Here is a 125,919-nt window from a genome sequence, read left to right on the forward strand (position 1 = left end):
TAATTTCAGAACCGAAAATACTGCGTTACAAACGATAGAAGACATACATAGCAGAATTTATTAACACATGTTAAAAAGGACAATTGACTACGTTTCCTTTTTACCAGAACCATACAGTAGGTAAGTAAAGTCTTTTGGTACCATAAAAATGATAACAGTTAACAATAAAATTCGACCATTTCTTTGAAAAAATATTTCTCTGAATATCCAGCAATTAAGCCTTTTTAAAATTAGAAAATAAAATAGAAAATAATTTTGAAGATTAAAGTTACAGAAGATGACCTTCAGGTGATAACAATACATCAAAATTCAGGACCTGATGAGTTCAACAAAAAATGTCAGATGTTTCATAAAAATACATTTAAATGTATAAATTTTGTTTTCCCGGTTGTTTGTCTGCCCGAACGGCAAATTTGAACATTGTTGAGCTCTAAAATGACGAATTATGTTTCGATGATATAACTGATAATCAAAAGTATACTTGAATAAGCATTAATTCAAACTGTATAAATTTACAGTTTCTTCGCTGGTTACCAACAGGTTGTTATTTTCTTTATCAATACATATCCCATAGGGACTATTGATACCGTCTGCTGTTCCCAATAGACACCTCGAATGTTTCCCGTCAGCTGATATGACGATTACACTGCTGTTTCCATGTGATGCAACGTAAATGTTCGAACTGTTATCAACAGTCACACCAATTGGATTCTTTAATTTTGTCTTGTCATGGTATTCCCATATTTTTTTTCCTGACATTGCATAACAACATACTTTATCTTCGTTATGTATGGCATGAAATATTTTATCGTCGGACATAGTAAGACAATCCCAATAGTCCACAGCGTTCCTTGAAACAAGAAGAGACTTACCACCATCTGGAAGCTGAACTCTGTAAATACCGTTTGCATGTTCAGCAAACAATAAAAATCCGTTTCTATATGACAGTCCACTACAGTAACTTGTAGTGTCAATTATTCTTACTGTTGTTTTATCTTCAACATCAATTATTTCTACACCACATGACATGTGAAATGAAACAGCAACAGTTCTGTTATCGACAAGTGTAACGTTTGAAGGATTAATTAAAGATAAATATATTTCATTGTAGAATGATCCATCTTCTTTAAAAACAAATAACAGGCGGCTGTTGCTATAATCTGTTACAATGATATCTCCAGTAAAGGAAAAAGTGCAGCCAGATATAATTGATGTATCTTCATCTTCGTGTATTTCAGTGTTGACATTCCATTTCAAAATAAGGGCAATGTCATGAATTGTTTTTATCCGTTTTGGTCGATAAGAGACATTTTGAGCTTGTTTATCTTTTTCTGTTTCCATGACAACACGTGTGATGCCTAGTTCTATAGCTACTGTCCCAAAAGAACTTACTGTTGACAATATGTCTGATATACTATCACCTATATTACATTTCAGGAATAACTCATCTACACTTCTGTCGTCATAAATAGATTGTCTTGCTTTTTCTAGCTTTTGAACTTGAGTCTCAATCGTTTTACATCCTAGAAATGTTTGGAGATCAGATGCATATTGTTTGATAGTCGAAATATTGCGTTGTAAAACTTCAACTTTTTCTGTATTCTCTAAAAGTTTTGTCAATATGGTATCAATCTGTAGTTTGACCTTTGTCTCCTCAGTAGATAAGTCCAAAATAATCTGTTGTTCTAGTTTGTCTAGATGTTTGTTTATTCTTTCCCGCATCTGTTTTATCTCATCCTGAAATTTCTGTTTTTGTTTCTTGATTGAAGCAAGATTCTGATATTTGTTCTTGATTATTGTATCTATATTAATCTTTATATCCTTTAAACTCTGTTGCATACTGTCCAATAATATTGATGTTTCGGACGATTTTATTATTTCCTCTAACGCTGATATTCCATGACAGTCTTTGTGATTGGCTGGAATACACAAAGGACAACACAGACTCTCGTGTCGAGGACAATAATTTGTGAGTTTCCTATCGTGATCTGGACAATACTGTTTTATATTCATTATTGAAGGTGGTAGTTGATTATAACTATCAACAGAGATAACTCCATGATTTCGAGAAGACTTTAATGCATTGTGGTACCTCAGACACTGGGAACACAAACCTTGGTCACATTCAGGACACCAATGTTCAGCGTCTTTTGTTATGTGTTCAACTTCACATACATCGCATAAAATGTCAGCTGATGATGCCATTGACAATAAATTGATAAAATTATCAATTTATTAAATCTGAAAAATGATTTTAAACATTATAAATACATTACAATTGTGCGTTGTCATTCCTATTATACTACATTCAAAATATTGTATGTTGTATACACCCAATTGACGAAATGGAAAGCAGTTTCTTTTAGTTGAATATTTCAATAACACAATAATTTCCCCAGCAGGTAAAAATTACTTTTATAGAACGACTTATATCACATTTAGAGAAGGATCTGATTATTATTGCGGGGAACATGAGATTACAAAAATAATAGCGGGGTTCTTGTTGCTCGGTATGTGCTTCCTTTGTATGATTATTTTAGGCTGGCGATTGTCTTTTCGACATTTTTAATTTGTCTTTTTTCGTGGCTACTTTCCTTTGTCTTTGCCTTCTAAGTTTTATATGTCCTTGTGATATCTTCCGTCATTTTATATCAAAGACAATAAGATCTTATACATGTGGAAGGAAATTCACATTAAACTATTACGGTTAAGCGTACAAAAAGAAAATACAAATAATATCGGTTAAAGATTTACCTTACTTAAGTGTAGATCAATGTCATTCTAGTTGCAACGTGTACCGGAAGTTTAAATACTTATTGAATATTCACAAATAAGTTCGAACGGGTTTTTTTTATTCACTTATCATTATATGAAGTGACTGAACTTACAATATTTTAGATATAGAAATAATACAACATACAGAGTGATTTTTACGAACATCATCGAATTCGATTAATTTGAAATGGCGCTTGATTTGAACGTGCAATTGATGATAAACATAAGTGTAACTTATTTAATAAACAGACAATATACATTGTAACTTGCTTAATAATTGTGTATTATTTATTTTAATTATTCCTAAGAAAAAATGTGTTCAATGCTGCATTGTTATAGATTTCAGAAAAAAGTTTACTGAATACGATATTTCAAATATAAAGAGTACGTGTGCAACATTTGTCTTCGAAGAGTTGGTAGGTTGAGCACCACACAAATAGCTAGATTAATTTTAAGTTTCATATTTATGAACTTTCCGTTTTTATATAAAACATTCTAAAGTATCTACCCATAGAGTTATTGTATCTTAATAAAATCAACGGTACCAATTTTGTTGCACCAGATGCGCATTTCGACAATACATGTCTCTTCAGTGATGCTCGTGGCCAAAATATTTGAAATCCAAAGCTTATATAAAAGGTGAAGAGCTATAATCCAAAAGGTCCAAAAAGTATAGCCAAATTCGTGAAAGGAATCAGAGCTTTGCACGAGGGAGATACATTCCTTAATTTATAATAATTTTTAATATTTTGTAACAGCAAATTTTAATAACACAAAAAAATCCGTATTTTCATGCCAGTACCTAAGTACTGGCTACTGGGCTGGTGATACCCTCGGGGACTAATAGTCCACCAGCAGAGGCATCGACCCAGTGGTAGTAATAAAATCAACGGTACCAAGGTACAGCTAGGGCCTGCGTTTCGTATTCGTATCAAGTAGTGGACTACTGTACTTTGAAATGGAATCTAGGAAAGGTATAGAACCAAAAGCATATATTTGAAGTTTTATGGAAGCTATCTTCATTTGGTAGACCGTTACATAATACCTGCGTACCAGACGATATGAATATATCAAACTTATCATACGTCATCTCTTTTTTCGTTTTCTTTGGTGTAACATTTCGTTGTCTGTCTTTTGTGTCTTTATGCTGTGGTCGTCTTTTGGTATCCTTTTACTTTTGCATTGGACTTGATGTTTCAACAACCTTTCAGCACCATTAGTTCAGCTTTAAACATAACACTCCTTCTCTTAGACTCATTATAAAGTTTATCACTGATGAGTCTTAGGAGACGAAATTATAATCCTTGTACCTTTTGGTACCATTTACACCACTGGGTCGATGCCACTTCTCGTGGAAGTTTCATCTCCTAGGGTATCACAAGCCCAGTAGGCAGCACTTCGTTGTTGACATGAATATCAATTATATGGTCATTTTTATAAATTTCCTGTTACAAAACTTGGAATTTTTCGAAAATCTAAGGATTTTTTTTATCCCAGACATAGATAACATTAGCCAAATTTGACACAACTGTTTGGAATTTTGGGTCCTCAATGCTCTTCAACTTTGAAGTTGTGTGGCTTTTTAACTATTTTGATCGAAGCGTCACTGGTGAGTCTTATGAAGACGAAACTCGCGTCTGGCGTATTAAATTATAATCCTGGTAACTATTATCAAATCAGAACTTTGTACTACTGTTACAATTTTATAAACGGGTTTCTAGTTTCATGCAGTAGATAGTGCTAATTTTTAGGCTGTCCATATAGCGATGTACATCAAGACGTTTGTCTTCAGTTATCATTGATATCTTACTAAAAAAAGGTGTTGGATTACATGTAAATATTATAGGTTGATATGTTTTCAGTTACAGTGAGTATCGAAGACAAACCCTGTGTGGTTAAAATTGCAAACGAGAATTCCGACCATCCACGTTAACATTTCCTCTTTATAAATGAGAGGCGACAGATAACAAAGGGACATTCGATTTCTGTAATATCAGAGGCCAATTTTATACGTATAATTTCTGAACTCGTTTAGGAATCTGAAGCTGTTTCATTACATCCATATGGTAGTTTCACAGTGAATCTGTAGCCAGGTTTTATTGTACTAAATTAAATTATTTAAATACTAATAGAGGCTTCGTTGAATACTTTGCAAATCTTAAAAAAAACCAAAACTATTTCTAAGGACCATTTTGAAATTTTGGTTTGAAAATGTTATTATCATCATATTTGGTAGAAAGTCAAATTGAATATAAAACCGGCCTATGCTACCCTCTTTTGTAAGAGTCGTTAGCTTTTGAACCTAATTTTCTCATTATAATTTTAATCAAATCAGAAACTTATGCTACTGCAAAGCTTTTGTTAACAAATATTTGGATTTGAACGTTCCTGATGACGGTCAATCCAGAAAAGCGCTTCATATGGATGAAATTATTTCACGTGTTGTTTAAAAAAAATCAACACCTACATCCTTTATACACCATTATATAATTTGATATACAAACAATGGGGACTCACCTGCAGAAATCATCACGACGTTTTAGTTATCTATTGTAATGCAGGAATATAAACTAATCCTTCGGTGATATGTAATTTGTTTTCTAATTTAGATATTTTTTCTTAAACATGTAGTTGCTAATAAAATGAATGTATAGTCAAAAAGCACCCTGAAGATGACTACGTGTAAATGTAGAAAATGTAAATAAACAATTACCAGGTGCTGATTGAGCAGCAAAGCTTAACCTCCAAACTAAAGACCGATATTTACTGACATTTTTAAACTTCTTTTAAATCAACTAATTGGAGTTTCTGGGTATGTTTCTAGCGCAAATGTTGGCATGTCAACGTATATTTTCGGTTTCTGCTTCACGATATTTTTAAACACTGGACACATTCATTTTAACACCTTCACACTGAAAAGAGTTCCAGTGCTGAATTGGTCAAGAATGGTGTAGTCGGAATGGATGTTACTTTTGTCTACCGATAGATGTCGCAGAATTTTTATCAGACATATTGTTGACTTAATCTTTCAAAGGTGGAGAGGAGAGTTGAGGACTAGATCGCAAGCCCTGCATATGGTAGGCGAAGCTGTCAACAACAACGAAACGATAAATAAACATAAATAATGAAAACGATTAGCATAGCTACCTTTATGTTTCATTTCCACATTCAAAGAATTTCATATGAAAATCAAGCACAATCCTTCCAGTTAAGGGTATTACTATATTGTTCTTATTGGTTTATTTTCCAGTGTATATAAGTGTTGTATCATGAATTGTTTTTGATAGTGCTGGTTTATCTCTCAAATGCCATATACCTGACTTAGTACAGGCATATTATTTCAGATGAAAAGAGTGGATTAAACGTCTTGTAGATGTGTAGATGGTTATTTAATGTGTGTAAGATTGTCATTAAAGATTGCATATTATGGCTTTAATATTGATTCACTTATAGGGTCTTTGAATCGGTACTAAACACATTTTTTTAAACAGTTGTTGGCAGGGCACGGGTTATGTTTTTCTCATATATTTTATGATAGTATGATACTAAACCCTAACATGAGGGATTGTGCCTGATATTCATATGAAGAAGACATAATCTTTCAATCAGTTTAATTGAGGTCTGGAGCTGGCATGTCAGTTAACTGCTAGTAGTCTGTTGTTATTTATGTATTATTTTCATTTTGTTTATTTTCTTTTGTTACATCTTCTGACATCAGACTTGGACTTCTCTTGAACTGAATTTAATGTGCGTATTGTTATGCGTTTACTTTTCTACATTGGCTAGAGGTATTAGGGGGGGGGGGGTTGAGATCTTATAAACATGTTTAACCCCGCCGCAATTTTGCGCCTGTCCCCAGTCAGGAGCCTCTGGCCTTTGTTAGTCTTGTGGGATTTTTAATTTTAGTTTCTTGTGTATAATTTGGAGTTTAGTATGATGACGTCCATTACCACTGAACTGGTATACATATTTTTTAAGGAGCAAGCTGAAGGACGCCTCCGGGTGCGGGAGTTTCTCGCTACATTGAAGACCCATTGGTTGCCTTCGGCTGTTGTCTGCTCTATGGTCGGGTTGTTGTCGCTTTGACACATTCCCCATTTCCTTTCCCAATTTTGAGATCTTATGATTGTATTGGTTGATGGAAATTGGTATGAAATTAATCTGCTTTATATCATGACTTATATCTAGAAATTGACAATGATCTTTACGACAAAAGGGATGATTTTAGTTTCCCAATTTTGAACTTTCGTTTTGTATGTACCAACATTCCAGTAGCGCCTGGTTACGGAGTACATATCTCAATTGATATGATATTCCCGGGATTGTATTTTCTATCATTCTAGATATAGGGTTGCTGCTCACATGGAAGCTAATAAATAAAGAGTTACAAATGGTGACGTTGAAATCATTCCTTCGTAAGTTGTACGGACGCCATGACGAGTTGGTTGAATGTTATGGAATATCCGTTTCACAGATGACAGCGGATATGTTCCTATTATCATAACTACAATCCCTTCCCCTTTTATCGAAAGTGGCCTACCGAATGAGACTTATTACCGGGTTTGTAATAGCAATAGCAACACATGTGGAGCAGGATCTGCTTACCCTTTCGGAGCACATTTGATCACACGCCCCCTCCCAGTTTTGATGTGGTTCGTGTTGCTTAGTCTTTAGTTTTCTATGTTGTGATTTGTGTACTATTACTTGTCTATTTGTCTATCATTTTTAGCAATGTTGTCAGTTTATTTTCGATTTTTGAGTTTGAATGTTCCTCTGGTACCTTTCTCCCCTCTTTTGCATAAGTCTAATGTCATTTTGATGTTTTTTAAAAGTCTCTATCGTCTCCTTTGCAAACAGAGTATTGTTTGCAGAGGCATTTTTCCTCGTTATATCAAACATTGCTTGTAAAATCTATCCTTGCTATCCATTTGCATCTTTAAAGTCTCAACTGGTATGAAAGTATTTTCCGATTGCTGCCTGAGCGTAAACTCATAATCAGATATTAACTAGATGCGAATACTGAATATGTTTTTTGTGATGCTATTCGCTTACATCTTAAAACTCTCAATTAGTTTGAAAGTATTTTCCTAATGCTTCTGAGTGGAAACTCAAAATTATAATTGATCAGGTGAGAAAACTGGTTGGCTACATGTTGGGTTTTTTTTAAAGTCAAAAATTAGATATAAAAACTATTCATCTGGTCATTGCAGTAACTGTATCAAAAAAGACTAAACACACTTGCATGAATTTTCTTGTTATTCAACGTATTATTAAATATATTACAAAGTGTTAGAAATTATTTAAAAATAAGGAATGTATCTCCATCATGCAAAGCTCTTATTACTTACCCTTTTTTTTTTTGGCTATATTTTTGTAACTTTTTGGATTATAGCTTTTCATCTTTTTAATAAGCTTTTGATTTTCAAACATGTGGGCCTCGAGCATCACTGAAGATACATTTATTGTCAAAATGCGCATCTATTGCAGAAAAATAGGAACCGTTGATGTTATTTTTGAGGTTAATGGCATGTATTGTAAAAATAGAAACATATCTTTATTTTTATTTGTGTGTGTATAACATTACATATATGAAATTTAAAATTATCCAGACCTTACGGTTGTATGATACATATGTACTTAACAAATGTCACTCCTGTAAGCCCGCTGGTTTTAGGGAATAGTTTTGAAGAAAAGGTCAGAAATGATTAACTCAAATTGATGGAAACACGTTTGAACCTGGTTAGCTGAAGAAAAAAACCCACGGCTAATGATTTATACGAAAACATAAATGATTGAACTGCAACATGTTATATAACTTCTTTGTTTCTTTCGGATAATTTGTACATATATATTTTTGAACTCTACATTAACAAATGGTATGTTATATTGTTAAATTAATGTTACAAATTTTTACTGTGGACCAGAATATGCATTATGTCAATTTGTATAAAACCACGGTTCCATCAGAGCTGCTAACTAATAGACTGTTTCTTTCTATGTCGATACATATTCCAAAAGGCCGGTCGATGCCATCTTCTTTTCCCAAAATACACCTCGCAGAGTTCCCTTCATATGATATGACGATAATAGTGTTGTTCCCATTTGATGCAACGTAAATATTGAAACTTTTATCGAAAGACACACCAATTGGATTCTTTAATATTGTTTTGTCATTGTATTCCCATATTTTTTTTCCTGACACCGTATAACAGCATACTTTATCTTCTCTGTACATTGTATGATATATCTTATCGTCTGACATTGAAAGATAATCCCAGCCATTATTAGCCATTTTCGGAATGAGGAGAGTTTGGACAGAATTTGGCAGCTGACCTTTGCATATGCCCTTTTTATGTTCAGCGTACAATAAAAATCCGTGTCTATAGGATATCCCACTACAGCAGTTAGTAGTATGTATTATTCTCTTTAATGCATTATCTCTCATATCTATATTGGTAATGCAATATGTCTCGTGAGTTGAAACAGCAACAGTTCTGTCATCGATAAAAGTAACATCAGCAGGAAGGGGAAAAGACAAAGGATTTTTTTGTGTATGGATCCATCTTGATTTAAAATTAACAGTCGATTTTGGTAATCTGTAAGTATGATATCTCCAGTGGACTTGTTGATGCATGCTCCAACACAGAATGTATTACGATCTTTTTCCTTGATATTTATTTTCCATTGTACAACAAGCTTGATATCATGAATAGCATTAGCTTGTGTTGGTATCTTAGATCCAATTTGAGCTTGTTTATCCTTATCAATCTTAATAACAACAGATAGATGACCTAGTTCAAAATAAACCTTTCCTAACGAACTTGTTTTGCACAATATTTCTGTTATCTTATCGTCTAAATTGCATTTAAGGAATACCTCATTTACACTTCCGTCGTCAACAATAGATTGCAATGCGTTTTCTTGCCTTTGTACCTCATCTTGAATCGTTTTCGTTCCTAGGAAGGTCTCAAGGTCAGATGCATATTGTTTTACAGTCGTAATATTGTTTTTAACATTTCTACCTTTTCTGTATTTTCGAAAACTTTTGTCAAAAGGTTTTCTATCTGTAATTTAGCATTTTCTTCCTGTGCAGTTAAGTCATGGAGTATTTGTTGTTCTAATTTGTCTAGATGTTTGTTTATTTTTTCTCGCATCTGTTTAATGTCATCCTGAAACTTCTGTTTTTGGCTCTTGATTGAAGCAGGATTCTGTTGTTTGTTCTCGGTGATTTTATTCATATTAATTTTGATATCCTTAAGGCTCTGTTCCATACTCTGCAGTAATGTTGATGTTTTGGACGATTTAATTATTTCCTCTAACGCTAATATTCCATGACATTCTTTATGATTGGCTGGAATACACAAAAGACAACACAGACTTTCATGTTGAGGACAATAATTTCTGAATTTTCTATCATGATCTGGGCAATATTGTTTTATGTTGATTCTAAACGGCGGAAGTTGTTTATAATTATCAATGGAGATAGCACCATGATTACGAGAGGACTTTAATGCATTGTGGTATCTCAGACAATTGGAACACAGACCTTGTTCACATTCAGGACACCAATGTTCAGCATCTTTGGTTATGTGTTCAACTTCACATACACCGCATTCTTTGTCACCTGCTGTTGCCATTGACATTAAATAAACCCTAAAAAAATATTTATATCCACCTAAAAGATATTTCAAAAATATAATGTCTTATGATTTATGCATAATAAAATCGCGGACAGTATATGTCCTGAGTGTTCTTGTTTTTATTTGTACTGTATTCTTCTTGCACGCAATGTTTTACGTCGGAATTATGAAGATTGCCATAGAAGCAGGATGTTTGGCTAGCCTTCAAACCAGGTTCGACCCACTCTTAAAATTTCCTGTACCAAGTCAGGAAAGTGACAATTGTTATCAAAGAGTCTGTTTCTATGTACGTTGTCGTTTATTCTTTCTGTAGTTCGGTGTTTCTGAAGTTCCGTTGTTTTCTTCTTATAGTTGGTGTTTCGCTTAATTGATTTATGACTATTGAACATTGGTATACTACTGTTACCTTTATATCTACTTTTTTCAATTTTTACTACATCCTTAAATTTTAATTTAGTTTTCCCAACGTGAATTAAGGTCCCCATGTATGAAGACAATGGCAATGTCGATTAATTAATGAACATAAAGGAGAATATTCGATCCATTTATTTTTAATAGAGTAATTACATGTTGTTCATACCAACATAAGTGATCATATATATGATAAGCAATTGATGGGGAGAGCCAGCGTAGAGTAAACCTTTACGGATTTGTAGACATATATGTTAACTAAATTTACCTGATCAAAATGTCAATCTAATTGTTCTGTTTAAAATGTTCGTCAAGGTCATTTAAATCTTTATTTAACATGCCTTTATCTGATATCATCTTAACATTACCCTGATACTTATAACAACTGGCAATCAAACCAAAAACAATAAGAAAGGCATATTGAAGCACTGCCTTTAAAAACCATACGGAGACTGATTGTTTAAACATTCTAATCATTTTACGAAAAATGATGAATATTTTCTTTTCTGAAAAGGCGCTTTATTTGAGATATAAATTATGCATTGATGTTTGGTTAACTTTTAAAAATAGAGCACTACATAATTGACGTGTGCACGCCTGCATTTTTTTCATTACAATCGTTATACTCATCATAGTATTTAGGAATTAACTAACAAAATAACACATTTGTTTAACAACAATTTGTATTTGATATTAATTAATCAGAACTAAAAGACATGTTCAATAGTCTTCACAATGGCTAAATTATATTTGACATTTAAACATCAATTTATGTGGTGAACTTTCATTGGCAGTTAAATTAGGTTGACAAGAAGGGATAACTTAAATTTTCCTATATATGCTAATTTCATAAGTGGTATGTATTTTATAATGACAGATAGTTAGTTTAAAGAAAATCTAACGTCCTGTTTTATGACGTTTGTACAAAATAATCAACTAAAATATAATACAACACGCAGCAACCAACTATCACTACTGAATTTCCTTCTTCTAACATATTGGCTTAGTACTTTTAGAATGTCGCGAGACTAAACATACGCTGAACTCTTATCATTAACTAATGCAGTGGTGTAACACTAACAGCACAACATAAGAACATACTGTACAAATTCGTTCAAAAATGGCTTGTTAAAAGATTGGCACGAAGTACAAGAAACAGCTAGAAACACATGAAACAGCTAGAAACTTTTGGACTTTGAAATAGTTTGGCTTCAAGCATCATTGAATATGCAATAATTTTCGAAATGTTCATCTGACCTTACAGTCATAACGTTTTCGAGTACGATTTTCGTACCCATGCTCATAGCTAATCAAAATACTTGATTTGGTGTAACCAGCACACATTTTGTACTCTGAGTATTGATAACATGATGTTTTAATCGTACAGACTGGTGCAGTAAGATATAATGCATTTTATACAAAATTCTCAGAAATGATCCTGAATATGTTTAATTGTCATTTGTTCCATGTTTGCATTGTGTTCTGATTCTTTGTAAATATTTTTCGGGTAAATATATTTCTGTTTGATGTGATGCTGTTCTAATCTTATTTTAATTGTCTGTTATTTATACTGTATCTTTTCTTTGGTAATCTGTTATGTAATAGGGAAATGTGTGTTAACACCTGAGCAAACATCCAACCTCATATCTTTTTCAAATTATTTGACCTGACAATTAAACCATCCTGATGCAACTTTCTGCCCTATATTTCAATTTCGCTAATAAATGTGTCAGTGAACAAAATCCTCAAACTCACACATAATGAGTTCATAGTAATTTCATAGTAATTTAAATAATTTAATTACCCCTGATTTCTTTCAGAACTCACCATTTGAACTCATGATATGTAAAGTTAAGGATTTAGTGCTCACATTATTATCGACCTAATTTTTCCTGCTATAACCTATCTTGTAACTGTCTATCTTACTGTGTAGCAATGCCATTGGTATCCATGTTTGAATTAAACATAAATCATAATTTAATTACAACTTTTATTTTATATATATACATCACAATTATAATTTGGCCCTTGGGGAAACTACTTAGCTAAAAAATTTAATTTTTTGCTCCATGCCTAAACCAAGAGCCTAGCTATGTGCATACTGAAAGTAGCACAGTATAGACCCCTGGCTTGACATCACACCAATCCAATTGGAACGATGGTTCAAAATAAATGCATGAGGCTATCAGGAAGCCTATGAGGCTATCATTCCTAGAGGCTATCATGCCTATGAGGCTATGAGGAAGCCTATAATGAGACAATGAGGAAGCCTATAAGGAGGCTATGAGGAAGCCTAGTAGTGTTGATGTTGAATTGGTGTTGGAATGAATTTGTATGAAATTTGACAGTTTATCCCCAGAAATTCTTGGGGGATGAGTGAAATTTTTGAAACAACCAGTGATAAAATTTCATAAATGTCCATAACACAGATGGTAACAGCTGAGTGTCCCCAAGGATTTGTAAGGTAAGGGAGGGGGTACCTTCAATAAAGCCATGAAAAGAAAAAAAAAAGAAAAATAATAATAATAAAAGTTATCACATAATAATAACACAATATCAAGATCAATTGTCAAACAAAAACAATATCATCCAGAAACTCTGTAAAAAACATGCATATGGAACATTTGAAAATAATCATTCCCTTAAGTTCTACCTAACCTACTTTGAGCTGTTTTGATAGATGCTGGAGTTACCCTAATGTATCTGGTGTAACTATCTGAAGTCCAGCGCCCTAATGTTTTTATCAAGTGATCTTCTATTTTTGCCTTACCAGCACTAGTGGCTGCCCCAATTCTAAAACTATGACCATTATAATGACTTGAGTTGAAACCACATATATCCAGTACTTTTTTAATACAAGTGATGAAATATTGTCTCTCCAGAGGTTTCTTATCAATGGTTATGAAAAGTGGATCAGTTTGATTAGTAGGAGATAATTCTTTCCTTATTTGTATATATTCTAACAAAATTGTGTAAGGGCAGATAATCTGACCTAATTTATGTAGCTGTATATTTATGCCTTTTCTAAAAGGATCAGTTTTTGATTGTTTTAATTTCAAAACTACTAAGTCTGTGTGAAATACAACATCTTCAATACATAAATTTATATGTGGATCTAATTGTGAGGCCTTTGACACTGTAAACTCGCCAAATCTCAGAAATCCATAAAATGCGACAATGCATGCAGTTCTTAACATTAAATCAGTAAACTTGGAACAAAAACCTTTTCTCAAACAATTTACATTTTTTTCCAAAATTTCGAAAGTTATTGGTAATCTTATGTGATTTTTTGTTTTTTGCAGTCTTTTTACAGAATTTAAAACATAATCAAGTCTAATTAAAGGTGTATTATGAGCAGATTGTAAGGGATCATTTTGATTACCCTGTACATATTTATACCTAATTCCACATAAATATAGTTTAATGGTAGAGTATTGTAAACTCAGAACTTTAAAGCAGTGGGCTATGAAATAAATTAAAATATCCTCAGAAATAGGAGGTAAACTAGAAAATTGAAAACCATTCAATAACATAAAAGTCTCAAATTTTCTGAACCCGGTATCATAAACAGTTCTTGTAGTATTAGCAATAGCACTGTTCCAAAGTTCATTCACTGCTTGATTTAGGACCACATTACATCTGAGCTGCTTGGGCACTTCATTGGATGTTGTGCTGCACTGGGAGCTAGTTTGCGGAATCTTTCTATCTGTAAACGAGATAGAGCATCACTTATATCATTCTGATATCCTGGAACATGTTTCGCACTAAAATGAAAGTTGTATTTACAAGCACACCATGTAAGTTTTCTCATTAATTTCATTATTTGTAAACACTTTGAACGTCCCATTTTTACTATAGCTACTGTAGCTTCATTGTCACACCAGAAAAGAATGCGTTTTGTTGTCCACTGTGAGCCCCACAGTATTGCGGATACTACAATAGGGTATAATTCAAGAAAAGCCATTGAAAATGTTTTGTCAGGATAAGCAATGTTTGATGGCCATGATGAATAAAACCATTCTCCCTTGAAATATCCACCAAATCCTTTTGTTGATGAGGCATCAGTAAAAAGTTCCATATCATAATTTGAGTAAAATTGTCTACTGTAAAACATGTTCACACCATTCCAGCTGCTCAGAAAAAGTGACCAAAATTCTAGGTCAACACGGCATTCCTTATCTAATTTAACATAATGATGCAAATCATTGACAGTAGTGAACAGCCCTATGAGGTATGAAACAAAGGATCTACCAAGTAAAATGACACGTGAAGCAAAGTTTAAGTGGCCCAAAAGCTGCAACAATTCCCTTTTTGTACAAGATTTTTTCCTTCATAATTTTTTGATGAATTCACAAATGCGATCGACTTTATTAAGAGGTAGTCGAGCTTCCATTTTTTCAGAATCTAAAATAATACCCAAATATTCTAAACATTTAACAGGACCTATTGTCTTATGTTTTGCTATAGGAATGTTCAGTTTTTTGAAAATCATCATCATTATAGCCATAGTCCTCTCACCATCAGCATCTGGTGGATCTATGGTTAGGAAATCATCCAATAAATGCAAAATGCCATTAACTTTGTAATTGTTTTCTGCAATATGACACAAAGCTTGGGATAAATGGTCAAAAATTTTGGGGCTTGAACGACATCCAAAAGTTAAACGGACATAAAAATAATACATTTTTTCCCATTTTATGCAGAAAAGAGGCCACTGACTTGGTATAATTGGACAATTTTTGAACGCGTCGGATAGGTCGAACTTGCAAAGGCAGGAATTTCTTCCAAATTTCAAAATAACATCAATGGCGTCATCTATTCTTACATAAGACATTGAGCAATCCTGTTTGTCAATAAGATCATTAATACTTAGATGTTTGTCATCATTATGTGGGGAAGATAAGTCCAATAATAAGCGCTTTTTACCAGAATATTTCCCTTCTGCAATACCAGTTGGGCTTACCCTATATTTTTGAAAAGGGGGATCCTTAAAAGGCCCATACAAGAAACCTTTAAAAACTTCTTTCTCTATCAACTCAGAAACCACATCTGGTTGTGTCCTAGCAGATAAACTATTCCTGCATTCTTTTGTAGGTAAATCTGTTGTAGATACCATAGTATCAAACCCTTTCTCTAAGCCATTGCATAAATAGTTTACAAATTTTTTGTCAGGATGAGATATTAATTCTTTTGCAAGTTTAATAACATTAATTGGAGTAGTTGCCAGATATGGAAAATCATGTAGTCATTGACCTTGCTTATTTGTTGTTATTTTCTCAAACTTTTGTGAAGAGTTTACTGTATGTGGCTTAGATTGTACTTCAGTCCTACCTTGAGAGGGGAAAACTTTTTGACAAGATAATAGGGTATGACCAGCAACTTTACATCTACTACAGATATGTGAAAAATGACAAAAACTCCTGGTACAACCCCTACTGGTATTAAAATTATTGCACACCTCCCGCCCAGAATGATAAATCTTCTTTCTACCTAACTTATCAGTAGTGTCTACCTGCCTTGATACTTTATCTGGGTAGTCTTGATACGCCATGGAGGTTTGCATAGGACAAAAAGCAGTAGTGTGATCAACCAAATTACAAATTTTGCAAACATTTACATTCCCACCAGCAACTATTAATGAAAGAAGATCTCTATCTCTTTTGCTCCAGTCAACCTTAATCCTTCTCTCCCTTAAAAGAGCTGATGATTTTGCAGAAAACAACTTATGGTAATCATAAAATCTGTCACCATAAAAATTACTAATATCTATTATCTCATCTTCATAAGCATCTAGCTCTGCTCTACGGTCAGGGTAAACTGATGACATGACCCTTTTAAACTTGCCAAATGCCTTAATGAATTCTTGAATGGTGAGTTTCCTATTAAGACGGGGATCTGGCTTCCCAGAAATATTTAATTCTAAGCCATTAGCTGCAGCAGAGTGAACTTGGGGAGTTTCATAATTTGGGATAAGAAGAGATGCCAAATTAACATCCTTACCGTCAATGATATGCTTTTGAATAGAAGGAGATATAATGTCCACATTAGAATATTCATCCGAACGCACTCCACATGAAACGTTTCCAACTTGTGGTCCTGAGATGAAAGATGCATGCTCTTGTGTATTTCCATGTAAAACGGTGTTATTTCCTCTGTTAGAAGTTTCACTCCTATTTCCAATCCCTGCATGGTTGTACCACTATTGCAGGTTGAATTCGCGATCTCTACCTGTGTCATGAGTATAATTGTCTCTGTAAATTAGCTGTTTGAAGGTCTCTTGTAGTCCTGCAAAACACTGAGCTATGTTCCTGTCTGTTCCACCATTCTCATTTTCGCCATTTGAAACACTGCTTCTGTGTTGATGCACTGATTCTGCTAAGGTAATTGGAAGAGTGCTCTCTGGTGAGGAATCTGTGTTAATCTCATCACTAACGGTCTCTGTCTGTTGTGTCTCTAAAGGTGTTACTCTATCCAAACAATTCTCTAAATAAAGTTGTTTTAACACTTGTTTCGACATACCAGTAGGTGTTCTTATTCCCTTTTTGTTAAGTTCTTCTTTTAGTTTGTTTATTGTCCAGTTTGAAGGGTTATTAGAATCCCATTGGGTCTCATACGGAGAACTCCTAGTTTTCCTTCGCACACCTTTTCCTCTGCCAGACATTTTGTTGTCAGTAATTATCCCAAAATAATGTTTATTTTTCAGGTTAAATAGTCTGAATTAAATTTAGTTGTTTAAAAAACTGTAATATAGCTTTGGGTAAAGTAATCCAAACACTGAAAGTTCAAGTTTTTAGCTAAAACACTATTAGAGCCAATATTATTCTTATAACTGCTTAATCTGCATTTAAATAAATGAATACTCAAGGCAGCATACACAGGTTTTTAATACACAACTTCTTAATGGGATACTCCTAAGTGGGAGGAGTTAAAACTGCACACAGATTAATGTATCAAGAAACAAAGGACAAAGGAAGCCAAATGCCACAAGTGGTCACTAATTAACAAGACATGTATATTTGTATTGGAACTGATGTAATTAGACCTCCTGCTAAGAACATGTGATAAACTTCACATCTAACTGATTGACATATGATAATAAATCTGTTTCATTTCAACAGCAAAGAAAATACACATCCTGGGAAAATCCTAAAATAATGACTACTGAGTAATTAAAATCAAACTATGTATAAACCTAACTTATATAACATATAAGTACCTAGATATCAAAGAGAAACACACAATGTTTACGCTATAAGAATGTGCTATGGAATGTCACCACCGATGAAAGATAAAAGATTTACAGTTTAGCATATAATTTACAAGACACATTTTAATATCATATGCGAGGTATATGAGTCTGGTTTTTTTTTAAAACAGAATTATGACTTTTATTCAGAATAAGGATGAGTAATTTTACAGATACACTTAAGAACAAAGACTTCAAATGAGTTTATGATTGAGTTAAGCCATTTCAATTGATATTTCATAGTGTTTCTTCCTATATTGTAATGTCAAATCACTACCTCAGGTTAAGGTGAAGGTTGACTTTTATTAAAACGTTTAATCCCGCTGAATTTGGTTGTCGATTGTTAATGTGGTGCACAAGTGTTTCTTTTTTCTCTTTTTTTTATATAGATAAGACCGTTGGTTTTCCTGTTTGAATGGTTTTACACTTGTAATTTTGGGGCCTATATAGCTGGCTAATCTGGCTGTGTGGTGTGAGATAAGGCTCTGGATTGAAGTCCTTACTCAACCGATAAGGGTTCACTATATAAAAATTGTAACTTGGATGCAGAGTTGTCTCATTGACACTCATACCACATATGGCCCGAGACCACAATTAATTCCTCTATTAGTTCTTTATAACGTTTTGTCTCATAAAAAAAAAATTGAACTGTTCTTTTTGGCAGATCTTTTGTGTGTGTAATGTACAGTACAAGTCCAAAAATATGTCCAAGTTTCAGAAACATTGCATGTTCACAACTTACAAATTTAGCCAATACACATCCATACCCCTATGGACAAGTCAAGAGATGTTCCGAAAACTGTAAATATCACCTTTTTGCACCTGACCTAATCACTCTTCCCATATCAAAATCAGTTAAAATAAAACATCTAAAAAATTATTTCACCTCTCTTCTTTCATTTCCACCTTATAAAAGCTAAGAAATGTTTGAGAAAAGGAAAGAAAAAAATTTAAGAAGAAATACACTTAAATTAAAGGGAACTATATTCGTGAACAACGAAAAGCGGGGTCATAAATTGTGGTCTTGGGCCTATTAGGGGCCAAAAACTTGACCAATTCCAATAAAACTTGGCATGATTTAAGCTTAGTGTTTTATGAGTCAGTTTACAAAGTTTCAAAGCCATGTGATACATATTATAGAAAATGTGGCATTTTTTATATCTCAACTTTGGTTGCTGAATTGTGACGTTGAAATAGAAAAATTTCAACTTTCAAATTTTCGCTTCAAAAATCCCCCGAAACACCAAATTGCACTTTTTTATGTCTCAATGCATAAGATATTATATATTCAAAGTTAATGATAGCATACTTAATGTATGAGACTTATAAAAATTTGACAAAAGTTAATTTTATATGTGCCTATGCCAAAAAATAGAGGTTTTCAAATGAAGCGAGGCCTTATATGAAATGTAATATTTTCCACTTACAACAATTTTCTGAAGTTTCTAAGTTAAAACAAAACATTTAACCTATCATAAATGTTCTTTTCATGTAAATATAAGTTTCAAAAAGCATAACACATGAGTTTTACATGGTATTAAGCAATGTCAAGCTTAAAATAACAAGTTGTCAATTTTGGCCGTTCCCTATATTTCCATATTTAATTGCATATAAATGATATTGGAGATGAAAATATGCTTCTTTTTGCCAAAATTCTTGCTGAGATATGATCAAATTTGAAGCCTGGATGTAACAAGACTGTTGCTTTTAATTGTATATGTAGAAAGTATATATGGTCTGATGCAAAGTTTTTTCAATTTACTGTTTAAAACCTGCATGGAATTTCAGTCTTCAAATGCCAATATTTTAACCACCAGCCATCCAACAGAAGAAAATAAAGGTATTCTGTGAAACAGACAAGTTTAAACAACCAGTAATAAGTGCTTTTCATATAGATTCAGTGCAATCTGTTTAAAGAAATACAATTTTTAAGTGCATAGAACTTCATATTTCACTTGCTTCGTACGGACCGCTCGACCTAGACTATTAAAACAGCTCATTTTATACTCTTTTTATGCTTTTATCCACTTTTCTTTGTGTTCAGAGTTCACAAATGAGTAAAGCACATGAAATAAATACCACAAACACAAATAAATATCAGAAAAAATTTGTCAGAGAAAAATTAAGGATGCTGATTTTGCAAAAATAAAGGAAAAAAGTGAAAAAGCTACTTTTTGGGCATATTGGCTGAAAAGTGACTTTTTTTTACAAATTTCTATCAAATAAAAGTGGAAATCATTTCTTCTCTTATAGTTTGACAAATCAATACCAATAGATCATTCAGAGAAGTTGTCAAAATATAAATTCAAAATTTGCTGAAATGCACCTCTTAGGCCCGAGACCACAATTAATTCCTGTATTAGTTCTTTATAACGTTTTGTCTCATAAAAAAAAAATTGAACCGTTCTTTTTGGCAGATCTTTTGTGTGTGTAATATACAGTACAAGTCCAAAAATATGTCCAAGTTTCAGAAACATTGCATGTTTACAACTTACAAATTTAGCCAATACACATCCATACCCCTATGGACAAGTCAAGAGATGTTCCGAAAACTGTAAATATCACCTTTTTGCACCTGACCTAATCACTCTTTCCATATCAAAATCAGTTAAAATAAAACATCTAAAAAATTATTTCACCTCTCTTCTTTCATTTCCACCTTATAAAAGCTAAGAAATGTTTGAGAAAAGGAAAGAAAAAATTTTAAGAAATACACTTAAATTAAAGGGAACTATATTCGTGAATTCGTCAACGCCATCTACCGTCATCACCATCATCTTCATCGTCATCGTCAGCCATATCAACGATTTGATTATTCTTGTTGCTACAAGCATTCGTACATTTGCAGCCATCTGTCCAGGATAAACCTTGTCGAACACATGAACATCTTTTGGTGGCACAAGCACAACCAGCTTTACATGAACAGCTTATCAGTATCAATATAGCATCGAAGAACGCTGGCGGTTGGTCTAGCTAATGGATGCTGATCAAATCGTTCTTAACAATCCAACCATGGTTGTTTGGCGATGGAACCGTGTTGTGTTGAAGAGCAGATTTCCAAATCTTTGCCTGACAGTTGGTTCGTTTGATGTGCTTTAACATTGCATCTTTTGTTGGGAGAAATAAATGACAATGAATGTTTTTTGCATTGCAAAAAAACTGAATCTTAATTCATTGATGTTATTATTCTCGTAGCCATATATAGCACACAAAAACCTCTCGAGTGTCTTTGACAGTTCTTCGCCTATCTCTTCAAAAGTTTCACCAAGACCGGATAGACCCTCTGAAAACTCCACAGAACGTGTCAAAACGCCGAATGCTTTGCTTTTTCCTTTACCGGACAAAGCACTAACTGAATCACAACCATTAAAAGCGTGAAATCCTGGCAGTGCTCTACAAACATTCTCCCCAAATTTTGTGTCGGCTTTTTCCTGTTTGCTTTAAAGCTCAGTGCATTTTACACTTGTCACAATTTCATTTTCAACAGAAATTTTGTGGCATATACTTCCATGTGATACAAATAAATCAATTCCTTCAAGTGTAAATCTATAGGATTGTTTACTCAATTCTGACACAAAGAATTCAAATAGAGCAACTTTGTTTCTACCAACTGACACAAAGTTCTTCCATTGCCGAGGACAAGATTGTGATGGTCTCGAAATTATTGTTATGATTTGCCCTCCCAAGGACCTGCGATCCCGTTTAATTTTTTTATGGATAATGTGGGATACTGACCAGTGACAAAATCAATGCGGGGAGCTCTTTTTGAAACTGAAAGGATGGTTTCAAAAACAACATTTGCCAAATCAGAAAAAGTACTTGGTATCCTTGTGATGGATTGAATGACTGCCATGCCATCAAATATCCACATGCTTTCCTCAGGAATAGCTTGCATTTGTTCAACGCCCTTTTCTAAAAGACCAGCCAGGACAGATTTATTTGTCTTTACAGGTGTACCATCAACGTTTGCAAGAGACCATGGAAGAGGACCTAATTCAAACTGGAGGACCTCTCGCGTATCCAACTGTCTTGTCTGGGCAATTACAAGCAGGCGACCAAAAATATTTCTATCTGCTTTCAATGTGTTATTGTCCTTATCAGCCATTAACTGCTTACCTTTTATTTCCTTTGTTGAAAATGTAAGCAATGATTGTCTTTTGATTGGTTAGAAAATGTCGATTGACTTTTGAACAAGCCGTCCACTGATGAAATTGTCTGATGCCAACTTTCCCCTTTCATACGCGGCGTTCAGAAGGTCGCACAGTAATTCAGAAGAAGCAACAGTACCCGAGGACAAGCCTGATAACTGTTCAGATGTCTCAAATGGATTTGTCCAGCTTTGCAGTATTTGAACCAATTTCAAAACGTCAGTTTTATCTCGCTTCATTTGAGTTTTGCCAAGTTCTTTTTGTGTGGATGTTTCAGGGTTAACTATTCCTGCCAAATTTCGACATTTTGATGATATTGAAGCTCTTTCATGTGCATTTAACAACCAACAATTAACAAAAATTTTATTTAAACTGAAACCAACAATGCCCCTCTTGTTTTTGTATCTCTGTTCAATTGTTACTCGATTATTTGGTCAACTGGAGATCTAGAAAATCCATGAGAGCTTCTCTGAATACAAAACACAACTAGATGAAAGATATTGATGCGCATCAGGAAGGGTATTTGGCAGATTTTGCATATGAAGCAAATAGACTGACATGTATCGGAAATAGTTTTAAAGGTGATATGCAAAAAACTGAATGCAAACAAAGTAACAAAATCAGTTGACAATATGTGCAAAATTTATAAAACAAGACTAAATTCATTGAATAGTGAAGCAATAAATCCAAGTAAGAAGGAAAGAAAATGAGAAAAAAACACTATCAAATGAGAAACAATGTATACATTACGAAAAGCAAATAAATAGTAACCAGATGGTATGTCAAATCGACATATTTTTGTGCCAAAGAAAGTAAAAAGTCTGAACAAAGTCCCCAACTGACTATTAGACCTTCGTTCAAAGCAATGTTTGTCGATTGAATGACTTAACAATCTTAACTCAATCACCACATAACTAAAACACAAAACGTAAACAAGCACACCTTTATTGAGTTTGATAGAGTGCACCCTTTCAGAACGCAAAAATTTAACCTTAATTTGTCATTTTTTCATAAAAAAATTTTGTTATACATTTACTTTATAAAATAATTTGTCTCACAAAAACAACATAATCGGCAATTTAATGTGTGTTTTCAGTTGCAAATTGATAAGCTTGAAGTGCTGATGTGTGCACTCAGGTATGAATATATTGTCGACTGAATCGAAGACGGTAATGTGATGATTTCCGGTATTTTACGAGTGTTTGCACGTACATATGTTTTATTGAATAATTCATATCTTAGACGATATAAAAATACTGCAAATAGTTCAAACATTGCATACTGGTCTATTATATGAAATGAGAAAATATGCATTAATTTTAACCCAAAAAATCGGATTGTTTGTAATGTAAATAAACATTTTTTTAAAACAAAAAATCTTCAGTGTTACATTAAATAGGATAGTTTTATATCTGTTTTAGTTGTTTATACCTATACTTTAATGTTTTTAAATCGCTTTATATTAAAAATTTTAAACCAAAATTACTTAGTTGTGATAGCTAAATGAGGGGACATTTGCAAGGGACGTTTTCAAACTTCTTTTGGACACTTTTTTTTTAGTCTAACACCTTGTATTGTATCAATAAGATAATGAAGTTGAATTCTATCAAAACAAATCCGGTACCCTGGGGTGTAACACAAACTCCTTAACTAGAGCGCTTTTGAAAACTAGCTGATGGACTAGTTACAGTTTTTTTTATATATGAACGGTGTATTAAATCAGTTGCATTTTATGTACCTTAAAATCATAACATCTTTGAACTTGAACACATTTTTCACCGAAAAATATTGAACAAAATGTCATTGAAATTCAAAGGAACTGTTAAATTGATTGTATAAAGATGTTTTTCACAAAGAAAGTGAACCAAGTAATGTGTCTTTTATATATACATACAAAATAGAGTCTATAGAAAACAACCAACCATCAAATTTAATAAGTACTAGATCGATGTACCTTAATATTTATAAATACGATAAAAGTATTAAAGTTTGAGATGAGACAACTCATTAAAAGAGACCAAACAATACTGAAATAAACAACTATACATTTATTTTACATATTCATTTTTGACCAAAAATATATACATCCCTTTTTTAATTCAAAACAACATAAATGTTGTTTGACACTTTAGTGAATTTGTAATACAACCTTGAAGAGAATTCAGCATCGACAGTTTCAACTCTATCCAAAGAAACAACTTTAACTGATTTTATGTTTAGTGCTAATTGACATAAATTGATATATTATACTTGCAAGACACGCACTTCTCGAGCGAGGTAGAAAGAATTTGCAAACAAAGTGGCGTATTTACACTTAGTCTGAATACAAGTCGATCGTGAATTTAGCAAGAAACATATTTTTTTCGGAAAAGCCGTTTAAAACATTTTATTTTTAAAAGGATAATTTGATGCGTGAATTCATACCATTTTCAAATAGTTTCCATATTATTTGAAAAAAAATAATGACGAAAATAGAATGATGTAGACGGCGTAGTAGCTTGTGTTAAGATATATTTACTTGGCTAGCAGCGGAAATAAAATCGCAATAGTATCCTGATTAATACAAAAGTTTATGAATCATGGACAAATGGATTCCAAGTAGGTTGCGTTATTGTTCAACAATGTTAGATCTGCAAATTTGCAATTACAAAGTTTTGCTCTTTTACGCCTGTTTTTATATCAACAGCGCCTTTTATCGTTATTTACATTTTTGTCCGATTACTCACTGATAGAGGTTATGTGCACTGGTGGTAAGCGGATGGTCGTAACTAAAAGTTACGGCATCTGAATATGGGAGACAACTCTAGGGATAAGTTTTTCTTTTCCGATTTTCGTGCAGTAAAAGGATCATTTGAGTCATAACGCTTGTATCATATACACTTATCGTGAGTACGTTGTTATTGAAACAAAATTTGACACATAAAATCATTCCAATTTTCGTAAAATAGTCATTAAAAAATTCGAGCATGATGATCGTAACTTTAAATTGTGATGGTCGTAATGTCAACTATAATAGTATTTTGGATGATGGTCGTAACCGACACCAGATGGTCGTAACTTTGAAAGATGACCGTAACTCAAGTTTTATCAAATTATTTTAAAAGTACTGTGCACATAACCATGTTAATAAACTCAGTTGTTATATAAAGTTTACTACAAACAATATTATTTAATTTGTTACTACTCTGATAATGGTATGCAGAAATTAAGTTAAAGAATTATCAAACATACTTTTTTGATATATTCCAAACGACCATCATTTAGGAGTAACAGTGAAAACTAATCAATTCGCATTAAGCCAAATAGTATGTTAGGGTTTAGAATTAATATATGTTTTACTGTACGTTAAGGCATCAAATTGTTGAATACACGTGTATTCCCTCATATTTGCTTTTAGATTTTGTTATCGATTGCATGACGATCTTGCAGTATATCATTGATATTTGTTCTAAGTATTGGTTCGGAATAAAAACTTAATCCATGGTATCGCAATGAATATTGTGTTAACCTAGAAAGTATGAATATGGTTGATATATATTTTACAATGCTACACGCGTTGAATTTAAGAGTAAGATCAAATATTAGTAGTTTGAAGCCAGGCTTGTAGCTAGGATAATATTGCACAGTAGAACTAAATGTACTGCGGCAACTATCACATACATATGCAGCTATATATTTTACAATGCTACACGCGTTGAATTTAAGAGTAAGATCAAATATTAGTAGTTTGTAGCCAGGCTTGTAGCCAGGATAATATTACAAGGTAGAACTAAATGTACTGTGGCAACTATCACATACATATGTAGGTTTAAAATGATGTTTATGTTATATGTTTATATTGTATGAATGTACTCAGATTTAAAAGACCAGCACGCTGAGTTGAAGCATAAAGTCCTATCTTTTAAACATTATCCTGGCTACAAGCTATGTAGGACTATTGTTTACTGAGTTTATTTTGCTGAAGTTCAAAAAAATACATTATCATCAGCATATAGTAAACAATGTAAATTACTAACCCCTTTAGTATTCTCTAGAAAGAAGTTTAAGGATCCATAACATGAAGGAATTGTTTACTCGTGTTGTAATTTTGACTCTAAATATGCCTCTTCTAGTAGTGGAAAGATGATCCCAAATTTTCAAGCCTATGCCAGTATCTGATCATAGACTTTGCAATGTCAAAATTCAGAGGGAATCTACTGAGTTCAGAAAGAGAAGCAAAATGTGTTGCTCTTTTGGTAACACCAAGTCAATGTTTACAAAATTCAATGTGTAGTCTTTCTGAAAGAAGCGTAGGATAAGCCTGATCTACGTTTGTAGTCATAATTTTTTTTTAAAGGGTTGAAATATTTCAAAATGTATATACTATATAAGAGAATAGGTTTTATTGTATGTTCAAATACATGAAGGCTGTTTTTCAAACTTTGATTCAGTGACAGAAAGTCCTTGCGTAGCTTATGGTAGGCTTTTAATGCCTTATTATACAATTATGTCTGAGCGAAGGAAAAAGATACACATGTTTACCCTGAAGTCCTTTTGCTGAAGTTGAAAAAATGACAATATAATCAGCATATATAGTAAAGAATGGACTGGTCATGACAAAAACAACAGCTGGGTCAGGGAAACCTTTAAAACAATCAGATATTTCATTTATAAAAAAAAATAAACAAATTTGGACTCAAATTGTCTCCCTGTTTTACTCCAACTTTAGTTCCAAAGAGATCTGTTAATACCATATTCTTTAACTATATTCAATTATAGAATAAGTTTTATCCCTGGGAGAATGACAGTATCAAAAGCCTTCTGGAAATCAACTAAGCAGGCACACACTCTACCTTCTTTTGTATTACAATACTTATCAATAATAGTTTTTATATAACATATGGTAAGATGGTCGTGGTTTTTTTTGGTAAACCCAATTTGGTTATCATCAATGATATGATATTTATCTAAGAATTTACGAAGATATTAAGTTATTAAGAATGGATGCATCGTTCCCTTTATGAATTGGGAATAAAAAACCTGTGTTCCAGGGTTCATGGTATGTATAATACTAAAATTACGAGGTCCAATTTGTCAGCCGTCATCATGTAAAAACGACGAATCAAAAAATTCAACTTTATATATAACTAATATAGTACAAAGGTGTAGATTAAAAATTACACCAAATTACTTCTTAATTGTCAAATTGTTACCTATTGTAGTATTTTAATCAGTTAAGACTTTCTAAGATAACAATACGAATACTAAAAATCTGGACTAAAATAAAGCGTACAGGTACAGTTTTCAATTTGTTAGCGGGCATGACGTAAAACAGCGAATCAAAGAATTCAACTTTATTTTTAACTAATATAGGACAATGATGTTGATTAAAAAATACTCCATTCCAGGACCTTTTGTTTTCCAAATAATTAATATTATCAATAATTGATAAGTTCCAGTTCGACGGGTTCAAACAGAAAGATTTGAAAACAGAGAAAACTGTGTATCTTATAATCGGCATGACTTTATCAGATGACAATTTACCAATACTAAAATAAGGCTTGCGCATAGTTATATACTTTAATTCAGTCACGGACCCACGATATCACGGGTGTGTTCTAGTTTTCCATAAGAAAGACAAAGATGTATAGCGGATATCATGGTACCAATAGGCGTATTCAGAATTTTCTAAAACCACGGGTAATAAGTATACCTGATCTTCGACATTGCACCTTATAATCGACTTGACTACCAAATGACAATACGACTTCTCAAAATCCAGGCTAAGAATATGGCGTTATTTAATTCGAGTACAGACCTGCGAGTTCGTTGGTATGGTCTAGTCTCGATAACGACCTCCATACCAATATTTGTATTCCTTACTTATGTTCTTTCGTCTCAAAGTATCAATTTTAAAATGTAGATTTTTCTTTTCAATTCCACCTTGTAGGTACATAATAGTTTTTAAAAAGTTCATCTTTATAATAGATACAAAATATAAAAAAAATAAATCAGGATACTGTTATTGCATGTGATGTCAAATTTGTTAAAAGCGCCTTCTCTTAATTCGTAACTAAGAATGATCATAACAAGAGCTGTGTTTCTTGTTTTAAAATGCATTATCCACCTTTGAGAAATTTATATTGTTATTGAATTTAACCGCTTATAACTATTTGACTCTTGGTTAATTTTATACATTATATTTTAAGTAACAGTGACTGGCCATTCATTTTGTATTGGTATTTTTTTTCGATTCGTTCCAATTTTCTTCCGTTTCGCACATTACATGTACCCCTCTCTTCGCCCCTTTTAGTTTTTATCATTTAATGAAATTAATTATATTCATATAATAAAAGACATGACTTGTCTTATTCGGTCCTATTTAATAAAGAGTTACGACCATCACAATTTTAAGTTACAACCATCCTGATCATTTTTCTTGTTTTAGTGACGACTATCATGCATGAATTATTGAATGGCTATTTTACGAAAATTGGAATGTTTTTATGTATCAAATTTTGTTTCAATATCACGGTCAAATATAAATATCTTTGAGATTATTGAATTTGCTTTTAAACATTTTAACCTTGTGCATAACTTATGTTACTCTTATGAATCATTTTTTTTTTATATAATCAATAAGATCATTGTTATTGAAACAACTGATACAATTATGTCTGCTTCATATCTTGAGTCACATCTACAAATTGACAATGGGGGTCGGTTGAAAACAAACCTTTACGACGAAGAAGATGATTTCATCTTCCCAATAGTAAACTTTCTATTTCTATGAAGCAACATTCAAGCAGTGTCAATAGACGAAGTATACATCTCCCAATTGATACTATATTCTCGGGATTGTATTTCCTATCATCATTTCATTTATAGAGGGTTGTTGCTCATGAGAAAGCTATTAAAACACGAGTTCCAAATGGTTAAGTTGACATCATCCCTTCATTATTTTACGGACACCATCACGAGTTGGTTAACAATTATGGAATATCCGTTCCAAAGATGATAGCGGACATGTTCCTAATATCATAACTACATGCACTTCCAATGGTTAAAAACGAATGTGAAATACCAAGTTAGACGTGTTACCGGGTGTGTACTAGCGTGAACAAAAAGACGGGTGCCACATATGTAGCAGGATCTGCTTTCCCTTCCGGAGCACATTAGATCACTCCCAATTTGAGGTTTGTTTTGCTCAGTCTTTATTTTAGTTTTCTATGCTATGTGTTATGTGTTATGTTCTCTTGTGTGTCTTTATTTCTTTTATTTTCTTTTAAAAGACAAACAGACAAATAATAGTACAGAAGACGCAACATAGAAAACTAAAGACTAAGCAACACGAACCCCACCAAAAACTGGGGGTAAGCAAATCCTGGTCCGTATGTGCTCCACATGTGGCACCCGTCGTGTTGCTTATTTTATTAGAAATCCGATAAAAAGTCTTATTTATGTGTTGCAACGTAAATATTGGAAGTATAAAAGTAATTCCCTATTGCATCTGAGTGGAAACTTACAATTATATATCATCAGGTCAGAATACTGTTTGTTGACAAAATGCATGCTTTAAAAAATATAGATTGAGTAGTTATAAAAACTATTCATCTAGTTATTAACTGTATCAGAAAAGACAAAACACACCAACATGAATGCATCATACAAAATGAAAAAAATATTATCAAAAACATTACAAAATGTTAGAAATTATTTTAATTAAGGAATATGTCTCCATCATGTAAAGCTCGCATTCCTTGCCCGGCTTTTGGCTATATATTTTTTTTAAACTTTTTGGATTATAGCTCTTCGTCTTTTTAATAAGTTTTTGATTTTTAAATATTTTGGCATCACTGAAGAGACAGTTATTGTCGAAATGCGCATGTGTGCAGAAAAATCGGTACCTTTAATGTTATTTTATTAAGGTTAATGGCATGTGTTGTAAAAATGGAAACCTATCTTTATTTTTCACATTCTAAAGAAGTTAAAACCTTTTTTAAGTTATATTTTGTACATGTTAAAAAATGTACCAAGGTACATGTTGTAACTCGTATTTTTGCATTATCTTTACAAAAAGTCATGGTATAACATGCACAAAATGGCAACTTGTACACGACATACACATAACATCATAAATGCAAATAGATGGTGTACGTGCTTATGTGAATAACATTACATGTATGAAATTTTAAATTATCAGACCTTACGGTTTGTTTGACACTTAACAAATGTCACTCATGTAGTCCCGCTGGTTTTAGGGAATAATTTGAAGAAAATGTCAGAAACGATTAACTCAAATTGATAGAAACACGTTTGGACCTGGTTAGCTGAAAAAACATGGCGTATGATTAATACAAAACAAATAACTGATTGAATTGCAACATGTTATAACTTCTTTGTTTCTTTCGGCTATTTTGTAGTTATACATTTTCGAACTCTACATTAACAAATGGTATGTTTAACTGTTAAATCAATGTTACGAATTTTTTAGTGTGGACCTGAATATGCGTTATGCCAATTTGTATAATATCACAGTTCCATCATAGCAACCGACCAATAGATTTTTTCTTTCTCTATCGATACATATTCCATAAGGCCTAATGATACCGTCTTCTTTTCCCAATATACATTTCGCAGTTTTCCCTTCAGTTGATATGACTATAATAGTGTTGTTTCCATTTGATGCAACGTATATATTGGAATTGTTATCGAAAGTCACACCGATTGGACCTTTTAATAGTGTCTTGTCTTTGTATTCCCATAATTTGTCTCCTGACAATGTATAACAGTTTACTTTATCTTCGTAAAATTTTGACTGATATATTCTATCGTCTGACATTGTAAGATAATCCCATTCATTTTCAGTTTTCTGTGGAATTAGAATAGATTTGCCATAATTTTGCAGTTTAACTTTGCGTATGCCGTTACCGTGTTCAACGTACAATAAAAATCCTTGTTTATATGATATCCCACTACAGCAATCAAAAGTATCAATTGTTCTTTTAGTTGAATTGTTTTGTATGTCTATAATGTGTATACAATATGAATCATGACACGAAACAGCAACAGTTTTGTCATCGATAAAAGTAACATCTGCAGGATAGGCAAATGACAACGGTAACTCTTTTTGTAGAGATCCATCTTCCTTTAAGAGTAACAGTCGACTGTTATAATCTGTAATAACGATATCTCCAGTAGACGTATTGATGCAAGCTCCAACAATCCTCGTCATACGACCTTTTTCCTTGAGGTCTGTTTTCCATTGTAAAACCAGGCTGATATCATCAATTGTTTTTGGTTGTGATGGTAGATTAGATACAATTTGAGCTTGTTTATCTTTTTTTGTCTTAATGGCAACCAATGGATGGCCAAGTTCTATAGTAATTGTCCCGAAGGAACTTACTGTACACAATAGTTCTATTATCTTATCGTCTACATTGTATTTAAGGAATACCTCATCAACAATAGACTGCATTGCTTTTTCTTGCCTTTGTACCTCATCTTGAATCGTTTTCGTTCCTAGGAAGGTCTGAAGGTCTGATGCATATTGTTTGACAGTCGTAATATTGTTTTGTAACATTTCTACCCTAACTGTATTTTCGAAAACTTTTATCAGAAGGTTTTCTATCTGTAATTTAGCTTTTTCTTCCTGTGTAGATAAGTTCTGGAGTATTTGTTGTTCTAGTTTATCTAGATGCTTGTTTATTTTTTCCCGCATCTGTTTTATTTCATCATGCAACTTCTGTTTTTGGCTCTCGATTGAAGCAAGATTCTGTTGTTTGTTCTCAGTGATTTTTTTCATATTAATTTTGATATCCTTAAGGCTCTGTTCCATACTCTGCAATAATGTTGATGTTTTGGACGATTTAATTATTTCCTCTAACGCTAATATTCCATGACATTCTTTATGATTGGCTGGAATACACAAAGGACAACACAGACTTTCATGTTGAGGACAATAATTTGTGAATTTTCTATCATGATCTGGGCAATATTGTTTTATGTTGATTATAAACGGCGGTAGTTGTTTATAATTATCAATGGAGATAACACCATGATTACGAGAGGACTTTAATGCATTGTGGTACTTCAGACAATTGGAACACAGACCTTGCTCACATTCAGGACACCAATATTCAGCGTCTTTAGTTATGTGTGCAACTTCACATACACCGCATACTATGTCATCTGATGTTGCCATTGACTCTGAATAAACCAAATAGTTATTTGCATCCACCTAAAAATATTTCAAAGTGTATAATGTCTTCTGGTTTATGTATAAAAAAAAATCGCGGACGTTATATGTCCCGAGTGTGCTTGTGTTTATTTCTACTGCATTCCTGTCACGTAATGTGGTCATTTTAGCGGTATTTTAACATGTCCATACAAGCAGTAGATTCAACCCACTATTTATTTCTCAAGATGTCAGGTACCAAGTCAGGAATATTGCAGTTGTTATCAAATAGCCATTTTCTATGTTGTTGGCGTTACGTTTTGTTGCAGTTCGTTGTTTCTGTTGGTCAGTTGTTTTCCTCTAATAGTTGTTGTCAGTGGCGGATCCAGAAATTTTCATAAGTGGGGGCCCACTGACTGACCTAAGAGGGGGCCCGCTCCAGTCACGCTTGAATGATTCCCTATATAAACAACCAATTTTTTTCCCAAAAAAGGGGGCGGGCCCCCTGCCCCTCCCCCCTCTTAAATCCGCCTCTGCTTGTTTTTGCTCAATCGATTTGCGACTAATGAACATCGGTATACTACTACGCCTTTATATGTATTTTTTTTCAATTTTTATTACATCCTTAGATTTTCATTAAATTATCGCAACGTGAATTTAGGTCCCAATATATTACATCTTCGATTTGTTAATGAACATAAACTGAAATAAACTCATTTCGACCCTTTGTCGACCTATCCATATATGTTTACATGAGTAATTACATGTTATTCATACCAACATAAGTGATCATAAATAGGATAAGCAATTGATGGGAAGAACCAGTGTAGAGTAAACTTTTATGGATTTGCAGACAAATACGTTTACAAAATTTACCTGATCAAAATGTCAATCTAATTCTTCTTTTTTACAACAAGGAAGTTCAAATGTTCGTCAAGGTCGTTTAAACCTTTATTTAACATACCTTGATCTGATATCATCTGAACATTACCCGTCAGAGCATTACCCTGATACTTTTAAACTACTGGTAATCAAACCACAAACAAAAACCATACGGAAACTGATTATTTTAACATTATAACCATATTACGGAAAATGATAATGATGAATATCATTTTTCGGCAAATGGCGCTTTATTTGAAATATGAATTATGCATTGATGTTTGGTTAATTTTTAAAATAGGGCGCTGCATAATTTGACTTGTGCATGCCTACAATATTTCATTGCTACTCATCATATTATTTAGGAATTAACTAAAAAAAACAGTGCATTTGTTTTACAACAATTTGTATTTGATATTACTTAATCAGAACTAAAAAACATGTTCAATAGTCTTCACGATGGCTAAATTGACATTCCAACATCAATATATATGATCAATTTCATTGGAAGTTAAAGTAGGTTGAAAACAAAGGATAACTTAAGTTTTCATATATTGACCCTTCCATTTCTATTTGACCACATTCCCGTCGCATATGTACATCGAGTAGATTTAGTAAGGTTGGAACGATATTGCAGAGCACAAGTTTCCTATAAAAATTGTCTCAATAGGAAGTTGCCATTTACAAATAAGCTGTTGAAACAAGGATTCTCAGATATACATTTGAATTCGTCTAATTGAGTGCTTAACAGACTCGATTTAGTTTGCCGTTTTGACTATTTGTGTTATATATAACCAAGGATTTTATTGTAATTCAGCAATGGTGATTAAGAAACAAAATTCTCACTTCTTGATATCTTGTCCAATATTTACAGATTTAATTATAAGTTTCTGTGTCAGTCCTTTCTATTACTGTAGACATCAATATTTGTTTGGCCTTTTGACCCAATAGTTCCCTCACACGAATAGAACAGCCATTTATTTTATTTGGATCAGAAATATATTATCAAAAGCAAACTTTTTAATCCTTGTATTTATATTTATCCTGCAATTGGGTGTTCTACTATACAGATACAGCCCTACATATATCGCTATGCTGTATCTGTATACTATACAGATATCGCTCCAAAGCTCCGCCCACTGCCGGACTGAGTATTGTATGAACCTGCGTGACCTCAGAATGTGTATTGTATTCGCATTCCAATGACGTATTAATGAATTAACAGTGGCGGATCCAGAAATTTTCATAAGTGGGGGCCCACTGACTGACCTAAGAGGGGGCCGGCTCCAGTCATGTTTCAATGATTCCCTATATAAGCAACCAATGTTTTCCCCAAAAAGGGGGTGGGGGCTGCCCCCCCCCCCCTAAATCCGCCTCTGATTAACGATTACTTTTATACGTTCTGCTTGTTTTCAAACATTTCTTTAGAGCAATAAGAATAACACCAATTTTCTGATAACATACACACATGAACAGCAGTCTTTTCTACGATGATATTACTATCGATTTCAAAACTTGAATGTGTATGATTGTGTAACAAAAACAACCATGTCAATTTCAGCATGCTTGTTTACTGAAAGTCGAGTCTGAAGCGTAGGACAACTCGTACACTCCTGTTTCAAATTGGACAATGTTTTGTTATTTGTTTTTACTGTTCAAATTAGTTGTTATGTTAAAATAGATAATTATTCACCTTGAGCGATGTATTATTGTTGCCCATTCGAGATTCTTTTTTGCGAACCCGTCTTCAGCTGAATGTGTGATTACTGTATCGTATTACTACACGGGCCTCAAGGGGTTTCAAATAGAAAATAAATGCAAACCAATGATGAATTTGTGTCTTTCAAAATACAAATAATATACAGAAATAATTGCAGGATAAAGACAATAACTGTTTAGTGTCTTTAAATATCAGCTGTATTTGTACTCGGCTCGAACCAGGTGTAATAGCTCGCTAAAAGCTCGCATAAACCTTGTTTCCTAGCCTCGTACAAATACAGCTGATATTTAAAGACACTAAACAGTTATTGTCTATATGTATTGCATAGAATGTCAATATTTATGTTTTGAACAATAAAATATTTGTATGCTAGAAGAAAGATTTGTAAAAATAACATTTTTTGTTTCTGCATCCTAGATATTTGTATTAGTGTATTACATGTATATTGTTGAGATGATTTATTTGAATAAATACTGTTGAAACTCAGGTTAGATGGCCTCAGATATATTTCATTGTCCTGCTGTTTTTTTCATGTGGTCTGTTCCTTCATTTTCTCATGTATCTGTATCATTTAACCTCTTCATTTGATGATTATTTTTTTTTAAATAACAATTTACAGTATGATATGCACATGTTCACACATAAAGGGAGACCTAACTATCGAAAAATTCAAAACATTATTCAAATGTTGAAGAGTTTACATTACTGAAAAATAAAGACAAACATGCAGGACATCGAATTAGAGATTTCCATGATGGAGATATACTCATTTATCAACAGGACGAGTGCCACATTTGTAGCATGACCTGCTTACGCTTCCGGAGCACCTGTGATCACCCCATCGCGGTTACAAATGGATACCTGTTGTTATATGTTAATCACGATTGCCTTTGATTGGTTGTTAGATTTCTTGTAAGTAGCAGCCCATAATCAAAGACACCTTGATGGGGGAATACACGCCACAGAATAATAATCATTTTGGACATATATATCTTAAATCCTATATGAAATGGATAGTTGAAAATACCAAGTCAAATTGGTATGTTGGTAAAGATTCATAACTACCTGATTATGTATGAATATTTTTCTCTTATGCTGAAATTTTTTAGTTGCTTTTAGTTTATCTTGTAAAAAATATGTAAAATTAGTCTGTTGAGGTCAGTTACCCCTACAAAGGATCAGTTTTAGACTTCAGTGATCCATTCTGATTTGTTATAATTATTTACTGAACATTTTTACTGCTTACAGTTCATCTCTATCTATCATAGTTTCTACAGTCGTTCGTGGCCAATAACTTCTATATTGGGTTTATTGGCATCTTAAGCAATTTTCGACTATAAGTAGATATTTTTTAACCGAACATTTTTGTTATTAAATGTTTCATTATCAACCATGGTTGCTGCAAAAAGCAAAAATTTGTAAAAACAGTCTTTCATGGGCAAAAACTCTTATAAAGAGTCCCCAATTACCACCATTATGACTTATATATAGATTGTATTGTGCAAAACACTTCGTTTATCCAGTTTCTCTTTGGCTATCATAATTTCAGCTTAATAACTAAATTGGTTAAAATCATCTTCCAAGGGCAAAAACTCCTATAATAGTTCAATTGACAATTTCATCTATGCCAACTTACTAGTTACAGTTTCTCTGTGCAAATATCTGTCTGAAAAACACATCAAAGATAAAGGTTTATATTTGTTTTACACCAGACACATATTTTGTCTAAAAGACTCGTCATTGATGCTAGATTAATAAAAGTTAAGAGGCTAAATAAAGAATGAAGTGGAAGAGCAATTAACAAAATAATTGCTGCAATGGCAATGTTTTTTTTATTTGATTTTTTTTTTCTTTCTGTCTAAACTAGACCTCAAAATAATAACAAAAATCTATAAAGTTTGGAAAATAATGATATTTTATGGCAATAACTTGAACATCATTTTTTTATAGTGATTAAGATGATAACACATTGTTGACTGCTGTAGCCCTATTTTTGACATTTTTACCGATTAAGTCTGTTTGTTTTGTTCACACATCGTTGTAAATATAATGGAATTTTATGTGACTGTCATACAAGTGAGAGGTTTAGCTGGCTGTAAAATCAGGTTTTTACTATGCCTGTACTAAGTCAGGAATATGAGTTGTTGTCCATTCTTTTGATGTGTTTGAGCTTTTAATTTTGCAATCTGATTACAGACTTTCTGTTTTGAATTTTCTTCAGAGTTCAGTATTTTTGTGATTTTACTTTTTGAAACAGGTCTAATATTTTTTTTAAATTTCTGCATAGATCAACCTGGCCTCAGATCTTTTTTTAATTCCGTCAGGTTTGCTCTATCTGCTTTAGTTTTAGAGATATAGGCCAAAAGCTACAATTTACCCTTATGTTCTTTTTGATGCTTTTCCCAGGATAAATGTGTGCAACTAAATTTCTATCGTAAATTTAAGGTAAATTCTGACTCAGTTGTTTCATAGGTTTTTTTTTATTTATGATAATGGACAACAGATGATGAATAAGTACAATGGAGCATAGTTCAGAGATTTGTCAACAGACCAGGATACTCTTTGTATAAGCCTATCTTTATGTAACATGTATTGTATCAACATTTTTAGGAAAAATTTCATTAATTCTTGTATTTCCATTGTTATGATTTGATTAATATCAATGATTGCCATTTTTTTGTTTAATTCAGGATAACATCAGATCTATTTACCTCCAATAGATTCTCAAACAAGAATGTGTCCAAAGTACACGGATGCCCCATCCGCACTATCCTTTTCCATGTTCCATGGACCGTGAAATTGGGTAATAATCTAATTTGGTATTAAAATTAGAAAGATTATACTATAGGGAACATATGTACTAAGTTTCAAGTTGATTGGACTTCAATTTTATCAAAAACTACCTTGACCAAAAACTTTAACCTGAAACTCCCACTTTCATTTTCTATGTTTAGTGGACCATTAAATTTGGGTCAAAAGTCTAATTTGGCTTCAAAATTAAAAAGATTATATCATAAGCAACAAGTTTACTAAGTTTCAAGTTGATTGGACTTCAGCTTCACCAAAAACTACCTTGACCAAAAACTTTAATCTGAAACTCCCACTTTCATTTTCTATGTTCAGTGGACCGTGAAATTGGGGTCAAAAGTCTAATTTGGCTTTAAAAATAGAAAGATCATATCATAAGCAACAAGTCTACTAAGTTTCAAGTTGATTGGACTTCAGCTTCATCAAAAACTACCTTGACCAAAAACTTTAACCTGAACGGACGGACGCACAGACGGACGAACGGATGCACAGAAGAACGGAGCCACAGACCAGAAAACATAATGCCCCTCTACTATCGTAGGTGGGGCATAAAAATTACACTACCAATCCCAAATTTAAGTAAAAATGCTCAGACTGATGGTTAGGAATTCTTAATCAAGCAGACATAGTTAATCAATAATCTTAATGAGACATAACAACCTCAAGTAATTGAAATCAGAACTTTACAAGACCACTTTGCAAAAGGAAAGACAATGAAATCAATTATGACATTTTTAGTTTTGTATTATGAATAACAGGTAATCATCATTGTTTTCTAAATTTTCCACTGATATATTTTCCTTTTCTTATCAGGGTCCTTTTTATTGAGTGGCAAATATTAATGACAAAAACTATACACAATTTGTTTTTATACACATACATAACAATAAAGAGACATATTTAAATGCCATAGCTCCATCCTCTCTTAGTTCAACAGAGTTTTTTTGTTTTACAAATTTTTGTGAACAATTCATTCTTGCATATAATGCCCTTCCTACTATGTTTCTCATATTTCTGTCCTAATAGGATTTAACATTCAATTTCAATAAAATTCCTTTTTCATTGGCAAGGATTAAAATCATGTGTCGTCTCCTCTTGTCTTTCTTTTCTTTGATTTCCCTCCCTCCTGATGAGATTCTGAGAACGTTCTTCTTCTCTTCGAGTCATCCTCCTGTTGAAAAAAAATCAACTCATAAAAAGAGAAAACATGACCTATCACAATTACATTTATTTCTTTTCTATAAGTATAGTATAATAATTTTTATAAGTATTGATTGTAAATCCACCATTTTTCGCATCTTTCAAAACTATTTGCACTTGATACTTCACAACTGCCAAGTTTAAATTTTGATTGATATATATTATATGTACCACATAAACATTCAAATTGTAGAAAGGATAGCCAAGCATTTAAATGACATGAATATATGATCTTGAACTTGTCCACACTCAAACTCAAATCGTTAATTGGTATAGCCCCTTCTTATAGGCTTAAGTGATAAATTTTTGCAATGTTTCAAACTTTGTTGTATTTTCACAATGTTTTATTTTCCTGTTATTTTTCTTCCCTGGATAATACCATATATAAATTGCAAGCACAAATATATTTGGGGATAATAATTTAAAGAATTTAAAGAAGACAGTTCTGAACATATATGAAAATTGGCACTGCAACACAGAGCCCTTCATGGTCATTTAAAAATTTAGAATTAGAAAATAAAGAAGATAAATCTAAAATAAAACGCAACCATTCAGTTTTAAGTGATGAAAAATGAAGAATAAAATGAATGTCATCCTCCACAATACCACTGTTACATAATCTGCAATTGTTTTTGTCTGGGGTATCCCTTTGTCTTCACTTTTCTGTTACAAATTCTAATTTAAATTTGTTTAACTCATCTATTGTTTTACAATTTCAACTGTAAATACTCCTATAATAGACCTAGCAGCCTATTAAGTAAAGATGCAACTTTGACCACCCAGCTGAGATCAAAGTTCGTTTGAGTTCAGATTCAAGATTTGACATCTTGTACCTAAGCTAGTGTTGTAGGAAGACTGATGACAATTTACTACATCGTACATGAAATCCTTTCCACAGGGACTTTGTAAAAATAACGGATAAATATCTTTGATGAAAAACAAAACCATAGAACCCATACCTTATCACTTTTGTCACTACTCTCTGTCCGCCTGGATGGCCTTAATGATTTACTCTCTGATGACTGTAACATTAACTGTGCACTGACATATTGCTGAAAATGTTAGAATCAAGTTCAATTAAATCCATTATATTTCATTTGCTTGATGAATGAATTGGAGATTAACAAAGAAACCACTCTTTCAAGCTGAAATGTATCGATTTATTGAACAGTAAATATACTTATAATTTTAAAAATTAAAGCTACTACTTTTCATGTTAGAGAATATGTTTTAAAATTCATATCTGTTAAAAAAAACCAACATACGAGTAATAATGAAAGTGGCATTCTATTAGATGACATCAACTTTCATAACATTAATCTCATCATTTAGTATATTTTAAAATTATATAATTTTTTCATATAGTCTCATCTTTATATTTTGTAAAGTTTTAATGTCATTTAGGATAGTTGACCCCAATTTTTTCAGTTATTCTTTAAAATAACCCTTTTCTTATATCACTCTTTATGTCTTACAACATGGGTACTTAAATTTAGTATGTTGGCTTCTATGCTCAACAGGTAATGACTTATAGTTTTATAATTTTTGTGTCATCTGGTCTCTCGGTAAGAGTTGTCTCATTGGTAATCATACCACAGCTTCTTTTTCATATATCTGTATAACTAACCTCAATGTGTGTCATAACATCATCATACATCTCCACGGCCATCTTGTGTACATTATGATTACAGCTGTTATACATGATAGCGTTAGTAAACATTAACATCATGTCTCTCTGGAACTCAGGTGTTGTCCTCGTTATACCAGCTTCAACATTCTTCTTAATAGTTGTTAAGTCCAATGGCCTGAAGAAATTAGGACAAAATACTAAATAATGAACTTCCTCTGCTACCATTTATATACTTTATATCTCCTTACTTCAATATTTGATAAAATAAATTAGAAAAGTTAAATCTTTCCTTTTCAATTAAGACAAATTACCAATTTAGTTTATCAATCATTGCATACAAAATTAAATGCATACCAGGATAATTCTGTATCCTATTTATTTTAGACAATAGCAGACAGGACAATCATAAAATAGAGGGCTTCATAGATTGAATACAGATTTAATGATTACAATCTGTTGCAGGAAATGATTTATTTAGCATGTGAAGCTGTGTAACCTATCAAAACTGAATATGTAAACTTGTCTAAACTAAATTCTTGAATCATCACATACAATTCAAAGAGTTAAATGGTTGAAATTTAACCAGAGTATAAAATCAAGCACCTGCCTTATATGAACAAAATTATCTGTCCTAAATGTATTTGATTTATATAGGTTTGTATATGTCATAAAGCAATATAAGTATACCTTAGTACAATGCCTTGGTATCCAGGAGCTATTTCATTGGTCACTGGATGTAGGAATACATTTGCATATCTAAAAAGTAAGTGAGAAATATATGTATGCTTCCAAATGTGTAATCATTCAATGTAGATTAATATGCATATATATACTTTTGTACTTGAATTCTATTAAAGAGGGTGCCAATGTGGTTTTATCACCGTGTATCAACAGTACACCGGATATAGGTACTAACCAAGCGGGCATGATCAATTTTGACCTCACAAGGTAACGAAGATCTTTGTTTTGCTTTATCAATATTCAATGTATATTTCTCAATATTTGAAATTACTGCTCCCAAATAATTTTTGCATCGATTTTTTCCTATTCATAAAACAACTTTGATATTCAAATAAGAACAATTAACTTGTTCATGCACAAATAGTTGTGAAAGTCAACACCAACTTTCAATTTCGATACAGTTGTTGAGACATTTACATGTTTTATCTGAAAGAAACCTAATACAGTGCAACAGTAATAGTTACCAATCATAAACCTACCTATGATTACTCATTCCTTGAAACTGTTTGGGTAATAAACGAGTATATAAATAAAGTTTTTGTGTACGGTGTACAACAACGTAACTATGCACCGTACATAATAATTTATATGGTCAGCTAAACACCGTACACAACGCTTCTTTAGGGATAAAATATCGAATAATAACATATGTATGAAAGATTTCAATGCCAATTATTGAAACAGCTATACTTATAACACACAAACATTGACCTTCTATCAGAACAAGAGTTGCAATGACTATAGAATTATATCGGATGAGACGAGAGCCAACTTCTTTTACAAGTATTTGCACATGCTTTTAGTAATCCCTCTTGTTTTGGGAAAATAATGATACATCTCTAATCATCAACCTACGACCAAATCATTTCTTAAAACAGCAATTATGTTTAGATTGAAGTACACATTGATATTATGTGAACAAAACAAAGATTTTTCGTTAGCGTGTAAGATCAAAATCGCTCACGTCCGCTTGGTTAGTACCTATATCCGCTGTACGATGATACACAGTGTTTATCTTGTCAGCATATTAACTTTGTCATATAAAGAACTCTAACACAAGTCAAATATGTCTTTCCATAAGAAGTTTTTAAAAACACTGTGAGTCATTACAACTTTAAAGCAGAAAAGTTTTCACTTTGTCTTTCTAAATTTAGAACATATAATAAAAACAAATATAAAACATGTTTTGCTGATGAATGTGAATATTTTACAGCAACATTTTATAACACATGTACTTATTAAAATTGGGAAAACTGCCTAAATTCAAACATATAAAACACTTACTTGTGATTAGCAGCCATTCTCCACACTAACATAATAGATTTCTTCCAGTTTTTATGGGCTTTGTCATCTTCTGTATCACTACTGCAATGGTAATTAAAGAATAAAATCAACATTTTTAAACATTAACGAAACAAGACATGGAACTTATTATTGACAACTTATTTTATCATATAAATAATTTTTTCAAGAAGACAAAGAAATGTTAATTAGCTAAATCTGGCATTACTGAATAACATAAAAAGGAATATTTATCAGGTTTGCAAATAAGATTAGCAATACAAATGTACAGCTGACAGTAAAAAAGAATTTCAAATTACTTGTCAACCTACAATAATAGGGAACAACTAGATATCACTGAGATGGGAGCCATCTCTGTGGGCCCCGCTGTGAATAATGTGCATTAAAAAATTGTATCTTTACCATAGGACATGGGTTTGTCAACTGAAATCAAAGTTTTTTGACCTTGACCTTTGACCTAGGAAGTTGTAAATAAATTATGACACACCCTTTGGTGTTGGTTTATAAACATGTCAAGTATAAACTTTGAAATGATAACGGTTCTCAAGATATAGAGCGGACACGATCTTTACCATAGGACATGGGGTTGTCAACTGAAACCAAAGTTTTTGACCTTGACCTTTGACCTAGGAAGTTGCACATAAATTATGACACACCCTTTGGTGTTGGTTTATATACATGTCAAGTATAAACTTTGAAATGATAACGGTTCTCAAGATATAGAGCGGACACGATCTTTACCATAGGACATGGGGTTGTCAACTGAAACCAAAGTTTTTGACCTTGACCTTTGAACTAGGAAGTTGTACATAAATTACGACATACCCTCTGATATTGGTTTATATACATTTCAGGTATAAACTTTAAAATGATAACGGTTCTCAAGATATAGAGCGGACACAATCTTTACCATAGGACATGGGGTTGTCAACTGAAACCAAAGTTTTTGACCTTGAACTTTGCCCTAGGCAGTCGTTCATAAATTATGACACACCCTCTGGTGTTGGTTCATATACATGTCAAGTATAAACTTTGAAATGATAACAGTTCTCAAGATATAGAGCGGACACGATCTTCACCACAGGACACAGGGTTGTCAACTGAAACCAAAGTTTTTTTACCTTGACCTTTGACCTAGGAAGTTGTACATACATCATCACACACCCTCTGGAGGTGGTTAATAAACATGTAAAGTATAAAGTATGAAATCATAATGGTTCTCTAGATATGGAGCACACAAAGTGTTACGGACGGACAGACGGACAGACTGATCACTATAGGGCCACCCGCCTTTGGCGGGGCCCTAATAATAAAAGGCAATCTGGACAGTAATTTGCATTGTTAGCAACTCTTTGTTGTTCATATCTCTATATAAATTTGAATGCATGTATGCCTTATTAATACAATTGGACAACAAAAATGTTCTCATATATGTACATGTGGACATTGACTACCGAAATTTGTTCTCATGTGTACCACCATTTTTAGTACGATTTTGTTGCTGTTTCTATTATTGATACTCCACACCTCTCCTTTTTACAGTTATACAACACCTGATATGATCTATAAGTAACTTTCATAATTTTCCACTAAATATATTACCAGTGTGATAGAGGACTGTTAGGTATGGATTCTGAGAATGTAGCTGTAACAGATGTATTGGCAATGGATGCTGAACCAATGGCTGTGTCGTCACTTTCATTGCCATCATCGTCACTTGTTTCTCCATCTGTCAGCTGAGAACTAAGATCTTCCTTCTTGTCTTCCTCCTGATATAAAAATGTATGTATTGATTTGTAGATTTTGTGTTGCTGTCAGATAATATTTTGCTGTTTGTAGGTTCAGTTAAAATTATGGTTTTGAGGATTTTAGATAAACATAGTATATTGGTCAAAAAACATAATTTTACTTCTTTTTAAAGAGTCTACTGTCAATTTCAGTCATTTTTTTACTTAAGTAATGATTCTTTCATGCCATGCTCTATGCTCATTTTAACATGGGTAGGCATTATATTTGTTAATATCTTAATACCGAGCAAGGTATTAAATGTTTACAAATATAATGCCTACCCATGTTAAAATGAGCATAGAGCATGGCATGATAGAATTATTTCGATTCTAATTGGAATATTTTGAACTTTTGTACTTCGAAGCGGACCTATAGTAGACCTATAGTAGACGCTCGAAATGTCACCATTTTGATTTGATGAACAAAAACGTCATAGAAAAGTCAACTGTTAATCAATAAAAAATGAACAGAAACATTTAAAATTACTTTATGAATGTTTTTTATTTAATTTCCTAGCTAGCAAAACCAACAAAAATGTCCATTTTGATCTCTGGCGTTGTTCAAAATTTATCTGACCTTGCAATTTCAATTGTGACGTCAATCACGTCCAGCCCATGTTCTATTCGAATTAGAACATGGCTTTGTACCCAAAGCTTAAGAAGAACGTCATATTAGAATTGTTTATAAATTGAAAATGGAATAGGGGAATATGTCAAAGAGACAATAACCCGACCGGAGATCAGATAACAGCTGAAGGTCTACAGTAAATCACATTTTTGATTTTCATGATAAATGACAATACTAGCTTGCATTTTCAACTTGTGTTAGCTCATTAATAAGTTAAAATTGTAAAATATTTTTGATGATAATATTCATACCAAGATATATTCACTAGTTAACAACATTATTTAAAAAAGTAACTGGGGAGTAGTTGATGTACCCCCTTGCATATAACGTAATAAAGGGACAAAACTAAAGAACTGTAAAAGTTAAGCTATCCAAATTTGTAAATGATCTGAGTTTTGTGGTAAAAGCATTATGCATACGTTTTATAACATTTAGTTGAGGCAATCTTAAGTTAGATAACAGAAACAAAAAATTTAAGCAATTTGTCCATTTGTAAAGGGGAATAAATCTAGAACGATAAGTGACGCTACCAAAATTTGAAAGTGATCTGTGTTTTGTAGAAAGTAGCAGTGTGTATAAATTTCAAAACATTTGGTTGAGGCAAACTAAAATTAGAAAACGGAAACAAAAGTTCAGCAAATTTTCCATTTGTAGAGGGGCATAACTCTAGAATGGTATAAGTGACACCAATAAAATTCAAACTAGATCTGTTTTTTGTGGTAATAAGCATTATGTATAAGTTTCATAACCTTTGGTTGAGGCAAACTAAAGTTAGAGAAAGGAAACCAATCTAGTGATGTATGGTTAAAACTTAATGCTCCCTCTGTGTGTAATGCCCCCTCCGCGATTAAAAATAATGATAATCACTTACAGATATATCGATAGATTTCTTATTTCTAGCTGAAGATCTCCTGCTACTACTTTTCCTTGCTCCTGGAATATAAACATGAAAGTAGTAAATAGCCAATAAGACACCAATCAACAACATATCAATAATTATGTGTGAGTAAAACTAGATGTGAATTTTCAACCAAACCTGTGTTTTGTGATCTTTCTAGGGGTAGTGCTAAAAAGGTCATAGTCGATTGATGTTCTTTCTAGTGATCATTGTTTCATGGACAATAAAATAGATTTCAATTTTACATTTGAATACTTAATGAATTTTTATGCATTTGTTTGGATATTTTGGGTTTTTTAACGATTCATTTAAGAAAGTTCAAAAAAAAAAATTCATAGTGCACTAATTGTAAATATTATTATAAACACATTGATACATTAATTTTAAGTTTCAATTGACATTTTAAAAGTTAAATAAACTACTAAAATGTTGAGGAGTAATGAATTAGGTAAGATAAAACAAGAATTTTAATGTCATCACTTAGAATGATATGAAGAAAAAAATTTGATTGACAAATTGGCAAGAGATGCTATTCTGCTGTTAGGATACCGACTCATAATATATAGTAATGAGAAGATGTGGTATGAGTGCCAATGAGACAACGCTCCATCAAAGTCACAATGTGTAAAAATGAACTATTATAGGTCAAAGGTATCCTTCAATACAGAGCCTTGACTCACACCAAACAGCAACATGTCAAAGGCATTAGCTTTATTTAAGACTTTTAACTTAATCTCTTGATAAGTAAATTTTATAATTTCCCTACAGTCTCACTGAAAGGTAAACAATATCCCATTTCATTACTGTTGGGTAGACCCAAATTCTTTGGAAATGGTTGTAGAATTTGATGTGGGGAGGAAGGATCAGGATTAGAAAATGTAGATAACAGAGGGTGTTTCTATGGATTTAAAGGAAACATACCTCTTTTATTGAGAAATCTGACATCTGCTTCACTAATTTTTGATGATTCACTACTGGCTGGTGACATTGGCTCTTCTCTGATTGATATTTCCTCATCAACACTAACAAATGTAGCATTTCCAGCATCAACAGAGACTTGGCTATCATCCTATCATAAAACAAACACAAATTTAAAATTATGAAAGGTAACTACACATGTATTCTATCTGATTTACTTTTAAATACATGTACAAGATAACATAAATTTAACTTCATGATGAAAATGTTCTGGAATATTCTTTTTCAGAATTTCTGGATCAGTCTGATACCAGATATATTGAAAAGCTTAACCTGAAGTTATTCTAATCATGAAAACCTTAAATTTCAAATGTCAATTTTGTCCTACATGTAGGTATCCTATCTTAATTTTGATAACATTTGCATAATTTTAATTTATAATCAACATTGTTTGGAACATTCCTTTGATTTGATAACAGTATTAATTCCAGGGCATCAATTCCATGATTGATTAGGAATAAAATCATACCCACAAGTGCAAATTTTGTATGGCTGATTTGATAATCTATGATTTAGCTGTGTTTTCTTTTTGATGCATTTGAAAGGAGATAACCATCGTATTTGAAAATAAGTGAACATCTATTTTTAATTTGACAGTTGTAAATATCTATAAATTTACTTTAATACAGTTGTTAATATCAATTAAATTCACTACCCCATCACCAGCCTACTTCAATTTTTATTCAATCAATCAAAAAATTTAAAAAGATGGATTCATATAGGTACCTGTAATTAGCTAGCTTTTCATCTGAACATTTGGTTAATCGAGGTTTTAAGTATTTGTAGCAATAAAACTGCTTAGTTGACCTCTCATATCTCTAATTACTTCAATGGTTTCCAAAAATATTATTGCCAACCTAAATTTCCACGGTCATCTCTTCTTGGTCAACATTTAAACTGTTGTCTATTCTACTAATCCATTAAATAAATACAATAGCTATTTTTCTCTATGTAGTTTTTTCACAGGGACAATAGAACGGACAAAAGTTAAAATACCTTGACCAAGAGAAGATGACTATGTGGAAATGTTTCATTTTGTTCTAAATAAGTTTTTTACGAAAATCTACTAATAATCTATAGTCTACTAATAAAATCGAAGTAATAATATTAAAACTTACATCTTCCTCTTTGACATCCGATTTCTCCACTTCTGGGGCCTCTTTTTGACTCTCCACAACAACTTCTTTATCCACCTCTTGTTTGACTTCTTCGGTTACTACTTCTACATTCACCTGAACATCTGCAATTAAATTACTTTTACAACTCATCTAAAATAAAACTGGACTTAAAAAGGAACCAAATGATATAAACCATAAAATAAAAATACTCTAAATTTTAGAGACAGTTTCCTGAAAAAAAGAGTTTAGAAAACATCATTAAAAAAAGTCAGCAATTCTTATAATTGTTTCAGTGCAGATTTTCATTATGAAATTTTATAAGATTCAAATTTGGATAAATAACCAAAATAGTTCATTCACTCTATATAGGTGATGATAGATTCTACTGGTTCTATTTTCATATTTACCTTGTATTTGTTCAATGGTTCTATTTTCATATTTACCTTGTATTTGTTCAATGGTTATATTTTCATATTTACCTTGTATTTGTTCAATGGTTATATTTTCATATTTACCTTGTATTTGTTCAATTAGCTCTATTTTTATATTTACCTTGTATTTGTTCAATTGGTTCTATTTTCATATTTACCTTGTATTTGTTCAATTGGTTCTAGTTTCATATTCAGGGTTTAAGCTAGGATTTTGAGGGCTTTAGTCACTTTTGCGCGCTATGAAAATCAACCTTTTTTTGTGTAACAGCAAGGATCAAAGAATGTAAATTACTAGCTTCATCTTTGACTTTGTCAGATTTTATAGGACTTAGGGCTAGGCATGATTGGCAGTTATTGTATGATTTGACTGTATTGGCCCTTAATATGAAAGATTCTAACATGGGATCTGGAAATTTAGATCACAATTTCTCTTCAGTTTGTTCCAGGGGACATTCCTGGTCAACAAAAGTTGGATTTCATTTTTTGTAAACAAGGAATCAGTGCAGAAATTAACTTGCAACAATTATCTCACTGCATAATCATTAGCCTTATAAAACGTCTAAATCGATATTTGGAAATCATATCTATTAAATTGGAACTGTATAAAACCCTTTGGAACGATTATAATGACTGTAAGGAGGTTGTAAACAAATCTAGAATTGATCACGTTTACTACTTTCGGTTTTAAAATGAAATGAAAACGGGAAGTGACACGTGCATAATAAATTTAAAACGAGTCCAGATTCATCAGGAAATTATCATTTTTTTATTTAAATTCCTTTAGTAAGAGATTTGTTTCTCTCGTTCAATAAATACTAAATGATTTCGTATTTTACGTTTTTGGTGTCTATAAATAGTCATAGGTATACTTTCACGCATGCGTAGCAAGCAGTTAAGCACCTGTTTGACACGTGAAAACATTTCTGAACGTTTAGAATAAATTCTATATTTTAAATGGAAATTGTCTAAAGTTTTTGATGAAAGTTTATATCAAATATGACGAAAATGTGTTCGAATGACGAATCAACGACAAACAAACTTCAGATTGTTATCGCTTTAGAAATATTGAAATTCAAAAGCGAATTGTCCGGGGGGGAAAACAATTTTGATAAAATGACGAAACAATACTCCTGGTTGTTGAAATGCAAACAGACTGACTTTCCTGGGAAAAATAATTATGATGGTCCCTTATGAGGTTTATTTATAACTAACTGATTATAGTATACATCGGATGGAGATAAGCGGATTAATTTTAGTTGTTATCACAATTTGTAACACTTGTTGTGAATGTTAATTACCTGGGGGTCATAAACTTGTCAAAAGCATAAAGACAGGTAGATTTATAGTATTTTAAGACGAAAATATATAAGTGATGAAATTGATTTGAAATACTTTCGTCAATGCGAAAATCGTTTCGTAAATTACGAAAGTGACGAGCGCTAGCAAAATTACTGCATATTTACCTTGTATTTGTTCAATTGGTTCTATTTTCATATTTACCTTGTATTTGTTCAATTGGTTCTATTTTTACTACAATCTCGGGATCTATCTCAGCTTTTTCTGTGCTTGGTCGCTGTGGTCTCTTAACTGGTGCTGTAGTACCTGATACATAAAGGTGGAAATGTTCAGTCCACAAGTTATACCATGATAAGCACCTTGTTTAATATTTTCTGTCATTTTATTCTATTTTTCTGTCGCTTAAATTTACATAAATTTTTGGAAGCATGAGGAGTGAGTTTTTTAATAAGATTTCAATCTAGGTGAATTTAGATTTTTTTTTTATTTATTGTTTTACTAGTAGCAGGATCCCAGTTCTTGTTTTGTAAACAAGACCAGGAATTCAAGCAGAAAATGAATTGATGAACCTTGTTTAATTTCCCCAAACCATGTGGTCATTTAGAGTGAATGAACATATCTCACTTATGATTTATGGAAAAACTAGATATGCTGATATATATATGAATGCTCCACCTGCAGCTTTATTGTGAAAAGTCAGTTAAGCAAAATGAAATGCAAAGTCAATATCTGTTAGTCATTATTTTACAATTAATAAATTATGTACCAAAAATAAGCATTAGAACTGCAAGCATTAAAGAAAGAGTCAAGCCTAGTTAAATTTTCAACAATTTTTCTAGGTCTATATCTGCTGACATAAAAAAAAGACAACACAATTTTTAGATTTTGACAAGGCCAAAATGATAGTCATTTATAACAACATATGCCTTGGAAACTTACTAGCAGGGGCTTAAAAGCATTAAGTTAGTACAACCACCAAATTTAGAAAAGATACCAAAGATGACCGAATGGCCAATGAATTCCTAATAAAGTTTTCTTGAAATCCAATTTTTCATCTTTTTGTTTTAGTCAAAATTATACACAAAATTTATGAAACAGTCTCACAAGATTTGACAAATTCCATTTGTATACATTTCAATAACTTACTAGTTTTATCAGTTGTCTCCGCTGCTGCAGCCGTAGAACTTTCTGTTTGTTTTGTTGAACCAACTGAAGTCTTTGGTGTCTGTTGTTGGTCTTTAGATTCTACTTCCTGAAGTAAATAAATAAATAGAAATGAAAAATGCAAAAATATTTCTGGTGCATATGAAAAGTTGTTTTCTCTTGATGATATAGAAAAAAAAATAGTTGTCTAGAGTACAACTGATTGTTTACATCAATAGTCTTTGACCAAGTGACCTAAAAAATTGGTAAAAGTTAGAGTGTTAACTCAAAATAGATGTGGAAATCAAAACTGTTCCCAAATGTCTGTACCCTTGATCTTTGACCTATTGACAAATCAATAAGGATCATCTCCATCCCATGAGGTATTAAAAAAAGTCAGATTATAAAAGTTGGAATCAAAATCTAGAATCCAACATTTTGTTGAAATTTCAACCTATAAATAGCTGTTGTGGCCTTTGTCTTTATTATGTTGTCCTAAAAATCATCAGAGTTCTCATCAACCCCAAAATATTATCCATCCAATTTGGTAAAAATGGTACAAATGGATCAAACATATATTTCCTAATAATTGAGAAAAAACAAATCCAGAAACCAAAACATTGAGTTGGACTTTATTGCAGCTTGATGAAGTAGTTTTATTACTAGTACCCATTTCAGGATGAAGAGGATAAGTAAGTACCTAAATATATATAGCATAAGAACAATTGTACAAGATGCAAAAAATACATAATTAAAATCATGAAATAAAATTGCTTGGGAAAATAGCTTAGTAGATCCCACAACTCACCTGTTTTAACTGCTGTAAATCCCCAAATGATGATTTAGAACTCTGTAATAATGTAGATAACAATGGTGATGTTGGGGGGGTAGGCTTGGGCTTGTCATCAGCTGACAACCTCTTTATATCTAGGGTTAATGGTTTGTTGATGGGGACACTAGTCTCTTCTACCTCTACCTACAATGTATATGGACAAATTTATCTAATGAAAAACAGAATTTATATGAGTAAAGATAAAAATTCAAACTGGAAAATTGTTCTTTTGGTTTAATATGAAAACCGACTGAAAACAATTATTATATTCTGTGTTGATTTTCTGTTTTTCCTTTTTTTCGTATTCCACTGACTGAGCTATTTGAATGTTGAGTACTGATAAAACAACTTTAACTTTTAATATGCTAACATTTGTGTTCTAACATGAATTTTCTATTGAATGAGAATCTTTATTTGTCAGATGTAATCATTTATAAATGGTTTCAACCGAGAGATATATTTTTAAAACACTTAAAATATTGTATGGACACCTCACCTCTTTTGATAATACTCTGAACATTTGAAACAAGTATATTGAATTTGAATAATATAACTACAAGATCAGGTGAGAACTTAATCTTAACTCTAAGAAGAATTCAATTAATAATTTCAGCCCCTTAGTACTGGCCCAGTATATTTATTTGATGTTGAAAAGTGTAATTAAAATCTTTTATTACATTGGTTTCAAAGTGAATTACATTGATTTCTCAGTTAAATAAAAATCAATAATTTCACATGTGAAATAAATGTGGTTATTTTACTCTCTGACGTCATACAACAATAGGCGTTGTCAAGACATTGATAACGGTGGATCAAAACAAATTGGGAATGCGTAGAAAAAAGATATAGTTCCTTACATGTTTTACATTAATTTCTTTAAAAAAAAAGCCATTTGCCAATGTAATAAAAAGAATAACTAATTAAAGAATTCAAATATCGAAAAATATTCAACTCGTGACCAAACAACACTGATAATTAACTCATGAGCTACATGCATTCGTGAGTTAATGTGTTGTTTGGTCACTCCTTGAATATTTTTCTCTATTTGTTTTCTTCTATTAGTTATTCTATAAATATTCTTTCTTTGCTGATGTAAATATCATTAAAATAATCTCTAACCTTTATAGGTGGTGGTATATCTATAGGTTCTATGACTGGTTCCTGGTTACTCTCTTCTGAATTTACTTCAATCTCTTCTGACTTCGGTTTATCTTAATTAAACAGAAAAAACAAAATTGATGCAGGGTTTATTCTTGAAACATAACAGACATTATTTCTGAAAGCAAGCAATGATGATAAGCATCATTTCAATATCTTATCTATACCGATGATAAATTGTTTTCTTTTCAGAAAAGAAACCACACTTACATGCACTTTAAACTCTATTATGTGCCATATGTTATTGAATTCTAACTTGTACTTAAGGATTTTTGCTTGTCATGTTTGGGAATTTTTGTCAGATTTTTCAAAATCCTCTGGTTTTACCCATTTGAATGCCTTAAAAAAATTTGCCCATGGACCCCATTTTTCTTTTTATAAATCTTTTACATGTATTATTATAAGCCATCTGTAAAAGTCTTATAAAATCTAATTTATTTTTTAATAGTTTTTGAGAACTGTAACTGGTCAATGATAAAGCTATGAAAAGTCAAGAGAGAACATTTTCCCGCCAAAATTCCAATGGCTAATATCTCAAAAACAAGCACATTGACCCCTATATTTTTTTTTTATATTCCTCAATTAATCCCCTATCAATATAGACTAGTGTTATAGAAAGCTAATTATTTTGAAACTGCGCAGCGAACTTCCTTAAAATGTATTATAAATTACTAAGAGCAGGCTTTGTAGGATTTTTAATTTTAGTTTCTGGTGTATAATTCAGAATTTAGTATGACATCAATGATCACTGAACTAGTATACATATTTGTTTAGGGGCCAGCTGAAGGACTCCTCAGGGTGTGGGAGTTTCTCACTGCATTGAATTCCCAATGGTGACCTTCAGCTGTGATTTAATCTATGGTCGGGTTGTTGTCTCTTTGACACATTCCCCATTTCCATTCTCAATTTTATTTATATATTGTTAATCATAAATAATTTTTGTTTGATTCCCCATCCACCTAAGGCCTAAAAAAAAAAGATATGTGTTTCTGGTAACATCATTTTGAAAAATAGGGTCGGTAGGTCGGAATTCTTTTTTTTTTTTTTTTTTTTTTTTTTTTGACATCGTAAATGAAATCCGGAAAATTATCATGGTTTTTCCAAGTCCGGATCCGTAATTAGTTTCAAAAACCGGAAGTGTGCCATTTGCAATGTTTTTGAAGCACCTGCTGTGCAAATTTCTTGGATTTTAACCTATTTGGAATACCTTTTGACATTAATAAAATGTTTTACTGGCTTTCTATGCAAGTAGAAGCAAGAGAGAAAAAATATTATGTCATCTATCAGAAGCCTGTGTCAAAAACAGGGTCGGTTGATAAAATTTTTTTTTTTTTTTTTTGAAGATCCAATAAAAAAGTTAGGGTCGGGGCTAAAAAACAGGGTCGGTCGGGTTACCGGAAACATCGATCTTTTTTTTCTCGGCCTAAAAATATTGTTTTAAGAAGATCAACTTTACTTAGATACAACAGCCTTAAGAGTTGGTATTGTTTTTGTCAGCAGATCTCTAACACTTGAACTGAATATCTGTTCTTACCCTCGTCTTCTGTGGTTTCTGGTTTCTTCTCCATCAAAGCTTCCTCTTTTGCTATTTTTTCTCTATAAATTATATTAAAAAAAACGTAAACATTTGGACATTACCATGAGAGAAATACATTTGATTCAGTCACAAAATGTTTTGCTCTATTAAATATGAAAAATATTCTCAAAGGTTCTATGAAGCCTTGGGTCTTGTCTGCAATTCTGTACTTGATACTGTAAGTATGAAAGTTTAATGTTGACTGCCAGTAAAATATAGAAATATCAAATTCAAAATATTTCTTCAGATATAACTTCTTAATGATGAAGAAGCTTCTGTCTAATTTTCATAATATCATAGCTCTACATTTGAATGTATGTATGACAAAGTTATTGATGTATAAAGACAACAAATCCAATACTAGATGTAAATGTTACCTGCAAGCAAAACAACCTCAATCAATCTTTATGTCAAATACAGAAAAATGACAAAAAATCTTACAAATTTTTGGCTTTTTAATCATGTCAATCATAATTCAAGTGTTATAAAATTCTATGAAAATGGCCACTGGCATAAATATAACAAAATATAAATTGTTTATTGTCAGCACCTCTAAAGGCCAGGCTCCCAACAATCCTTTCTTTACTTACTTTTGTATTTGTTCCCATATCTCAGGCAATGTATCATCCCACTGACCAGTTTTGATGCTTTCAAGATCCCTCTTCAGTTTTCTGAAATGAAACTCATAACGTTAAATTTCGTTAAATTTTACATCTTTCCTGATATCATCTTCAATAATCATGAAAATTGAACACATTTTTAATAAACTGCATTATTTAACTTCAATTAAGCAAATAAACATCAATAAATGATTAAACTTGAAAACGAAAAATATGAGATTTATGTCAGAGTAGTTTTAAATCTAGTCATCTTTATTTGATGAATTAAAAGCAGATAGAGCGTTAAGCAATTCTGAGTTATTCATTTAAAGAAAAAATACAGCAACTCTTTTCACAAAACTAGATGTGTCAAAGCAACACAAATGGCCCTGTCTCAAAAATTGGAAAAATCTGCAATTTCAATAACACATGTGGACACAAACATGATGGTAGTCTCACATATCAAAAAGCAGCTCAAAATCTTGAGGTGTATAGAAAAAAAGTCTGCATAACTGTGATTTCCAATAATTTTAAAGTTGTAAACCCTTAAATTGGTAAAAATAAGCGGAGTGGAACAAAACTTAAACTTGATCTGTATCTCATCATGGTTAGCTCATAACCAAAAATCAGCCCAATATCTGAAAGTATTTAGAAAAAAGGTCCGTATAACTGTTATTTTCAAATATTTATAAAAGTCCAAAGCCCCAAATTACAGCAAAAATTAGTCGAGAGAAAGAAACTTAAACTTGATTTGTAACTCATCATGAATAACTCACATACCAAATATCAGCCCAATATCTGAAAGCATTTAGAAAAAAAGTCCGTATAACTGTGATTTTCAACAATTTATCAAAGTCCATAGCCTGTAATTTCGGGAAAAAATTAGCCAAGTATAACAAAACTTGAACTTGATCTGTTACTCATCTTGGTTAACTCATATACCAAAAATCAGCCCAATATCTGAAGGCCTTTAGAAAAAAACTCTGTATAACTATGATTTTCAACAATTTATCAAAGTCCAAAGCCCGTAATTTCAGTAAAAATTAGCGGAGCGGAATGAAACTTAAACTTGATCTGTAACTCATCATTGTAAACTCACATACCAAAAATCAGCCCAATTTCTGAAGAAAACTCTGTATAAAGGGTTTGTTGCGGAATGACAAAATGACGGAATTACAGAATTTCGGAATTACGGAATTTTGGACAAGGGTAAAACTATAAGGCACCGACAACTTCGTTGCGGGGACATAAAAATCTTACAAAAATAATTGATCTTAAGATATACGGCAATGTACATGTTCTTGATTTAAATATGAGTATTTTTACCACCACAACATATTTTTTGTGAAAAGAGCCTTGGGAGCATAAACTAACAACAGATCCTGAATCTTACTTATATCTTTGCTGATATTCGACCACATGTTTCTTTAATTCCTCTGCTCTGTCAACAGCCAGCTGTCTTATTATTTGTGATTGAGGATTTTCTGCTTCTCCTTTATCTCCCCGCTTTCTCCTAAATATACAGAATAAACTTGCAGTGAGATAAGAGTTTTATAGCTCCATGTTGAAGGCCTTAATGTGATTTTGAGATGAAGAACAGCAATAAAGGCACTGTTCCTTTGTCTTTTGCATGTATTTTTGATGTAGCTATGCATGTATTGATTTTATGTCATGGATGGATACCCCATATCCTTTGTTTTTCAATTAGAATAAACTTAAGTTATAGTGTTCCCCTCTGTCTGTATAAGCTACAAGATAATACATGTGCCATGCTGTATCATTCTTTCTAAGTTTCAAATTCTATAATAAATCTTAAGAACCTCCATAAAAAAAAAATTCTGTGAAAAACATCATTCTTTGACCTCCAATTAAAGAATCAAATCATCTTTCTCAACAAAATTTATAACAACATATAGAAATAAATCAAAATGCAAAGATTGGATAGTGCATGAAACAAATGTAGCTTCAACATATGATTCTAAAAGCTAGGAGTCTTATGTGTAGTTTGATTACATTAATAAATTGACAACCATATGCACATGGAGGCTCCATTTCAGGAGAATACATGCATGTTTTTTAAAAATAAATTCCCTTCATGTGATAGAATATTTAAATCAAGGAGTGAATAACGAATTTTATGAATAAAACTTTCTGTAATGCATTCTATTTTCTATGACAGAGGATATATCTCAAAAAGAAAGTGTATGAACATTAAGTGAAAGTTTCATTAGTTTAAAAACCTAGAGTAAATCAATGACCTATAGGAGATAGTCTGAGATACTGACAATCTCTATCACAAGTAGGTAGATCAAGTGTATAATATAATTTTATGCAATGACAAGAGCAAATTCCTGATGTGTCATAAGATAGTGTACAGGTAGAAATTGACCAAGCTTAAAATGGTGAAAATAGAAGTTGCCTCCCCTTGTTATTTATTATTGATGCTAACTTACTTTGGTGTTTCAATTTTCTCTAATAAATCTGTATACTGCAAAGCGCAATTCTGAAAATATAAATCATGTCTCTGTCATGCTTATAAAAATTCTCTGCTTTATGATTTTATAGCTATTTAACATGTTTAACAATTCTATTAAACATTAAAGAAACTAAAAAATCATTTTTCAAGGCATTTTAATAAAGTTTCTTTTCCCTGCCTGCATTGAGCACAGAGGGAATTGTGTTTTTGGGTCTGTGCATCAATCGGTCAGCCCATCCTGAATAATGTTGAAGTTTTGGTGTAAAGAAGTTTTGGTTTAGGATTGTTCGTGGTCAAATCAACCTGAAACTTAGTACACATGTTTTTTCTTAATTTATGAACTCTTTAATATTAATGCCGAAACAGGGTTTTGACAAAATAATGGAATTTGTATCAGATTTGTCTGTTTATCGAAACATGTACTTTTAACGGTTTTAGTAAATTGATAATACCTATACCTACCCTTTGAGAAAACCATTCTGGTGATCTGCTATTTTCTCCAAAAGGCTTGATAGCTCTACTAACTGATACCCTATAAACAAATAGAATAAATGACATGATACTGTAGAAAACAATCATCTAACCTAGAATAGAATGGAGGAAGTTTGGTAAAAACAAGATCAATGGTCATATTTGGGCTTGAATATATATTATGGCTTGTGTTAAAAAATAAATAATAAGTTGATGAAAAGACATGGAAGAAACAAAAAAACATCTATATTTTTCAAGCTTTTCTTATTTATAAAGCATTGATATCAAAAACCAAAAATAAACCAAAAATAAAGATTTTGGAGAAAGTTGACAAAATTTAGTTCTAGGAAACATAGATCACTGGCTTCTATGACAAACTAAACATTTCATTCAAATATGTAAATTATTATTATAAACATAATTTTAAAAATTAATATATATAATCAATGCATGCAGCTTTGTTACCAGTCTTTAAACAAGTAAAAAAGTAAGGAATAGCACTTTAAATTTAAAATGCCATGTGCCTTCTTTTCCATGTCTACACTAAAACTCACCTGGAAAAAATAGAGAAAAACCTTTATATTTCAAAAATCAACTAAAGTCGTAAATATGTTTTTTTTTCCAAATATTGCATTAATATCATTAAGATACATGATAAAGGAATTGCTATTGGTTATTCATACATATATTCAATAGATTTATAAACAAAAAATCAAATAACTGTTGCCAGTGAAAGATTCCTTTTGAAGTGTCACTGTATCATGTGGAAATGGACAAATCAATGTTTTTAAAAGACTTCATTATAGATTTACCAATTCTGATCTCCACTTCTTAATACAGAGCATGCTAGTGCCAACTTTTCTCTTGTAGACCATACATCTAAAGGACCATGAAGCTTGAATTCTACAAATTACAAATATATACATTTGTACATGAGCATGCATTAACCAGATGCTCCGCAGGGCGTAGCTTTATACGACTGCAGAGGTTGAACCCTGGACGGTTGGGGCAAGTATGGACACAACATTCAAGCTGGATTCAGCTCTAAATTTGGATTGTGATTAAATAGTTGACACAGCATAGGTTTCTGACACAGAATGAATGTGTTCTAATGAACTTAAAATTTTTGTTTTCTCTTAGAGCAATTCACTATGCTGTTGAATATTAATCCTCTCAAAAAAATGTTTGAAGAAATTTTCTTTTTTATTTATGAAATTTCAAATGAGAAAAATTGAACCCAATTTTTTTAATCACATCCCCCTTTCCCTTATTCCAAAACTAATCTCAATTAAAATTTCTAATGGAGTTTGCAACAATAACTACTCATTTAAATACATCATAAAATATTAAGATGTAAAAAACTGCTTGTTATCACTGAATGGTAAAGATTATTTTAATTTATCAGTTGGTAGTAAAAAGTGAATATACATTGTATATTGTATATAACAATGATTTAAGTTGATTCTGGACAAAGAAAGATAACTCCAATTAAAAAAAAATCTTGCTATTGCACAATATTTTGCAATTAGATATTTCTTGCTTACTATTCTGGACAAAGAAAGATAACTCTAATTTAAAAAAAAATTGTTATTTCACAATATTGTGCAATTAGATATTTCTTGCCATTGCGCAATACTGTGCAATTGAAAAGACTTGCTATTGGAGAATACTTAATATAATAATTTTAGATCCTGATTTGGACCAACTTGAAAACTGGGCCCATAATAAAAAATCTAAGTACATTTTTGGATTCAGCATATCAAAGAACCCCAAGATTTCAATTTTTGTTAAAATCAGACTAAGTTTAATTTTTGACCCTTTGGACCAAGTGTAGACCAATTTGAAAACAGGACCAAAAATGAAGAATCTACATACACAGTTAGATTTGGTATATCAAAGAACCCCATTTATTCAATTTTTGATGAAATCAAACAAAGTTTAATTTTGGACCCCGATTTGGACCAACTTGAAAACTGGGCCAATAATCAAGAATCTAAGTACATTTTTAGATTCAGCATATCAAAGAACCTAACTGATTCATTTTTTGTCAAAATCAAACTAAGTTTAATTTTGGACCCTTTGGACCTTAATGTAGACCAATTTGAAAACGGGACCAAAAGTTAAGAATCTACATACACAGTCATGACAGTTTGATTCGGCATATCAAAGAACCCCAATTATTCAATTTTGATGAAATCAATCAAAGTTTAATTTTGGACCCTTTGGGCCCCTTATTCTGTTGGGACCAAAACACCCAAAATCAATACCAACCTTCCTTTTATGGTCATAAATCTTGTGTTTAAATTTCATAGATTTCTATTTACTTATACTAACGTTATGGTGCGAAAACCAAGAAAAATGCTTATTTGGGTCCCTTTTTGGCCCCTAATTCCTATACTGTTGGGACCTAAACTCCCAAAATCAATACCAACCTTCCTTTTGTAGTCATTAACATTGTGTTTAAATTTCATTGATTTCTATTTACTTAAACTAAAGTTATTGTGCGAAAACCAAGAATAATGCTTATTTGGGCCCTTTTTTGGCCCCTAATTCCTAAACTGTTGAAACCAAAACTCCCAAAATCAATCCCAACCGTTCTTTTGTGGTCATAAACCTTGTGTCAAAATTTCATAGATTTCTATTAACTTAAACTAAACTAGTTATAGTGCGAAAACTAGTTATAAACTAAACTAGTTATAGTGCGAAAACCAAGAAAATGCTTATTTGGGCCCTTTTTGGCCCCTAATTCCTAAAATGATGGGACCAAAACTCCCAAAATCAATACCAACCTTCCTTTTGTGGTCATAAACCTTGTGTTAAAATTTCATAGATTTCCATTCACTTTTACTAAAGTTAGAGTGCGAAAACTAAAAGTATTCGGACGACGACGACGACGACTACGCCAACGTGATAGCAATATACGACGAAAAATTTTTCAAATTTTGCGGCCGTATAAAAATTTTAATGGATTCATACATGTATATACATTACTCTAACATGTCTAATAGCCAACCCATCTACTTAAAAATATACACCTAACATGTGCTTTAGTTTATTTAATTTCTCACAATGTAGAATTAGAAAAGTACATGAGTTCAGCTTGTATACCCTGGCAGTGTGCTACATTTGTATTTTCCTCTGTCAGCCTTCTGTTTTTTTGCAATTTTGATTTTCATACACAATGTACATGTATATGCATGATACGTGTATGCTTCAAATATCAATAGATTGCAAATTGTCTAATAAATACCAGATACAATGGATATACCTCTATCTGAATTATCATGTTAGTTGCAATAGGAGTATTCTGATTTCTCAGGATAGATTTTGTTTCAATTTGGAGAAATATATATCACACTGCATCTTTCTATGCACATGCCTATATTTTTACATATGTGAATTAAGTAAATGTTAAGATCTAATTATATTTCCATAGGACTAGTTTGAATTATTCACCTTGTTGAAAATCTACTGTAAGACTACATCATCTATATGTTGATGTAAACATGTTCACCTGTACACAACAATGCATAATTTCTGACATTAACCGTAAAAATTAAAATGTGAGGTTTGTGTGTAAAATAAAACCAGACACCTTTTTAACCCTTTCCTCCATTGAATTTTTTTTTTGCATACTTGATTCGCATAGGATTTTTTTAATAAAATGCTGAGCATATGCTTTAGAGTATTAAGGCATTGTGAAAAACAACTATTTCATCATATAAATTTCAGTTGGATATTCCTATGATATTCCTTTTCATATTAGATACAAATTTTATTAAGTCAACTGCAGACACTTTGTAGTCAAAGTGTTTCAACTGAGGTACTACACAGGCGTCAAAAGGCGTCATTAGGAGTAAGGGGGTGGCGTCAAAAGGCGTTCCCAAACACGGTTAAAGTCACTACCAAGACCACTCCCGTGTGCGTTTAAACCCGCGGACGATGAAGTCACACACTCGGGCAAATTGCTGAATAAGCCGATTGTAACTCCTATTTGCTTTGATGGTAAACAGATGGAGATATGGAGGAAAGAGACAAAGAACTAAAGCATTAAGCAATCACATTGACAACAGTGTCTCCTGGAATGTGAACGGAACTGTGTTGTAAAGATACACAAAGGCATAACATATTAAATAAGCTTGGATGCCTAAAGCTTGCCCTTATGTTTAAATGAAGGGACGTTTTGTTTATCTTCAAAAATACAATATATTGGTATTCAGATGTACCAATCGTTTCACCAATGAATTTATCAAACTATCAGATAATTCATGTTTAATGAGCGTTGGTCGTATTCAATATGAATAAAATGTGATAATTCATGACTTTGTGCATTTATTTTATGCCAAACATTGATTTAAAAGAAGAAAACTTACTCGTCGCACTGGCCATCTGAACCGGAAGTTGTTTTATGGATTATTAAAATTTTAGGTGTACGTTTCCGACCTTCACCTATCTATTGTGAAGATCTTTTTTGCATTCAGAATAGACACTTTTTTGTTTCAAAACATTCATTGAATCAATTTATTCCAATGAAGTAGTTTTTTAAAATAAATTGCGACAATTCTTTCATTGTACATATACATTTCTTTAAATGGAGTGCGGGAGTCGTATACATATTTTAGGTTCATTAAACTAAAATTTAACTGAAGACCAACTTTTGTGCGTTGAAGAAAACCAAAGAGATTTATAAATTTCAGTGACTGAAAGTTATTCATGTAATTTGTTAGATTTATTTATCTACTTTGCATATGTCTTGAGATAAATTATCATTTATTCAAAAATGGTACACATTGAATATTTAACAAATTTTATTAATGAGTAAAATTACAACGGACACATAATTATTTACTTTATAAATTGTTTTATCAACAAACTGTAGGAAGCTTTTTAAAACTCTGACATTAATATATATATATTGATTTTAACACTGCATCGAGTGTAATACGATATTTATCCACTAGAGTATCGTCGTGTCATATGTTTTCGTACGTCATATCTGAGACTACTATAAGTATGTCGTCAAATTTTCTTGCTTTCCTCTGAATTTCCTATTGTGACGGCATGAAAAAAGGCGACCATGCCTGATGACGTTACATAGAACGAACAAATCTTTTTGCAGATCATTAGAAAGGAAGGAATATAAAGTTTGCCTGCATATTGTTTGAAAATCATTAGAAACAGATTCCCCACAACAAATCTCCTGTAATAAAATATTTATCCACTCTCGACAGTTAAATTTTAAATATTTAAACCCCTCTGCGAGCCTCAAGTTTTATCCTCATGTGATAAGTTTTCGTACAAATAACAATTTTCACTGCTTACAGTTTTCACTGGTGAGTTTTTATCACATGAGAACCCACGTGTTAACAGCATGTTCTGTCGAATGTATTTATGTATTTAGATTTTTTTAAAGTCTTGGTTCTGGTAATCGATTGAATCATAAAAAAAGTTTTTGTTTCATGTGCTGAAATTTTAACATTGTGATGTTTTTTCAGATCTGCACTGAATGACTGCAGATCAAGTTTTTACAAAAGACCTTACTTTTTTTAATTTAAAATGCAGTTTTCATCTTTATGTATTAAGGATGTATAAAAAGAATAGAATGAATAGTCAATAGAATATTGAAGGAATGGAGATTGAACAACCACATAAAAATCCTGATTAATTTTAACTTGCTCACTGGTTTGTAATAAAAACTACAAAATTCACACATGACAGTCACATGTCTAGAAGATTCGTTGTCTAACAGACAAACGGCATATCTTTACTGTATGTAACTCTTCAGAATTTTTCTCAACAACTATTTTAGTGGCTGCATATTTTTGACATTAAATAAAAATGGCTTATCTGGTCAGTTTTATTAAATTTGTTCTAGCTTCTTTTTAAGCGACTTTGAAAATGTTTTAAATTTGAAAAGTTTAAGTGTTGTTGTTGTTCCAAATATATATAGAAACCGAAAAACCCGCCACAATATTTGCGTGAGCAATCAAAACCAATGAAATATGGATGATACAGGGGTTTAATAAATAGTGCAAAATCCTGCATTCTGACGACCTCCAGACACTTAAATTTGATTCTCTAAAACCTTAGTTTTATGGGTTACAATTTAAAATATGACTCTTTTTTTTTTTTAAATCAAAATCATAAAAATTTATGATAAAAAGTGAAACTTGAATCCTGCATTCTGACAATCTCCTGACACTTAAATTTCGTTCCTAAAAAAACTAGTTTTATGGGCAATTATTTTACTCTTTTGTGTTTAATTCAATTTCAAACTATAGAACATGTAGAAAACAGAATTTGAAACATGAATCGTGTCGAAAAGGCAGCAATTAAACTTTATCAAAAAAGTTGAAGGCCGTTGAACATCTTAACTAAAATAAATACACGCACTTTAACTTTGTGTTGGACACCTTGCCAGGCCTTGTCATGCTCCTACATTACTTGAAATTTTTTGACAGAAAAAAAATGAGCACCATTCCGTATATGCATACCGGTTTTAGGAAATTATTAAACTATATTTATACTATCAAATCTTCGCTAAACGTATTCAGGAAGTAAAGGGAACTATGATCAGATCGATGAACAGATTTTCAAAATTCCCGGTTTACAAAGACCAATAAATAAACATGATGGATAAACTTCAGAATTTCTCATATAACATCAAGTAAGGGTAAGACAAACGACGAATCTATAACACTACGAAAAAATCTATTTTCATTGTGAAACTAGAAAATATGCAATTTGAAGCGGCATTGATAGTTACTGGCGGTACTAAGTTATCGTCCATAAACAAATTATACAACGAAACAGGATGGGAGTTACTATCAGAAAGACATAAAAAAAACATGAAATGTTTCACAATAAGACCCCTGATTATTTAAGCGATATTATCCCTTAACAACTGTGTAATATTCATAACTATGACACAAGATGAACGAATGACACACAACATATAAAGTGTAGAACAGCATTGTATCAGAAATCTTTTTCTTATGTCAGTCATTCGATCCTGAAATGCTTTTCCGGTCGATATCAGATTTGGTCCATCTAAGTTTACACTTCAGACTCGGACTTCTCTTGAACTGAATTTTATATTTTTTAATGTGCATATTGTTATGCGTTTACTTTTCTGCATTGGTTAGAGGTATAGGGGGAGGGTTGATATCTAACAAACATGTTTAACCCCGCAGCATTTTTGCGCCTGTCCCAAGTCAGGAGCCTCTGGCCTTTGTTAGTCTTGTATTATTTTAATTTTAGTTTCTTGTGTACAATTTGGAAATTAGTACGGCGTTCATTATCACTAAACTAGTATATATTTGTTTAGGGGCCAGCTGAAGGACGACTCCGGGTACGGGAATTTCTCGCTACATTGAAGACCTATTGGTGACCTTCTGCTGTTGCTTTTTTCTATGTTTGGGTTGTTGTCTCTTTGACACATTCCCCATTTCAATTCTCAATTTTAATAAGAGGAAAATCTACTTGTGTTTAAACAAGTTCAACAATTTTTAGTAGATTCAAAGCCATTTGGAATATATAGTATAAATTTTCATGGTTAGGATCGTAGTTGGGTGAGACAGTCTTGACAAAGTCCTGGACACACACCACCCCGGTACATATCATATAGGAAAGATCAGAAGAAGAAAAAAATTATATGCAGTTATTTGCCTTTTTTTTTACAGGGAGACCGATTAATATATTAAGGGAAATACTGATTCGAATCCCTTAGTATTAATGTATTTCTGTAATTATATGCATATGACATGTATATATGTACATGTTTTTTTTATATAATATGTTTTGAATAAATGTATTTTTTTAAAGAAAAAAAACCCAGGTATTTCTGGGGGAAAGGTTGGTAACCGGGAAAAGAAATACTGATTCGAATCCCTTAGTATTAATGTATTTCTGTAATTATAAGCATATGACATATATATATGTACATGGTTTTTTTTTATATAATATGTTTTGAGTAAAGGTATTTTTTAAAGAAAAAAAAACCCAGGTATTTCAGGGGGAAAGGTTGGTAACCGGGGAAAAAAATACATAACAGTTAGATGCTGAGAGTTCAGGGAATATAATGGAATAGCATTTTCTAATAGCATTAAACGTATTTGTAAACCGTCGAAGATCAGACTTAGGGCTTCAGTGACTAAAATAAAAAAAATCACTGCGACTAGGACTGGTCTATCATTATGTACTTTATTTCTTAGGATCATGCAAAGGTTGGCACGTCTACTATGTGACTGCTAGATTTATATCCACGGTGGCGGGATGTATAAGTACCGAGCCACGCCAAATAGATATTACCAACACATGACTATTAATAAAACAGTAAAAGTGTGTTACTGTATGGTGTTGTTGAAGTTGGATTATATTCCGATTGTCTTAGTGCCTACAAGCAGAATGTGCATTTTAACAATGTGCAGATCGTTTATTTGTCTCTGTAGCAAATAGATCGGCACGCAATAAAATTGGGACAACTCGTTTATATTTTAGTCATTATTACTTAAACTTTATGGTGCATGCATACAGAGTATAACTGACAATATTTTTATTCTTGTTTTCAATAAAATATTTTTATTGCAAAAAATAAAATAGCAAAAAAACTGAACCCCGCCCAGGAACATTCAAAACGAAAATACCGTTATCAAATGGTAAAGTCAAGAGCTCAAACACATCAAACGAATGAATAACAACTTTAATATTCCTGACTTGGTACAGGTATTTTCTAAAGGAGAAAATTCTGGACTAAAAGTGGTTTTATAGCTTGCTAAACTTTAATCTTGTATGCCAGTCGCACAAAATTCCATACTTGCTGCACAACGTTTGTTTCTCAATTTGAGAGTTCTAACTTTGATTCTTCCATGCCATTTGTGTTTAAACCAGAACAATTATAGAAGGCAGTAACATGCTATTGATAGTACTATGACTGTTCATGACCATATGCATGATCAATTAAAATCTTTAGTAAGTAAACAATTCCGTACTTTGATTAATACAGGGCAATTACTCGTTATCGTATATACTAGCTACTTATACAAGTTTTCGAACTTTGCTTATGAATGTATACCGTATGTTGGTATGACTTCTACATGGACTTTTCTATCATTATTTTTTTTCTGTAATATCTTTTTTTTCTTTATTCCCGTTGAAAACTCTTGTTTTTTTTATATTTTATATATAAATTTTAGGTACGGCATGCCGTACCAACGAACATTATTGGTACGGCGAGTGCCGTACCTGCCGTACCGTCTGCTACGCCCCTGGGAATATGCAGTAGGAAGTGATTTTTATTTTGAGTATAGTAAAAGATTTGATATTGATTGAATGAATAATAGCTTGGAAAACATAAATAAGCCATCTTTATTTTTTATGAAAATAATTGATTTTTGAACTATTTTAAATGACCAAACACCTTGACCATTGAAAACAAACGGGGTTTGTTTATTTGTTCGGGGGGATGTTATATGTCAGTTTGGTATGTCAAGTCGTTTGGTAAAGTTAACATACTTTTATGAGAGTTATCTCTCCTTAACCAGTCTTTGGTGTATTGATATGCGGATTGCATTCCGTATTTGTATGATATGTTAGTTTATCTTGTTCTCTTGATTTATTGTTACTATACCATGTGGATGTGTTTATGAAGAATAGAATATTATTAACTTGAATTTTATTTAATTACTTATGCCAGAGTAAAGCATAAAAATAATCAATTTTAACCAATGAAGAACTAAAATCAAACAAACCACACATTGATTATTTTTTTTATACAACGGCTTCAGAAAGGAATAAATTGACGATAAATTGACAAAGAATTAGAGAAAATGTCTTATCAATATCACCTTTATCATAACCATGCGACAAATGCAGAGTCAACTGATCAAATGAACCACAGCAATAGCCAATACTTTACACAGAGGGTTGAAGGTGATAGTGAAAACAATGAACTAAAACAAATATGATATACTGCAAAGTTAAGCAACAAATGACAATGAGTTACATGCTCCATATATGTTGCGGCTGGTTTATACTAGTTTGCTGACACCAAACCCTCCCCCTAACCTGGAACAGTGGTGTAACAGTACATAATAAGAACAATCTATAAAAATCAGTTGAAAATGGCCTAACTTATGAGATAGATACAAAAACAGACTGGATGTGGTAGGGTATTTATACATTCCCACAACAAAAAAGACATAAAGTACCGGTACAGATCTCTGAGTACTGCCAGTTTCTGACTGAGCTAGTCCAAAGCCTGTAGGATATTTGAGCATTTATACTTTAATTTTGTCTTTCTTAGCATCATTCCTTTTGGTAATCAGATACTAATTTGTGTGATATTGTATGCTTCTTTACAATACGTATAAGGAAAAAACATAAAGCCCAAAAGTAGTTTTTTCGTGATGATGTGATACTTCTGTAGAGCAAAATCAACTTTTCTACCATTAATGGCCTTTTGGGATTTTAATACCCTCATTGAGGAGAATCTTTGCCAACCTGTTTAACCACCTTTTTATGGTACCTATATATGGTGGTAGTTTTAAAGAGACTTAAAAAGATTTTTAGAAAGAATGCAATTATTGTTTCAATGTTTTCCCAATACATCAAATCACTAATTAGTCATGATGTGGCTGTGTTGGCTACTAAATCTTCATATTACACTAAAATATACTTTAAACACTTCTGAGGCACAATTAAACTGTGAAAATTTTGGGTCATACCTCAACTGCAGCTTTTTAAATTTTGCAGGTTAATTTGATTTGATTTAATAATAAACGTAGAGAAATGCATAGTTTCAAGTGAAAAAAAATTTAAAAAAATTTGTTTGGTTTTTTAAACTGTATTTGTTGTATTGCAAGTTACATTTATGAAAATGATTTCTTTTAAAAAATTCTCTTACCATTTTAGATTCACAATGGATGTAAATGTGATGCCAGTAGATGATTTCAGCCCTCCTGACATATGTGGTGATGAAAGATGTCGAGACTATTTCATGGAGTTTGTGTATTGTTTCATTATTCCAGGGGGAATAGTGTTGTTACTGACTATGATAATTACAGTATCTATTCTATGTACCTGCTGTAAAAGGTAAGATTATTTAAATCATTATTAGTTTGATACCTTCAAGTACCTGAAAGGTTAAAGCACATTAGATAATAAGTGTCAAATATAAAAATAATGCAATCAAATACAGGACCTCTTACATGTAAAAGTAATTTTGTTAATATGTGTGATCTGACAATAGTTTTGACTTTATAAGTTCATTACAGACATTCTTTGTCAAAATTGAATTGCAAAATTAATCAGTTTTCATCAGAATAACATACACTTTATATCAGGTTTGAATAGACAGGATACAGATTAATGTCCTATCAATGAATTGCTTCCCTTTGACAAAACATTTAGAATTAAAAATAAAGTTGATAAAATGAACTATTTTTTAAATTAACAGCTTATCTTTGATAACAACCTGAACAAATAGAATAACTGCAGAAAAAATACAGTGAACAAACAAATTTATGACACATTTAACCACAATTTAGGATTATGGAGTTATCTCCCATGTTGAACATTATTTTCATTTATTAGAAAGAAAAATTGTCTCTCTTATTTCACATCTTTGAAAATATATTTAAACTAAGTAAATGATTATATATAAAGATGATAAATCATGCCTAAAATAGCTACAAAATTCATACTAAAAATTCTGTATGATTTATATGTATGTCAAACTCTATACTGAAAACAGTAAATAAACAAATTTATCAATAATAATGCAGATATGGTGAAGTTTTTTCTAATTTGAGAAATACTGAGCAAAATGGAGAAAATTTAAACTGTAGAAGTCAGACATATCCAATCAATCAAAAACATTTAATTATCTCCCTTGTTCACTGCTTAACATTGCCATTTTTCACATCAATTGATAAAAACCTCTCAATAATTTTTGAATTGACAGTATTAGAATTACCTATAAATCAAATCATATGCTAATAGACAGGCTGACATTACACTTAGGCATATAATCTGTGTACATTTTCACCATTTAACCATAATCATATTTTTTTTTCTTTTTTAGGCAAGAAAAGCCAGTGGAAGAGTAAGTTTAAAGTGAAATATTTAGTTATTAGATTGCAATACATTTTACATTCAAATAAAGAAAGGGTTACAACTTTTCTTCAGTTTATATGTAGCAACAGACATAGTACTAGCACCAATATACATGACATGTAATACAAAATTTAAAAAAGAAGTTGTGGTATGATTTTCCAATGAGACAACTCTCCACAAGAGACCAAAATGACACAGAAATTAACAACTATAGGTCACTTTACCGCCTTCAACAATGAGAAAAGCCCATACCACATAGTCACCTATAAAAGACCCCGAAATAACAATGTAAAACAATTCAAACAAGAAAACTAATGGCCTAATTTATGAACGAAAAACAAATGTGTAACACATTAACAAACGAATCTATTCTTATTCAATTGTATATAAAAAAAATATTGAAGATCATGGATGTGTACTTCCACTGTAGTACTAGGACAAATACAATTAATTGGTTTGGATTTTTTTCAAAGCAAGTAAACTGTTCTTTCGGAATATTAGGTTTTTATATATAAATAAAAGATTTCAGTTCATTTTCTTCTGTTTTGCCATTTCATACTTTTCATAGGAAAATATGAATCTAAAAAGTAAAATGAAGATGAAAATGAAATAGGAAAAATATTATGATGTTTATACTATTATCTTTGATCAGGTATGAAATGGAATGTTATAATACAATAAGGAGAGCTTCTCAGAGTCTTAGAGATCTGTCACACAAGAGAGATACATTGTTAGAACCAAGGAGTGGATCTCTGAGCTTACCTAGAAATGGATCCAGCAGCAGATCACGAAGAACATGTTACTCTGCTCCTAATACACTACAAAGGTATCTGATTTGCAATAAATGGTTTGGAGTCAAATTTAAAGACACCATTAAATAAGGTTGATATTTTTTTTGCAAATGTTGAAAAAAATCTACCATTAACATGAATCATAATGATAAATCATCTTAGTTTTTTTAATGATTAAATATATTTAAAGTTAAATTAGGACATATGTGCAATCCTTGTATTTTAACACATCTCCGTGACACAAAATGTAGATTGGTTTTCCTGAAAAGATGTACTGGTATACAATTAGATGTAGCATATACCTCAATAACACATCAACATTACAACATAGAAAAGCCAAAGCACAGCCTATTTAAACACAGCAACATTATAACATAGAAAAGCCAAAGCACAGCCTATTTAAACACAGCAACATTACAACATAGAAAATCCAAAGCACAGCCTATTTAAACACAGCAACATTACAACATAGAAAAGCCAAAGCACAGCCTATTTAAACACAGCAACATTATAACATAGAAAAGCCAAAGCACAGCCTATTTAAACACAGCAACATTACAACATAGAAAAGCCAAAGCAGAGCCTATTTAAACACAGCAACATTATAACATAGAAAAGCCAAAGCACAGCCTATTTAAACACAGCAACATTATAACATAGAAAAGCCAAAGCACAGCCTATTTAAACACAGCAACATTATAACATAGAAAAGCCAAAGCACAGCCTATCTAAACACAGCAACATTATAACATAGAAAAGCCAAAGCACAGCCTATTTAAACACAGCAACATTACAACATAGAAAAGCCAAAGCAGAGCCTATTTAAACACAGCAACATTATAACATAGAAAAGCCAAAGCACAGCCTATTTAAACACTAATCATCAATATACAATGGGGAAAGTTTTGATTATTTTTTTGTTTTATTCAGAGTTGTGTGAATATACAAAATGTAGTTGACTAATTTATATTTTTTCAGAGACAGACGTCGGCATCAAAGAGAAGAAACACATAGTTTGTCACCACCCAGTTATCAAAATCCACCAGCTTATTCATATGTGTCAGACTTATTTGGGTAAGTATTAAACTAGCTATTAAAATCCACCAGCTTATTCATATGTGTCAGACTTATTTGGGTAAGTATTAAACTAGCTATTAAAATCCACTAGCTTATTCTTAAGTGACTTCTCTTCTCTGCTACCAAAATCCATCAGGCTACTCATATTTGTCTGATTTATCAAGATGAGTCACCACTCACCACCAAAATCCATTAACCTATTCATATGTGTCTGACATCTCTGGGTAAGTCACCACTCAGCTACCAAAATCCTCAAACTTATTCATAAGTCATATTTCTTCATAGTTCCATTTTAAAATGTCATTTAAGGATGACCTAAGGTGAAATAAAAAAAAAATGATATTGTAGCCAGAACAGCATTAGTAAGGGAACAAAATAAGCTAAAACATTGAAAGGTTATGGAGCTACTTTTTGAGGTACCGGTACTTAATTTTTTAATAACATGATAATGGCGTGAAAAAGCTTACTTGAACTTTTAACTTATATTTGGGTTGATATAACAATTATAATTTTACTAGAATATTTTACTAGAATATTTTACTTCATTGTTTAATTATTGTAACTGAATGTAACATTTTGATGAAGGGGAGATGAACAATTTCAATAGACTTTTTTGTGTATCAATGGATTTAATGAATTAGTTCTATTAAAACATTCTTCAAAATTATATATATGATAGAAAAATTTATTGTACTACCCATAACACTGTGCTTCATAAATATTTATTTAATCCTGCACATAAAAAAGATAAAACTCAAGCCTAAGAAACTATCTTTATTCAGATTTTATTCTTGTATAGAGCAAACATGAAGCTTATCTTTTTTTTACACCTGAAGTGTTTATATAAAATGTTACTATGGTTATATTTTAAAGTCCTTAACAATATGTCATATCACTTGATATATCTAAATTGACAAGCTGGTTCAAATACAATTCAGGCATTGCCTATCATGTGTTTCTGTTAAACTTTAGCATTGGATCAGTATCGAGATCAATTTATTTAGAAATTTGATGCTTTGTTTATCATGTTTCATTAGTTTAACATGTCAACAAATTCATGTTCATTGTTCTTGATAAAATAGAGAATAGAAATGGGGAATATGTCAAAGAGACAACAACTGGACCATAGAAAAAACAACAGCAGAAGGTCACCAACAGGTCTTCAATGTAGCGAGAAATTCCCGCACCCGGAAGGCGTCCCTCAGCTGGCCCCTAAACAAATTTATACTAGTTCAGTGATAATGAACATATTTCTTATATGTTTCTTATATGAAAGATGAATGTGCTGTATGTAAAAACACTTTATATTTTATTTACAGATCAGAATCTAACGAATTAAACCAGCCAAGTATGCCAACACATTACAAATATGACTTGTAACTACAATGTTTTTGAATTCAAGTTAGGAGTTGGGATTATTAGAATGTTACATATCTATACACTGGCAGCCTTATGTAACACAAGACCTTCAGGAATTTGAGTGTTATCTTTTCATATGATTTTAATAATGCCATCAGATAAGATCTTTAATGATGGCATATATTGCAATTAAATTCTAAACAATATTCTGATAAAGGCTAATTTTTGGTCTGACAGTTGTTGTAACAATATGATTTTTGAAGACTTCAATATTTTTTCATCACAGAATAAAACCAAATAATATTCTCTATGTGTTTCAGAATTAAACACAATTGGGGAATGAGAGGCATTATTTTTCACCCCAAACACCCATTAAATAAAATTTTCATTTTACTTCTAATTCTTTCAAAATAATAAGGAAAATGTTACCACCCACAATTTATTGATTTGAGTGAAACCCTTTCCTCCCACAAGATCAATTTTGGAACAGCCCAAATAAGGGTCTTCTTTGAAGGAGTCACAATATAAATATATTAAATTCTTTTGTTATTTTTATCAACCAGTACAGTTCCATATTTATAGTTATCAGCTAGTGTGCTAGAATTTAAAAGTGTCGCTCCTTTACAACAGGTTCTTATACAGGACATGTTTTGCCACGAATAGTCAAAGCAAAACTTCACATTTATAAGAATTTCTAGTAATGTCAACATACTTATTCATATTGCAAATTTGCATTTTAAGTTGTCAAACTATTTTAATTAATTTATTTCAAACAAGGATATCCAAAATACAGGCAGATTCATCATTAAAATATATTTTGGAGTGATTTATGACAGGACATTGAAGTATAAAAAGAGGAGACTAAAGATACCAAAGGGACATAAGTCAAGAAATAAGCTGACAATGCCATGGCAAAAAAGAAAAAGTCCAAAAGACAAACAACTGTTAAGGTTTAAATTAATTTACCATGAACTTGTCATGGAATAGAGTTTGACTGTCCCTTTTGGTATCTTTCGGGGAATAGAAGTTCCTTTATAATAAAAGTTCTTTATTGGAAAAATATTTTTGAATATTGTTCCCCCTGAAAGATATAAAACTGTATTCATTTTGAAGAAAAAAAAGGATATAGATATTTGTTCTAACACCTATATAGATTACTCATACCATTCATCTGTTTATACTTATATTTATATTATTGGTATATTTTTATCAAAAAAGATGTTTATTGTTTTATTGTAGAATCTTTATATTCAAGTTATAATACTCCGTCCTTAATATATGTGCCAAAATACTACAGTTTAGTTAGTTGTGTTAGTATATTCATTAAACATATCAAATTCATAATTCTTATATATCTACAAAAAAAACCATGTATTTATGTGCATATTTAATGTGATTCAATGTGAAATTAAAACCCACCATAATATGTTTGTCTTTATATTTTCCACAATTATTTATTTGAACTTTGCATTTTAGTTTTGTCCAGTCTTGCCAGTTTGTAGAGATATATCAGTGTATTTGATATTGTACCTAGTATTTGAGTTTATTTAAAAATTAACATGTATTTTATAACATATAGTTGTTTTTAAGGTTTTTTTAAGATCATTTGTTTAAATATTTCAGTGCATTTATACTAATATATTTTACAAAAAATAATTGGCTGGAAATTTAAAAAAAAAAAAAAAAAGAGATTTCTTTATCAATGTATTTTGCAAGTAGTTTATTAAAAAAATTTATATACATGTATGTAGCACAGCAGAGATACATCAGTTTTCCTTTACTAATAATATGTGTTCATCATTATGGCATTATAGAGGGGGGATAGGACCTTTATCGGGACTCCGGGATCGGGTGTTTTTAAGCTCGGGATTTCGGGATTGACCCTTTCGGGATCCGGGAATTCTTTCTTCGAATTTCGGGACCACGGGATTTCGTGTTTTTTAAGCCCGGGATTTCGGGATGTCGTGTTTTTAAGCCCGGGATTTCGGGATCAGGACCCCTCCTACCCTCCCTCATTATAGATCAGTAGTCTTTTTTTTTATGAAAGAAACTATCAATGGATTTCAATTCTCTCTTGCCAGTTATTATTGTAATTGTATGTGGATCATACAGTGTTTTAAAGGAGTCAATGTTGATAGTGTTAGAAGAAATAAGTTAACATGTGAAAGTAATCACTGGTATAATTTTTTTTATTATCAAAATACTCATCATTACTCATCATGTTAAATATAAGATAGAATTATAAGATTGCTTTTTCATTTATATGCATTTTATTTCTATAATCAATTGTGTGCAAACATTACCCAGAAAACTGGAAGACTATTTGAACTCTTAATTAAAATCTTGAGTGAACTCTTGTATTTTTGAAGAGTAAGCAGTTAAGTCTATATTAGTTGCAAATCAAGGAATCCACAATCCCCAATATATGTAGTCCTGTCAATTGTTCTTATTTTATATATATCTAAAAAGGTGCTATTGAAATGTAGGTTTCGTCAGATAGAAAGTAAACATATGAAAAATGATTTAACGGCTATTTGTTCTTTAACCATTCATATGCTCTAACTTGTTGTTTATATATCTGCATACCTATTTCCAAGAAATGCATAAGTGTTTTAACCATGGAATGTTTGTAAGGCAGAAATGGAACAAAAGCAAACTTTAATTGACTTTATTTCCTATCTGACATACCTTTCATATCAAGAAAGTTTCCAAGGTGCAATATATATATATATATATATTTGTGTTTTTACAATGTTTTTGTATTGATTGATAAAATGTAATAAAATGTCTATAAGCAAGCAGTGTTTGTGTTTATCAGTTTACTCTATATAAAACACAGACCAAGCCATAAAGGAATGAAAATCCAAGTTTGAAAGGTCTGCAAGGGAGATGCTAACTTTTTTTTTATGTACTCTCAAAAGTTTCCATGATGTTGCTTTTAAACTTGAGAAAATGTTTATAAAACTTCTACCATGTTAAATGATTTGTATGACCTTGTCTGATTAAGATATTTAAATCATTACCTACAGCACTCAAAGTGAGCATGCTACCACATGACTACCAAGCAGTTTACATCAACAAAAGCAGAATTGTTGGTTTGATTAGTTTACAGTGCATTATAAGAAATCCAGTTTAAATATTTCTACCCTTTGCAGAAAGAATCTTGTTTACCATCTCCTCTTTGTTCATTTGATCTGCATCAGGTTGTATGATAAATTGTTAGATATATAACATATTTTGTTTGACACTTGATGATTTAGTTCTATGAAGTTATTATACATGATTCCACTTAAACTAAGAAAAGATATACATGTAACTTTTGAGAAAGGGACCTTCATCATTGCCCTTGTTATGTTTGCATGTATGTACATGTATTGGAAACTGATCTAAATGGTTTTTGTCTCACCTGTAAATACAAGACAGGGATTACAACTGGACAGTGGCAGTGTAGATATTTACTTTTTGTATCAAACTTATGATTTCAAGAGATAAAAGATTTTTTTATGCTTCAAACCTTGTATACAGATATATGTTATGCTATGAAGTTTCTGTCTTTCAAATTTCCTTTGTCCTTGAACCCAGAATCTTGAAAGGTCTACTTGTTCATCAGAGCTCATCTGACATCAACCTAATTTTATGTATCAGCGATGAAGGTTAAGTTTTTAGGTCAACTATATCTTGTTTTTTGGAATAATTGTAAGGTGTACATGTCTGTTTGGCAGGTTTCATTTGACCTTGACCTCATTTTCATTGCTTATTGTTCAGTGATAAGTCTTGAGTGTTTTAGTCTGTTTCTTAGATATATTAACAATAGGTTTACTGTACTTGGTGAATCGAATGACTGCTGTAATCTTATTTTCATGCAATAATAATTTTATCTATCAATTCAAGTCATACAAGTTAATTAAGGATTTACATGAAAACTAAAACTAGAGGCTCTTAAGAGCCTGTGTCGCTCACCTTGGTATATATGCATATCAAACAAAGAAAACAGATCGTCAGATGGATTTATGACACAACTGTGTTTTGGTGATGGTGATGTGTTTCGAGATCTTGCTTTACTGAACATTCTTGCTACTTACAATTTTGTCTATCTATAATAAACTTGGCCCTAAATTAGTTCCAGAGGAAAATATTTTGTAAAAACTAATGAAATTGTTAAAAATTGACTATAAAGGGCTATAACTCCTTAAGAGGTCAACTGGCCATTTTGGTCATGTTCACTTAATTATAGATCTTACTTTGCTGAACATTATTGCAGTTTACAGTTTATCTCTATCTATAATAGTATCTAAGATAATAACCAAAAACGGCAAAATTTCCTGAAAAATGACCAATTGGGGGACAGCAACACAACAACCAGTTGTCAAATTCATCTGAGAATTTCAGGGCAGATAGATATTGACTTGATAAACAATTTAACACCATGTCAGATTTGCTCTAAATGCTTTGGTTTCAAAGTTATAAGCCAAAATCTACATTTTACCCCGATGTTCTATTTATAGCCGTGGTGGCCATCTTGGTTGGTTGGCCGGGTCACCGGACACATTTTTTAAACTATATACCCTAATAATGATTGTCGCTAAGTTTGGTTAAATTTGGCCCAGTAGTTTCAGAGGAGAAGATTCTTGTAAAAGATAACAAAAAATTGGTAAAAAATGACTATAAAGGGCAATAACTCCTTCAGGGGTCAACTAACCATTTTGGTCATGTTGACTTATTTGTAGATCTTACTTTCCTGAACATTATTGCTGTTTACAGTTTATCTCTATCTATAATAATATTCAAGGTAATTACCAAAAACAGCAAAATTTCCTTAAAATTACCAATTCAGGGGCAGCAACCCAACAACTGGTTGTCCGATTCATTTGAAAATTTCAGGGCAGATACATTTTCACTTGATTAACAATTTTACACCTGTCAGATTTGCTCTAAATGCTTTGGTTTCAGAGTTATAAGCCAAAATCTACATTTTACCCCTATGTTCTTTTTTTAGCCATGGCGGCCATTTTGGTTGGTTGGCCGGGTCACGCCACACATTTTTTAAAACTAGACACCCTAATGATGATTGTGGCCAAGTTTGGTTTAATTTGGCCCAGTAGTTTCAGAGGAGAAGATTTTTGTAAAAGTTAATGACGACGACAACAACGGACGCAAAGTGAGCTAAAAATATAGTAGAAATGTCAAAATTCCTAACAGATATATGGCAGTTGTGGTTGTGCAAAAGCTTGTAATTCAACAAGAATGCAAACACTTCATTAACTGAGTCATAATGTCTGAAAAACTATTTGGAACTTTTTTTTTAGATCAACATCAATATAAAGTACTGATTGATAAGCCATTTAATTGATTTTTTATTATTTATTTCAAAATATACTATGTGAATGGTTTAAAATATATTGTAAATATACATATATATCTATAACATGAATAATAAAATCACTTTAAAATACATAATCATTTTTGTAACAATAATGATTTATTGGAATGTGTTTTAGCTAAACTCTATACTATTTTTGTCATAAAATTCTATAAAGGTTTGACAAAATTATTGATGCTCAAAAACTTATACTAGATGCCAAAAAAGACTACAAGTCCATTTATCAGTAATATATGGAAAATAAAAGAATAAAACAAATGTTTGATCTAAATACTGGCTTTTGATCATAACAAAACTTATTGGCATTTTTTTGGGAAAATCCATGCTAATTTGACAAGGTTATTGATGTTTTAAAAAAACACACATACTGAACCTAATGTTGACACTTACCTACAAGGGAATGTAGGTTCACTTTGCTTTTGTGACATTAGTTTCCATTGAGATCAAAATATATGTGGAAACATTTTAACCATCACATTCATAAAAACACTTGTGGAATTCAAATATTAAAGGATTGTATGTATGCTATAAATTATCACTTTGCACTTTAATGACTTGACTGTGGTTAATCCACAATAATTGGTTTAAAATTTCTGACAACTTGAATTAAACTATCAGCTATGTTATTCCTTGTGTAAGTAGGATTCTCATTATATTATTGTTAAAGTTACCAAAAATCATATAAAAGAACAATTTCAATATTTAAAATCAATAAATACATACACATGTATACACAGGAAGTGCAAGAATATATTGATAAGCTTTGCTAATAAAAATACTAGTTTACTAACTCTACAAAAGACTAAGTTGTCTATTATTGAATATAAATGGAGTAAAACTAATAAGTTATACAATTTGTTCAAATTGTAATACTTGTTCTAAACTACTGTTAAAGTCCAGAAAATCATTTTACTGATAAATTTTCTTTCATATGACTTTAAATACGAAAATGAGATATGTATCAATTGTCTGGAGAACTTCAAACAAAAACTTTAAATTGACAATTGAGATTTATGATTGCCTGATTTTTGCAAATACTTATTACAATAGCAGAACCTGTCTAGTTGACAGCACTGCATTATAAATTTGTTGTGCATATCATGTGGTCTTTTAAAAAAATGGTTTTAATTAGTAAAAACTTTTAAAGGAATGTTATGAACTATTTATCTTTTAAAAAAGGTTGGATCGCGTAGCAAAAATTGCAATAAGAAAACCCTGATGACAAGACATGATAATAATACAAATCATATTTACATTTTTCACGGTATTCAAAAGTTTTGAGTCCCACTTCACATTGTATGCTTAGATATTCATGTACTAGGAATGTATTTGTAAATTTAGTTTCTGACATGTGAATTGTAACACATGCTCTTATGAAGGTCAACCCTGCAATGTAATACTTAATATAATTAAACATCTTTAAGATTTATGATAATCGTTACTAATAAAATGGTAAAACAATTCATTCAATGAATGTTCACAAACAGTATTATGCTAAATTTCTCTCAGACCATGATTTCTTTTAATTTGGCTTCAAAATATAGACCAAACTGAAACACATACACACTAAAAAAATAATTAGTAAACTGAGCAATTTTGTTCTTGTCCTTTAAAATAGTAACAGACAACAAACACCATTGTATTGACTTTTAAAAAGAAGGCAACAAAATAATTATCAATTAAAATAAGGTTGAGCCCCTGTCTGAATCTTCACCTGACTTAGTACAGTGTAACCTGTCTAATCCGACACCTGAGTTTTCCAACATCCTGCTTTAACAGACACATTTGCATGATCCCAAACTATGCCTATCCTTGCAGAAAATACCTGAGTATTCCGACAACCTGTTAACCCAACATTTTTTTCTGGTCCCCTAGTGTGTCGGATAACAAAGGTTACACTGTACATTGACAATTAATTAGAGTTAACAATAACAATAGATGTAACAATATAAAATCTATGATCCTTGATCACAATAAAACCCATCAAAATATAACAAGTGCACATATCTTTACAAAATCAGTGTTTTGAAACATACATCAAGACATGGTCAGTAACATCAGTTTTTGGTCACTGTTAACATGATATATCTTGACTGACCACTTGTATTTTCTTTCAATTTCACTGCTCTTTTTTAACAGGCTTGAAAAATCCCAATAAATAATATGGGAAATTTGTGTGAGGTGCATGGTTTTCTGTTTATTTCTTGATAAAGATATAATCTTCGAAATATAAATTCTTAAAATTCTTGATACATAAATGATTATAGCTGTAATCTTAAATTCTATCTATTAGGTTTTTTTATAAATCTTGTAAAAACTTATTGAAATTCTAGTATTGTTATCTACAGATTTATTACTGAATGAAATACAATTCCAATGGAATGCAAAAATGGAATTCAATTAGGAATGTTTTATTATTATATTTCATCTGGAATGTCAAATAAAAAAAGAACTTAGCAAAATAAAATTTTAAATCGCTTCAATTCCTACAAACTTTAAACCAAAGTTTGAAAATATTCTAATCTTTTATTTGTTGACTCTTAAGGACAATCTTTGAGTACAGCATTGAATGCCTTAGTGACAAGCTTTTCAATAAAATTACACCTTTAAAACTTTATAAAACATTAAGCATCTTTATTCCTAGTTATTAAAACTTCATGGAAAAAATCATATAAAAACACAGGTATATACTTTACAAAATTTGTTCAAACTTAAAGTTTAGTTATTAGGAAATTATTAGCAGGTTTGTTAAATCCTTATTATTTCTTTGTTAAAATATGTCAGAAAAAATCTATCGAAGCATATTTTACATGATTGAAAGGAGATGTTGGCTATGCATCAGTGAGACAGCAACCTGGTAATACAAAAAAGTAAATTGCAAATGTCATCAGAATATGTCAAAGTCTGAATTTTGTCAATTTTATAAAAGCAGTAAAAAGATTTTACAGCCACAAAACTTTCGAGCATGATTTTTGTACTCAGATTCGAAAATCAATCAATCAAATTGCTTGATTTCATGTTTCGAGCATGATTTTTGTGCTTCGAGCACTGAGCAAAGTTTTATGCCTTCAAGGCCTGATCTCAACACGAAAGTCCCTAATGAATAAATAACATTAAGATATAACATAAGACAACCACTAGCCAGGTTCCTGACTTGAGAACATGGTCAAGTACCAAGTTTAACCTTGAAAATTTGATTATATATAATATTATGTGCAAGCTATATCATAACCATTTTTCATTATATTTACAGAAATAGGGTAAAAACAAAACAAACATGATACTCAATTATTAGAGGCATCATGATGCTTTTTTCAAGGCAGAATCAAGGCAAAGTTCAATAAAACATTTATATTTAACACACACAATAATAAAATCATAAATAAGCTCATTTTAAAAATAATTGTACATGTATTATGAAATAACATTGAATGATCAATAAAAATTCTCTACATTATACATAGTCCAGATAAACTTTTATATCCTAAAACATTCTAAATACATTTTTCACATCCATAAAAATCATCACTGAATGGATAATAAAACATTTTACAATATACGGAGCATGAACACATTAGTACAAGCATGCTTGAGATTATTGTAATGTTTTCACATTACATAGGATGGCACCCTGATATATACCCAATGGTAACCACCTCTTGTTATTATCACAGATTTCATATCATTTATCACTAGACAAGACATGTAGACACACTTTGCAAATTATGTTTATAAATACTTGTGTAGATCGTTTGTAATGTTTTATGAAACGCACCTAACAAAAAAGTGCCTAGTATGAAAGCAAGGAATTAAGAACCAAATATCCAAGCAATTTTCCACTTTTTTTGAATGGTAAAATATCGTTTCTTTGCTTATTTTTGAATTTTGAAATGACGATAAAACATTCTTTTTACTGGGAAAGATTAAATTTCTTTTAAAATGTTTTGTGTATCCCTTTAATTCAGTATCTACCCAGAAGTACTTACAGGGTACTCATGATGATAAACATGTCAAACTGATCAATAATAGATTTAGTATTCTACAAAATTTTAAACTTGTTAACCACTTTTTCATTTGATACTGCTCAATCATACATGACATAGAAACTTGAAATAAAATGTTGATAGATTGTTGATTTAGCTTGAAAACATCTGTAAAACTGACAATTTTCTTTTGTGAGTTCTATGGCAGCTGTAGCTGTAGCCGAAAACAATACTTCACCTCAAACAGCGAATCAAACACATTATCAGCATTTCTATTCAAAAATGATCACAGTTCTACAATATGACAATATGTCTGTGACTTTGTCAATGATTATCATTTCATTGGAGATCTGATCAGCATCGTAGTGTCTTGCTTGCCGTCTTTGTGAACCAGAATGACGTCATTGGACTGGTGGTGTTTGATTAAATTTTCTACTGACATAAATGACTGGAAATAAAAGTAATTACATAGAATTAATTTCAACTAACAATGTCTCTTTAGTAATGCTCAAAGCCAAATAAATCAGAAATATACAAATTGGTTTCAATTTGTGAGCATGCACAGTAAAAATTGTTTCTAAAAAGATGTTACCATTATGCTCATTTAATTTTATGTACATTAAAGACATGCTTTAAAATTTATCTAGAAAGCCAATATAAAATCTGAACCAAACTAAAATTTAAAATGTCGACCCCATCAAAAACTATATGTGTAAAGGAGATGCTACTCTTTCTCAAGATGAATTCTCAAATTGAGGTCACCTACTGGCCATTCAAAATTATGTTTTGAAGCTTTTTTTCATGGATTTCATGGGTTAAGTTTAAACCATGGATTTAAATGTTAAACCAAATACCAGTTTTCTATAGGAATGTATGCAGACTTTGACATATTCATGACATCAAATATCTATGAAAATTTGGTTTTCCTCAATCCATCAAAATTGATATCCAAGATGATAAATAGTTATCAAACAAGAAAATTAAGAAAATAAATGAATCCACAGTAATCTTAAACTATATACAGTAAACAAAACTAAACATGTTATTATAGCATTGGAGCTATGTTCTATTAATCTCCAATCAATCATTAGATCAATGTTTTTAATACATGTACTGTGTTTGAAATCTACACACAAACGTTTTAAGAGAGGAGATGAATTATCATATCAACCTACCATTTCATCAGGTTTTTCTTCTCCTATAGCCATCCTACCATCATTTCTTTCCCTTATCTTGAGATTATATATATGGTCATTATATAAAACCATCAATGTATAGGGTTGGTTATTGCCACCTTTTGTACTTTTTCGTAACAAGAAAGATCCGTTCTAAAAGAAAAAATAACAACATGATTATAAATATTCTCAACATTATCAAGCTGAAAATCAATTCCTGATCATAGTAGCCAAAACATTTTGAAGAAAGATTATTTCTCAAATTCTTTCAGATGGATTGAGTAGGGTGGTGCAAGAACTGATTTCACTGTTGCATTATGAAATGAAGGTAAAAAAGCATTTGATCTATATTATCAGAAATAGTGAATAATTTAGCTGCTGTTTTTCGGTGTGAGCCAAGGTTCCTTGTTAAAGTCTGTACTTTGACCTATAATGGTTTACTTTTACAAATTGTGATTTTGATGGAGAGTTGTCTCATTGACACTCATACCACATCTTCTTATATCTATTTATTGACAATAAGGGATCAAAATTAAAAAAAATCTCCTTTTAAGTGGAGCATGCTGCTCATTTCACAAAAAAATCTTAATACTGAATTACTCACTGTTCCCACTTTCTTTAATTTATCATTTCCAACCATTCTGTCTATTTCTCCAAAATACCATCTTTCCTTCAACAAAGGATCTTCAAACTATAAAATACAAATAATTACAATTGGAAGGCATACACTTTATATTAACTCTCTATCCTCCTCATGTTTCATAACTTTACATTATTATGAAACTTCACTGTTTTCCTACGTTGTTTCAGTTAGTTTATACAAAAAGTAACATAGCCTCTTTTTTTAACAGGGACCTCCACGGCTAAGTGATCTACATAGTTCATCTATTGTATCATTAACTTGACAACACTGAGGTTGCCAGTTCCAAACCTGCAAATTTAAAGCATGTTTGATATCAATCTTCATTTACATTTACTAGGATTGCCAGTTTTCCTGCTGGAGGCTGGTGATTCTCACTGGGCACTCTGGCTTCCTCACCAATAAAAACTGAGAAAACACAATAGCACATATAGTGCTGAAGTGGCCTGAAAAAAAAATTCTGTAAATTAAATTTGTGTACTTATGAAGTAATGTTTTTAAAGTTTTGTATCACAGAAAGTTTTGAACAGAAACAAAAACTTACTGATATGGCATCATCATAAATTTCTTGGTCATCATCCTCATTATTGTTTTCTTCTGCCTCAGTTACACTGACCTTTAAAATGTAATGAAACATGATAACAATTCACAGTACTTATTGATCAATTCTATTTAAAACATGTCCAGATTTCATAAAGCTTAAAATAGAAAGCCATATTCAATATAATCTAAAACAACATAATCTAAACTCTCATTGAAAACAAGCTCAGCAGTTGTAGTATTCATTTCAAATGCCCATTTGTCAATTGAGCCAAGATATCAGTAATTAAAAGCAAAATAATACAATAAATATGTATCATCTAGAAAAAATGATGATGTGAAATGAACAAAGGAAAAAAAAACAAAAAAATATGACAGAATATTATCTTTTCAAATCCACCTGAATTTTCTGTAGTTTTCCTTTGTTTTACTGCACATGTTGCTATATAAGCTCAATTAGTATACATTGTCTTGCCTTTGCCCATTAGCCTTGCTATAAAATACTGTTGATTCATTATCAATTTTGGGATAATTTATTAAATTTTCATTGATTTCATGTGTATCAGTTAACAAAATGAATCTGCTGTACTTTAATTTATTCCCTATAAAATCTAACTCCCCCTCCCCCTCCCAAATCATTGTTTTGGTACATATATGATAGCATTTTCCATATACAACGGTAGTTCCAAGCATGGACTGAAAATCAAAATGATAATTCAGTGGTTTTTAAAAGGACATAGGAAACATAGGAAAGATTATGTCCAGTACAGACATCGCAGACAATCAAAATCAGTAACAGAAAAATATTAAAAAGTAACACAATCCTCAATTAAAGCAAGGAGATAACACAAACCTCATGAGTGAAGTAAGTTTCAATAAAAACATTAAATAGAAAGCATACCTTTGTATAACCATCTTTTCCCCTGGGTGGTGGCAACCCAGGTGTGGCATTGGATGGAGGTGGAGGCAGATCTCGATGTTGGGATGGGATTTCTTTGACTGGTGGTGGCACAGGTGGCAAGGAATCACTAGATTTCTGAAATATAGCATTTCTATAAATAACTTTCATTTAAATAATGCTTTCTGATATACCATATATCATTTTTATAAATTACTTACACCTGAATAATAGCTTTCAAATATATCTTTTCTATAAAAAAAAATATACTTTTACCTCAATAATATGTTGTTGTGACAATAAACAAATCTAATGACAGACTATTAGAAATAATTAGCATTAGAATTAAAAACTAAAAAAAACAACCTAAGCTTCAAATCTAACTGCGACTGAGAGATTAATGTGATTACTTTAACAGAATAAATGTGACAAATTCACAATACTTTAAATTTGAATTAAATATTTGCATGCATAACTCTAAAATAACAAATTTTAGTCATTGCATTAATGAATCTTGTTCTTTTCAGTCAAAATTGAATTGAATGCTTGCTTGTTATACTTTCAAACTAGAGGCTCCAATGAGCTTGTTTCACTCACTGTGCATATTATTCATAATATCTGATATGATTATTGTTGTTTCTCCAAGATTTGGAAAAAGATATAGTGTTTTATAATCAGATATAGAAATATTAGTTAAGATTAAAACATTTGTTAGATACGGTTTCAATTTGTATAGCTTTAGAATAATGATTGTTAATATGAAACTGGAAATTTTCCACAAGTTTGTCTGTGATTTATTTGAAGTTTTAGTCTAGATTACTGTCAGTCTATGTCAACATGGTCATCTCAGAACAATCATCATCGGTTATTAAATTTATTGACCGATGAGGATATAGTGCATGATATCTGTACACATCATCTAAAGGCTCTACCATTCTAACTATTGCCACTCAATGCTTGCTCCTGGACCATATTTATTAGATTTGTCAAGAAAAAAATGATGACTTTAAAATTGGGAAAAAGAATTTGTGGGAAGAAAAAGAAGCAGAAAGCAGTTTTGACACAATATCTTTAATTGTTTGGATGGAGAAGATGCAGTTACCATTATAGAAATAAAAGTAAAAGCCACCTCAAATAATTTCATAATTATTTACAATTCAATCTCTGTTTGATTTTAGTGCAACTGTCTTAATTTGAACAACATAATTCAATGAGTATCAATTTTGGTTATTCATTTTGTGCATAGATTAGAATCTTTTTAATAGCTGAGGGCTTATATTATTTAAGTTTTGATGGTACACAAAACCTTTAAATTTGCAGGTTTGGATAGGAATGTATGATGTAAACAGTATGATCATTGGGCATTTACTGCCAATGTTTTATGAAAGATGTGGTCCTGAATGTTATGATAAACTAAACAAAGTGTTTTAGGTTAATTGTCTTCCTGAGACTGAAATCTTAGAAAAAAATTGTCTTTTTGGAAACATTTGAGCCTATGGAAGAACAATACAGCTTTTTTTGTTTGATAAAATAATTTCATTTAAATGATGAAAGTATGAATCTATGCCAAATGTGTTTGTTCAGGTATTAAATCAGTACGAGTTAGACAATGTTTCATAGCAGAGTGTCATATTTTGTTTTAGATATAGACCCTTGTGGATGAATCAAATTATGTTCCGACCGTGCGAGGGCTGTATAGCCAGTTAAGGTCGTTAAAAACTTCCATTTGTTGATGAATCAAGCAATTTTTTCAAATTGATCATGTGATTTTTTAAATATACAGATCTATGATATCACATACATTTAGTTTTACACAACCAAAAATTACTAATTTGAATATAATACATGTTATATGTGTATTATTATTACTACAGAACACATGCTAGTTATTTAGTTCCCAGTCTATACACTACAAGCTAATATGTAAATTAATTTCAGCATATATTACGTTAAGTCAAGGTCTTAATCTGTTTTCTTAAACCAATACTAAGTTTTCATAAAAAGAAGTAAAAATCTTTTGATTTAGAAATTGACAAATTCAGAAAAATTATAATCATTATTGGACACTGATCAGGAAAGTCTTGAACCTTGCAGCTTAATTAGATATTGATTAAAGATTATGACTGATACTGTGGATTCAACATTATTCGTTGGACACCAATTTTTGTTGATTTTCGTGATAACAAGAAAATTATGTTCAACGAATAACAAATTGTCTATAGGCTTGTATGCAGACGTCGGCAAAACCTTGAATATAAATGTCCACATACATGTTAGTTTAACTTTATTCGCGAAAATAAATCTATCAAAAGTAAGTGATACCTGTACATTTTAGGTTATTCATTTTAAAAAGAAATTATAGGCTAAAAACACTGCAAAAGTACCATTATGTCATGGTAAATACTCACCCTAGATTGGGGTAATGACCTTTCAGCTGGAATTGTGGGTGAGACTGGGGAGTTTACTTTGTCATCTTTAGCTGGTATGGATTTCTTAAAACCGAAACCGACAGGTTTAGGAGTAATATCTGGCTTGGCACCTTTAGCTAAAGCTATTAAAGTACAACAGCATTCATTATAATTCATGCAGTATAGGATAGAATGTTAAAGTTACATTTCTATTTAGGCTCATGATAGGAAATCTGGAAGTATTTAAGGTCAAACATTCTGAAAATAAGAGAAAATTATTTATGAGACAGATGATTCCACTTGTAATATAACTGATTAAAATCAAAATTAGTCCAGTTAGACTTAATAGAATAGGCCCCTTTGTTTCAAATATTGTAAACCAAATGTTGAAAAAACAACCAAATAACAAAATATCTAAATTTTAAGGGTGAAGAATTAAATTAAAGTATTGGCATATACTACATTTTTATCATGTTTATGAACAATTAAATTATCTTGTATTCACTTGAATTTTACCAGTTTGTCCAATTTCTTTGAATGATAATGCCAGTTTAATCTTTTCATTAGAAGTGGAACCATCATGTAGAATGTGATATAGTCCTTCTTTCTGACTGACATTAACAATACACATGTTTTGGAGCAATCAGTGAATATTCATTTCAAGGTATAAGGCTGGAAATAAATCCCTGAAAAAATATATAGACAAGAGCAAAGGATAAATGACAACATGCTATAGATAATCCAGTTTCACCAGTCATGCAACAGAATACACAGACATAGAGAGCTACCAGTTTAGGTACCAGTTTTGGTGGAATCCTCTGGTTTGAGACTTCTGGATTCTTGTCCAGGTAGGCATGCAAGAAGGACTTCTTTTCTGTCGGTCTGGCATTTGGTACTGGACGAGTCGGAGGGAAATTTCTTCCTGGTGCCTGTGGCGAAACACTTCTATCATTCTTTTGACCCATAAAACTTGGTCCAGTATGATTTTGTAAGGCATTCTTGTCTGATAAGTCAGAACTCCTTCCAAATTTTAAAGGTGAAGGCTCTCTCTTTGGTGGTTGTAAAGGATTATTGCTTGTTACTTCCTTTTCTACAGTTTCTGCTGGTCTATTTACATGTTTTAACTTTACCTGACTTAAAAAATTTGGTGAAGAGTCATTTTGCTCATCCGAAACACGTGAAGGTTTAAGTGGAACATTTGGTCTCTTCTTAGCAACAGGTTTGGGAAAGCGACCACTCGGAACATCTGAAGGTTTTACTGGTAAAGGTTTATTAAGACTTGGTTTTAATGGTTTCTTAGCTTCATCACTGTCACTACTACTATCTGTAATTGAAATTCCAATGACAAAATTTAAAGGACCCTCAATACATTTTATGAAGCCTATATAACCTCAGTGGATTGCTTTTTGACTGTTTAAAAACAAACAAAAAAAGATTGATTAAATCTGATCATACATCAGACTATAAATATGTGTTAATTTGTAGACTTTGATATACTTTTAAGATCACAAAGCCAAATTTGATTTTTGATAGCTTTCATGCAATTAAAACTAAATTTGTTAATCAAAATACAAATAAAAAACTGTTTTTGATTATTAAGCTGCACATAGTAAGTTAGCAAGTTACCCAATAACAACTCATCTTCAAACTAAGGTATTTACATGTATCATGATCTCAACGCCCACATGTTACATTCAAGCAACCACCCATCTGTCAGTTGAATGTAACTGAGTGTTGCTTTTTTTCTAAATTTCCATTCACTCAAGGTAATCTGTTCATGATGCATTTTTTTTAAAAGAAAAAAGATAATTTTGAACAAGATTCTCCAAAGTTATCAATAATAAAGAGCAGTAAATAAACTAGTTCCATGGAACTTCCATCTATTTTTGAAAGTATCATTTTTCATGGGAGGAAGTAGACACTAGTTTGACATGGCAATCTCACTTTCATTATCATAGGTGACACAAAACTCATGTTCCTACATAGATAATTCGCGGTTTCAGAATAGAATGCATTCTGGGTAATATTTTCAAAAGCATACACCAAAATGTTGTGAATGGTTTAAAACGTTCTAAACAATGGAAATTCAACCAATGATGTAACATTATTTTCATTTTGGTGTACGAACAATGAGATTACCCTTTCGATTCTGAAAAGGTGAATTTTAAAAATGATTTGCCAATAAGGTAAACATCTATACAACACCATCTAAAAAGCAAATAACTACATCACAGTCTGCTTCCTCTATAATTCCTCCTACAAAGCCTATACCTGTTATCATATATCATATTCAGTTTGTTGCATCACCAGAAAGGCTCTTTTAACACAGTGCATTATATTGCACATATATCTCGATGTTTGCTGGCAACTGGTTATATTCGCATGAGCTAGAAAAATTGTCAGTAAAAGCTTAATGGCTCTGACGAAATGATGACTATTGCTTAAAATGGTTTAATGGTTCTCCTAACAAATGTTTGAAAGGGCACCAAATAAAATGCATAGTTATTCAGTTCAGGGATGCTTGTTGCAAACTCCAATCATTTTAAATTGCAAAAACACTACAGAATAAATAAAGCTTTTCAAAATATAGACATAACAATAATATTGATAGTAAACTTTTATTTAAGTGTGCAATCGTGTTTTTTTTTTTTCAAACATAATGTTGTCGAAAATTTACATAAATAAATGAAGGTAAGTAAATTCTGAGATTATAATATCAGCAAAAACAAAACTTTTCTTATGAAAACAACAAACTGAGAGATTTCTATATTATCATGCATGATTTATATAAATTACTCCACCTAGATACATCTATTTATCTCTGACATTTACATGTCCTATAGCCATCACATACCCTTCATACTTCTACATTCTATATCTAATACAGTGCTAAATTAAAGTACATATAAGGGGGATAATCCAGTAACTTACTACATATAAAAACTGAGAAAGGAAATGGGGAATGTGTCAAAGCGACAACAACCCGACCATACAGCAGACAACATGTACATGTATAAGAATGCACTTTTCTATGTGGGTGGTTATTAATATATTGAACAATTAGAAAAATAAAATAATCAGTCTATATCTTTTTAACGTTCTTTTAAATTGAGTACTTACAAAATGCAGCTGCAAATATTTAAATAGAAAGATAATTTAAGAAGGTAAACTTTTGTTGAAACATTATAAGACATTTGGGTATTTTTGATAAAATCAAATAGTGATATAAATGGGTTGTCATTTCTTTTTCTTCTTCTTTCTGTTCTTTTTTTCTTACTTGTTTGATATAATTTTGAAAACAAAGTTATAAGTTTGAGCAATTTGATGAAACTCAAAATGCAAAATATAAACAACAAAAATAAAAATTTACACATTAGCTTCTCGTGGTATAGCAATTTGCATGTGCGAAAAATTACTAATGATAAAAATGTGAAAGTCCAACCTAGCTTGCTATTTAATTATCTGGTTCTCATAATTCTACTGACAATCAAGAAACCATTGAACCAAACTTAATTCTACAATTGACAAGTTTACCTTTTTTTCTGGTTTGAAAAATACCTCTAAAACATTTTATATGATAAGAGAAAAAGAGTTTTCTTTTTATTGCATTACAATTATATTGTTTCTATTTGTTCAATATACTATGGAATGCTTTACTGTTATCAATTTTTGTGGAATTATTTTTTTTAATTTTTCACTTTTGCTAGATTTTAAAAGATTTAATCATAATTTTGCACACAAACATTTTGAAATTCTTATTTTGTTGAACAGTTAAAAATGTGGTTAAACTTGAGTCAAGAAATTCCACAAAAATTGGTGACCTACATGTAATAATACAATGTAAATCCAAAGAGCAAATGACTATTCTAGCAGGAAATTGTACATAGAAAGTTCAACGAAGAAAATAAAATTTGATGAATTTTTTTTGTTTCTTCAGCAACACTTTAGTGGGATCTTCCAGGATTGTTTAAAGATAATGTGAAAATTATCAGGGCATAGTTAGTAAGAATACTCTTCTTTGACAAACCCGTGTTAGCATTCAAATTGCAAACTTCAATTCAACAAATCTATGGATTATTGTTTGAGAGCAGAACATATTTTCTATTTGCAAAGGAAAGGGTTTAGATTCTTCTTTTTATTTTCAAATAGATAATTATAAAACAATTTAGCAGCCTTTTCCCATAGGCCTTTTAACATCATGGTAATGCAATGCTATATTTCTTGAATGTGATGCTAGCTGAATCTTACAGATTATATTATGGATGTGATGCTATAATTTTTAAAACCTAGAAGGTATTACAAATTTCCATGTTTACCAGGATGTTAAATGAAGTATATGGGAAGAACTTTTAAGGAAGTATTTCAAAAGAATCTTTTTAATAATCATTATTACAAAATGTAATAAATAGATTTTTGTAATCTTAGAGCAAATGCAAGTATAAGTACCGCTATGATTTACAGTTGAGTATAAGTACTTGTATATTTTTGTATTTTGTCTGAGTTAAAATTAAAAGCTCAATTAAAAGTTAGATTATAATTTGCTGGAGACATTATTTAACTTATCAATTTAAAACGTCTCTCTTCAGACAATATAGGACTCAAATTTATTTTTATAGTTTAAGGTTCTTATTGGCATAGTTTAACCTACAGCTTGAAAAATTGCTCTATAAGTACTGTATGGATAGCAGCAATCAATTGTTTAAGTAAAACAGTACTCCATTTTTGTACAAGCATATGCATGCAGTGTTATTTTCCTCAAGTTTGTTTACCAGAGCCTAAATAAATATCAACTTGAAATTGAGTAGCATTTGGTCTTTTATTTCAATTGCCAGTAAGGCTTCTATATATGGTGCTGGTGATGAAAGCAGGTTGTTATTGAATGGTGTTTTAATTGCTGATCAAATGCTTTGTTGAAGGACATTATTGCGAACCAAATGAATAGAACTGACCAAAGTTTAAACATCTTGACCAAGAGTAGATGACTCTGTGGAAATGTTTCATTTGGCTCACAATAAAATAAAATACAACAAAGAAAAGGTGAGAATAGACTTACGTGTAGGTGGACCTAAATATATAACAAGAAAAGCTTGCATATCCTAAATATCCTGAATATATTCATAGAAAACAATATTCTAAACATAGATTATTTTAGCAATCTGATTATAACAAATAATTACTTCAACAAAGATATATGATGTTTGTTTTGTTGCCAATTTTAATATAAGCCAGCAAAAATTTAGCCAAAAATGAGCTCTTGTGCATAAAAATAAAATCACATCCTAGCTAATTCTACTATTCAAACAATAGAGGTGAGTGCAAAAGAAAAAAAAACCAGTAGTCTATATATTTCCCACAACAAAGGATGTACTATTGTGAAGTATTTTATGACCCCAAAACTATCCTACCATTTTCCCTTCTTTAGCTAAGTTGCTACTTTACGTACAACATTAATTAAGCTGTGATGTTATGCTAAATTAATACCTTAAAACTAACATAAAACATTTTGAAATATATAATGAAACATTTAAGCTTACCTTCTCTTTCTTTGTTTTTAAAGAAATTAAATTTAGCTTGAAGTTCATTATGATCTGTATATTGCTTTGGTTCTTTCTTCTCAGGTTCTTTTTGAGGTTGAACTTTTTTTAGTCTGTCTTTTATATTGAGAATATCTCCCATTCCTATAGCCGGCATACCCATACCAGTAGGTTTTGGTACTGGTTGTTTCTTTTCTACATTCCTAGGAGCTAAAGTACATTATTCTAATCAAAACAAACACACAATAAAGAAACAACACAATAGGTGCCTAAACAAAGTTGTTATATCATAGAAAAACAAATAATAGGGGTATACATCTATGATACAAAATCAGTAAATGGACAGCAAAAATCTCACAATCAGCAAAGGAACATGCCAGGTACTTTTACTGCTGCTCTTTATGTCAAAGAAAATGTAGGACAATCTTACTGGTTTTCTTTAAAATTAGCTATTTCATTCAGAAAAACTGCTCATCTGATCACTTTCAATATAAAGGGGGTCTCATTGGGGGGGTTCCGATCCTGGATCCCGCTTATTGTTTTGTCAGATCCCTGCATTCCGCTTACACTATGTACGTAAGCAATTCTCTTTTTTTGTCATTTCCCGGGTCCTGCTAGACCTCATTTCCCGTTTTTAGGACACAATAATTTGACTTTCACTTGTGCCGCTTACAAAAAATCGGCAATCCAGTGTCACGCTTAGACCCAAATGAGACCCACTATAAATTCTTACGTCTTTTCTGGTGTATGCAAAAAACATAGAAAAATAGTACAGTTACTATACTATAATTTTTCATTAAAAGCTGACTGTACTAATGAATACATACGAGGTGGTGCATCATCTCTCTTCTGTTTCTAAAAAATATAAAAAAATATGGCACTCTTACAATATGATGAAATTGTAAAAGATCAACATCACAAAAAAGGTTTTACTGTACTTGTACACATTTTCTATTGGGATGAAATTAAATGACAAAAAAAATAAAAATTTTTGTATTACATATATTTTTTTATTACAAATATTTAATAAACAAAGGGATTTTTGTTATGCTTCATAAAATATATATGTTTGTTTAGGAGAGTCAATACGTTTAACATTGTGTTGCTACTTTTGTGATTGTGATACTAAGTCGTAGAATGAGATTAGAACTTAACAAATAACATTTAGTTTCCTTGCTATTTCAAGATCATTTAGGCTAGACAGAATCAATCAGAATAGAATACAAATTATTGCTATTTGTCCGCAATTACTGGACATCACAGAGGTTCCTGTAAAATTCTGACGACATAATACAAATTATTTGACACCACAGTGGTAAAGTGATTGTTGTATGACGTCAATAGTTCAAGCAGGACAGATTCTCAGTCAGCCAGGAAAAGCGATTAGGTATTTTTGCACATGTCACAAGTCAGGAGTCTCTGGCCTTTGTTAGTCTTGTATTATTTTTAATTTAGTTTCTTGTGTACAATTTGGAAATTAGTATGGCGTTCATTATCACTGAACTAGTATATATTTGTTTAGGGGCCAGCTGAAGGACGCCTCCTGGTGCGGGAATTTCTCGCTACATTGAAGACATGTTAGTGACCTTCTGCTGGGTTTTTTTCTATGGTCGGGTTGTTGTCTCTTTGACACATTCCCCATTTCCTTTCTCAACTCTAATGAATGGGTGCAAACATTATTTTTACAGCAGTACAAAAGCAAACAATCCTCTCTTAGAAACCTTCATTTCATTGCAACAAAAGATTTCTGAGTCATAAACATATAACTTTGGTGTTTTAAGAAACCATTCTTTTTACTTGATGTTACTGTAAAATAGTTTAGAAAGAAGAGTGAACTTGATACTAATCATGTTAATGAAAAAGAAAGTAGAGAAATTGCCTTGCATTGACAGCACTGATTTTTTCTTCTTATATGCAATGAAACATTGTGAATTTTTCACTATACTGGGAAGGACTAAATGTTAGGCAGGCAACATTTTTCTCTATAATGTGCAAAAAAAAGTTCTGCATATTTTTTTAGACTGTTAATTCAACATAGGATAATAGGATAAAGACTTGATGGAATTACCCTTATGACACAAGACATTTAAAATAAGGTTTAACCAAATACCATACATCGAAGGTAAACTACTGGGAAATAACTCACCAATACTAAACATGCAACTAACACATTTTTACCATAAAGTACTCACAAAAATTGATGCAAATAATTTTTCCTCAAAATATTTAATAATATCTTTCTGTAAATAGCCACAAAAAACAACTTTGTACCATTTCTTAAACAAGTAATTGCTCCTGTTATATTTCTAGAAGATTTGTGTAAAAACATATTTGGTGAGAGTTGGAGTTAAACCATTTCTTTTTTAAACATTAAATGAACCTAATGATCATAAAATTCTTTGCAAGGACAAAAATTGCTTTTCAAGGTCGAAAAATTTCCATGCAAAGACATAACAATTCTATGCAAAGATTCAAACATACAATGCAAAGACTTAAATAAGCTATACAACGACTTAAATAAGCTATGAAAAAATATAAAAACATTATGGTACACAAAGACATTTCACTGCTTTGCAAAGACAAAACAGTGCTCTGCATAAACATAACTATGCTATTAAAAGACATAATTAACAGCTGCATTGAGAGGGCATGACACAAACCTTATATTGCAAATGGAACAAATGGAAACAGTTGCAATAAAAAAATGGGATATTTAAAAGGAATTTACTGTAATCAAAAGCAAATAAAATGGGTCTGTAGAAAAACATACCTGAGGAAACTGTTGAAATCAAAATGTTTGTTATGCTTAGCCATTGAAACAGTATGTATATGTCTAAGCAAAATGAAGTTATAGTACAATATGTGAAAAATATACTGAAATCTAATAATTTAAGTCCTATAACTCTTGAACGACAAACAGAAAACTTGACAAAAAAGAATCACATGGGAACCTCCTTTTATCAATTCCCACAATAACGTGAAGTTTGGATAAAATCAGCCCAGGAATACTGGAGTTCAAGTGTGATTTGTGAAAATTGTCTTTAATGAAAAGAGTTTCATTCATACCTCTGGAACAAAAGACAGAAAAATTCAAAAAATTAAAAGGGACCTTCCTTTCACCAAGTTTGGAGGATATCAATTAAGAAAAACTGGAGTAAGCTGGTAATTTTTTTTTTAAATAGCCTAAAATTTAAATCAAAAGGGAGCTTTTTCCATCAATTCTAATGTTGTGTTAAAGTTATTTGATAATTGGTTAATGAGAATTTGAGTGATTGTTGGACGGATGGACATTAAATAGTATACCAGAACACGTCCCCTCTTTGACGACTGTATACAAATATTATGCAACGACATGAGTATATTTAATGAATGGCTATTATCTATTTTGAATTTATTGAACCATAAAACTAATTTTTGACTCTTCACATTGAATAATCCGCGAAGTGGATTATGTAAAATGTGAACAGTCAAAAATTAGTTTTATGGTTAAATAAAATCAAAATAAATTATTGCCATTCATTATAAATAAATTTCTATCAAAAATAAGGCCCAAAGAACTTTTTATATTATTTATATTAACAATAACAACGTACAAACATGTTGGCGTATGAATTCACAACGTCAGAGTGGGCATGTCGCCATCAAAATTGACAACATTGAAAATAAAACTGATAATTTTAACCAATCAGAAGACAGTAAACACACCAAATTTATTTATAATAATTTATTGATGTGCTTATAAATAAAGAAATGAGCCTAAAGGAAAATGCTCAAAACAAAGTTATGCAGACTTATTCAAACTTAATAGAACTTCCCTTTTCCATGTTATAGTTATCAATAGAGCAGATTAAAAAGGTGTTTATATTCTGTACCACATCTTTTTTTTTCTTTTTTTTTCATTCGAACAGTGTTTTTCATTTTAATCTTTTTTACTTTTTTAATGTAATTATTAACACTACCCAATGCTTACAGGTCTTGGTGGTGGAAGTGCTGGAGCTGCTGCTATTGGAGGGGCTGGGGCCGGAGGAGGGGGTGTCTCATCATCAGCAATCTGTAAAAAAAATTTGTAAAAATCTATAAATATTTGTGATGAAAGCTATGATAGAAAATTTAATTTTTTCGATTTTAACTGACAAAAAAAATTGTCTGGACACTTAACAGTATAAATGCCATAACAAAATCATCACATCAAGTTGAAGATAAAAGTAATTTATTGACCAATCTGACCTTTATCCTTTCTTAGTATAAATGTGTTTAAAATATTCATCTGTTAGCTTTGAATTGACTACTGCAGAATTTTTTTCTTCTAATTATTCTTTTAGAAATGGTCAGCAATGAATTTGCCGTTTGTATAATAAACCCTCACAATTTATTGACAATGTACATATTTTACCTGATACAATTCTTCTGATACTGGTGCACCAACATCACATTCTTGGTACTGAAAATGTCAGAAATTAATATAGAATTAATTCTCAAAGTGGGATTAATTACAACCATTAGCAACGACAAGTCTTTTTTTTAAATGATCTTGACTTCTTCCCATGAGGGTCATGCATGGTTGGTAATCCCATAGCAATTTTAGTTTCTTTATTTCAACCTAACTGACCAAAATACTGGAAACTTCAGTATAACAGTAATATCATCACCATACTAACCAGTTTTCTATGTGTGCAACAAATATTTTGAAATATACAGCCATGTTTATATTTCTAAAAGACATACCTTCAGTGAAAAATTCTACAGAAGTTACCAATACATGGATTAGAAAAACACTCGTCACCAAAGAATGAGCAAGTACAAAAAGAAGCATATAATTATCACACACTGCACAATAAAAAGTTTTGAGTCTAGTAAAAATAATAAATGCCACAGTTTTAATATCACATTCATATCATTAGTAGTCATACAGATACAGTAACTACATTGTTATGTCACACACACCCACTAGTTAATGATTGAAAATCTTTATATTTTATTTGTGTGGAGTTAAATACTTAACTTCAAAAAAGTATTTTGACCACAAGCTCCAATTATCATTTCGTCCATATAAAAAGCTCAGACAAAAATTTCAGATACAAATAATTTGCTGTTTATTTTTAACAAAGAGAAATTCTTCACTGAAACTTCTATTAGTGTTTCTACAGGCCATAAAATGCTAGCAGGATTTTTCAAACTTTTTCGACAATCAAGAAAGAAGTTATATTTTCTTAACTCTTCCTGCATTATTCAATAATATTTCATAACATTAAAGGTGTGATGCTTTGCTAGGCATGTGGATATGAGACATGGAAGTGCATTATCTAGGTGAGCTGTGAATTTGAATTTTCAACAGAAATTTGAAAATCAAGAAAAGTTCCATGATTCATGACATATTATAATATGAGCAAAGACATTCTGGAGGTATTGGCTAAATTTGTATGGGGATTTTAAGTTTGATTTTCAAAAGGTGCCTTAGACATACATGGGTACGGAACCCTAGATGTTTCATGATACTTGGTATGCAGAGTGAAACTAACATTTACAAACCCTGTTTTAAACAATTAAATTTATTTTTTGCGGGGAAGGGCTTTTATAATGGGAAATTTTGGATGAAATTTTCAAGGAATTATTTGATGATAGAAAATGTTAATTTGAGCTCATATGTTATTCTATCTTTGAAGAAAAAACAAATAGACCACTTTCGAGTTCATTTGCCACCGGGAAAAAACAATTCTCCGCCCATTTATGACGTCATTTACCAGATAGAGGGGATCGCCTGTATCCCTGTTCTATTCACGTTCATCAAGCGTCTTAGTGATTGTTGTTGTTTAGGATAAACTAGAAATAATATTTGTTCAGTAGGTACTTTTATCACAATTCCCTAATGACAGCAGTGCTGATTGTTAATTATGAAAATTAAATTTGCTGAAAAATTTGTGCAATATAGCATCATAGTTTTCCAACCACTAGCTCAACATGGGAAAGGAAGTGACAATGTCCCTAAACGCACTGATGATGTTCACTAAAACCAGAGTTTTGGTAGAAATGCATCGAACTCGTAAGTTGTCTCTTAAGAAACAAGAATGTGTCCCCAGTACACGAATGCCCCACTCGCACTATCATTTTCTATGTTCAGTGGACCGTGAAATTGGGGTTAACCCTCTAATTTGGCATTAAAATTAAAAAGATCATATCATAGGGAACATGTATACTAAGTTTGAAGTCGATTGGACTTCAACTTCATCAAAAACTACCTTGACCAAAAACTTTAACCTGAAGCGGGACAGACGGACGAACGAACAGACGGACGGACGAACAGACGCACAGACCAGAAAACATAATGCCCCTCTACTATCGTAGGTGGGGCATAAAAATTCAAAGAAAAAGCTAATTCAAAATTATTTGTGTTCTATAACTATTTCTAAACAACAACAAAAACCCTGTGTAATGGGTTAATTATGTTATAAACAAGAATGTGTCCAAAGTACACGGATGCCCCACTCGCACTATCCTTTTCCATGTTCCATGGACCGTGAAATTGGGTAATTATCTAATTTGGCATTAAAATTAGAAAGATCATATCATAAGCAACAAGTGTACTAAGTTTCAAGTTCATTGGACTTCAGCTTCATTAAAAACTACCTTGACCAAAAACTCTAACCTGAAACTCCCACTTTCATTTTCTATGTTCAGTGGACCGTGAAATTGGGGTCAAAAGTCTAATTTGGCTTAAAAATTAGAAAGATCATCTCATAAGCAACAAGTGTACTAAGTGTCAAGTTGATTGGACTTCAGCTTCATCAAAAACTACCTTGACCAAAAACTTTAACCTGGACGGACGAACGGAACCACGGGCGGACGGACGAACAGAGCCACAGACCAGAAAACATAATGTCCCTCTACTATCGTAGGTGGGGCATAAAAAATGATAATTCTAAAAATGTGCTGAAAATATCTGCAATGTATGTATAGAAATAAATAACAATTTTGGAGTACCAGTATATCTGTCTCGAGCAGGCTAAGCCTAATTAAAGTAGTTTTCATTTTTTTCGCATAAAAACATTACCAGCTGTATATTAATCTAAAAACCTTTCATGGATATATATTGTATAGAAGGTTCTCCAAAATTTAAATGTGTAAAAGCCTCCAAATACAAAAATGTATATAATGCACGTAAATATTAATATAAGTGATTAACCAAAAATAAGCCTCTACTTGAAACAGATCCCGTCTAACTTACCATTAATCCAATCTCCTATGTAAAAAATACCAACAAGTTTAATCGGTACTGTTTCAAACATTTTATTATAAACAGAATCATCAATCTGTTAACATATCTCTGTATACTGATAACTATTTACTACCAATGCTTAAAGACATGTATTGTAGTACTTGGCATTACCCCCGATTGTGTTTTAAAATATTGCAAAACAAAAAGCAGGTGTTTGACAGATTTTAAAAGCACTGATACAATACATCTCATTATATCAAAGAAGTCATTCTGTTCAGTAGTATTCAAGAAATATGTGCCAAAAAACTTCCAGGTTATTCAATATCTACTGGGAAGCAGGAATCTAACAAATAAAAATGCAGTCACGAATGACAATTTACCTGACCAAATATGAGATCATTCTGATAATTGGTTTTTAGAAAAGTATTACTAAATGTCAGTCAGATGGACTAATTAACAAGGTGATTGCAATATATATATACACAGTTCAAAACCTTAATTTAAATTTTATAGAAATAGCAAAAATATAATAATAAAAACTATTAGTAGACAGCTCTCTGAAAAGCATAAAACCCATAACTGTAAATCATAAGGGCATAACTTTAAGCACAGGTACACATTATACATCAATAACAGCACGAGCAATAAACCCTGCAATCATTATAAAAATAAGATGTGGTACGATTGCCATTGCAACAACTATCCACCAAATTTCAAAACCTAAATTTAAATTTAAAGAAATAGCAAAAATGTGATAATAAAAACTTTTAGTAGACAGCTCTCTCAAAAGCAAAAAACCAATAACTGTAAAATGTAAGGGCATACACTACAAGCACGGGTACACATTCTACAGCATTTACACAGCATGAGCAACAAACCCTGCAATCAATATAAAAATAAGGAGATGTGGTATTATTGCCAAATAGACAACTATCCACCAAAGTTTAAAACCTAAATTCAAAGAAAAAGAACTAAAATGTAATAAAAAAAATACTAGTAGACAGCTCTCTTACAAGCAAATAAACCATAACTGTAAAATATATAGACATACACTACAAGCATGGGACAATAGACAATTATTCTTTTCACTTTTACCCCATTTGTTTTTTTAGAGAAAAAATTGATGTAAATGATGACAGGCCCTAAGTGATGGGATTAGCTCAAACTAACCCTTTATGCCAGGTGATCTAAAAATTAGTTGTTATTATTATCATAATTAATACCCTTGTTCAATCTCAATTACATGTACTAACCTCTTCTTGTGCTTCTTCTACTTCATATGTGTCCTACAAAAAGCAAAGAAAAATACATTAACTACTTGGATCATCAAAATTTTAGCTTGAATGCTATTAATGGCTGTCAAGGTTAAAAAAATAAGAGGATAAAATGAAAAAAAGATTGATATATCCCAATAAATGCTTCTAGTCTTTCTCTGAATTAAATTAGCAACTCTGTATACAGTATAAACTTTGAGTCATCTAAGTTGATCACCTCCATATCAAATCACAGTCGTCTTTTTTTTTTATATCAAATAGACCATCCTGAATTAAGTTTTGAAAAGAAACTATGATGATCAGCACCTTTTAACTGGCATAAGACAAAACAGTATTAGTGAAAAGTGTCGTCTAAATTATCTTGTACAGTCAAACCTTGTTTTGTAGAACTTGTTATAGTGTTAAACTCAAATAAGTCAAGGTATAATGACTGTCTCAGAAAATTCATATTTGACCAATGCCTTTTTAATTTGATGGATTTAAATTATACGAGTAAGAGGTTTAGCTAGCTATAAGTTTAATTCACTATTTTCTACATAAAGAAATGCTTGTACATTTACTAGGTAAGGAATATGACAGTTGTTTTCCTATCTTTTAATGTGTTTGAGCTTTTGATTTTACAATTTGATGAGGGACTTTCCATTTTGAATGTTCAATGAAGTACTGTATTTTTGTTATATTATACCTAAACCTGAGATATTTTTTGGCTGAAAGCTAATGTAAATACTGCAACAGATAGGTTGAAATAAACAAATATCTAAGGTTGGTTTTTATATAGAAATCATGCAAGTTCCTCCTTTCCCCCTATCATCAAAAGGTACAGTCTTGAAATAATAAGCAATAAATTGGGTATTCACATATCATTTCAAGGAACTTTAATTATCTAACTTACAAAGTGCCATAACTCCAGTACATTTATCAAGAAGCAGAGAAACATAAATAAACTTACATCTGCTACACCTTGGAACTCATCATAGCTTTCTTGTGGTGGCTAATGATGAAACAAAAAAATCCCAAATAGATTCATGCAATATATAAAAGATAAATTCTAATACATTTTTACTGGTGAGGGAACATATAAACCATTACATAATTTTTAATATGTTTCTTATTCATTTTATCTAATTAGGCAGTCTACAGTTATTCACAAACTATAAATTCAAAACATTGTTGTTTTACGAAGATAATTCCCCCCTTTTTTGTGTTTGACTAATTTTTTTAATTTGTAAGAAAAACTGTATGCTTCATAAAATGTTACAAGAAATTGATCAAAAAGAGGTTAATAACTAAAAGATTGGCTGATCACCAGCCATATAGTGAATATTGGAAGAAATACATGATTTACTATTAGTTGTTTATAATTATTCTGTGTCTAAAAGACACATATAATGCACATGCATGTGTTATAATTATATCATTATATTTACTATTAAACAATAATAAAGACAACACCCATTAATTACCGCATGGTAAGATTTTATTGTGGTCTACATGTTTTGGCAACAGGCATGGTGTATTCAGAACCTGGTGGTACTACTTCATATAAAATTTCAATCTACATGTACTATGGTGTAGTGTTAGAAACATATGATGTGCATCAATATACACAAGAAATCTACTTTATATCAAATATAATCTTGCATTTGTTATAATACTGGAATCCATGAAAATTAATACCCAACAAATAACTATAAATTCATGGTCTTCTTAAATATTTCTTTTTAGAAAACAAATATCTTACTTCTGTCTCTTCTTCAACTTGACAGTCAGCATACTCCTCTTGTTGCTACAACAGACAACATTTGGTTACTTTAAACAATATTTACTCACATTAATTGTTTCTCTGGAATTTTTAGATAAAAAGAATGTGTGAGAGAGAAAAATCAGTTTTATTTAATTTTTGTTCAAGGAATATAGAACATATTTTTGTTAAACTTTTTTAAATATTGAATTCTTAATTCTAATGAAAATGTGCTTGCAAATAATCATCCATTTTGCAGCCTTGTACATATGCTTTTTGTTAACACATTAACTTTATGATTTGTAATACACAACACTCAATGACACACACATTTCTTGAATCTTTCTTGCACAGTAAGTTAACTTTGTTAATGATATTATAGGGTTATTGCATGAATAGAACTTTATATTGCACAAGCTTGCGAGTGCAATATATGTTCTACGAGGGACAATTTTCCCTAATATTCATGCAATAACCCTTTTATTATATAGCAATATTATATTTCCCACAGAAAGTAACCAAAAGTTAGCGTGCAATAAATTCCAATATTGCACTAGTGCAATAAATCTTCACAATTCATGACATCATCAACGACAAACTCTTAGTTTAAACCAATTTTTACTTTCAAATATTATATTGCTATACAATAAAAGGGTTTTGTCGTTGATGACGTCAAGAATTTTGAAGATTTATTGCACTAGTGCAATAGTGGAATTTATTGCACACTAACTTTTGGTTACTTTCTGTGGGAAATATTATATTGCAATACAATAAAAGGGTTATTGCATGAATATTGGAGAATATTGTCCCTCATAGAACATATATTGCACTCGCAAGCTCGTGCAATATAAAATTCTACTCGGGGCAATATTCCCCAATACTCATGCAATAACCCTATAATACACAATGATAAGAGTAAAATGCAATAAACATTTTATTTCTAATTCTTTCAAATTTTATAGTACTTTTTAAATTATTTTGGGAAACAGAATATAAATATCTTTAACACTGGTATTGTAATAAAGTAGATAATTACTAACAAACAAGACATGATTATAACAACCATTTGATAGATATTGGTTCTAACATTGTCACAACTGTGTAACAATCATTGGACTTTATAAGTAGGTCTGTAGGTGAACAAAGAGGGCTATACTGAAGTGACTTCTTATCACTTTTATTGGATGAGTTGTTGATAAATGAAAATAATATATACTGTGCATGCTTCACCTTTTTTTTAACATTGGTTCCACAGTGTATATTTTTCACATAATAATGTCCATCACCATTTGTAATTTTGTGATCTTTTTTTGTAATTGTTTTCCCTTAATTTTTTACTTTACCAATTTTTTTTTTCATTTTTCAAATTTCATTTTTTCTCTGGTTGATTTAATCATATGCTTATAGAAAAGAACTCTTTTTATACTATAACAAAATGTCTTACATCAGCTGCATCTCCAATCTCTGCGTCATCATAAGTTTCACCTTCTTCCTATAAAATTATAAATATTTTATATCATACTTTGCACAATAGTTAGTTCAATCATAATTTAACAGAACTAATATATTCTTCAAATATCATCTGAACAATCATTTTACAACTTCATTGTCTTTAACACAAAAATGATATGCAAACACTTTGTTCACCTGACCTAATAGATTCTGACATTTCATAGAGTCATATAATTTTTTTTTTTACTTATTTTACAAACTTTAACCATTGTTGATGTAGATGAAACAGAAACGTAAATTATTGATAGGCCTAAGTCTTTTTTTTTTTTTTAAGGAAAGGCATACTACCATGGTTTGAGGTCCTTATATGCCTTTTTACAATGATAATATCTACCAGTTCCTACTAACCTCAAAAATCAAGAACACTTTCAGATGTAAATTGAACACACAGTAATTGTGATCTACAGAAATTCCATTAGATATAACCCCAACAATAATCGATTGGTCAAATCTACATTATTACAGAATATTTATATACCATGTATGGTTCATAAGAATCAATACTACAAAATCAGATTTTATTTCTCAGTAAAATGCAACATTCATGACTGAAAATGCTTCAAATGACAGTATCACAACAATGTATTGGAAAAAAAAAAGAAAAACTTGATATAACTCATAATTGGGCATAGAATTTAAATATACTATAAAAATGTGGATATTTCTTTTTGAAATTATACAGGGTTGTAAATGCATTAATTGTCTGTGTATTTGCTGGAAGGGCTTCTTCAAATGTGCTTTCGCCAATGCTTTTACAGCCTAATATTTGTTTTAACATTTAATCCTTATATAAGCTGTATTATATACCTCTGACCCTGCTCCTCCCATGGCAGCCTCATCATAGATATCACCTCCATCACCTACATCCCCATCATCATACAATTCCTCTGGTTCTGGTTCTGGAGGTGGCTGAAAGTGTAAAGAGATGTTTTTATTGATATTTACAAATGACCTTAATGAAATCAACAATTTCTCACTTTAATCTAGCTTAAAAATTAGTCATTACTAAATGTTAAAATGGGGGTTTTTTTGCTATCATATCAAATTCACAAAGATTTTCCTCCAACAAACTTGAAATTTCATGGAGCATAATCATTTGTCCCATAATACCCCATCTCTTTTTCATTGAAGAGCACATTATAGCTCTAATGCAGAAACAAAGATGAAAAATGAAAAAATACTTTTCAATATCATGTTGTTAACTAATATTTCTATCATATTTAAGTGAAATAATTATCACATAAACTCATATGAAACAACTGACTAACATTATAAGTATGTTGATCTGTCACCTAAAATATTTTACCATGCATATACATATATATATCCTAAATAAGAACAAAAGAACTAGCATTGGATATCTATTTATTTTTCCTACATTGTACAACATATATCTGCAAGCATAATTTTGTTATAACACCAACTACAAATATAACACAGACTAGAAGCTACAACAATACACGCCATTGTTTAAAAAAGATTCAAGTCTATATACCAGCAACCATTTAAAACGGTCTTGTTTGTAATGCGTTTTTCAATCTATTAAACTGCATGTTACAAGAGTTCAAAAAAATTCTTTTAAAAAAAATGAAAAGATCTGAAATGTCTTGAAACGATTGATAACTTTCCCAGAAAGAAATATTCTAAACATGAATAATAATATTAACAAATAAAACATATTCATAATTAAACATGTAAGAATGTTGGTTCATATGAGAACTATGACATATTCAAATTATATGATAGAATTAAATAAACACTTTTCATTCCTAATTGTAGCATTATTTTCTATCTTACTTTTTGTTTTTGTCCTCACCTTTGTTTAGAAAAAATATAATCATCTTTTAAACATAATAATTCTTAGCAGATAACGATAGAGACTAGAGATGACATTTAAGCACAACGGTAAATTAATGCACAAAAACAGATAATTATTTTTTCTAAAACTGTTGTTAATTTGCATTCTGACACAAGGCAAGGTTATTAAGGGGCACTAGCTGTTCACTGATTTGACTCAATTTCTCATATTTGATCTATAACTATGTAAAACATTTATCCAAATTATAAAAGGTCTAAAATAAACAAATTAAAGGGCATAGGCTTGATAATAAGTAGCTTTGTTTTGTGTGTATTTGAGTCTAGACACCATCTAAGGAACTAACGAGATGAGCTCCTAAGACCATACTGGCTGCTAAAAAACAAAGTATTATTTCACTTTTCCACTTCCATTAATGATTGAACAAAAAAAAAATCTTATTTCAGATTTTTTATATATCTCTTAGCTAGTGCCCCTTTATACTTCTTTAGAAAAAAATGTCACTTATATTTATTTTTTATGTTATGCTTGTTAAAATAAACAAATATGAAATGATTACTAAAATAATGTAGGAACTGTAGGTGTAGGAAGGAAGGGATGAAACACGCATTTTTAACATCTTTTTTTTATTTGTTTAGGAAGATTTGTATTATATATGCTACTATGTGCTATATTTTATGACAGATAAAAATCATGCAATAACTGAATTGTAGAAATAATGAACTTCTCAGAAAGTTTTTAATGAACTTATGATTAATGAACTTCAAGTATGGTTAAATCTTCAGGAAATATTGAGATAATTTAGAAAATATATAGAAATTTGTGAATCAAATAATTAGTACACCAAGATATGTGAAGATTAAAGTGATCAACATGAAAATGGCAATTTGTGTTATATATGAAAGACACAACTTTCCTTTTTTTTTTATGGTACAAAAAAAAGTTTATGTATGAACAGAGCCAAAATGCAAGGTGAGAACGATATGCACAAATATTTCACAAGTATATTAATAGATTAAATAGATATAAGTTCATAGTCTTGTCAATTCAATCAAAATGTTATTGAACTGCAATAGACAGTGCAATAGAAGCAGACGACAGTTGCCATTGCAGCAGTAACCTTGACGTTTGCTGGTGGAGGTGGTGGTGGCCTTGTTCTGTTATCTTTATAGCCTCTTTTTGGTATATCTGGTATAGGCTGTAAACACAAAAATAAGATGTGTTATAATTGCCAATGAGACTACTCTCCACTAGAGCCCAAATGAAGACAGAGGTAGATGATGATGATGGATGGCTGCTTAATGTCCAGCATCAAAGTGATATGCATATTCAGGAGTAGAACATGTCTCTACAAAGTTATTCATTTTTTAATAATTGCTTCAATGACTATGTAATGACAAATTAAGGGTTATCCAACAGTATGACTATTATAGATTTGGCTCATTTGATTTTCATAAAATTTTGACCAAATAATTACTTTGACCTGTTGACAAAAATATAAAAGAAATCAAGATATTTGAAAAACACAATTTACAAAATAATTTCTTTGGATATATATAGCAGTTTGACAAACACTTATTTTGATAATAGAGGAGCTTGATCTCTTTTTACTCAGAGTATGTAAGTAAAACAATGTTAAAGAGTTAAGTCCCTTAGGTGGTCTGTACCCCCCTTAAGCAATATTTGTTTTAAACAGTATCTACTGTATCCCTGTCTATGACTGTACTTACTGGTTCTATGCTCTGTCCTGACATGTCTTCATAACTTTTAGTAGAACTGCCAGAATCAGAATCAAAACTGTATTCCTCCTCAGAACCAGAATCAGGGGCAGGTTGCAGAATTGGTTTGTTCTGTGAAGTGGCACTTAACTCATTATTTATAAGTTATTCAATAAAACCACAAAATTATCTCATAGTCTTAACCTATAAACATGCAGTTTCATACATGCAAAAGCAAAAACTATAATTTTAAAGGTATAATGGTGGGATGGTTAGAAAATTAACAAACTTCATTATTGTTCACATTCTGGATGCGTAAATTAATAAATAAACTTTATAAGCCAATGTATTCTAAAAATATTTTAATAATGCCTCATTTCAATTTTAAAATTACTGACAAGTCTTAATGTAAGGATTTTGTTTCTAGGGAAGATAAAGCTTTCTTTTATTTTCACTTAATGTAACCAGTTACAACATAAGCCCTGAGTGCTTAGACAATAATATATAACCAATATTATTACATAAGCCTATGTGATCAGAAAATGCTTAACCAAAAGACCTTATTGTCAAATTATATATGACAAAGTGCTCAGAAAATGCTTATTGACAGACCTCATTGTGATATAAGCCTAAGTGCTCAGAAAAATGCTTATTGACAGACCTCATTGTGATATAAGCCTAAGTGCTCAGAAAAATGCTTATTGACAGACCTCATTGTGATATAAGCCTAAGTGCTCAGAAAAATGCTTATCGTGAGACATCATTGAGACATAAGCCTAAGTGCTCAGAAAATGCCTTATCAACTGACCATTATTGTCACATAAGCCTACTTGCTCAGAAATTACTATACAGACAGACCTTTTTGTCATACAATGTATAAGCCTTAGCATGCAGCACTTATTATGCTTACTAATCAAACAATGCTTTACTGACAACCCATTACTTATTTTCACAGGAAATATAAAGAAATACAAATGTCATTAAGTTTTCATTATTGCACAGACAAAAAAGCAGCAAAGGAGTCTGAGGTTTATAAGATACAGTACTCATTCTCTTTCTTGATCGTCCTCAAGATTGTCCTCATGGTATATTCATTATTCTAACTTTGAATATATATATGTCAATGCAATGTTTCCATGTGTGCAGACAGATTCCTATGGAAACCTATGTTCCATGGAATGACCATTATTTATCAGGTAGTTATCTTAGATCAACATTCCTTATAATGATAAGCTCTGCCAAAACCAGAACAAAATCGTGGATTAACAATCAAACAAAAATTAACAACAACAAAAACTTGGGATGAGGGATGATTGTTGTATATTTTTTGTATTACCATGTTGTGACTTTCTATTTATTTCTGGTAGGAAATAATCTCCTCATTTATGATGTCTTTTTATACATTACATTAAGTACATAACGGGAAAAATCACACAAAGTTGTAACATTGTACTTGATTACTTTTGACATTTGGAATTTTTCTTGTCAACAAATTGGAAAAAAAATTGTCTATGAAGTGGAAAAAAACTCTAATCCTGAAAAAGTTGTTATTAATATGCTTTGTTACAAAGAAAACACAAGAAAAGGTAAAACAAATGCTGTTCTATAAAAGTAAGTCCTTAATTCATTCTAGTTCATGTGTTATTTAACAACAAAAAAATATGTTAAAAATATAACATATTTTTCATATTTTAAACTAGGTTTTATGAATTTGAATCTACCTTTAATTTGGGCCAATAGAAATTCCCTGAAATACATGTATGTTAAAGTTCTAAGAAATAAATAAGAGAAGGTTAATGAATGTTATAAAATTTCAACAAAGAAAAAATTAGTTTCCCAAAAATTAAATATCTTTACAAAAAACATAAAACATGCAACAAAAAAAACAGTGTATATACAGACAAAAAAATAAACAAACATGGAAAAATAGACGGTATAGCATGCATATTTTACATTTAAATGATTGTTACCATATGTACCTCCTTTACAACTTCAGAGAGCATGAAATTAATTTAAAGCATATAAATACAATGTTCTACAATTATAAACTACAAATTACTGATTAAAAATGTGTCATTTAAAACAGTTAGCACAAAGATATGTTTCCCTACTGCAGCCTAATCGCAAACTTAAACAATTGTTGATGCCACCTAGGACTAATAGATTCAATGTATTAGTTCATACACCACCACTGCTAAGGCTTGAAACAGCACGCCTAAAATTCAATTCTCAAACTTTTTTTGCAGGCAAGACAAAAACTGTGTAATTTATTCTAGACACATTTTGATTTAGACAATTCTATCAGTCACTCTAATTTTTTAATTGACATGATTGTCCATTTTCCTGCCCATGATCATGGTTCCCTCTGGGTACTCCCATTTCCTCCATAAAATCTACCATGCCTGACATATAATTGACTTGCAAGTCAATAAATAAACCTCATAAGTATCCAAATTCATGCAACCTTTAACTTGAGCTTGGTGGGTTACTCATGAGTTCAGCATGTGGTTCATTCATTAAAAAGAAAATAATTTCCAGATCGAAAGGTGAATCAAGGGAGAGACCAGGAATAACATTTCTTTGATTCCTCTGGCCAATAATGATAACATTTATTATGATATTCAATATGAAATTAAACAGACGTTGAAAAATCTTAATACATTGTAATACAATTGGCAGTTTTTGAGGGTCATCCTGATAAATAGTTAGATGGCTCTTATCTTAAAACACATGTAAACGCTGATACATTGTAACAGGTTCATGCATTTTTAATTGATTCTTTTTGAACTTTTTATTAATTTCAATATACGTTTTAGAATGTTACAAATAAAATATGAGTATCTGGTTAAATAGGTGAACATGAGTTTGACGGCTAATACTCCTTGAACAGAGATATTAGAATACAAACATGAAAAAACATTTTGTGTTTAAAGGCTCCCATTAGAGCAAGAAGAACATATAATGATACCAATTTATAAAAGAAAGAAATGGGGTATGTGTCCATAGGGACATAAATGATAACCCCGCTAGCATATAACCCTATAAAGGGACATAACTCAAGAACTGTAAAAGTGAAGCTTCCAAAAATTAAAATTAGACTGAGTTTTGTGGTAAAAAGCATTATATATACATTTCATTACATTTAGTTAAGACAAACTCAAGTTAGAGAACAGAAACGAAAAAATTCAGCAATTTTCATTTGTAAAGGGGCAAAACTCTAAAACGGTAATCAAAGAGCTTTAAGCACTGAATGGTAAAGATTGCTTTAATTTATCAGTAGGAAGTAAAATTGAATCTTGAATTGTATAAAGCATTGTTTGTAGTTGATTCAACTATCATTCTAGACAAAGAAAGATAACTCTAGTTTTCAAAGAAGACTTCAAAATACTTTTAGAAATGAAGGGTAAAATTTGCTTTAATTTATCAGTGGAAGGCAAAATTAAACATTGCATTGTATAAAGCATTGATTTTAGTTGATTCATTTATAACCATGGACAAACAAAGATAACTCCAATTCTAAAAATTACTTGATTGATATTTTTAGAAAAAAAAAATGAAAAATTAAGCAAGTTTTCCATTTGTAAAGAGCATAACTCTAGAACAGTAAAAGTGACGGCACCAAATTTCAAACTTGATCTGTATATTGTGATAATAAGCATTGTTGTTTCAGTTTCATTACATTTTGTTGAGCCAAGCTAAATCTAGAGAACGGAAACCAAATTTGGGACATACGGATGGACGTACTTACAGACTGACAAGGGTGAAACTTAATGCCCCCTCCACTACTGGGGGGCATAATGAAGGGAGAAACACTGTTTGGAAAAAGATACGTATTGGCTAGATACTTTAGATTCATTATCATTCATTGAATACTAATTTTCCTGGATTTCGTCAGTATAGCTGAACCATGAAATTAAGTGTTCAACAAATTAAAAATTTCTTATAAGCAGACTTTTGCAAAACCACAAAAAAAAAATAGTTGAGTAGGGGGAAAAAATGAGGACGGACACCAAGTGCTTAGAATAGCTCACTTGATCCCTTGGATTAGATGAGATTCAACTGTTAATTGAATGAAAGAGTAAAAATATTAAAACAAATTGTCCATCAGAACTTCACCAAGTAGTATTTATCAATAGCCAAAGTTTCAATATGTTACATGTTCATTGGTTTTTCCTTCATTACCTTTTGAGGTTGTGGTTTTGGTTGAGAAGGTCTGCTTGATGTTGGTACCGCTGGAGGACCTGATGGAACAGATGGTGTTGGTCTCCCTGGTAAAGGTCTACTAGGAACTGGAGGAGGTGGGATATCATCATCAGCTGGTAATGGCTGAACATGAAAAAAATATATAAATAGTACATCAATGCTGAAATTATCATCCTCTAACATGTCTAACAACACTAGTTGTAGTTGTAAAGGTCAAATCAATATAACATCATGTTTTTACAACCCAACCCTTATCACAGGCATGTTTGTATTTTATTTTTAAGGGAGTCATCAGGTGGTGGCAGTTGGCATAAACCTCCAACACATGCCCAATATCCATTTCTCCTTAAAAAGCAATGTGCAACGAAATATTTCATTTTCAAAGGGGCATACTGCATTTTCAAAGTTGCATCAATAAGAAAATAACTGCTTTGAAAATATGAAAATGGGTAATACACTATAAATGTATAAATAAACATTATCTAATTGTCAAGGTCTTTGCAATAAATCACTAGCACTTTAAGCTTTGATATTATGAAACTTATAAGACACATTCTAAGAAAATATTTAAAACTGAAATAAGATACAAATAGAACAAGAAGATGCTGGATGAGTGCCAATGAGACCTCTCTCAATCCAAGTCACAATGTGTAAAAAGTAAACCATTATAGGTCAAAGTACAGCTGAGCCTTGTCTCACACTAAACGGCAAGATATACTCACACATAATGTGTGTATGTATAAATCTCTTCCTTGTTTTTCAAGATTTCAATAATACAGTGTGTATCTATTCTATACATAAGAACCTACTGCTAGTGTTCTTATTTAACAATACAAAGTATAAGTGTCTACTTGAAAACAAGCACCATGTAACCCATTTTCAAGTTTTAGCAGAAAATAAATGGATAGGAATTTTTTAAATTAAGTAATGTGACCTAATCTACTTGAATAATTTGAACTTTACTCCTTTAAATACTCTATAGGTAAAAAATCTTCTAGAAATTAAACAGGAAAATGAATATACTGAAAATTTAGTCCATATTTATGTGGTTCATAAGTGTTTCTCGTTTTTTATATAGATTAAACCATTGGTTTTCCCGTTTGAATGGTTTTACACTAGTAATTTTTGGGGACCTTTATACATTGTAGGTGGCTGTTGGGTGTGAGCCTTAATTAGGCTCTGTGCTGAAGACCGTACCTTGACCTACAATGGTTTACTTTTATAAATTGTAACTTGGATGGAGATTTGTCTCATTGACACTCATACCACATCTTCCTATATCTATATAAATGATTTTTCACTTCAAAATAGTACTGTGACTTACAGGTGGTGCTCTCCTTGATGGAGCTATGCCATCTGGTAGGGGTAACTGACGTCTCGCCATCAAAATCTATCCTGTAAAATTAAAAGAAACATGTTTATTTTTATCCATGAAATTCTATCAAAATTTATTGCTCACTGAATATTGTCAATATAAACAACTGTCATACAAGCTGAAGGTTTAGCTACAAATGCAGCTATAAAACAAGGGCTAACTCATTACTTTTATCAGAAAATGCATGTACTTAGTCAAGAATATAGCAGATTTTTTAAAATCACTTGTTGTCTTTATTGATAGCTTTCATTTTGTCATGCAGTTTGGTATTTTTGTTACACATTTTTAACAATTAGAAATAGAAAATATGTCCACCAACTGTTCTGTGTATGTTTTAGCCTTTAAGATTACTCTGCTATCAAAATGGAGGGTAGGGAAAGGGCTGAATTTACAGTATGGGTAGAGACTTATTTTTATGGATGTCTTAATCCGTCTAGTCGGATATGAATAATCCGACATTTTTATGGTAGGTAGTATGGTCATAATCAACAGATCCAGGTGTGAATGGTAATATATTTGTCTTTTCATCTAAATCCGTGCTACTAGAATTACGGTTCACTGATTTCAGAATCAGGTTACCTGTAGTTTTAACCTCTCAGTCACTTTATTGATTATATTAGTTCTACATGTATTTGACATTAAATATTTTTACAGGTGAAGTACTGGAGAAAATTTTGTTTTAATAAAAATAGCCTTTTTTAATTATGGTTTTTATATTTCAACTGCTATTTATTTTCTTTGTTCCTCAAAATTATGTTCCTTGTTTGTTTGGGTTTTTTTTTGTATTTTTTTCTTATTTGTTTGCATAAAATTTTTAAACATATATACATACATGTACATTCTTTTAAACTTTGATTTCAATTGATATTTTATGTCTGTTTTAAAGCGTATGTGCAGCAAAAGTGAAAATCAATAGTTTGTAACATCAAAAAAAATTCATACTTGATCTTTAATTTGTGGTAACAAGCATTGTGTATTAGATTCATAAAATTTGGTTGAGGATCCGGAAAAGAGAATGGAACAGAAAAATCACCATTTTTCCATTTTTAAAGGGGCATAACTCTTGAAAGGTTTAAATGACAGTCGCACACCACCCAAATTTCAACTTGATAGATCTGTCTATGAGGTAATAAGCATGGTGTATAAGTTTCATAAGATTTGGTATAGGCAATTTAGAGTAAGGGGACAGAAACCAACTTCAGGATGTATTATAGTTATACAGACAATGGTAAAACTTAATGCCCCACCCCTTGGCTACAGCCAGAGGAAAATTTGTAATGGTCAGAGCAGTTACCTGGAACACAGTTAATATGCATGATTTGATGGTATAATCCTACAAAAAAATCATTCACTATATGTTCATAGTTGTCAAATTATTCACCTTCAACTTAAATTTATGGGAGTCATATAAAGGAAGAAGATAGGGTATGGTTACTTACCAATGAGACAACTTTCACTCAGGACTCTGAATCTCAAATTGATTAGTTGCAAATATATAACTGATGAGTCATGTAACATTGTGGTGGACAAGTAAAGAATACACATGCAGCACCTGAAGCCAATTGTAAAACAACAATAAAATTTAAAAATTCTCAAGAAGCACCAGTGTCATACAAAAAACAGTAGATATAAAATGAAGATGTGGTATGATTGCCAATGAGACAACTCTCCACAAGAGACCAAATGACACAGAAATTAACATCTATAGGTCACTACTCAGCCTTCAATAATGAGCAAGGCCCATACCACATCGTCAGCTGTAAAAGGCCCAGAAATGACAATGTAAAAAAATTCAAACGAGAAAATTAACGGCCTAATTTATGTACAAAATATAAGCGAAAAAAAAATATGTAACACATAAACAAACAACCACTGAATTACAGGCTCCTGACTTGGGACAGGCACATACATACAGAATATGGCTGGGTTAAACAGGTTAGCGGGATCCCAACCATCCCCTAACCTGGGACAGTGGTGTGACAGTTCATTGAGTTCATTGAGCCAAAGCAAGATACAAAAAAATGTACCACACAAGAATGCATCTCCTTTCTGATTATTATTAAAAGTCTTAGGTTATACTACAAGTACAGTTCACTGATGACCTCGTTATCTTGGGATACACTGGACCATAGAAATATTTTGAAATACCTGTAATTAAACTCAAAGGAATACAAGATCAAGAGACTCTTACTATGATTAGTACATGTTAGTCTGAATAAAACTAGACAAGTATGGGAAGGGAATTGATATTTTGGTACGTAATTATTGTGCCAAAATGTATCTGTATGGAATGGTGTTTTATTATAATAAAAAATATGATTTTTTTTGTCTCTTATTTATATATTTCTTTGTACAGTTACAATGTTTTCCTGGGTTTTTTTGGCCAAATTGAAAAATTGTTAAAAAAAATGTAGGTTTATTTTCAATTTGTTTTAATTCAATCTTATTCTCATGACAAAATGCAAAATGATTAGGGGCCCTGGGCGCTTAGAGTAATTGTAGTGTAATATAAAGCGCTATAAAAATGCTTGGTAATAATAATAAAGACGCAAATTGAGTAATTTTGATCACTCCCTTATCAATTCTCCGTGTAAATGAAGTCAAGGTCAGATGTCAGACAGACATGTACACCGACTTTTGTAACAATCATAAACAAAAGAGAGTTAACTTATATAATTATTGCTTATACTCTGAGAAGAAGACCTCAACATGAAAACTTAACTTAGATGAAACTTTAACCATAGAAATGAGGTCAAAGTTAGATGAACTCTGCAAAACAGAAATGTTCACCTTACATACATGTACACCAAATATAGCGTGTACATGTATATAACATTTTGCTCATAGTATCTGAGAAACAGACTTGCTGACTTAACAATGACAATGAAGTCAAGGTCATGTGAACCTGCAAGACCAGCATGTACACCATATAATCATTCATACACCAAATACAGTTAGCTAACCGCATGCTTGTGGGTAAGAGTTAAGTGGGATGGGTTTGTATATATATGTTCATGTATTTTCATTCTGCATTGTTCTGTAATTGAGTTCCCAAATCTTTGCTTCTTTCACTTTTATTATTCATGTTTGACTACTATGAGCTTCCCTGTTTTGTATAGACTTTATGTAATGTGAACCGAAGGATTGTGAATAAGTAATCTTATATTTCAACTTTTGCAACTGCATGATATTGTATTTGTATTGTACATCATTGTACATGGAAATATGGTCTTATCAGGATTCTTCCTAAACATATTGGGTTTTGTGTTGTTCTACAACTGTATTTGTTAATCATGAGTGAGAAATTCATGTGTGACAAGACAATTTCTTTCTAAGCAGTCGCTGAACCATGAAAATCAGTTCAAGGAAAATGAACACATGACTGACAGATACTTTGTAACTCAACCAATCTGTATATAAGATATGAAGCATCAAGCTCTTTTACACTCTGAAATATTGTATTAAACAAAAAGGTTATGCTGTTGTCGCTTGCATTCTTCGTCTTTTGGCACAAGCCAGACGATATGTACTTGCACAAAGCATGCAAAATCAGTCTGTAGACTGTAAGCATGAAATCTCATAATAAAAAATGTCAACATGAAATATGAGGAAAAAGTTTACAAGTAGTCCAATACCACCATCATAAATGATGTTGTAAGTTCTTCTTCTTCCATATACTCCCCATATTCAACTTTCTGAATATAAAATGTTTGTTTTCTATATGGTTATTTCGACAAGAAACATTAAGGATACGCCTCTGGTTAATTGAGGAAATTGTTACCATTTTAACCATTTACCTGTAATGTCAGTTTTGGTAATTGGTGCCGTAAACAAGATGCATACACAAGATTTTCTTCCCTACAGTATGTACACCTATCTTTATTGTCTTCAATCAAATCACTTCCTTGTTTCAAACTTCCGGGTTAAGCAGTACTAATCAATTAACAAAGACGGAAAAGCCCCAAAATATCCGTACATTTTTCCAGAAAATGTTGAATGTTGAAACCGGTTTATCGAATGATGAATATTGATATTGAATGTTGAATGATCTTGAATACTGAATATAGAAAAAACGAATTTTGAATGTTGAAAACGAACATTGAATGTCGATAATGAATGTTGAAAGTTGAAAACGAATGTTGGATGTTGAAAACAAATGTTGCCGGAATGTTGAAAACGGTTATTGAAAGATCTTGAAACTTTTGTTGAAAACATGTCAAATGTCAAGTTAATGGTGAAATCGAATGTTGAAAGACGAATGTTGAAAAACTGATGTTGAATGTTGTAATCTACTGCTGAAAAAAAAAGAAAACAAATATTATTTTTTTTTTTTTTTCAGTTTAATCATGTTGAATGTTCAAATCATATATATTCACAATTTTTTACAAAACTTTCCGGAAAACGAAGAAAGATGGTAACTAAGAGATAAAAGTATAGCGATTTTAAAAAGTTGCTCTGATGGTTCAATCTCATGCGAGTTTTGGGCCTCATAGCAACTGATTTTGTTAGGCTCTGTTTTGGATAGATTTAGTGAACTTACTATTATTCATAATCTTACTTAAAGTTGTTTTTATATTTTACCTTTGGCTTGGCCTTTATAGACTGAGAAAAATTCAAAAAAGCTAGAAAGGGTTCAAGAACGGGCACTCCGTTTTGTATTATACGAGGATTTAATCAGCTCCTACTGATACAGCTGTAGTCTTGCCTCCGATTGTATTTAAGGGCATACGAATTAAAATTGTATAATTTTTAATGATACTTATAAAATACAGAAATTACCGATTATTTAACAAAAAACAATTTGTGTTTATCTTTTAAAGCAAAAAAGTTACGTCGTTCTTTCGAAAAAGAAAATACGGACACAAATCTGAATTTTGAGCAAATATACAAAATTTCGACCTCATTTTACTCAAAAAGTAGCACATGAATGTATATTTTTTATGACATATTTGATTTAATCAGGTAAAAAATAGCCTATATGCAAATTTTCATCAACTTGTAAATACAGGTTCAAAACTGTATCGTATGCCCTTAAAATGTTCTGTAATGATATACATGTACATATTTATGATATACCTATAAGCTGTATTGTTTTTGGTTTGAAATAAACTATTAAACTAGGACCTTTTACACAAAGCTGTGATGCCCCCTTCAGATCAGACGATTAAGAACAATGACTCTACAAGTTTTCAAGATCATGAACAATATAGCTCTTGTGTGCTTACAACAGTTAAAACAAAATAAGTACCGTTGACGTGTATGAAACGTTGGATGAAAAATTTTGTCCAGCATTTCAAGTTTTTGTAGTAATTTCTGTCCTGCCTTTTTATTTATATCGCTATTCGGTCCTGGTTTTTTTTATTATAGTTTTTTCCATGACTTTATTTTATAAATTGTCATCCTGTCTTTTTTTGCCAAGTTGCTCATCCTGTCTATTTTTTACTCAAAACTCCTGTCTTGCCTTTTTTCAAACTACATCCTAGCCCCCTCCCCCTCTCCCTTTAAAATCAAATGGTAGAGCCCTTAGTACGTATTGAAGACTTTTTTTTTGGTGATATATGAAGTCATATATATTTGTATATTTAAAATAATAGTTATGTGTTAAAAGCACTTGTTATTAATATAATTTTTTACTAGAACACACCCGCAAAATCGCGGGCATATACAGCTTGTAAACTGTTGTAGGATGAATTTTTGTAAAAGACATTATGACTGGAAAATTTCATATAAGGTATCAAAAACCCTCTGCCTTTTTTCCAAAGTCCGTTATGTGTTTCTTTTCTGTTAATTTCAATTATTTTTCGTGTTTCTGGCCTTTATAAAGAAAATGTTTAAGCTATAAACCATTTTGAAAATATCTAAAACATGCTTTTCACCGGCCTGGTTGAAATGATCTTTAACCATTAAACCGCAAGGTTAAGACTGACCCGTCAAAAAACTGTTAACCATAAAAATGTTTAAAACCAAGTTAATGATTCAGAATTAAAAAACAGGCCTTAAGGTCAAATGAATTTGTGAGTTGTTTTCGGTCGAGGGTGTGTCTTTTTTGTTGATTCTTATTGGTTTGATGCTTTGTGGCCCTCAATTTTTGACCAGTGGAAAACTTCCCGCCGAAGTGTTTCAAAACCCTTTGTCTTTAGACGAACAAGTTGGAAATACTTTAGAGAAGACATCTGAGATTTGATGAAATCTATGACGCTGTTCATAAAGCCAAACACACATACAAGGTAAATATTTTCCCAGATTATTTTTCGTTTTATGAATCAAAACACGACTTTTAAAGTTCTCATAAATTTGGGATTAGATACAGATATGATTGACGATATTCTTATATATATTCTAGAAATCCCTTTCCTTAACCCCAGCTTAGTCTTTTGTTTCTCAAGTTTCTGCTTTTTAGGACAGTGGTTGTTTTAACCTAATCGTCCTCAGTGAACATGCATGAAATATTTGCCACTGAAAGTCATGCAAGCCGAAGGGAAATCAATTTATTATTGACAACTTTTTTTTAAATTCAAATCGAATGAACTTTTGTCAGTGGTCAAGGTCAAAGTAAGCCACTACAGATGCCTTTGTCAGAAACTATCTCATTATGCATGCATCTTTTTAAATTTGAACGTTATTCATGATTTGAGTTTTTCATTCACAAATGTTACGATGAGCATCGACAAAAATTCTTAGAGAGTTAATGTCTTAGGCAGCAACCATTTGATTTTCTGGGGGGGGGGGGGAGGGGGGCTATGGTTTTTTTTTCTGTACAAACTTTTTTTTTGGCGACAAGTCGAAAACAATTTTTTTCTCCAGAATTCAAAACAAATTATTTTTTTCTCCAAAAACTGGAAACAAACTTTTTTTTCCAAAAAAAAAACCATAGCCCCCCCAGAAAATCAAATGGTTGCTGCCTTAATCACAAGGGATACATCATTTTCTAATCTGAAACAGACGAAAAATATGATATGTTCGTACTTATTTTTAAAATGAACGAAAGTGACGTAAGTATAAGTAATTAAATTGAATTTTAGAGTCGGGCATGACATGTACATATTAACACAGTAAACATGAGCTCTGAAGAGCTCTTACCCGACTTACAGGTCTTAGTCTTATTAAACGTTAACAGTTTAGCTGCATTTATAGAAAGCTACCTTTTGATTATTATTGAAAATGTCGGGGCAGGGGAGGGGGGCTAGGATAAAATTGCAAATGAAAAATAAAATGTCAGGACACTGAATACAACTAAAAAAAATGCAGGACATTTTTTTTATCCTAGTCCACCTCCTCACCCCCATAAAAATCAAATGTAGCTCCCTTAAAGTATAATTGAAGGTTTAGGCACAAACACTTGGGGAAATAGATCATTGAATATATGTTATATATTATTTTTTTGTGTTTAACATGTTTAAATACTTTAAAACATTTGCATTATTTTCACGTAATTGATAATGCGTTTCTAGCTCATATCAATTCATATTCCATGAAAATAAATTGGCATCAAATGTAAACTACTGCTTTTGTTATAGCATATAATAAGAGCAAATACACATTGAAGAAATGAAAATAAGTAATAATTTTACTTGAGGACTGGACATTTTTTTAGCCCTCCCCCTTTTTTCCCAAAATCATCTATCCTCAGCAGTCAGTCACTGATATAGATTAGTGTCCTCTGTGGATAGTCAACTTAGAATTGTTAGTAAATAGCAAACATACATTATAGATAGTATAATTATGTTCATATAGAATACAGAAAAACGTGAAAATAATTGAATTTATAATACATGTTGGTCACAAACTGTAAAGTTTATACGACAATAAAATATTTGATTTGATTTGGTTTGGTAATGGAAGTTCTTTAATAATCTCTGGATTTCACAATCTGAATAATTTACAGCTTGATAAATCTGCAGTTATTATTAATGATCTCAGATATCTTGACCACCAGATTTAGTTATTTTTTTTAATCTTAATTTTATAAATTATGAATTCATGAATAAAGCATGGATGCAACCGTTTCCTGCTTCCCTGTAGATGGATGCTACAGGGCTTGTACATAAGAATGTTGTAAGTATGACATCAATTCAAAATTTCTTTATTGGATTGTTCTTTTATCCTTCAGGTAGGTTATGTCCAAAATTTGATATTGATGTATGTTTATCCATTTCATTTTATATGTTCTTGTGTATGTTTATTTCTTTTCATTATATTTTCTATAGGTTACTTCAAAGAATTAATATTGATGCATGTTTATGTATTTCATTTTATATGTTCTTGTGTATGTTTATTTCTTTTCATTATATTTTCTATAGGTTACTTCAAAGAATTGATATTGATGCATGTTTATGTATTTCATTTTATATGTTCTTGTGTATGTTTATTTCTTTTCATTATATTTTCTATAGGTTTCTTCAAAGAATTAATATTGATGCATGTTTATGTATTTCATTTTATATGTTCTTGTGTATGTTTATTTCTTTTCATTATATTTTCTATGGGTTTCTTCAAAGAATTAATATTGATGCATGTTTATGTATTTCATTTTATATGTTCTTGTGTATGTTTATTTCTTTTCATTATATTTTCTATAGGTTTCTTCAAAGAATTAATATTGATGCATGTTTATGTATTTCATTTTATATGTTCTTGTGTTTATTTTTGTCTTTTCTTTATATTTTCTATAGGTTACTTCTAAGATTTGATATTGATGCATGTTTATGTATTCCATTTAGTTCTTGTGTATGTTTATTTCTTTTCTTTATATTTTCTATAGGTTACTTCAAAGAATTGATATTGATGTATGTTTATGTATTTCATTTAGTTCTTGTGTATGTTTATTTCTTTTCTTTATATTTTCTATAGGTTACTTCAAAGAATTGATATTGATGCATGTTTATCTATTTCATTTTATATGTTCTTGTGCATGTTTATTTCTTTTCTTTATATTTTCTATAGGTTATATACTTCAAAGAATTGATATTGATGCATGTTGATGTATTTCATTTTATATGTTCTTGTGTATGTTTATGTCTTTTCTTTATATTTTCTATAGGTTACTTCAAAGAATTGATATTGATGCATGTTTATGTATTTCATTTAAAATGTTCTTGTGTATGTTTATGTCTTTTCTTTATATTTTCTATAGGTTACTTCAAAGAATTAATATTGATGCATGTTTATGTATTTCATTTTATATGTTCTTGTGTATGTTTATTTCTTTACTTTATATTTTCTATAGGTTACTTCAAAGAATTGATATTGATGCATGTTTATGTATTTCATTTTATATGTCCCTGTGTATGTTTATTTCTTTTCTTTATATTTTCTATAGGTTACTTCAAAGAATTGATATTGATGCATGTTTATGTATTTCATTTTATATGTTCTTGTGTATGTTTATTTCTTTTCTTTATATTTTCTATAGGTTACTTCAAAGAATTGATATTAATTCATGTTTATCTATTTCATTTTATATGTTCTTGTGTATGTTTATTTCTTTTAATTATATTTTCTATAGGTTACTTCAAAGAATTGATATTGATGCATGTTTATCTATTTCATTTTATATGTTCTTGTGTATGTTTATTTCTTTTCATTATATTTTCTATAGGTTACTCTAAAGAATTGATATTGATGCATGTTTATGTATTTCATTTTATCTGTTCTTGTGGATGGTTTTTTATTTTATTTTAATTTTCTATAGGTTACTTCAAAGAATTGATATTGATGCATGTTTATGTATTTCATTTTATATGTTCTTGTGTATGTTTATTTCTTTTCATTATATTTTCTATAGGTTACTTCAAAGAATTGATATTGATGCATGTTGATGTATTTCATTTTATATGTTCTTGTGTATGTTTATTTCTTTTCTTTATATATTTTCTATAGGTTACTTCCAAGATTTGATATTGATGCATGTTTATGTATTTCATTTAGTTCTTGTGTATGTTTATTTCTTTTCTTTATATTTTCTATAGGTTACTTCAAAGAATTGATATTGATGCATGTTTATGTATTTCATTTTATATGTTCTTGTGTCTGTTTATGTCTTTTCTTTATATTTTCTATAGGTAACTTCAAAGAATTGATATTGATGCATGTTTATGTATTTCATGTTATATGTTCTTGTGTATGTTTATTTCTTTTCTTTATATTTTCTATAGGTTACTTCCAAGATTTGATATTGATTCATGTTTATGTATTTCATTTTATATGTTCTTGTGTATGTTTATTTCTTTTCTTTATATATTTTCTATAGGTTACTTCCAAGATTTGATATTGATTCATGTTTATGTATTTCATTTTATATGTTCTTGTGTATGTTTATTTTTCTTTTCATTATATTTTCTATAGGTTACTTCAAAGAATTGATATTGATGCATGTTTATGTATTTCATTTTATATGATCTTGTGTATGTTTATTTCTTTTCTTTATATTTTCTATAGGTTATATACTTCAAAGAATTGATATTGATGCATGTTTATGTATTTCATTTTATATGTTCTTGTGTATGTTTATTTCTTTTCTTTATATTTTCTATAGGTTACTTCAAAGAATTGATATTGATGCATGTTTATGTATTTCATTTTATATGTTCTTGTGTATGTTTATTACTTTTCTTTATATTTTCTATAGGTTACTTCAAAGAATTGATATTGATGCATGTTTATGTATTTCATTTTATATGTTCTTGTGTATGTTTATTTCTTTTCATTATATTTTCTATAGGTTACTTCAAAGAATTGATATTGACGTATGTTTATGTATTTCATTTAGTTCTTGTGTATGTTTATTTCTTTTCATTATATTTTCTATAGATTACTTCAAAGAATTGATATTGACGTATGTTTATCCATTTCATTTTATATGTTCTTGTGTATGTTTACTTCTTTTTCTTTATATTTTCTATAGGTTACTTCAAAGAATTGATATTGATGCATGTTTATGTATTTCATTTTATATGTTATTGTGTATGTTTATTTCTTTTAATTATATTTTCTATAGGTTGCTTCAAAGAATTGATATTGATGCATGTTTATGTATTTCATTTTATATGTACTTGTGTATGTTTATTTCTTTTCTTTGTATTTTCTATAAGTTACTTCAAAGAATTGATATTGATTCAT

At 31.1% G+C, this 125,919-nt stretch overlaps 4 protein-coding genes across 10 annotated transcripts; 1 reads left to right on the forward strand and 3 right to left on the reverse strand.

Moving 5' to 3' along the window:
• Window positions 1-30,575: 30,575 nt before the first annotated feature.
• LOC143070739 (uncharacterized) lies at window positions 30,576-33,312 on the reverse strand. The gene is made up of 2 exons (XM_076244913.1): window positions 33,253-33,312; window positions 30,576-32,439 (listed from the first exon to the last, which is right to left on the reverse strand). Exon 2 carries the CDS (start codon window positions 32,401-32,403, stop codon window positions 30,712-30,714), a length of 1,692 nt encoding a protein of 563 aa, XP_076101028.1. The 5' UTR covers window positions 32,404-32,439; window positions 33,253-33,312; the 3' UTR covers window positions 30,576-30,711.
• Window positions 33,313-38,638: 5,326 nt separating this feature from the next.
• LOC143072863 (uncharacterized) lies at window positions 38,639-62,508 on the reverse strand. The gene is made up of 20 exons (XM_076247988.1): window positions 62,424-62,508; window positions 58,863-58,953; window positions 58,042-58,111; window positions 57,557-57,606; window positions 56,497-56,616; window positions 55,095-55,175; window positions 54,463-54,524; window positions 52,890-52,981; window positions 51,747-51,914; window positions 50,942-51,047; window positions 50,000-50,101; window positions 48,069-48,190; window positions 46,894-47,041; window positions 45,946-46,007; window positions 44,262-44,428; window positions 42,642-42,722; window positions 41,304-41,372; window positions 40,614-40,791; window positions 39,946-40,038; window positions 38,639-38,957 (listed from the first exon to the last, which is right to left on the reverse strand). The coding sequence occupies exons 1-20, from the start codon at window positions 62,437-62,439 to the stop codon at window positions 38,865-38,867; spliced, it is 1,971 nt and encodes a 656-aa protein (XP_076104103.1). The 5' UTR covers window positions 62,440-62,508; the 3' UTR covers window positions 38,639-38,864.
• A 186-nt stretch (window positions 62,509-62,694) lies between these two features.
• On the forward strand, window positions 62,695-76,189 carry LOC143072861 (uncharacterized). Of its 2 annotated transcripts, none has more exons than XR_012977335.1 (6): window positions 62,695-62,756; window positions 68,962-69,141; window positions 70,133-70,153; window positions 70,817-70,990; window positions 71,934-72,090; window positions 73,352-76,189. XR_012977335.1 is itself a non-coding variant. In XM_076247980.1 (6 exons), the coding sequence occupies exons 2-6, from the start codon at window positions 68,969-68,971 to the stop codon at window positions 73,410-73,412; spliced, it is 525 nt and encodes a 174-aa protein (XP_076104095.1). In that variant the 5' UTR covers window positions 62,695-62,756; window positions 68,962-68,968; the 3' UTR covers window positions 73,413-76,189. The 2 variants fall into 2 exon arrangements, 1 of the variants encoding a protein (XP_076104095.1); XM_076247980.1 differs by having other exon boundaries at window positions 71,934-72,029.
• Window positions 76,190-78,715: 2,526 nt separating this feature from the next.
• LOC143072862 (uncharacterized) lies at window positions 78,716-118,729 on the reverse strand. Of its 6 annotated transcripts, none has more exons than XM_076247987.1 (21): window positions 118,599-118,729; window positions 114,751-114,821; window positions 113,406-113,549; window positions 109,236-109,355; window positions 108,626-108,703; window positions 106,497-106,598; window positions 105,622-105,669; window positions 104,178-104,222; window positions 103,386-103,427; window positions 102,416-102,448; window positions 101,172-101,186; window positions 98,343-98,390; window positions 97,920-98,000; window positions 94,777-94,804; window positions 93,950-94,159; window positions 88,416-88,558; window positions 86,011-86,145; window positions 85,114-85,185; window positions 84,534-84,620; window positions 83,930-84,082; window positions 78,716-83,202 (listed from the first exon to the last, which is right to left on the reverse strand). In XM_076247987.1, exons 2-21 carry the CDS (start codon window positions 114,808-114,810, stop codon window positions 83,089-83,091), a joined length of 1,758 nt encoding a protein of 585 aa, XP_076104102.1. In that variant the 5' UTR covers window positions 114,811-114,821; window positions 118,599-118,729; the 3' UTR covers window positions 78,716-83,088. The 6 variants fall into 6 exon arrangements, with proteins under 6 accessions (XP_076104102.1, XP_076104097.1, XP_076104096.1 ...); XM_076247982.1 differs by lacking the exon at window positions 88,416-88,558 and adding an exon at window positions 89,216-89,739; XM_076247981.1 differs by lacking the exon at window positions 88,416-88,558 and adding an exon at window positions 89,204-89,739.
• Window positions 118,730-125,919: the final 7,190 nt, after the last annotated feature.

The sequence above is a fragment of the Mytilus galloprovincialis genome, chromosome 4 (genome assembly GCF_965363235.1).
Source record: "Mytilus galloprovincialis chromosome 4, xbMytGall1.hap1.1, whole genome shotgun sequence".
NCBI lineage: Eukaryota > Metazoa > Mollusca > Bivalvia > Mytilida > Mytilidae > Mytilus > Mytilus galloprovincialis.

What these genes read in the sequence shown, in the direction of transcription:
- LOC143072861 (XM_076247980.1), top strand. Translation starts at nt 68,969, where the DNA reads ATGGATGTAAATGTGATGCCAGTAGATGATTTCAGCCCTCCTGACATA. An exon ending in CAAGAAAAGCCAGTGGAAGA is followed by an intron (nt 70,154 to 70,816) that starts GTAAGTTTAAAG and finishes ATCTTTGATCAG; the next exon opens with GTATGAAATGGAATGTTATA. An exon ending in TATGTGTCAGACTTATTTGG is followed by an intron (nt 72,030 to 73,351) that starts GTAAGTATTAAA and finishes TTTTATTTACAG; the next exon opens with ATCAGAATCTAACGAATTAA.
- LOC143072862 (XM_076247981.1), bottom strand. Translation starts at nt 114,810, where the DNA reads ATGGCGAGACGTCAGTTACCCCTACCAGATGGCATAGCTCCATCAAGG. An exon ending in CAGGACAGAGCATAGAACCA is followed by an intron (nt 108,704 to 109,235) that starts GTAAGTACAGTC and finishes TTGTGTTTACAG; the next exon opens with CCTATACCAGATATACCAAA. An exon ending in CTCCACCAGCAAACGTCAAG is followed by an intron (nt 106,599 to 108,625) that starts GTTACTGCTGCA and finishes TTACACTTTCAG; the next exon opens with CCACCTCCAGAACCAGAACC.
- LOC143072863 (XM_076247988.1), bottom strand. An exon ending in CAGATTTCTCAATAAAAGAG is followed by an intron (nt 46,008 to 46,893) that starts GTATGTTTCCTT and finishes TTTATATTCCAG; the next exon opens with GAGCAAGGAAAAGTAGTAGC. An exon ending in AACAGTCCTCTATCACACTG is followed by an intron (nt 42,723 to 44,261) that starts GTAATATATTTA and finishes TTACCATTGCAG; the next exon opens with TAGTGATACAGAAGATGACA.
- LOC143070739 (XM_076244913.1), bottom strand. Translation starts at nt 32,403, where the DNA reads ATGGCAACATCAGATGACATAGTATGCGGTGTATGTGAAGTTGCACAC.